At 38.2% G+C, this 115,306-nt stretch overlaps 2 long non-coding RNA genes across 6 annotated transcripts; both read left to right on the forward strand.

Moving 5' to 3' along the window:
* Positions 1 to 42: 42 nt before the first annotated feature.
* Positions 43 to 76,723, forward strand: LOC125773875 (uncharacterized). 4 transcript variants are annotated; one of them, XR_007420437.1, is made up of 5 exons: positions 43 to 3,741; positions 19,613 to 19,976; positions 45,604 to 45,967; positions 61,794 to 62,713; positions 75,604 to 76,723. It is a non-coding gene; the product is annotated as an uncharacterized LOC125773875 (long non-coding RNA). The 4 variants fall into 4 exon arrangements; XR_007420436.1 differs by lacking the exon at positions 43 to 3,741 and having other exon boundaries at positions 19,209 to 19,976; positions 75,604 to 75,967; positions 76,332 to 76,723; XR_007420435.1 differs by lacking the exon at positions 43 to 3,741 and having other exon boundaries at positions 19,209 to 19,976.
* Positions 76,724 to 88,988: 12,265 nt separating this feature from the next.
* On the forward strand, positions 88,989 to 106,978 carry LOC125773876 (uncharacterized). 2 transcript variants are annotated; one of them, XR_007420439.1, is made up of 3 exons: positions 88,989 to 100,289; positions 100,653 to 100,794; positions 105,284 to 106,978. It is a non-coding gene; the product is annotated as an uncharacterized LOC125773876 (long non-coding RNA). The 2 variants fall into 2 exon arrangements; XR_007420440.1 differs by lacking the exon at positions 105,284 to 106,978 and adding an exon at positions 100,985 to 101,356.
* The last annotated feature ends 8,328 nt before the right edge of the window (positions 106,979 to 115,306 follow it).

Here is a 115,306-nt window from a genome sequence, read left to right on the forward strand (position 1 = left end):
AAAAACACCAATTTTGGCTACAAACATCCATTTTCTACCAACTTTGACCAAAAACACCAACTTTGGCTACAAACATCCATTTTCTACTAACTTTGACCAAAAACACCAACTTTGGCTACAAACATCTTGTTTCTACCAACTTTGACCAAAAACACCAACTTTGGCTACAAACATCTAGTTTCTACCAACTTTAACCAAAAACACCAACTTTGGCTACAAACATCTAGTTTCTACTAACTTTGACCAAAAACACCAACTTTGGCTACAAACATCCATTTTCTACCAACTTTGACCAAAAACACCAACTTTGGCTACAAATATCCATTTTCTACTAACTTTGACCAAAAACACCAACTTTGGCTACAAACATCTTGTTTCTACCAACTTTGACCAAAAACACCAACTTTGGCTACAAACATCTAGTTTCTACCAACTTTAACCAAAAACACCAACTTTGGCTACAAACATCTAGTTTCTACCAACTTTGACCAAAAACACCAACTTTGGCTACAAACATCCATTTTCTACCAACTTTGACCAAAAACACCAACTTTGGCTACAAACATCCATTTTCTACTAACTTTGACCAAAAACACCAACTTTGGCTACAAACATCCATTTTCTACCAACTTTGACCAAAAACACCAACTTTGGCTACAAACATCCATTTTCTACTAACTTTGACCAAAAACACCAACTTTGGCTACAAACATCTTGTTTCTACCAACTTTGACCAAAAACACCAACTTTGGCTACAAACATCTAGTTTCTACCAACTTTAACCAAAAACACCAACTTTGGCTACAAACATCTAGTTTCTACCAACTTTAACCAAAAACACCAACTTTGGCTACAAACATCCATTTTCTACCAACTTTGACCAAAAACACCAACTTTGGCTACAAACATCCATTTTCTACTAACTTTGACCAAAAACACCAACTTTGGCTACAAACATCTAGTTTCTACCAACTTTAACCAAAAACACCAACTTTGGCTACAAACATCTAGTTTCTACCAACTTTGACCAAAAACACCAACTTTGGCTACAAACATCCATTTTCTACTAACTTTGACCAAAAACACCAATTTTGGCTACAAACATCCATTTTCTACCAACTTTAACCAAAAACACCAATTTTGGCTACAAACATCCATTTTCTACCAACTTTGACCAAAAACACCAACTTTGGCTACAAACATCCATTTTCTACTAACTTTGACCAAAAACACCAACTTTGGCTACAAACATCCATTTTCTACCAACTTTGACCAAAAACACCAACTTTGGCTACAAACATCCATTTTCTACTAACTTTGACCAAAAACACCAACTTTGGCTACAAACATCTAGTTTCTACCAACTTTAACCAAAAACACCAACTTTGGCTACAAACATCTAGTTTCTACCAACTTTGACCAAAAACACCAACTTTGGCTACAAACATCCATTTTCTACTAACTTTGACCAAAATCATCAACTTTGGCTACAAACATCCATTTTCTACCAACTTTAACCAAAATCATCAACTTTGGCTACAAACATCCATTTTCTACCAACTTTGACCAAAAACACCAACTTTGGCTACAAACATCCATTTTCTACTAACTTTGACCAAAAACACCAACTTTGGCTACAAACATCTTGTTTCTACCAACTTTGACCAAAAACACCAACTTTGGCTACAAACATCTAGTTTCTACCAACTTTAACCAAAAACACCAACTTTGGCTACAAACATCTAGTTTCTACTAACTTTGACCAAAAACACCAACTTTGGCTACAAACATCCATTTTCTACCAACTTTGACCAAAAACACCAACTTTGGCTACAAACATCCATTTTCTACTAACTTTGACCAAAAACACCAACTTTGGCTACAAACATCCATTTTCTACCAACTTTGACCAAAAACACCAACTTTGGCTACAAACATCCATTTTCTACTAACTTTGACCAAAAACACCAACTTTGGCTACAAACATCTTGTTTCTACCAACTTTGACCAAAAACACCAACTTTGGCTACAAACATCTAGTTTCTACCAACTTTAACCAAAAACACCAACTTTGGCTACAAACATCTAGTTTCTACCAACTTTAACCAAAAACACCAACTTTGGCTACAAACATCCATTTTCTACCAACTTTGACCAAAAACACCAACTTTGGCTACAAATATCCATTTTCTACTAACTTTGACCAAAAACACCAACTTTGGCTACAAACATCTTGTTTCTACCAACTTTGACCAAAAACACCAACTTTGGCTACAAACATCTAGTTTCTACCAACTTTAACCAAAAACACCAACTTTGGCTATAAACATCTAGTTTCTACCAACTTTGACCAAAAACACCAACTTTGGCTACAAACATCCATTTTCTACCAACTTTGACCAAAAACACCAACTTTGGCTACAAACATCCATTTTCTACTAACTTTGACCAAAAACACCAACTTTGGCTACAAACATCCATTTTCTACCAACTTTGACCAAAAACACCAACTTTGGCTACAAACATCCATTTTCTACTAACTTTGACCAAAAACACCAACTTTGGCTACAAACATCTTGTTTCTACCAACTTTGACCAAAAACACCAACTTTGGCTACAAACATCTAGTTTCTACCAACTTTGACCAAAAACACCAACTTTGGCTACAAACATCTAGTTTCTACCAACTTTAACCAAAAACACCAATTTTGGCTACAAACATCCATTTTCTACCAACTTTGACCAAAAACACCAACTTTGGCTACAAACATCCATTTTCTACTAACTTTGACCAAAAACACCAACTTTGGCTACAAACATCTAGTTTCTACCAACTTTAACCAAAAACACCAACTTTGGCTACAAACATCCATTTTCTACCAACTTTGACCAAAAACACCAACTTTGGCTACAAACATCCATTTTCTACTAACTTTGACCAAAAACACCAACTTTGGCTACAAACATCTAGTTTCTACTAACATTGACCAAAACCATCAACTTTGGTCACAAACATCTAGTTTCTACTAACTTTGACCAAAACCATCAGCTACATCCGCGTATGTAGAATGTGTGCGAGAATGTGTGCGATGCTATTGGCCGCAAACAATGTTCCTCTCTGTTTGCCACAACATTTTTTACTATTTCCAATGTTTTTACCTGCATTGAAACAGGTGGTTGAAAATGTTATGCACAGGTATTTTTATATCCGAAAAATAATCTGTTCAGTGCCCTTCTTCAAAAGAACGAATTGATGGACAAATTGAAATACATCTGAGCACATCGACGTAAAACAACTTATTATAGCTAATGAACAGATCTATCCAAATCTCTGTTACAATTGAAGATCCATTGGAAACTGACCGAGTTATGGCAGGTGACAGAAAAAGCTTAGGTCGCGAATAACTTTTTTGTCCGACATCGGAGCACATGGTCGTGGAAGACTTTTAGCTTGCATTCATTGAGATCTATCCAAATCACAAAGAAAATCCAAAATCGGTTGATAAATGACTGAGATATGGGCAAAAAAAAAGAAGTTGAAATGCGAACCGCGAGAAATCAGCCTGAAGGTAGGCAATTCGTATAAGCCATTCAATGAATTAGAAGTTACTTTTTCGAATAACATTTGACACGGACAACTTAGCACATCGGCGTAGAATAACTTTTGGTAGCTTATGAGAAGATCTATCCATATCTGTGTTACAATTGAAGATCCATTGGAAACTGACCGAGTTATGGCAGGTGACAGAAAAAGCTTAGGTCGCGAATAACTTTTTTGTCCGACATCGGAGCACATAACCGTGTACACTTTTAGCTTGCATTCATTGAGATCTATCCAAATCACAAAAAAAATCCAAAATCGGTTGATAAATGACTGAGATATGGGCAAAAAAGAGAAGTTGAAATGCGAACCGCGAGAAAACAGCCTGAAGGTAGCCAATTCGTATAAGCCATTCAATGAATTAGAAGTTACTTTTTCGAATAACTTTTTCCACAGACATCTTAGCACATCGACGTAGAACAACTTATGGTAGCTAATGAGCAGATCTATCCAAATCTGTGTTACAATTGAAGATCCATTGGAAACTGACCGAGTTATAAGCATCCAAAGTGGCAAAATGAGAAATTTTTGTTTGAAAAACCAAGAAAAATTTAAGTCTTTGTATCTCGAATAACATTTGACACAGACAACTTAGCACATCGGCGTAGAATAACTTTTGGTAGCTTATGAGAAGATCTATCCATATCTGTGTTACAATTGAAGATCCATTGGAAACTGACCGAGTTATAAGCATCCAAAGTGGCAAAATGAGAAATTTTTTTTGGAAAAACCGAGAAAATTTTAAGTCTTTGTATCTCGAAAAACATTTGACACACACAACTTAGCGCATCGGCGTAGAATAACTTTTTGTAGCTTATGAGAAGATCTATCCATATCTGTGTTACAATTGAAGATCCATTGGAAACTTACCGAGTTATAAGCATCCAAAGTGGCAAAATGAGAATTTTTTTTTGGAAAAACCGAGAAAATTTTAAGTCTTTGTATCTCGAATAACATTTGACACAGACAACTTAGCACATCGGCATAGAATAACTTTTGGTAGCTTATGAGAAGATCTATCCATATCTGTGTTACAATTGAAGATCAATTGGAAACTGACCGAGTTATAAGCATCCAAAGTGACAAAATGAGTATTCACGAAAGCGCCAGGCGCACTTGGTCGGGTTTTTGGTCCAACTTGCACCATTTTTGGCCCGTATTTGCCCCATAGCTCCGCCGGTATCCAAGATATCGCCACACTTTCTTCTGGTCATGGCTAGATGGCACTTGTGGCTAGATTTCTTCCATGCACCACTAATCGCTACCATGTCTGTGGCCGGAGCTATTCGACGAACAACCATCGCATTTACCTAGGTACTTTTTCGGGTTTTTGGTCTAACTTGCACCATTTTTGGCCCGTATTTGCCCCATAGCTCCGCCGGTATCCAATATATCGCCACACTTTTTTCTGGCCATGGCTAGACGGCACTTGTGGCTAGATTTCTTCCATACATCACTAATCGCTACCATGTCTGTGGCCGGAGCTATTCGACGAACAACCATCGCATTTACCTAGGTACTTTCTCGGGTTTTTGGTCCAACTTGCACCATTTTTGGCCCGTATTTGCCCCATAGCTCCGCCGGTATCCAAGATATCGCCACACTTTCTTCTGGCCATAGCTAGATGGCACTTGTGGCTAGATTTCTTCCATGCACCACTAATCGCTACCATGTCTGTGGCCGGAGCTATTCACGAAAGCGCCTCGCGCACTTGGTCGGGATTTTGGTCCAACTTGCACCATTTTTGGCCCGTATTTGCCCCATAGCTCCGCCGGTATCCAAGATATCGCCACACTTTCTTCTGGCCATGGCTAGATGGCACTTGTGGCTAGATTTCTTCCATGCACCACTAATCGCTACCATGTCTGTGGCCGGAGCTATTCGACGAACAACCATCGCATTTACCTAGGTACTTTCTCGGGTTTTTGGTCCAACTTGCACCATTTTTGGCCCGTATTTGCCCCATAGCTCCGCCGGTATCCAATATATCGCCACACTTTTTTCTGTCCATGGCTAGACGGCACTTGTGGCTAGATTTCTTCCATACATCACTAATCGCTACCATGTCTGTGGCCGGAGCTATTCGACGAACAACCATCGCATTTACCTAGGTACTTTTTCGGGTTTTTGGTCTAACTTGCACCATTTTTGGCCCGTATTTGCCCCATAGCTCCGCCGGTATCCAAGATATCGCCACACTTTCTTCTGGCCATGGCTAGATGGCACTTGTGGCTAGATTTCTTCCATGCACTACTAATCGCTACCATGTCTGTGGCCGGAGCTATTCACGAAAGCGCCTCGCGCATTTGGTCGGGTTTTTGGTCCAACTTGCACCATTTTTGGCCCGTATTTGCCCCATAGCTCCGCCGGTATCCAAGATATCGCCACACTTTCTTCTGGCCATGGCTAGATGGCACTTGTGGCTAGATTTCTTCCATGCACCACTAATCGCTACCATGTCTGTGGCCGGAGCTATTCGACGAACAACCATCGCATTTACCTAGGTACTTTTTCGGGTTTTTGGTCTAACTTGCACCATTTTTGGCCCGTATTTGCCCCATAGCTCCGCCGGTATCCAATATATCGCCACACTTTCTTCTGGCCATGGCTAGACGGCACTTGTGGCTAGATTTCTTCCATACATCACTAATCGCTACCATGTCTGTGGCCGGAGCTATTCGACGAACAACCATCGCATTTACCTAGGTACTTTTTCGGGTTTTTGGTCTAACTTGCACCATTTTTGGCCCGTATTTGCCCCATAGCTCCGCCGGTATCCAAGATATCGCCACACTTTCTTCTGGCCATGGCTAGATGGCACTTGTGGCTAGATTTCTTCCATGCACCACTAATCGCTACCATGTCTGTGGCCGGAGCTATTCACGAAAGCGCCTCGCGCACTTGGTCGGGTTTTTGGTCCAACTTGCACCAATTTTGGCCCGTATTTGCCCCATAGCTCCGCCGGTATCCAAGATATCGCCACACTTTCTTCTGGCCATGGCTAGATGGCACTTGTGGCTAGATTTCTTCCAAGCACCACTAATCGCTACCATGTCTGTGGCCGGAGCTATTCGACGAACAACCATCGCATTTACCTAGGTACTTTTTCGGGTTTTTGGTCTAACTTGCACCATTTTTGGCCCGTATTTGCCCCATAGCTCCGCCGGTATCCAAGATATCGCCACACTTTTTTCTGTCCATGGCTAGACGGCACTTGTGGCTAGATTTCTTCCATGCACCACTAATCGCTACCATGTCTGTGGCCGGAGCTATTCACGAAAGCGCCTCGCGCACTTGGTCGGGTTTTTGGTCCAACTTGCACCATTTTTGGCCCGTATTTGCCCCATAGCTCCGCCGGTATCCAAGATATCGCCACACTTTCTTCTGGCCATGGCTAGATGGCACTTGTGGCTAGATTTCTTCCATGCACCACTAATCGCTACCATGTCTGTGGCCGGAGCTATTCGACGAACAACCATCGCATTTACCTAGGTACTTTTTCGGGTTTTTGGTCTAACTTGCACCATTTTTGGCCCGTATTTGCCCCATAGCTCCGCCGGTATCCAAGATATCGCCACACTTTTTTCTGTCCATGGCTAGACGGCACTTGTGGCTAGATTTCTTCCATACATCACTAATCGCTACCATGTCTGTGGCCGGAGCTATTCACGAAAGCGCCTCGCGCACTTGGTCGGGTTTTTGGTCTAACTTGCACCATTTTTGGCCCGTATTTGCCCCATAGCTCCGCCGGTATCCAAGATATCGCCACACTTTCTTCTGGTCATGGCTAGATGGCACTTGTGGCTAGATTTCTTCCATGCACCACTAATCGCTACCATGTCTGTGGCCGGAGCTATTCGACGAACAACCATCGCATTTACCTAGGTACTTTTTCGGGTTTTTGGTCTAACTTGCACCATTTTTGGCCCGTATTTGCCCCATAGCTCCGCCGGTATCCAATATATCGCCACACTTTTTTCTGGCCATGGCTAGACGGCACTTGTGGCTAGATTTCTTCCATACATCACTAATCGCTACCATGTCTGTGGCCGGAGCTATTCGACGAACAACCATCGCATTTACCTAGGTACTTTTTCGGGTTTTTGGTCTAACTTGCACCATTTTTGGCCCGTATTTGCCCCATAGCTCCGCCGGTATCCAAGATATCGCCACACTTTCTTCTGGCCATGGCTAGATGGCACTTGTGGCTAGATTTCTTCCATGCACCACTAATCGCTACCATGTCTGTGGCCGGAGCTATTCACGAAAGCGCCTCGCGCACTTGGTCGGGTTTTTGGTCCAACTTGCACCAATTTTGGCCCGTATTTGCCCCATAGCTCCGCCGGTATCCAAGATATCGCCACACTTTCTTCTGGCCATGGCTAGATGGCACTTGTGGCTAGATTTCTTCCAAGCACCACTAATCGCTACCATGTCTGTGGCCGGAGCTATTCGACGAACAACCATCGCATTTACCTAGGTACTTTTTCGGGTTTTTGGTCTAACTTGCACCATTTTTGGCCCGTATTTGCCCCATAGCTCCGCCGGTATCCAAGATATCGCCACACTTTTTTCTGTCCATGGCTAGACGGCACTTGTGGCTAGATTTCTTCCATGCACCACTAATCGCTACCATGTCTGTGGCCGGAGCTATTCACGAAAGCGCCTCGCGCACTTGGTCGGGTTTTTGGTCCAACTTGCACCATTTTTGGCCCGTATTTGCCCCATAGCTCCGCCGGTATCCAAGATATCGCCACACTTTCTTCTGGCCATGGCTAGATGGCACTTGTGGCTAGATTTCTTCCATGCACCACTAATCGCTACCATGTCTGTGGCCGGAGCTATTCGACGAACAACCATCGCATTTACCTAGGTACTTTTTCGGGTTTTTGGTCCAACTTGCACCATTTTTAGCTTATAAGCTTATGAGAAGATCTATCCATATCTGTGTTACAATTGAAGATCCATTGGAAACTGACCGAGTTATAAGCATGCAAAGTGGCAAAATGAGAAATTTTTTTTTTTTGAAAAACCGAGAAAATTTTAAGTCTTTGTATCTCGAATAACATTTGACACAGACAACTTAGCACATCGGCGTAGAATAACTTTTGGTAGTTTATAAGCAGATCTATCCATATCTGTTTTACAATTGAAGATCCATTGGAAACTGACCGAGTTATAAGCATGCAAGTGACAAAATGAGGATTTTTTTGTAAAAATCGAGAAAATCTTTTATAAAAGAAAAAATAAGAATCGAGAAAATAAGATTTTAAAAACATTAAATGTACTGGAAAGAAGTTTTCATTCCTACCGACAACAATTAAAGCGCAGCGGAATACAATTCGTTTATTTCTTTCATCACATTGCTTACATTCGGACCCAATCGGCTCAATCGTCCTTCAATTGCTTGGTATGTGATAATATGTGAAATTATCATGCACATTAACGATATCGTACACCGGAACGTTCCGGTGTAAAATACAATTCAATTTTAATGCCATGCGGAAAATGTGCCGAACTTGTCCGCTACACCTAATGAAAGCTTTATATTGTACCCAAACGAAAGCTTTACATCAAAAGCTCTGTGATGCGAGAGCTTTTCCATATGCATTGGAACCATTTGGAAAGCTTTACCGCCATTTGCATTGGGTGTGTAGTAAAAGTGATGTCAGTAAAAATGTCATCGCAGATTCATAACGTAATAATGTCGAATTATGCATATATTTTCGGCTCAACTGTCATTTATTGGGTTTGTTGACAATAATATATGCAATTGTGTGTGCACATAAATTTTTTTACCCATACGCGGAACCTTCCGGCGTAAATTGCAATTCAATTTAAGCCAATGTTTTAAATTGCATTTTGATTTCATCTTCATTACAGTATTCTACTTATTATGTGTGGAAGTGTGTGATACAATTAAATATACATTTAACAAATCGTGAAGTTTTCTGCAAGAATATGTGCAAAACTGTTTGTAATGGCAACCGTTCAAAATATGGGCGTGCGGTTTTTTTTTATTTAATTACATTAAATTGTATTTTATCAAATGAGCCCATTCAGGTGTTCCACCACTCTCTGTTGCTCTCTCGCACTGATTGATCGAATCGTTCCCATGCGAAAGAATGGGAAGAAAAGGTTTGATTTAATTTTTGTTAGTACTGTTTTAAATCGGATTTTGGTCGGCTGTTATAATCATTGATTGTGGAAAATTGGTTGAAATAAAGTTTGATAGAAAAGAAATAATTTAATTTAATTTATTATAATTTAATTTATGATAAATTAATTTATTTTATTTTAATTTAATTTAATTTAATTCCATAACATTTCATTTCATTTCATATCATTTCATATCATTTCATATCATTTCATATCATTTCATATCATTTCATATCATTTCATATCATTTCATATCATTTCATATCATTTCATATCATTTCATATCATTTCATATCATTTCATATCATTTCATATCATTTCATGTCATTTCATGTCATTTCTTGTCGTTTCATGTCATTTCATGTCATTTCATGCACAGCAATATCGCGCGCGCGCAAGCATGCTCACTCCCACAGCAACAGCTAATCGAACATATGGCACCACCCCCACCCACAAAAAACCACACCGGCAACAGCTGTTGATACGGTGCGCGCTCCGTTTGCCTTAGCGCGGTATCGATGTGAAAAAAAGGGAAGCAAAGGTTTGATTTATTTTTTGTTAATACTGTTATAAATCGGATTTTGGTCGGTTGTTATGATCATTGGTTGTGTAGAATTGATTGAAATAAAGTTTGTTAGAAATAAAATAATTTAATTTAATTTATTACAATTAATTTTCATTTTATTAAAAATGAAATAATTTAGATTAATTTAATAGAATTGAATGTAATTTAATTGCACTTTATGTCAATTCATTTCATTTCATTCAATATCACGCGCCGCAATAACGCGCGCATAACGCGCGCGCAATAACCGCACGCAACAGCTGATCGAACGTATGCCACCCACCCCCACCCACAAAAAAACAACACCGGCAACAGCTGTTGATACGGTGCGCGATCCGTTTGCCTTAGCGCAGTATCGATGTGAAAGAAAGGAAAGCAAAGGTTTGATTTATTTTTTGTTAATACTGATATAAATCGGATTTTATTCGGGTGTTATGATCATTGATTGTGTAGAATTGATTGAAATAAAGTTGAATAGAAAAAAAATAATTTAATTTAATTTAATATAATTTATTTTAATTTCCTTAAGAATGAAATAATTTAATTTAATTTAATAGAATTTAATTTAATTTAATTGCACTATATTTCAATTCATTTCATTTAATTCAATATCACGCGCCGCAATAACGCGCGCGCATAAATACGCACGCATGCAACCGCACGCAACAGCTGATCGAACATATGGCACAACCCCCACCCACAAAAAAACACACCGGCAACAGCTGTTGATACGGTGCGCGCTCCGTTTGCCTTAGCGCGGTATCGATGTGAAAGAAAGGGAAGCAAAGGTTTGATTTATTTTTTGTTAATAGTGATATAAATCGGATTTTGGTCGGCTGTTATGATCATTGATTGTGTAGAATTGATTGAAATGAAGTTGGATAGAAAAAAAATAATTTAATTTAATTTATTACAATTTATTTTAATTTTATTAAAAACGAAATAATTTAATTTAATTTAATTTTATTTTATTCAATTTAATTTAATTGCACTTTATTTCAATTCATTTCATTCAATATCACGCGCCGCAATAACGCGCGCGCATAAATACGCACGCATGCAACCGCACGCAACAGCTCATCGAACATATGGCACAACCCCCACCCACAAAAAAACACACCGGCAACAGCTGTTGATACGGTGCGCGCTCCGTTTGCCTTAGCGCGGTATCGACGTGAAAGAATGGGAAGCAAAGGTTTGATTTATTTTTTGTTAATAGTGATATAAATCGGATTTTGGTCGGCTGTTATGATCATTGATTGTGTAGAATTGATTGAAATAAAGTTTGTTAGAAAAAAAATAATTTAATTTAATTTATTACAATTTATTTTCATTTTATTAAAAATGAAATAAATTAGTTAAATTTAATAGCATTTAATTTAATTTAATTGCACTTTATTTCAATTAATTTCATTTAATTCAATATCACGCGCCGCAATAACGCGCGCGCATAAATACGCACGCATACAACCGCACGCAACAGCTGATCGAACGTATGCCATCACAACGCGACACCGTCAAGGTCAACAGCTGTTGGTACCGTGCGCGATCCGTTTGCCTTAGCGCGGTATCGATGTGAAGAAAAGGGAAGCAAAGGTTTGATTTATTTTTTGTTAATACTGTTATAAATCGTATTTTGTCGGCTGTTATGATCATTGATTGTGTAGAATTGATTGAAATGAAGTTGGATAGAAAAAAAATAATTTAATTTAATTTATTACAATTTATTTTAATTTTATTAAAAATGAAACAATTTATTTTAATTTAATAGAATTTAATTTAATTTAATTGAAGTATATTTCAATTCATTTCATTTAATTCAATATCACGCGCCGCAATAACGCGCGCGCATAAATACGCACGCATGCAACCGCACGCAACAGCTGATCGAACGTATGCCACCACAACGCGACACCGTCAACAGCTGTTGGTACCGTGCGCGCTCCGTTTGCCTTAGCGCGGTATCGATGTGAACCGTGCCGCGGTCGAGGTTGAAATGAGCTCGTCCAGGTGGGTTTCCCCCACTCTCGCGTTTTCTCCCGCGCACTAATTGGTCGAAGCGTTCCCATACCGAAGAGAGGGAATGGCAAATGTTGGCTGAATTGTAAATGGTATGTCTGAAATCGGATATCCGCTTTTATAGAAATTAATATTTATTTTATTTAAAATTAATTACACTAAATGAAATTAATTTCACTGCAATGCACATAAGTTAGGTTAAATAGAATGTATGAAGGTGGTTTGAAATTATTTAATGTAAAATGTTAATAAATGTATTCATTTATTTAATTAATTATTGGAATTATAGTGAAGTGTATTAAATTGCATAAAATGAAATAATTGTTTAAATTTATTTATTCAATGAAGTGTTATGAAATGTGAAGAATGTAGTGTAATTTATATTGTTTTTTAATTTATTAAAAACCTAATGTAAACTTTTTTAATTACATTCAATGTAATGCAATGTAATTAAATTTCAATAAATTTAATTTAATTTAATTTAATTAATTTTAATTTATTTCAATTTATTTTAATTTACTTTAATTTAATTGAATTTAATTTAATGTAATTATACTTTTATTAAATTTAATTTTAATTTAATTTAATTTAATATAATTGAATTTATTTGAATTTAATTCAATTTATTTTATTTCAATTTAATTTAATTTAATTAAGTTTAATATAATTTAATTTAATTCCATAAGATTTCATTTCATGTCATTTCATGCACAGCAATATCGCGCGCTCGCGCATGCGCACTCGCACAGCAACAGCTGATCGACCGTATACCACCCCCACCGAAAATAAACATCACCGGCAACCGTCTCTTTTTTATCGTGCGCGCTCCTTCCCGCCTTAGCGCGGTATCGATGTGAACCGTACCACGGTCGAGGTTGAAATGAGCTCGTCCAGGTGGGTTTCCCCCACTCTCGCGCATGCGCACTCGCACAGCAACAGCTGATCGACCGTATACCACCCCCACCGAAAATAAACATCACCGGCAACCGTCTCTTTTCTATCGTGCGCGCTCCTTCCCGCGTTAGCGCGGTATCGATGTGAACCGTACCACGGTCGAGGTTGAAATGAGCTCGTCCAGGTGGGTTTCCCCCACTCTCGCGCATGCGCATGCGCACTCGCACAGCTGATCGATCGTATGCCCACCCCACCGAAAATAAACATCACCGGCAACCGTCTCTTTTTTATCGTGCGCGCTCCTTCCCGCGTTAGCGCGGTATCGATGTGAACCGTACCACGGTCGAGGTTGAAATGAGCTCGTCCAGGTGGGTTTCCCCCACTCTCGCGCACTCGCTCGCGCGCTGGCTCAAGATTGGCCCGTTCCGCGGCGTACTAATACATGCTCATAAAAAGCGTCAAACCCGTTTCTCGCTTTGCGCGCAACGTGCACAAAGCGGAGAACGGGTTCGACACCACCGGCCCTCGTGTAGCGATAGGAAAACGTTTGCCGGTGTTTGTAAATATGCGTATTTTTTGCCGGATTTGAGCGTTCTGATTGGCTTGTAACGCTAGTATGGAAACGTAAACGCCCAGCGTGACGATTCGAGCGGGATGAAGCGATCTGAAACCCCAGGCGCGGGAACGGCTCATCCGAAAAGCGTTACATTAACGAAAATATATATTAAGACTAGCTTAAACTCCGGGCCCGGTAGATTACAGGGCTACGCACGATAAGGGGATGTAAGAAGATAGGGGATGTAAGAAGATAGGGGATGTGAGAAGATAGGGGATGTAAGAAGATAGGGGATGTAAGAAGATAGGGGATGTGAGAAGATAGGGGATGTAAGTAGATAGAGGATGTGAGAAGATACTTTGACTACAAACATCTCGTTTCTACTAACATTGACCAAAAACATCAACTTTGACTACAAACTTCGAGTTTCCACCAACTTTGACCAAAAACATCAACTTTGACCGAAATCGATGGTTTTGTAGCAACTTCGACTGTATTGAGTCATTTTCAACCAACATTGACCAAAATCATCAAAATTGACCAAAATCATCAACATTGACCAAAATCGATGGTTTTGTACCAACTTCGACTGTATTGTGTCATTGTTAACCAACTTTGACCAAAATCATCAACATTGACCAAAATCGATGGTTTTGTACCAACTTCGACTGTGTTGTGTCATTGTTAACCAACATTGATGAAAACCATCAATTTTGGCTACATACATCTAGTTTCTACCAACTTTGACCAAAACCATCAATTTTGACTACAAACATCTAGTTTCTACCAACATTGATGAAAACCATCAATTTTGACTACATACATCTAGTTTCTACCAACATTGATGAAAACCATCAATTTTAACTACATACATCTAGTTTCTACCAACATTGATGAAAACCATCAATTTTGACTACAAACATCTAGTTTCTACCAACTTTGACCAAAACCATCAATTTTGACTACATACATCTAGTTTCTACCAACATTGATGAAAACCATCAATTACAACCAAAACTAACTAGTTTCTACCAACATTGATGAAAACCATCAATTTTGGCTACAAACATCTAGTTTCTACCAACTTTGGCTACAAACATCTAGTTTCTACTAACTTTGACCAAAAACATCAACTTTGGCTACAAACATCCATTTTCTACTAACTTTGACCAAAAACACCAACTTTGGCTACAAACATCCATTTTCTACTAACTTTGACCAAAAACACCAACTTTGGCTACAAACATCCATTTTCTACCAACTTTGACCAAAAACACCAACTTTGGTTACAAACATCTAGTTTCTACCAACTTTGACCAAAAACACCAACTTTGGCTACAAACATCTAGTTTCTACCAACTTTGACCAAAAACACCAACTTTGGCTACAAACATCCATTTTCTACTAACTTTGACCAAAAACACCAACTTTGGCTACAAACATCTAGTTTCTACCAACTTTGACTAAAAACACCAACTTTGGCTACAAACATCTAGTTTCTACCAACTTTGACCAAAAACACCAACTTTGGCTACAAACATCTAGTTTCTACCAACTTTGACCAAAAACACCAACTTTGGCTACAAACATCTAGTTTCTACCAACTTTGACCAAAAACACCAACTTTGGAAACAAACATCTAGTTTCTACCAACTTTGACCAAAAACACCAACTTTGGCTACAAACATCTAGTTTCTACCAACTTTGACCAAAAACACCAACTTTGGCTACAAACATCCATTTTCTACCAACTTTGACCAAAAACACCAACTTTGGCTACAAACATCTAGTTTCTACTAACTTTGACCAAAAACACCAACTTTGGCTACAAACATCTAGTTTCTACCAACTTTGACCAAAAACACCAACTTTGGCTACAAACATCCATTTTCTACCAACTTTGACCAAAAACACCAACTTTGGCTACAAACATCTAGTTTCTACCAACTTTGACCAAAAACACCAACTTTGGCTACAAACATCTAGTTTCTACTAACTTTGACCAAAAACACCAACTTTGGCTACAAACATCTAGTTTCTACCAACTTTGACTAAAAACACCAACTTTGGCTACAAACATCTAGTTTCTACCAACTTTGACCAAAAACACCAACTTTGGCTACAAACATCTAGTTTCTACCAACTTTGACCAAAAACACCAACTTTGGCTACAAACATCTAGTTTCTACCAACTTTGACCAAAAACACCAACTTTGGCTACAAACATCTAGTTTCTACCAACTTTGACCAAAAACACCAACTTTGGCTACAAACATCTAGTTTCTACCAACTTTGACCAAAAACACCAACTTTGGCTACAAACATCTAGTTTCTACCAACTTTGACCAAAAACACCAACTTTAGCTACAAACATCTAGTTTCTACTAACTTTGACCAAAAACACCAACTTTGGCTACAAACATCCATTTTCTACTAACTTTGACCAAAAACACCAACTTTGGCTACAAACATCCATTTTCTACCAACTTTGACCAAAAACACCAACTTTGGCTACAAACATCCATTTTCTACCAACTTTGACCAAAAACACCAACTTTGGCTACAAACATCCATTTTCTACCAACTTTGACCAAAAACACCAACTTTGGCTACAAACATCTAGTTTCTACCAACTTTGACCAAAAACACCAACTTTGGCTACAAACATCTAGTTTCTACTAACTTTGACCAAAAACACCAACTTTGGCTACAATCATCTAGTTTCTACCAACTTTGACCAAAAACACCAACTTTGGCTACAAACATCCATTTTCTACCAACTTTGACCAAAAACACCAACTTTGGCTACAAACATCTAGTTTCTACCAACTTTAACCAAAAACACCAACTTTGGCTACAAACATCTAGTTTCTACCAACTTTGACCAAAAACACCAACTTTGGCTATAAACATCTAGTTTCTACCAACTTTGACCAAAAACACCAACTTTGGCTACAAACATCCATTTTCTACTAACTTTGACCAAAAACACCAACTTTGGCTACAAACATCTAGTTTCTACCAACTTTGACCAAAAACACCAACTTTGGCTACAAACATCTTGTTTCTACCAACTTTGACCAAAAACACCAACTTTGGCTACAAACATCTAGTTTCTACCAACTTTGACCAAAAACACCAACTTTGACAAACATCTAGTTTCTACCAACTTTGACCAAAAACACCAACTTTGGCTACAAACATCCATTTTCTACCAACTTTGACCAAAATCATCAACTTTGGCTACAAACATCCATTTTCTACCAACTTTGACCAAAAACACCAACTTTGGCTACAAACATCTAGTTTCTACCAACTTTGACCAAAAACACCAACTTTGGCTACAAACATCCATTTTCTACTAACTTTGACCAAAAACACCAACTTTGGCTACAAACATCTAGTTTCTACCAACTTTGACCAAAAACACCAACTTTGGCTACAAACATCCATTTTCTACCAACTTTGACCAAAAACACCAACTTTGGCTACAAACATCCATTTTCTACTAACTTTGACCAAAAACACCAACTTTGGCTACAAACATCCATTTTCTACCAACTTTGACCAAAAACACCAACTTTGGCTACAAACATCCATTTTCTACTAACTTTGACCAAAAACACCAACTTTAGCTACAAACATCTAGTTTCTACTAACTTTGACCAAAAACACCAACTTTGGCTACAAACATCTAGTTTCTACCAACTTTGACCAAAAACACCAACTTTGGCTACAAACATCTAGTTTCTACCAACTTTGACCAAAAACACCAACTTTGGCTACAAACATCCATTTTCTACTAACTTTGACCAAAAACACCAACTTTGGCTACAAACATCTAGTTTCTACCAACTTTGACCAAAAACACCAACTTTGGCTACAAACATCCATTTTCTACCAACTTTGACCAAAAACACCAACTTTGGCTACAAACATCTAGTTTCTACCAACTTTAACCAAAAACACCAACTTTGGCTACAAACATCTAGTTTCTACCAACTTTGACCAAAAACACCAACTTTGGCTACAAACATCTAGTTTCTACCAACTTTGACCAAAAACACCAACTTTGGCTACAAACATCCATTTTCTACCAACTTTGACCAAAAACACCAACTTTGGCTACAAACATCCATTTTCTACTAACTTTGACCAAAAACACCAACTTTGGCTACAAACATCCATTTTCTACCAACTTTGACCAAAAACACCAACTTTGGCTACAAACATCCATTTTCTACTAACTTTGACCAAAAACACCAACTTTGGCTACAAACATCTAGTTTCTACCAACTTTGACCAAAAACACCAACTTTGGCTACAAACATCTAGTTTCTACCAACTTTAACCAAAAACACCAACTTTGGCTACAAACATCTAGTTTCTACCAACTTTGACCAAAAACACCAACTTTGGCTACAAACATCTAGTTTCTACCAACTTTGACCAAAAACACCAACTTTGGTTACAAACATCCATTTTCTACTAACTTTGACCAAAAACACCAACTTTGGCTACAAACATCTAGTTTCTACCAACTTTGACCAAAAACACCAACTTTGGCTACAAACATCTAGTTTCTACCAACTTTAACCAAAAACACCAAGTTTGGCTACAAACATCCATTTCCTACCAACTTTGACCAAAAACACCAACTTTGGCTACAAACATCCATTTTCTACCAACTTTGACCAAAAACACCAACTTTGGCTACAAACATCTAGTTTCTACCAACTTTGACCAAAAACACCAACTTTGGCTACATACATCTTGTTTCTACCAACTTTGACCAAAAACACCAACTTTGGCTACAAACATCTAGTTTCTACCAACTTTGACCAAAAACACCAACTTTGGCTACAAACATCCATTTTCTACCAACTTTGACCAAAAACACCAACTTTGGCTACAAACATCCATTTTCTACTAACTTTGACCAAAAACACCAACTTTGGCTACAAACATCTAGTTTCTACCAACTTTAACCAAAAACACCAACTTTGGCTACAAACATCCATTTTCTACCAACTTTGACCAAAAACACCAACTTTGGCTACAAACATCCATTTTCTACTAACTTTGACCAAAAACACCAACTTTGGCTACAAACATCTTGTTTCTACCAACTTTGACCAAAAACACCAACTTTGGCTACAAACATCTAGTTTCTACCAACTTTAACCAAAAACACCAACTTTGGCTACAAACATCTAGTTTCTACCAACTTTGACCAAAAACACCAACTTTGGCTACAAACATCTAGTTTCTACCAACTTTGACCAAAAACACCAACTTTGGCTACAAACATCCATTTTCTACTAACTTTGACCAAAAACACCAACTTTGGCTACAAACATCCATTTTCTACCAACTTTGACCAAAAACACCAACTTTGGCTACAAACATCTAGTTTCTACTAACATTGACCAAAACCATCAACTTTGGTCACAAACATCTAGTTTCTACTAACTTTGACCAAAACCATCAGCTACATCCGCGTATGTAGAATGTGTGCGAGAATGTGTGCGATGCTATTGGCCGCAAACAATGTTCCTCTCTGTTTGCCACAACATTTTTTACTATTTCCAATGTTTTTACCTGCATTGGAACAGGTGGTTGAAAATGTTATGCACAGGTATTTTTATATCCGAAAAATAATCTGTTCAGTGCCCTTCTTCAAAAGAACGAATTGATGGACAAATTGAAATACATCTGAGCACATCGACGTAAAACAACTTATGGTAGCTAATGAACGGATCTATCCAAATCTCTGTTACAATTGAAGATCCATTGGAAACTGACCGAGTTATGGCAGGTGACAGAAAAAGCTTAGGTCGCGAATAACTTTTTTGTCCGACATCGGAGCACATGGTCGTGTAAGACTTTTAGCTTGCATTCATTGAGATCTATCCAAATCACAAAGAAAATCCAAAATCGGTTGATAAATGACTGAGATATGGGCAAAAAAGAGAAGTTGAAATGCGAACCGCGAGAAATCAGCCTGAAGGTAGGCAATTCGTATAAGCCATTCAATGAATTAGAAGTTACTTTTTCGAATAACATTTGACACGGACAACTTAGCACATCGGCGTAGAATAACTTTTGGTAGCTTATGAGAAGATCTATCCATATCTGTGTTACAATTGAAGATCCATTGGAAACTGACCGAGTTATGGCAGGTGACAGAAAAAGCTTAGGTCGCGAATAACTTTTTTGTCCGACATCGGAGCACATGGTCGTGTAAGACTTTTAGCTTGCATTCATTGAGATCTATCCAAATCACAAAGAAAATCCGAAATCGGTTGATAAATGACTGAGATATGGGCAAAAAAGAGAAGTTGAAATGCGAACCGCGAGAAATCAGCCTGAAGGTAGGCAATTCGTATAAGCCATTCAATGAATTAGAAGTTACTTTTTCGAATAACATTTGACACGGACAACTTAGCACATCGGCGTAGAATAACTTTTGGTAGCTTATGAGAAGATCTATCCATATCTGTGTTACAATTGAAGATCCATTGGAAACTGACCGAGTTACGGCAGGTGACAGAAAAAGCTTAGGTCGCGAATAACTTTTTTGTCCGACATCGGAGCACATGGCCGTGTACACTTTTAGCTTGCATTCATTGAGATCTATCCAAATCACAAAAAAAAATCCAAAATCGGTTGATAAATGACTGAGATATGGGCAAAAAAGAGAAGTTGAAATGCGAACCGCGAGAAAACAGCCTGAAGGTAGCCAATTCGTATAAGCCATTCAATGAATTAGAAGTTACTTTTTCGAATAACTTTTTCCACAGACATCTGAGCACATCGACGTTGAACAACTTATGGTAGCTAATGAGCAGATCTATCCAAATCTGTGTTACAATTGAAGATCCATTGGAAACTGACCGAGTTATAAGCATCCAAAGTGGCAAAATGAGAAATTTTTGTTTGAAAAACCAAGAAAAATTTAAGTCTTTGTATCTCGAATAACATTTGACACAAACAACTTAGCACATCGGCGTAGAATAACTTTTGGTAGCTTATGAAAAGATCTATCCATATCTGTGTTACAATTGAAGATCCATTGGAAACTGACCGAGTTATAAGCATCCAAAGTGGCAAAATGAGAAATTTTTTTTGGAAAAACCGAGAAAATTTTAAGTCTTTGTATCTCGAAAAACATTTGACACACACAACTTAGCGCATCGGCGTAGAATAACTTTTTGTAGCTTATGAGAAGATCTATCCATATCTGTGTTACAATTGAAGATCCATTGGAAACTTACCGAGTTATAAGCATCCAAAGTGGCAAAATGAGAAATTTTTTTTGGAAAAACCGAGAAAATTTTAAGTCTTTGTATCTCGAATAACATTTGACACAGACAACTTAGCACATCGGCATAGAATAACTTTTGGTAGCTTATGAGAAGATCTATCCATATCTGTGTTACAATTGAAGATCCATTGGAAACTGACCGAGTTATAAGCATCCAAAGTGACAAAATGAGTATTCACGAAAGCGCCTCGCGCACTTGGTCGGGTTTTTGGTCCAACTTGCACCATTTTTGGCCCGTATTTGCCCCATAGCTCCGCCGGTATCCAAGATATCGCCACACTTTTTTCTGGCCATAGCTAGATGGCACTTGTGGCTAGATTTCTTCCATGCACCACGAAAGCGCCTCGCGCACTTGGTCGGGATTTTGGTCCAACTTGCACCATTTTTGGCCCGTATTTGCCCCATAGCTCCGCCGGTATCCAAGATATCGCCACACTTTCTTCTGGTCATGGCTAGATGGCACTTGTGGCTAGATTTCTTCCATGCACCACTAATCGCTACCATGTCTGTGGCCGGAGCTATTCGACGAACAACCATCGCATTTACCTAGGTACTTTCTCGGGTTTTTGGTCCAACTTGCACCATTTTTGGCCCGTATTTGCCCCATAGCTCCGCCGGTATCCAATATATCGCCACACTTTTTTCTGGCCATGGCTAGACGGCACTTGTGGCTAGATTTCTTCCATACATCACTAATCGCTACCATGTCTGTGGCCGGAGCTATTCGACGAACAACCATCGCATTTACCTAGGTACTTTTTCGGGTTTTTGGTCTAACTTGCACCATTTTTGGCCCGTATTTGCCCCATAGCTCCGCCGGTATCCAAGATATCGCCACACTTTCTTCTGGCCATAGCTAGATGGCACTTGTGGCTAGATTTCTTCCATGCACTACTAATCGCTACCATGTCTGTGGCCGGAGCTATTCACGAAAGCGCCTCGCGCACTTGGTCGGGATTTTGGTCCAACTTGCACCATTTTTGGCCCGTATTTGCCCCATAGCTCCGCCGGTATCCAAGATATCGCCACACTTTCTTCTGGTCATGGCTAGATGGCACTTGTGGCTAGATTTCTTCCATGCACCACTAATCGCTACCATGTCTGTGGCCGGAGCTATTCGACGAACAACCATCGCATTTACCTAGGTACTTTCTCGGGTTTTTGGTCCAACTTGCACCATTTTTGGCCCGTATTTGCCCCATAGCTCCGCCGGTATCCAATATATCGCCACACTTTCTTCTGGCCATGGCTAGACGGCACTTGTGGCTAGATTTCTTCCATACATCACTAATCGCTACCATGTCTGTGGCCGGAGCTATTCGACGAACAACCATCGCATTTACCTAGGTACTTTTTCGGGTTTTTGGTCTAACTTGCACCATTTTTGGCCCGTATTTGCCCCATAGCTCCGCCGGTATCCAAGATATCGCCACACTTTCTTCTGGCCATGGCTAGATGGCACTTGTGGCTAGATTTCTTCCATGCACTACTAATCGCTACCATGTCTGTGGCCGGAGCTATTCACGAAAGCGCCTCGCGCATTTGGTCGGGTTTTTGGTCTAACTTGCACCATTTTTGGCCCGTATTTGCCCCATAGCTCCGCCGGTATCCAAGATATCGCCACACTTTCTTCTGGCCATGGCTAGATGGCACTTGTGGCTAGATTTCTTCCATGCACTACTAATCGCTACCATGTCTGTGGCCGGAGCTATTCGACGAACAACCATCGCATTTACCTAGGTACTTTTTCGGGTTTTTGGTCTAACTTGCACCATTTTTGGCCCGTATTTGCCCCATAGCTCCGCCGGTATCCAAGATATCGCCACACTTTTTTCTGTCCATGGCTAGACGGCACTTGTGGCTAGATTTCTTCCATGCACCACTAATCGCTACCATGTCTGTGGCCGGAGCTATTCACGAAAGCGCCTCGCGCACTTGGTCGGGTTTTTGGTCCAACTTGCACCATTTTTGGCCCGTATTTGCCCCATAGCTCCGCCGGTATCCAAGATATCGCCACACTTTCTTCTGGCCATGGCTAGATGGCACTTGTGGCTAGATTTCTTCCATGCACTACTAATCGCTACCATGTCTGTGGCCGGAGCTATTCACGAAAGCGCCTCGCGCATTTGGTCGGGTTTTTGGTCCAACTTGCACCATTTTTGGCCCGTATTTGCCCCATAGCTCCGCCGGTATCCAAGATATCGCCACACTTTCTTCTGGCCATGGCTAGATGGCACTTGTGGCTAGATTTCTTCCATGCACTACTAATCGCTACCATGTCTGTGGCCGGAGCTATTCGACGAACAACCATCGCATTTACCTAGGTACTTTTTCGGGTTTTTGGTCTAACTTGCACCATTTTTGGCCCGTATTTGCCCCATAGCTCCGCCGGTATCCAAGATATCGCCACACTTTTTTCTGTCCATGGCTAGACGGCACTTGTGGCTAGATTTCTTCCATGCACCACTAATCGCTACCATGTCTGTGGCCGGAGCTATTCACGAAAGCGCCTCGCGCACTTGGTCGGGTTTTTGGTCCAACTTGCACCATTTTTGGCCCGTATTTGCCCCATAGCTCCGCCGGTATCCAAGATATCGCCACACTTTCTTCTGGCCATGGCTAGATGGCACTTGTGGCTAGATTTCTTCCATGCACCACTAATCGCTACCATGTCTGTGGCCGGAGCTATTCACGAAAGCGCCTCGCGCACTTGGTCGGGTTTTTGGTCCAACTTGCACCAATTTTGGCCCGTATTTGCCCCATAGCTCCGCCGGTATCCAAGATATCGCCACACTTTCTTCTGGCCATGGCTAGATGGCACTTGTGGCTAGATTTCTTCCAAGCACCACTAATCGCTACCATGTCTGTGGCCGGAGCTATTCGACGAACAACCATCGCATTTACCTAGGTACTTTTTCGGGTTTTTGGTCTAACTTGCACCATTTTTGGCCCGTATTTGCCCCATAGCTCCGCCGGTATCCAAGATATCGCCACACTTTTTTCTGTCCATGGCTAGACGGCACTTGTGGCTAGATTTCTTCCATACATCACTAATCGCTACCATGTCTGTGGCCGGAGCTATTCACGAAAGCGCCTCGCGCACTTGGTCGGGTTTTTGGTCCAACTTGCACCATTTTTGGCCCGTATTTGCCCCATAGCTCCGCCGGTATCCAAGATATCGCCACACTTTCTTCTGGCCATGGCTAGATGGCACTTGTGGCTAGATTTCTTCCATGCACCACTAATCGCTACCATGTCTGTGGCCGGAGCTATTCGACGAACAACCATCGCATTTACCTAGGTACTTTTTCGGGTTTTTGGTCCAACTTGCACCATTTTTAGCTTATAAGCTTATGAGAAGATCTATCCATATCTGTGTTACAATTGAAGATCAATTGGAAACTGACCGAGTTATAAGCATGCAAAGTGGCAAAATGAGAAATTTTTTTTTTTTGAAAAACCGAGAAAATTTTAAGTCTTTGTATCTCGAATAACATTTGACACAGACAACTTAGCACATCGGCGTAGAATAACTTTTGGTAGTTTATAAGCAGATCTATCCATATCTGTTTTACAATTGAAGATCCATTGGAAACTGACCGAGTTATAAGCATGCAAGTGACAAAATGAGGATTTTTTTGTAAAAATCGAGAAAATCTTTTATAAAAGAAAAAATAAGAATCGAGAAAATAAGATTTTAAAAACATTAAATGTACTGGAAAGAAGTTTTCATTCCTACCGACAACAATTAAAGCGCAGCGGAATATAATTCGTTTATTTCTTTCATCACATTGCTTACATTTGGACCCAATCGGCTCAATCGTCCTTCACTTGCTTGGTATGTGATAATATGTGTAATTATCATGCACATTAACGATATCGTACACCGGAACGTTCCGGTGTAAAATACAATTCAATTTTAATGCCATGCGGAAAATGTGCCGAACTTGTCCGCTACACCTAATGAAAGCTTTATATTGTACCCAAACGAAAGCTTTACATCAAAAGCTCTGTGATGCGAGAGCTTTTCCATATGCATTGGAACCATTTGGAAAGCTTTACCGCCATTTGCATTGGGTGTGTAGTAAAAGTGATGTCAGTAAAAATGTCATCGCAGATTCATAACGTAATAATGTCGAATTATGCATATATTTTCGGCTCAACTGTCATTTATTGGGTTTGTTGACAATAATATATGCAATTGTGTGTGCACATAAATTTTTTTACCCATACGCGGAACCTTCCGGCGTAAATTGCAATTCAATTTAAGCCAATGTTTTAAATTGCATTTTGATTTCATCTTCATTACAGTATTCTACTTATTATGTGTGGAAGTGTGTGATACAATTAAATATACATTTAACAAATCGTGAAGTTTTCTGCAAGAATATGTGCAAAACTGTTTGTAATGGCAACCGTTCAAAATATGGGCGTGCGGTTTTTTTTTATTTAATTACATTAAATTGTATTTTATCAAATGAGTCCATTCAGGTGTTCCACCACTCTCTGTTGCTCTCTCGCACTGATTGATCGAATCGTTCCCATGCGAAAGAATGGGAAGAAAAGGTTTGATTTAATTTTTGTTAGTACTGTTTTAAATCGGATTTTGGTCGGCTGTTATAATCATTGATTGTGGAAAATTGGTTGAAATAAAGTTTGATAGAAAAGAAATAATTTAATTTAATTTATTATAATTTAATTTATGATAAATTAATTTATTTTATTTTAATTTAATTTAATTTAATTCCATAACATTTCATTTCATTTCATATCATTTCATATCATTTCATATCATTTCATATCATTTCATATCATTTCATATCATTTCATATCATTTCATATCATTTCATATCATTTCATATCATTTCATATCATTTCATATCATTTCATATCATTTCATGTCATTTCATGTCATTTCTTGTCGTTTCATGTTGTTTCATGTCATTTCATGTCATTTCATGCACAGCAATATCGCGCGCGCGCAAGCATGCTCACTCCCACAGCAACAGCTAATCGAACATATGGCACCACCCCCACCCACAAAAAAACACACCGGCAACAGCTGTTGATACGGTGCGCGCTCCGTTTGCCTTAGCGCGGTATCGATGTGAAAAAAAGGGAAGCAAAGGTTTGATTTATTTTTTGTTAATACTGTTATAAATCGGATTTTGGTCGGTTGTTATGATCATTGGTTGTGTAGAATTGATTGAAATAAAGTTTGTTAGAAAAAAAATAATTTAATTTAATTTATTACAATTTATTTTAATTTTATTAAAAACGAAATAATTTAATTTAATTTAATTTTATTTTATTCAATTTAATTTAATTGCACTTTATTTCAATTCATTTCATTCAATATCACGCGCCGCAATAACGCGCGCGCATAAATACGCACGCATGCAACCGCACGCAACAGCTGATCGAACATATGGCACAACCCCCACCCACAAAAAAAAACACCGGCAACAGCTGTTGGTACCGTGCGCGCTCCGTTTGCCTTAGCGCGGTATCGATGTGAAAAAAAGGAAAGCAAAGGTTTGATTTATTTTTTGTTAATACTGATATAAATCGGATTTTATTCGGCTGTTATGATCATTGATTGTGTAGAATTGATTGAAATAAAGTTTGTTAGAAATAAAATAATTTAATTTAATTTATTACAATTAATTTTCATTTTATTAAAAATGAAATAATTTAGATTAATTTAATAGAATTGAATGTAATTTAATTGCACTTTATGTCAATTCATTTCATTTCATTCAATACCACGCGCCGCAATAACGCGCGCGCATAAATACGCACGCATGCAACCGCACGCAACAGCTGATCGAACGTATGCCACCCACCCCCACCCACAAAAAAACAACACCGGCAACAGCTGTTGATACGGTGCGCGATCCGTTTGCCTTAGCGCAGTATCGATGTGAAAGAAAGGAAAGCAAAGGTTTGATTTATTTTTTGTTAATACTGATATAAATCGGATTTTATTCGGGTGTTATGATCATTGATTGTGTAGAATTGATTGAAATGAAGTTGAATAGAAAAAAAATAATTTAATTTAATTTATTATAATTTATTTTAATTTCCTTAAGAATGAAATAATTTAATTTAATTTAATAGAATTTAATTTAATTTAATTGCACTATATTTCAATTCATTTCATTTAATTCAATATCACGCGCCGCAATAACGCGCGCGCATAAATACGCACGCATGCAACCGCACGCAACAGCTGATCGAACATATGGCACAACCCCCACCCACAAAAACACACACCGGCAACAGCTGTTGATACGGTGCGCGCTCCGTTTGCCTTAGCGCGGTATCGATGTGAAAGAAAGGGAAGCAAAGGTTTGATTTATTTTTTGTTAATAGTGATATAAATCGGATTTTGGTCGGCTGTTATGATCATTGATTGTGTAGAATTGATTGAAATGAAGTTGGATAGAAAAAAAATAATTTAATTTAATTTATTACAATTTATTTTAATTTTATTAAAAACGAAATAATTTAATTTAATTTAATTTTATTTTATTCAATTTAATTTAATTGCACTTTATTTCAATTCATTTCATTCAATATCACGCGCCGCAATAACGCGCGCGCATAAATACGCACGCATGCAACCGCACGCAACAGCTCATCGAACATATGGCACAACCCCCACCCACAAAAAAACACACCGGCAACAGCTGTTGATACGGTGCGCGCTCCGTTTGCCTTAGCGCGGTATCGACGTGAAAGAATGGGAAGCAAAGGTTTGATTTATTTTTTGTTAATACTGTTATAAATCGGATTTTGGTCGGCTGTTATGATCATTGATTGTGTAGAATTGATTGAAATAAAGTTTGTTAGAAAAAAAATAATTTAATTTAATTTATTACAATTTATTTTCATTTTATTAAAAATGAAATAAATTAGTTAAATTTAATAGCATTTAATTTAATTTAATTGCACTTTATTTCAATTAATTTCATTTAATTCAATATCACGCGCCGCAATAACGCGCGCGCATAAATACGCACGCATACAACCGCACGCAACAGCTGATCGAACGTATGCCATCACAACGCGACACCGTCAAGGTCAACAGCTGTTGGTACCGTGCGCGATCCGTTTGCCTTAGCGCGGTATCGATGTGAAGAAAAGGGAAGCAAAGGTTTGATTTATTTTTTGTTAATACTGTTATAAATCGTATTTTGTCGGCTGTTATGATCATTGATTGTGTAGAATTGATTGAAATGAAGTTGGATAGAAAAAAAATAATTTAATTTAATTTATTACAATTTATTTTAATTTTATTAAAAATGAAACAATTTATTTTAATTTAATATAATTTAATTTAATTTAATTGAAGTATATTTCAATTCATTTCATTTAATTCAATATAACGCGCCGCAATAACGCGCGCGCATAAATACGCACGCATGCAACCGCACGCAACAGCTGATCGAACGTATGCCACCACAACGCGACACCGTCAACAGCTGTTGGTATCGTGCGCGCTCCGTTTGCCTTAGCGTGGTATCGATGTGAACCGTGCCGCGGTCGAGGTTGAAATGAGCTCGTCCAGGTGGGTTTCCCCCACGCTCGCGTTTTCTCCCGCGCACTAATTGGTCGAAGCGTTCCCATACCGAAGAGAGGGAATGGCAAATGTTGGCTGAATTGTAAATGGTATGTCTGAAATCGGATATCCGCTTTAATAGCAATTAATATTTATTTTATTTAAAATTAATTACACTAAATGAAATTAATTTCACTGCAATGCACATAAGTTAGGTTAAATAGAATGTATGAAGGTGGTTTGAAATTATTTAATGTGAAATGTTAATAAATGTATTCATTTATTTAATTAATTATTGGAATTATAGTGAAGTGTATTAAATTGCATAAAATGAAATAATTGTTTAAATTTATTTATTCAATGAAGTGTTATGAAAAGTGAAGAATGTAGTGTAATTTATATTGTTTTTTAATTTATTAAAAACCTAATGTAAACTTTTTTAATTACATTCAATGTAATGCAATGTAATTAAATTTCAATAAATTTAATTTAATTTAATTTAATTAATTTTAATTTATTTCAATTTATTTTAATTTACTTTAATTTAATTGAATTTAATTTAATGTAATTATACTTTTATTAAATTTAATTTTAATTTAATTTAATTGAATATAATTGAATTTATTTGAATTTAATTCAATTTATTTTATTTCAATTTAATTTAATTTAATTAAGTTTAATATAATTTAATTTAATTCCATAAGATTTCATTTCATGTCATTTCATGCACAGCAATATCGCGCGCTCGCGCATGCGCACTCGCACAGCAACAGCTGATCGACCGTATACCACCCCCACCGAAAATAAACATCACCGGCAACCGTCTCTTTTTTATCGTGCGCGCTCCTTCCCGCCTTAGCGCGGTATCGATGTGAACCGTACCACGGTCGAGGTTGAAATGAGCTCGTCCAGGTGGGTTTCCCCCACTCTCGCGCATGCGCACTCGCACAGCAACAGCTGATCGACCGTATACCACCCCCACCGAAAATAAACATCACCGGCAACCGTCTCTTTTCTATCGTGCGCGCTCCTTCCCGCCTTAGCGCGGTATCGATGTGAACCGTACCACGGTCGAGGTTGAAATGAGCTCGTCCAGGTGGGTTTCCCCCACTCTCGCGCATGCGCATGCGCACTCGCACAGCTGATCGATCGTATGCCCACCCCACCGAAAATAAACATCACCGGCAACCGTCTCTTTTTTATCGAGCGCGCTCCTTCCCGCGTTAGCGCGGTATCGATGTGAACCGTACCACGGTCGAGGTTGAAATGAGCTCGTCCAGGTGGGTTTCCCCCACTCTCGCGCACTCGCTCGCGCGCTGGCTCAAGATTGGCCCGTTCCGCGGCGTACTAATACATGCTCATAAAAAGCGTCAAACCCGTTTCTCGCTTTGCGCGCAACGTGCACAAAGCGGAGAACGGGTTCGACACCACCGGCCCTCGTGTAGCGATAGGAAAACGTTTGCCGGTGTTTGTAAATATGCGTATTTTTTGCCGGATTTGAGCGTTCTGATTGGCTTGTAACGCTAGTATGGAAACGTAAACGCCCAGCGTGACGATTCGAGCGGGATGAAGCGATCTGAAACCCCAGGCGCGGGAACGGCTCATCCGAAAAGCGTTACATTAACGAAAATATATATTAAGACTAGCTTAAACTCCGGGCCCGGTAGATTACAGGGCTACGCACGATAAGGGGATGTAAGAAGATAGGGGATGTAAGAAGATAGGGGATGTGAGAAGATAGGGGATGTAAGAAGATAGGGGATGTAAGAAGATAGGGGATGTGAGAAGATAGGGGGTGTGAGAAGATAGGGGGTGTAAGAAGATACTTTGACTACAAACATCTCGTTTCTACTAACATTGACCAAAAACATCAACTTTGACTACAAACTTCGAGTTTCCACCAACTTTGACCAAAAACATCAACTTTGACCGAAATCGATGGTTTTGTAGCAACTTCGACTGTATTGAGTCATTTTCAACCAACATTGACCAAAATCATCAAAATTGACCGAAATCATCAACATTGACCAAAATCGATGGTTTTGTACCAACTTCGACTGTATTGTGTCATTGTTAACCAACATTGACCAAAATCATCAACATTGACCAAAATCGATGGTTTTGTACCAACTTCGACTGTGTTGTGTCATTGTTAACCAACATTGATGAAAACCATCAATTTTGGCTACATACATCTAGTTTCTACCAACTTTGACCAAAACCATCAATTTTGACTACAAACATCTAGTTTCTACCAACATTGATGAAAACCATCAATTTTGACTACATACATCTAGTTTCTACCAACATTGATGAAAACCATCAATTTTAACTACATACATCTAGTTTCTACCAACGTTGATGAAAACCATCAATTTTGACTACAAACATCTAGTTTCTACCAACTTTGACCAAAACCATCAATTTTGACTACATACATCTAGTTTCTACCAACATTGATGAAAACCATCAATTACAACCAAAACTAACTAGTTTCTACCAACATTGATGAAAACCATCAATTTTGGCTACAAACATCTAGTTTCTACCAACTTTGGCTACAAACATCTAGTTTCTACTAACTTTGACCAAAAACATCAACTTTGGCTACAAACATCCATTTTCTACTAACTTTGACCAAAAACACCAACTTTGGCTACAAACATCCATTTTCTACTAACTTTGACCAAAAACACCAACTTTGGCTACAAACATCCATTTTCTACCAACTTTGACCAAAAACACCAACTTTGGTTACAAACATCTAGTTTCTACTAACTTTGACCAAAAACACCAACTTTGGCTACAAACATCTAGTTTCTACCAACTTTGACCAAAAACACCAACTTTGGCTACAAACATCCATTTTCTACTAACTTTGACCAAAAACACCAACTTTGGCTACAAACATCTAGTTTCTACCAACTTTGACTAAAAACACCAACTTTGGCTACAAACATCTAGTTTCTACCAACTTTGACCAAAAACACCAACTTTGGCTACAAACATCTAGTTTCTACCAACTTTGACCAAAAACACCAACTTTGGCTACAAACATCTAGTTTCTACCAACTTTGACCAAAAACACCAACTTTGGCAACAAACATCTAGTTTCTACCAACTTTGACCAAAAACACCAACTTTGGCTACAAACATCTAGTTTCTACCAACTTTGACCAAAAACACCAACTTTGGCTACAAACATCTAGTTTCTACTAACTTTGACCAAAAACACCAACTTTGGCTACAAACATCTAGTTTCTACCAACTTTGACCAAAAACACCAACTTTGGCTACAAACATCCATTTTCTACCAACTTTGACCAAAAACACCAACTTTGGCTACAAACATCCATTTTCTACTAACTTTGACCAAAAACACCAACTTTGGCTACAAACATCCATTTTCTACCAACTTTGACCAAAAACACCAACTTTGGCTACAAACATCTAGTTTCTACCAACTTTGACCAAAAACACCAACTTTGGCTACAAACATCCATTTTCTACCAACTTTGACCAAAAACACCAACTTTGGCTACAAACATCTAGTTTCTACCAACTTTGACCAAAAACACCAACTTTGGCTACAAACATCCATTTTCTACCAACTTTGACCAAAAACATCAACTTTGGCTACAAACATCCATTTTCTACCAACTTTGACCAAAAACATCAACTTTGGCTACAAACATCCATTTTCTACCAACTTTGACCAAAAACACCAACTTTGGCTACAAACATCTAGTTTCTACCAACTTTGACCAAAAACACCAACTTTGGCTACAAACATCTTGTTTCTACCAACTTTGACCAAAAACACCAACTTTGGCTACAAACATCTAGTTTCTACCAACTTTGACCAAAAACACCAACTTTGGCTACAAACATCCATTTTCTACTAACTTTGACCAAAAACACCAACTTTGGCTACAAACATCTAGTTTCTACCAACTTTGACCAAAAACACCAACTTTGGCTACAAACATCTAGTTTCTACCAACTTTGACCAAAACACCAACTTTGGCTACAAACATCCATTTTCTACTAACTTTAACCAAAAACACCAACTTTGGCTACAAACATCTAGTTTCTACCAACTTTGACCAAAAACACCAACTTTGGCTACAAACATCCATTTTCTACCAACTTTGACCAAAAACACCAACTTTGGCTACAAACATCTAGTTTCTACCAACTTTAACCAAAAACACCAACTTTGGCTACAAACATCTAGTTTCTACCAACATTGATGAAAATCATCAATTTTGACTACAAACATCTAGTTTTTACCAACATTGATGAAAACCATCAATTTTGACTACAAACATCTAGTTTCTACCAACATTGATGAAAACCATCAATTTTGACTACAAACATCTAGTTTCTACCAACATTGATGAAAACCATCAATTTTGACTACAAACATCTAGTTTCTACCAACATTGATGAAAATCATCAATTTTGACTACAAACATCTAGTTTCTACCAACATTGATGAAAACCATCAATTTTGACTACAAACATCCATTTTCTACTAACTTTGACCAAAAACACCAACTTTGGCTACAAACATCCATTTTCTACTAACTTTGACCAAAAACACCAACTTTGGCTACAAACATCTAGTTTCTACCAACTTTGACCAAAAACACCAACTTTGGCTACAAACATCCATTTTCTACTAACTTTGACCAAAAACACCAACTTTGGCTACAAACATCTAGTTTCTACCAACTTTGACCAAAAACACCAACTTTGGCTACAAACATCTAGTTTCTACCAACTTTGACCAAAACACCAACTTTGGCTACAAACATCCATTTTCTACTAACTTTAACCAAAAACACCAACTTTGGCTACAAACATCTAGTTTCTACCAACTTTGACCAAAAACACCAACTTTGGCTACAAACATCCATTTTCTACCAACTTTGACCAAAAACACCAACTTTGGCTACAAACATCTAGTTTCTACCAACTTTAACCAAAAACACCAACTTTGGCTACAAACATCTAGTTTCTACCAACATTGATGAAAATCATCAATTTTGACTACAAACATCTAGTTTTTACCAACATTGATGAAAACCATCAATTTTGACTACAAACATCCATTTTCTACTAACTTTGACCAAAAACATCAACTTTGGCTACAAACATCCATTTTCTACCAACTTTGACCAAAAACACCAACTTTGGCTACAAACATCTAGTTTCTACCAACTTTGACCAAAAACACCAACTTTGGCTACAAACATCCATTTTCTACCAACTTTGACCAAAAACACCAACTTTGGCTACAAACATCTAGTTTCTACCAACATTGATGAAAATCATCAATTTTGACTACAAACATCTAGTTTCTACCAACATTGATGAAAACCATCAATTTTGACTACAAACATCTAGTTTCTACCAACATTGATGAAAACCATCAATTACAACCAAAACTAACTAGTTTCTACCAACATTGATGAAAACCATCAATTTTGACTACAAACATCTAGTTTCTACCAACATTGATGAAAACCATCAATTTTGACTACAAACATCCATTTTTTACTAACTTTGACCAAAAACACCAACTTTGGCTACAAACATCCACTTTCTACCAACTTTGACCAAAAACACCAACTTTGGCTACAAACATCTAGTTTCTACCAACTTTGACCAAAAACACCAACTTTGGCTACAAACATCTAGTTTCTACCAACTTTGACCAAAAACATCAACTTTGGCTACAAACATCCATTTTCTACCAACTTTGACCAAAAACACCAACTTTGGCTACAAACATCTAGTTTCTACCAACTTTGACCAAAAACACCAACTTTGGCTACAAACATCTAGTTTCTACCAACTTTGACCAAAAACACCAACTTTGGCTACAAACATCTAGTTTCTACCAACTTTGACCAAAAACATCAACTTTGGCTACAAACATCCATTTTCTACCAACTTTGACCAAAAAACATCAACTTTGGCTACAAACATTCATTTTCTACCAACTTTGACCAAAAACACCAACTTTGGCTACAAACATCTAGTTTCTACCAACTTTGACCAAAAACACCAACTTTGGCTACAAACATCTAGTTTCTACCAACTTTGACCAAAAACACCAACTTTGGCTACAAACATCTAGTTTCTACCAACTTTGAACCAAAAACACCAACTTTGGCTACAAACATCCATTTTCTACTAACTTTGACCAAAAACACCAACTTTGGCTACAAACATCTAGTTTCTACCAACTTTGACCAAAAACACCAACTTTGGCTACAAACATTCGTTTTCTACCAACTTTGACCAAAACACCAACTTTGGCTTACAAACATCCATTTTCTACTAACTTTGACCAAAACCATCAATTTTGACTACAAACATCTAGTTTCTACCAACTTTGACCAAAAACACCAACTTTGGCTACAAACATCTAGTTTCTACCAACTTTGACCAAAAACACCAACTTTGGCTACAAACATCTAGTTTCTACCAACTTTGACCAAAAACACCAACTTTGGCTACAAACATTCATTTTCTACCACTTTGACCAAAAACACCAACTTTGGCTACAAACATCCATTTTCTACTAACTTTGACCAAAACCATCAATTTTGACTACAAACATCTAGTGGTCTACAACTTTGACCAAAAACACCAACTTTGGCTACAAACATCTAGTTTCTACCGAACTTTGACCAAAAACACCAACTTTGGCTACAAACATCTAGTTTCTACCAACTTTGACCAAAACACCAACTTTGGCTACAAACATCCATTTTCTACTAACTTTGACAAAAACACCAACTTTGGCTACAAACATCTAGTTTCTACCAACTTTGACCAAAACACCAACTTTGGCTACAAACATCCATTTTCTACTAACTTTGACAACAACACCAACTTTGGCTACAACATCTAGTTTCTACCAACTTTGACCAAAAACACCAACTTTGGCTACAAATATCTAGTTTCTACCAACTTTGACCAAAAAACACCAACTTTGGCTACAAACATCTAGTTTCTACTAACTTTGACCAAAAACACCAACTTTGGCTACAAACATCTAGTTTCTACCAACTTTGACCAAAAACACCAACTTTGGCTACAAACATCTTGTTTCTACCAACTTTGACCAAAAACACCAACTTTGGCTACAAACATCTAGTTTCTACCAACTTTGACCAAAAACACCAACTTTGACAAACATCTAGTTTCTACCAACTTTGACCAAAAACATAAACTTTGGCTACAAACATCCATTTTCTACCAACTTTGACCAAAACACCAACTTTGGCTACAAACATCTAGTTTCTACCAACTTTGACCAAAAACACCAACTTTGGCTACAAACATCCATTTTCTACTAACTTTGACCAAAAACACCAACTTTGGCTACAATCATCTAGTTTCTACCAACTTTGACCAAAAACACCAACTTTGGCTACAAACATCCATTTTCTACCAACTTTGACCAAAAACACCAACTTTGGCTACAAACATCTAGTTTCTACCAACTTTAACCAAAAACACCAACTTTGGCTACAAAACATCTAGTTTCTACCAACTTTGACCAAAAACACCAACTTTGGCTACATACATCTAGTTTCTACCAACTTTGACCAAAAACACCAACTTTGGCTACAAACATCCATTTTCTACTAACTTTGACCAAAAACACCAACTTTGGCTACAAACATCTAGTTTCTACCAACTTTGACCAAAAACACCAACTTTGGCTACAAACATCTTGTTTCTACCAACTTTGACCAAAAACACCAACTTTGGCTACAAACATCTAGTTTCTACCAACTTTGACCAAAAACACCAACTTTGACAAACATCTAGTTTCTACCAACTTTGACCAAAAACACCAACTTTGGCTATAAACATCCATTTTCTACCAACTTTGACCAAAACATAAACTTTGGCTACAAACATCCATTTTCTACCAACTTTGACCAAAAACACCAACTTTGGCTACATACATCTAGTTTCTACCAACTTTGACCAAAAACACCAACTTTGGCTACAAAACATCCATTTTCTACCAACTTTGACCAAAAACACCAACTTTGGCTACAAACATCTAGTTTCTACCAACTTTAACCAAAAACACCAACTTTGGCTACAAACATCTAGTTTCTACCAACTTTGACCAAAAACACCAACTTTGGCTACAAACATCTAGTTTCTACCAACTTTGACCAAAAACACCAACTTTGGCTACAAACATCCATTTTCTAACCAACTTTGACCAAAAACACCAACTTTGGCTACAAACATCCATTTTCTACTAACTTTGACCAAAAACACCAACTTTGGCTACAAACATCCATTTTCTACCAACTTTGACCAAAAACACCAACTTTGGCTACAAACATCCATTTTCTACTAACTTTGACCAAAAACACCAACTTTGGCTACAAACATCTTGTTTCTACCAACTTTGACCAAAAACAACAACTTTGGCTACAACATCTAGTTTCTACCAACTTTGACCAAAAACACCAACTTTGGCTACAAAACATCCATTTTCTACTAACTTTGACCAACAACACCAACTTTGGCTACAAACATCTAGTTTCTACCAACTTTGACCAAAAACACCAACTTTGGCTACAAACATCCATTTTCTACTAACTTTGACCAAAACCATCAATTTTGACTACAAACATCTAGTTTCTACCAACTTTGACCAAAAAACACCAACTTTGGCTACAAACATCTAGTTTCTACCAACTTTGACCAAAAACACCAACTTTGGCTACAAACATCTAGTTTCTACCAACTTTGACCAAAAACACCAACTTTGGCTACAAACATCCATTTTCTACCAACTTTGACCAAAAACACCAACTTTGGCTACAAACATCCATTTTTCTACTAACTTTGACCAAAACCATCATTTTGACTACAAACATCTAGTTTCTACCAACTTTGACCAAAAACACCAACTTGGCTACAAACATCTAGTTTCTACCAACTTTGACCAAAAACACCAACTTTGGCTACAAAACATCTAGTTTCTACCAACTTTGACCAAAAACACCAACTTTGGCTACAAACATCCATTTTCTACTAACTTTGACCAAAAACACCAACTTTGGCTACAAACATCTAGTTTCTACCAACTTTGACCAAAAACACCAACTTTGGCTACAAACATCCATTTTCTACTAACTTTGACCAACAACACCAACTTTGGCTACAAACATCTAGTTTCTACCAACTTTGACCAAAAACACCAACTTTGGCTACAAATATCTAGTTTCTACCAACTTGACCAAAAACACCAACTTTGGCTACAAACATCTAGTTTCTACTAACTTTGACCAAAAACACCAACTTTGGCTACAAACATCTAGTTTCTACCAACTTTGACCAAAAACACCAACTTTGGCTACAAACATCTTGTTTCTACCAACTTTGACCAAAAACACCAACTTTGGCTACAAACATCTAGTTTCTACCAACTTTGACCAAAACACCAACTTTGACAAACATCTAGTTTCTACCAACTTTGACCAAAAACATAAACTTTGGCTACAAACATCCATTTTTCTACAACTTTGACCAAAAACACCAACTTTGGCTACAAACATCTAGTTTCTACCAACTTTGACCAAAAACACCAACTTTGGCTACAAACATCCATTTTCTACTAACTTTGACCAAAAACACCAACTTTGGCTACAAACATCTAGTTTCTACCAACTTGACCAAAAACACCAACTTGGCTACAAACATCCATTTTCTACCAACTTTGACCAAAAACACCAACTTTGGCTACAAACATCTAGTTTCTACCAACTTTAACCAAAAACACCAACTTTGGCTACAAACATCTAGTTTCTACCAACTTTGACCAAAAACACCAACTTTGGCTACAAACATCTAGTTTCTACCAACTTTGACCAAAAACACCAACTTTGGCTACAAACATCCATTTTCTACCAACTTTGACCAAAAACACCAACTTTGGCTACAAACATCCATTTTCTACTAACTTTGACCAAAAACACCAACTTTGGCTACAAACATCTAGTTTCTACCAACTTTGACCAAAAACACCAACTTTGGCTACAAACATCCATTTTCTACCAACTTTGACCAAAAACACCAACTTTGGCTACAAACATCTAGTTTCTACCAACTTTAACCAAAAACACCAACTTTGGCTACAAACATCTAGTTTCTACCAACTTTGACAAAAACACCAACTTTGGCTACAAACATCTAGTTTCTACCAACTTTTGACCAAAAACACCAACTTTGGCTACAAACATCCATTTTCTACTAACTTTGACCAAAAACACCAACTTTGGCTACAAACATCTAGTTTCTACCAACTTTGACCAAAAACACCAACTTTGGCTACAAACATCTTGTTTCTACCAACTTTGACCAAAAACACCAACTTTGGCTACAAACATCTAGTTTCTACCAACTTTGACCAAAACACCAACTTTGACAAACATCTAGTTTCTACCAACTTTGACCAAAAACACCAACTTTGGCTATAAACATCCATTTTCTACCAACTTTGACCAAAAACATAAACTTTGGCTACAAACATCCATTTTCTACCAACTTTGACCAAAAACACCAACTTTGGCTACAAACATCTAGTTTCTACCAACTTTGACCAAAAACACCAACTTTGGCTACAAACATCCATTTTCTACTAACTTTGACCAAAAACACCAACTTTGGCTACAATCATCTAGTTTTCTACCAACTTTGACCAAAAACACCAACTTTGGCTGCATACATCCATTTTCTACCAACTTTGACCAAAAACACCAACTTTGGCTACAAACATCTAGTTTCTACCAACTTTAACCAAAACACCAACTTTGGCTACAAACATCTAGTTTCTACCAACTTTGACCAAAAACACCAACTTTGGCTACAAACATCTAGTTTCTACCAACTTTGACCAAAAACACCAACTTTGGCTACAAACATCCATTTCTACCAACTTTGACCAAAAACACCAACTTTGGCTACAAACATCCATTTTCTACTAACTTTGACCAAAAACACCAACTTTGGCTACAAACATCCATTTTCTACCAACCTTGACCAAAAACACCAACTTTGGCTACAAACATCCATTTTCTACTAACTTTGACCAAAAACACCACTTTGGCTACAAACATCTTGTTTCTACCAACTTTGACCAAAAAACACCAACTTTGGCTACAAACATCTAGTTTCTACCAACTTTGACCAAAAACACCAACTTTGGCTACAAACATCCATTTTCTACTAACTTTGACCAAAAACACCAACTTTGGCTACAAACATCTAGTTTCTACCAACTTTGACCAAAAACACCAACTTTGGCTACAAATATCTAGTTTCTACCAACTTTGACCAAAAACACCAACTTTGGCTACAAACATCCATTTTCTACTAACTTTGACCAAAAACACCAACTTTGGCTACAAACATCTAGTTTCTACCAACTTTGACCAAAAACACCAACTTTGGCTACAAACATCTTGTTTCTACCAACTTTGACCAAAAACACCAACTTTGGCTACAAACATCTAGTTTCTACCAACTTTGACCAAAAACACCAACTTTGACAAACATCTAGTTTCTACCAACTTTGACCAAAAACACCAACTTTGGCTACAAACATCCATTTTCTACCAACTTTGACCAAAAACATAAACTTTGGCTACAAACATCCATTTTCTACCAACTTTGACCAAAAACACCAACTTTGGCTACAAACATCTAGTTTCTACCAACTTTGACCAAAAACACCAACTTTGGCTACAAACAGTCCATTTTCTACTAACTTTGACCAAAAACACCAACTTTGGCTACAAACATCTAGTTTCTACCAACTTTGACCAAAAACACCAACTTTGGCTACAAACATCCATTTTCTACCAACTTTGACCAAAAACACCAACTTTGGCTACAAACATCTAGTTTCTACCAACTTTAACCAAAAACACCAACTTTGGCTACAAACATCTAGTTTCTACCAACTTTGACCAAAAACACCAACTTTGGCTATAAACATCTAGTTTCTACCAACTTTGACCAAAAACACCAACTTTGGCTACAAACATCCATTTTCTACTAACTTTGACCAAAAACACCAACTTTGGCTACAAACATCTAGTTTCTACCAACTTTGACCAAAAACACCAACTTTGGCTACAAACATCTTGTTTCTACCAACTTTGACCAAAAACACCAACTTTGGCTACAAACATCTAGTTTCTACCAACTTTGACCAAAAACACCAACTTTGACAAACATCTAGTTTCTACCAACTTTGACCAAAAAACACCAACTTTGGCTAAAAAACATCCATTTTCTACCAACTTTGGCTAAAATCATCAACTTTGGTAGGAAACATCCATTTTCTACCAACTTTGACCAAAAACACCAACTTTGGCTACAAACATCTAGTTTCTACCAACTTTGACCAAAAACACCAACTTTGGCTACAAACATCCATTTTCTACTAACTTTGACCAAAAACACCAACTTTGGCTACAAACATCTAGTTTCTACCAACTTTGACCAAAACACCAACTTTGGCTACAAACATCCATTTTCTACCAACTTTGACCAAAAACACCAACTTTGGCTACAAACATCTAGTTTCTACCAACTTTAACCAAAAACACCAACTTTGGCTACAAACATCTAGTTTCTACCAACTTTGACCAAAAACACCAACTTTGGCTACAAACATCTAGTTTCTACCAACTTTGACCAAAAACACCAACTTTGGCTACAAACATCCATTTTCTACCAACTTTGACCAAAAACACCAACTTTGGCTACAAACATCCATTTTTCTACTAACTTTGACCAAAAACACCAACTTTGGCTACAAACATCCATTTTCTACCAACTTTGACCAAAAACACCAACTTTGGCTACAAACATCCATTTTCTACTAACTTTTGACCAAAAACACCAACTTTGGCTACAAACATCTAGTTTCTACCAACTTTGACCAAAAACACCAACTTTGGCTACAAACATCTAGTTTCTACCAACTTTGACCAAAAACACCAACTTTGGCTACAAACATCCATTTTCTACTAACTTTGACCAAAAACACCAACTTTGGCTACAAACATCCATTTTCTACTAACTTTGACCAAAAACACCAACTTTGGCTACAAACATCTAGTTTCTACCAACTTGACCAAAAACACCAACTTTGGCTACAAACATCCATTTTCTACTAACTTTGACCAACAACACCAACTTTGGCTACAAACATCTAGTTTCTACCAACTTTGACCAAAAACACCAACTTGGCTACAAATATCTAGTTTCTACCAACTTTAACCAAAAACACCAACTTTGGCTACAAACATCTAGTTTCTACCAACTTTAACCAAAACACCAATTTTGGCTACAAACATCCATTTTCTACCAACTTTGACCAAAAACACCAACTTTGGCTACAAACATCCATTTTCTACTAACTTTGACCAAAAACACCAACTTTGGCTACAAACATCTAGTTTCTACCAACTTTAACCAAAAACACCAATTTTGGCTACAAACATCCATTTTCTACCAACTTTGACCAAAAACACCAACTTTGGCTACAAATATCCATTTTCTACTAACTTTGACCAAAAACACCAACTTTGGCTACAAACATCTTGTTTCTACCAACTTTGACCAAAAACACCAACTTTGGCTACAAACATCTAGTTTCTACCAACTTTAACCAAAAACACCAACTTTGGCTACAAACATCTAGTTTCTACTAACTTTGACCAAAAACACCAACTTTGGCTACAAACATCCATTTTCTACCAACTTTGACCAAAAACACCAACTTTGGCTACAAATATCCATTTTCTACTAACTTTGACCAAAAACACCAACTTTGGCTACAAACATCTTGTTTCTACCAACTTTGACCAAAAACACCAACTTTGGCTACAAACATCTAGTTTCTACCAACTTTAACCAAAAACACCAACTTTGGCTACAAACATCTAGTTTCTACCAACTTTGACCAAAAACACCAACTTTGGCTACAAACATCCATTTTCTACCAACTTTGACCAAAAACACCAACTTTGGCTACAAACATCCATTTTCTACTAACTTTGACCAAAAACACCAACTTTGGCTACAAACATCCATTTTCTACCAACTTTGACCAAAAACACCAACTTTGGCTACAAACATCCATTTTCTACTAACTTTGACCAAAAACACCAACTTTGGCTACAAACATCTTGTTTCTACCAACTTTGACCAAAAACACCAACTTTGGCTACAAACATCTAGTTTCTACCAACTTTAACCAAAAACACCAACTTTGGCTACAAACATCTAGTTTCTACCAACTTTAACCAAAAACACCAACTTTGGCTACAAACATCCATTTTCTACCAACTTTGACCAAAAACACCAACTTTGGCTACAAACATCCATTTTCTACTAACTTTGACCAAAAACACCAACTTTGGCTACAAACATCTAGTTTCTACCAACTTTAACCAAAAACACCAACTTTGGCTACAAACATCTAGTTTCTACCAACTTTGACCAAAAACACCAACTTTGGCTACAAACATCCATTTTCTACTAACTTTGACCAAAATCATCAACTTTGGCTACAAACATCCATTTTCTACCAACTTTAACCAAAATCATCAACTTTGGCTACAAACATCCATTTTCTACCAACTTTGACCAAAAACACCAACTTTGGCTACAAACATCCATTTTCTACTAACTTTGACCAAAAACACCAACTTTGGCTACAAACATCCATTTTCTACCAACTTTGACCAAAAACACCAACTTTGGCTACAAACATCCATTTTCTACTAACTTTGACCAAAAACACCAACTTTGGCTACAAACATCTAGTTTCTACCAACTTTAACCAAAAACACCAACTTTGGCTACAAACATCTAGTTTCTACCAACTTTGACCAAAAACACCAACTTTGGCTACAAACATCCATTTTCTACTAACTTTGACCAAAAACACCAACTTTGGCTACAAACATCCATTTTCTACCAACTTTAACCAAAATCATCAACTTTGGCTACAAACATCCATTTTCTACCAACTTTGACCAAAAACACCAACTTTGGCTACAAACATCCATTTTCTACTAACTTTGACCAAAAACACCAACTTTGGCTACAAACATCTTGTTTCTACCAACTTTGACCAAAAACACCAACTTTGGCTACAAACATCTAGTTTCTACCAACTTTAACCAAAAACACCAACTTTGGCTACAAACATCTAGTTTCTACTAACTTTGACCAAAAACACCAACTTTGGCTACAAACATCCATTTTCTACCAACTTTGACCAAAAACACCAACTTTGGCTACAAACATCCATTTTCTACTAACTTTGACCAAAAACACCAACTTTGGCTACAAACATCCATTTTCTACCAACTTTGACCAAAAACACCAACTTTGGCTACAAACATCCATTTTCTACTAACTTTGACCAAAAACACCAACTTTGGCTACAAACATCTTGTTTCTACCAACTTTGACCAAAAACACCAACTTTGGCTACAAACATCTAGTTTCTACCAACTTTAACCAAAAACACCAACTTTGGCTACAAACATCTAGTTTCTACCAACTTTAACCAAAAACACCAATTTTGGCTACAAACATCCATTTTCTACCAACTTTGACCAAAAACACCAACTTTGGCTACAAACATCCATTTTCTACTAACTTTGACCAAAAACACCAACTTTGGCTACAAACATCTTGTTTCTACCAACTTTGACCAAAAACACCAACTTTGGCTACAAACATCTAGTTTCTACCAACTTTAACCAAAAACACCAACTTTGGCTATAAACATCTAGTTTCTACCAACTTTGACCAAAAACACCAACTTTGGCTACAAACATCCATTTTCTACCAACTTTGACCAAAAACACCAACTTTGGCTACAAACATCCATTTTCTACTAACTTTGACCAAAAACACCAACTTTGGCTACAAACATCCATTTTCTACCAACTTTGACCAAAAACACCAACTTTGGCTACAAACATCCATTTTCTACTAACTTTGACCAAAAACACCAACTTTGGCTACAAACATCTTGTTTCTACCAACTTTGACCAAAAACACCAACTTTGGCTACAAACATCTAGTTTCTACCAACTTTAACCAAAAACACCAACTTTGGCTACAAAACATCTAGTTTCTACCAACTTTAACCAAAAACACCAACTTTGGCTACAAACATCCATTTTCTACCAACTTTGACCAAAAACACCAACTTTGGCTACAAACATCCATTTTCTACTAACTTTGACCAAAAACACCAACTTTGGCTACAAACATCTAGTTTCTACCAACTTTAACCAAAAACACCAACTTTGGCTACAAACATCCATTTTCTACCAACTTTGACCAAAAACACCAACTTTGGCTACAAACATCCATTTTCTACTAACTTTGACCAAAAACACCAACTTTGGCTACAAACATCTAGTTTCTACTAACATTGACCAAAACCATCAACTTTGGTCACAAACATCTAGTTTCTACTAACTTTGACCAAAACCATCAGCTACATCCGCGTATGTAGAATGTGTGCGAGAATGTGTGCGATGCTATTGGCCGCAAACAATGTTCCTCTCTGTTTGCCACAACATTTTTTACTATTTCCAATGTTTTTACCTGCATTGAAACAGGTGGTTGAAAATGTTATGCACAGGTATTTTTATATCCGAAAAATAATCTGTTCAGTGCCCTTCTTCAAAAGAACGAATTGATGGACAAATTGAAATACATCTGAGCACATCGACGTAAAACAACTTATGGTAGCTAATGAACGGATCTATCCAAATCTCTGTTACAATTGAAGATCCATTGGAAACTGACCGAGTTATGGCAGGTGACAGAAAAAGCTTAGGTCGCGAATAACTTTTTTGTCCGACATCGGAGCACATGGTCGTGGAAGACTTTTAGCTTGCATTCATTGAGATCTATCCAAATCACAAAGAAAATCCAAAATCGGTTGGTAAATGACTGAGATATGGGCAAAAAAAAGAAGTTGAAATGCGAACCGCGAGAAATCAGCCTGAAGGTAGGCAATTCGTATAAGCCATTCAATGAATTAGAAGTTACTTTTTCGAATAACATTTGACACGGACAACTTAGCACATCGGCGTAGAATAACTTTTGGTAGCTTATGAGAAGATCTATCCATATCTGTGTTACAATTGAAGATCCATTGGAAACTGACCGAGTTATGGCAGGTGACAGAAAAAGCTTAGGTCGCGAATAACTTTTTTGTCCGACATCGGAGCACATAACCGTGTACACTTTTAGCTTGCATTCATTGAGATCTATCCAAATCACAAAAAAAATCCAAAATCGGTTGATAAATGACTGAGATATGGGCAAAAAAGAGAAGTTGAAATGCGAACCGCGAGAAAACAGCCTGAAGGTAGCCAATTCGTATAAGCCATTCAATGAATTAGAAGTTACTTTTTCGAATAACTTTTTCCACAGACATCTGAGCACATCGACGTTGAACAACTTATGGTAGCTAATGAGCAGATCTATCCAAATCTGTGTTACAATTGAAGATCCATTGGAAACTGACCGAGTTATAAGCATCCAAAGTGGCAAAATGAGAAATTTTTGTTTGAAAAACCAAGAAAAATTTAAGTCTTTGTATCTCGAATAACATTTGACACAAACAACTTAGCACATCGGCGTAGAATAACTTTTGGTAGCTTATGAAAAGATCTATCCATATCTGTGTTACAATTGAAGATCCATTGGAAACTGACCGAGTTATAAGCATCCAAAGTGGCAAAATGAGAAATTTTTTTTGGAAAAACCGAGAAAATTTTAAGTCTTTGTATCTCGAAAAACATTTGACACACACAACTTAGCGCATCGGCGTAGAATAACTTTTTGTAGCTTATGAGAAGATCTATCCATATCTGTGTTACAATTGAAGATCCATTGGAAACTTACCGAGTTATAAGCATCCAAAGTGGCAAAATGAGAATTTTTTTTTGGAAAAACCGAGAAAATTTTAAGTCTTTGTATCTCGAATAACATTTGACACAGACAACTTAGCACATCGGCATAGAATAACTTTTGGTAGCTTATGAGAAGATCTATCCATATCTGTGTTACAATTGAAGATCAATTGGAAACTGACCGAGTTATAAGCATCCAAAGTGACAAAATGAGTATTCACGAAAGCGCCAGGCGCACTTGGTCGGGTTTTTGGTCCAACTTGCACCATTTTTGGCCCGTATTTGCCCCATAGCTCCGCCGGTATCCAAGATATCGCCACACTTTCTTCTGGTCATGGCTAGATGGCACTTGTGGCTAGATTTCTTCCATGCACCACTAATCGCTACCATGTCTGTGGCCGGAGCTATTCGACGAACAACCATCGCATTTACCTAGGTACTTTTTCGGGTTTTTGGTCTAACTTGCACCATTTTTGGCCCGTATTTGCCCCATAGCTCCGCCGGTATCCAAGATATCGCCACACTTTTTTCTGGCCATGGCTAGACGGCACTTGTGGCTAGATTTCTTCCATACATCACTAATCGCTACCATGTCTGTGGCCGGAGCTATTCGACGAACAACCATCGCATTTACCTAGGTACTTTTTCGGGTTTTTGGTCTAACTTGCACCATTTTTGGCCCGTATTTGCCCCATAGCTCCGCCGGTATCCAAGATATCGCCACACTTTCTTCTGGCCATAGCTAGATGGCACTTGTGGCTAGATTTCTTCCATGCACCACTAATCGCTACCATGTCTGTGGCCGGAGCTATTCACGAAAGCGCCTCGCGCACTTGGTCGGGATTTTGGTCCAACTTGCACCATTTTTGGCCCGTATTTGCCCCATAGCTCCGCCGGTATCCAAGATATCGCCACACTTTCTTCTGGCCATGGCTAGATGGCACTTGTGGCTAGATTTCTTCCATGCACCACTAATCGCTACCATGTCTGTGGCCGGAGCTATTCGACGAACAACCATCGCATTTACCTAGGTACTTTCTCGGGTTTTTGGTCCAACTTGCACCATTTTTGGCCCGTATTTGCCCCATAGCTCCGCCGGTATCCAATATATCGCCACACTTTTTTCTGGCCATGGCTAGACGGCACTTGTGGCTAGATTTCTTCCATACATCACTAATCGCTACCATGTCTGTGGCCGGAGCTATTCGACGAACAACCATCGCATTTACCTAGGTACTTTTTCGGGTTTTTGGTCTAACTTGCACCATTTTTGGCCCGTATTTGCCCCATAGCTCCGCCGGTATCCAAGATATCGCCACACTTTCTTCTGGCCATGGCTAGATGGCACTTGTGGCTAGATTTCTTCCATGCACTACTAATCGCTACCATGTCTGTGGCCGGAGCTATTCACGAAAGCGCCTCGCGCATTTGGTCGGGTTTTTGGTCCAACTTGCACCATTTTTGGCCCGTATTTGCCCCATAGCTCCGCCGGTATCCAAGATATCGCCACACTTTCTTCTGGTCATGGCTAGATGGCACTTGTGGCTAGATTTCTTCCATGCACCACTAATCGCTACCATGTCTGTGGCCGGAGCTATTCGACGAACAACCATCGCATTTACCTAGGTACTTTTTCGGGTTTTTGGTCTAACTTGCACCATTTTTGGCCCGTATTTGCCCCATAGCTCCGCCGGTATCCAATATATCGCCACACTTTCTTCTGGCCATGGCTAGACGGCACTTGTGGCTAGATTTCTTCCATACATCACTAATCGCTACCATGTCTGTGGCCGGAGCTATTCGACGAACAACCATCGCATTTACCTAGGTACTTTTTCGGGTTTTTGGTCTAACTTGCACCATTTTTGGCCCGTATTTGCCCCATAGCTCCGCCGGTATCCAAGATATCGCCACACTTTCTTCTGGCCATGGCTAGATGGCACTTGTGGCTAGATTTCTTCCATGCACCACTAATCGCTACCATGTCTGTGGCCGGAGCTATTCACGAAAGCGCCTCGCGCACTTGGTCGGGTTTTTGGTCCAACTTGCACCAATTTTGGCCCGTATTTGCCCCATAGCTCCGCCGGTATCCAAGATATCGCCACACTTTCTTCTGGCCATGGCTAGATGGCACTTGTGGCTAGATTTCTTCCAAGCACCACTAATCGCTACCATGTCTGTGGCCGGAGCTATTCGACGAACAACCATCGCATTTACCTAGGTACTTTTTCGGGTTTTTGGTCTAACTTGCACCATTTTTGGCCCGTATTTGCCCCATAGCTCCGCCGGTATCCAAGATATCGCCACACTTTTTTCTGTCCATGGCTAGACGGCACTTGTGGCTAGATTTCTTCCATACATCACTAATCGCTACCATGTCTGTGGCCGGAGCTATTCACGAAAGCGCCTCGCGCACTTGGTCGGGTTTTTGGTCCAACTTGCACCATTTTTGGCCCGTATTTGCCCCATAGCTCCGCCGGTATCCAAGATATCGCCACACTTTCTTCTGGTCATGGCTAGATGGCACTTGTGGCTAGATTTCTTCCATGCACCACTAATCGCTACCATGTCTGTGGCCGGAGCTATTCGACGAACAACCATCGCATTTACCTAGGTACTTTTTCGGGTTTTTGGTCTAACTTGCACCATTTTTGGCCCGTATTTGCCCCATAGCTCCGCCGGTATCCAAGATATCGCCACACTTTTTTCTGTCCATGGCTAGACGGCACTTGTGGCTAGATTTCTTCCATACATCACTAATCGCTACCATGTCTGTGGCCGGAGCTATTCACGAAAGCGCCTCGCGCACTTGGTCGGGTTTTTGGTCCAACTTGCACCATTTTTGGCCCGTATTTGCCCCATAGCTCCGCCGGTATCCAAGATATCGCCACACTTTCTTCTGGTCATGGCTAGATGGCACTTGTGGCTAGATTTCTTCCATGCACCACTAATCGCTACCATGTCTGTGGCCGGAGCTATTCGACGAACAACCATCGCATTTACCTAGGTACTTTTTCGGGTTTTTGGTCTAACTTGCACCATTTTTGGCCCGTATTTGCCCCATAGCTCCGCCGGTATCCAATATATCGCCACACTTTTTTCTGGCCATGGCTAGACGGCACTTGTGGCTAGATTTCTTCCATACATCACTAATCGCTACCATGTCTGTGGCCGGAGCTATTCGACGAACAACCATCGCATTTACCTAGGTACTTTTTCGGGTTTTTGGTCTAACTTGCACCATTTTTGGCCCGTATTTGCCCCATAGCTCCGCCGGTATCCAAGATATCGCCACACTTTCTTCTGGCCATGGCTAGATGGCACTTGTGGCTAGATTTCTTCCATGCACCACTAATCGCTACCATGTCTGTGGCCGGAGCTATTCACGAAAGCGCCTCGCGCACTTGGTCGGGTTTTTGGTCCAACTTGCACCAATTTTGGCCCGTATTTGCCCCATAGCTCCGCCGGTATCCAAGATATCGCCACACTTTCTTCTGGCCATGGCTAGATGGCACTTGTGGCTAGATTTCTTCCAAGCACCACTAATCGCTACCATGTCTGTGGCCGGAGCTATTCGACGAACAACCATCGCATTTACCTAGGTACTTTTTCGGGTTTTTGGTCTAACTTGCACCATTTTTGGCCCGTATTTGCCCCATAGCTCCGCCGGTATCCAAGATATCGCCACACTTTTTTCTGTCCATGGCTAGACGGCACTTGTGGCTAGATTTCTTCCATACATCACTAATCGCTACCATGTCTGTGGCCGGAGCTATTCACGAAAGCGCCTCGCGCACTTGGTCGGGTTTTTGGTCCAACTTGCACCATTTTTGGCCCGTATTTGCCCCATAGCTCCGCCGGTATCCAAGATATCGCCACACTTTCTTCTGGCCATGGCTAGATGGCACTTGTGGCTAGATTTCTTCCATGCACCACTAATCGCTACCATGTCTGTGGCCGGAGCTATTCGACGAACAACCATCGCATTTACCTAGGTACTTTTTCGGGTTTTTGGTCCAACTTGCACCATTTTTAGCTTATAAGCTTATGAGAAGATCTATCCATATCTGTGTTACAATTGAAGATCCATTGGAAACTGACCGAGTTATAAGCATGCAAAGTGGCAAAATGAGAAATTTTTTTTTTTTGAAAAACCGAGAAAATTTCAAGTCTTTGTATCTCGAATAACATTTGACACAGACAACTTAGCACATCGGCGTAGAATAACTTTTGGTAGTTTATAAGCAGATCTATCCATATCTGTTTTACAATTGAAGATCCATTGGAAACTGACCGAGTTATAAGCATGCAAGTGACAAAATGAGGATTTTTTTGTAAAAATCGAGAAAATCTTTTATAAAAGAAAAAATAAGAATCGAGAAAATAAGATTTTAAAAACATTAAATGTACTGGAAAGAAGTTTTCATTCCTACCGACAACAATTAAAGCGCAGCGGAATATAATTCGTTTATTTCTTTCATCACATTGCTTACATTTGGACCCAATCGGCTCAATCGTCCTTCACTTGCTTGGTATGTGATAATATGTGAAATTATCATGCACATTAACGATATCGTACACCGGAAGGTTCCGGTGTAAAATACAATTCAATTTTAATGCCATGCGGAAAATGTGCCGAACTTGTCCGCTACACCTAATGAAAGCTTCATATTGTACCCAAACGAAAGCTTTACATCAAAAGCTCTGTAATGCGAGAGCTTTTCCATATGCATTGGAACCATTTGGAAAGCTTTACCGCCATTTGCATTGGGTGTGTAGTAAAAGTGATGTCAGTAAAAATGTCATCGCAGATTCATAACGTAATAATGTCGAATTATGCTTATATTTTCGGCTCAACTGTCATTTATTGGGTTTGTTGACAATAATATATGCAATTGTGTGTGCACATAAATTTTTTTACCCATACGCGGAACCTTCCGGCGTAAATTGCAATTCAATTTAAGCCAATGTTTTAAATTGCATTTTGATTTCATCTTCATTACAGTATTCTACTTATTATGTGTGGAAGTGTGTGATACAATTAAATATACATTTAACAAATCGTGAAGTTTTCTGCAAGAATATGTGCAAAACTGTTTGTAATGGCAACCGTTCAAAATATGGGCGTGCGGTTTTTTTTTATTTAATTACATTAAATTGTATTTTATCAAATGAGTCCATTCAGGTGTTCCACCACTCTCTGTTGCTCTCTCGCACTGATTGATCGAATCGTTCCCATGCGAAAGAATGGGAAGAAAAGGTTTGATTTAATTTTTGTTAGTACTGTTTTAAATCGGATTTTGGTCGGCTGTTATAATCATTGATTGTGGAAAATTGGTTGAAATAAAGTTTGATAGAAAAGAAATAATTTAATTTAATTTATTATAATTTAATTTATGATAAATTAATTTATTTTATTTTAATTTAATTTAATTTAATTCCATAACATTTCATTTCATTTCATATCATTTCATATCATTTCATATCATTTCATATCATTTCATATCATTTCATATCATTTCATATCATTTCATATCATTTCATATCATTTCATATCATTTCATATCATTTCATATCATTTCATATCATTTCATATCATTTCATGTCATTTCATGTCATTTCTTGTCGTTTCATGTCATTTCATGTCATTTCATGCACAGCAATATCGCGCGCGCGCAAGCATGCTCACTCCCACAGCAACAGCTAATCGAACATATGGCACCACCCCCACCCACAAAAAAACACACCGGCAACAGCTGTTGATACGGTGCGCGCTCCGTTTGCCTTAGCGCGGTATCGATGTGAAAAAAAGGGAAGCAAAGGTTTGATTTATTTTTTGTTAATACTGTTATAAATCGGATTTTGGTCGGTTGTTATGATCATTGGTTGTGTAGAATTGATTGAAATAAAGTTTGTTAGAAATAAAATAATTTAATTTAATTTATTACAATTAATTTTCATTTTATTAAAAATGAAATAATTTAGATTAATTTAATAGAATTGAATGTAATTTAATTGCACTTTATGTCAATTCATTTCATTTCATTCAATACCACGCGCCGCAATAACGCGCGCGCATAAATACGCACGCATGCAACCGCACGCAACAGCTGATCGAACGTATGCCACCCACCCCCACCCACAAAAAAACAACACCGGCAACAGCTGTTGATACGGTGCGCGATCCGTTTGCCTTAGCGCAGTATCGATGTGAAAGAAAGGAAAGCAAAGGTTTGATTTATTTTTTGTTAATACTGATATAAATCGGATTTTATTCGGGTGTTATGATCATTGATTGTGTAGAATTGATTGAAATGAAGTTGAATAGAAAAAAAATAATTTAATTTAATTTATTATAATTTATTTTAATTTCCTTAAGAATGAAATAATTTAATTTAATTTAATAGAATTTAATTTAATTTAATTGCACTATATTTCAATTCATTTCATTTAATTCAATATCACGCGCCGCAATAACGCGCGCGCATAAATACGCACGCATGCAACCGCACGCAACAGCTGATCGAACATATGGCACAACCCCCACCCACAAAAACACACACCGGCAACAGCTGTTGATACGGTGCGCGCTCCGTTTGCCTTAGCGCGGTATCGATGTGAAAGAAAGGGAAGCAAAGGTTTGATTTATTTTTTGTTAATAGTGATATAAATCGGATTTTGGTCGGCTGTTATGATCATTGATTGTGTAGAATTGATTGAAATGAAGTTGGATAGAAAAAAAATAATTTAATTTAATTTATTACAATTTATTTTAATTTTATTAAAAACGAAATAATTTAATTTAATTTAATTTTATTTTATTCAATTTAATTTAATTGCACTTTATTTCAATTCATTTCATTCAATATCACGCGCCGCAATAACGCGCGCGCATAAATACGCACGCATGCAACCGCACGCAACAGCTCATCGAACATATGGCACAACCCCCACCCACAAAAAAACACACCGGCAACAGCTGTTGATACGGTGCGCGCTCCGTTTGCCTTAGCGCGGTATCGACGTGAAAGAATGGGAAGCAAAGGTTTGATTTATTTTTTGTTAATAGTGATATAAATCGGATTTTGGTCGGCTGTTATGATCATTGATTGTGTAGAATTGATTGAAATAAAGTTTGTTAGAAAAAAAATAATTTAATTTAATTTATTACAATTTATTTTCATTTTATTAAAAATGAAATAAATTAGTTAAATTTAATAGCATTTAATTTAATTTAATTGCACTTTATTTCAATTAATTTCATTTAATTCAATATCACGCGCCGCAATAACGCGCGCGCATAAATACGCACGCATACAACCGCACGCAACAGCTGATCGAACGTATGCCATCACAACGCGACACCGTCAAGGTCAACAGCTGTTGGTACCGTGCGCGATCCGTTTGCCTTAGCGCGGTATCGATGTGAAAAAAAGGGAAGCAAAGGTTTGATTTATTTTTTGTTAATACTGTTATAAATCGTATTTTGTCGGCTGTTATGATCATTGATTGTGTAGAATTGATTGAAATGAAGTTGGATAGAAAAAAAATAATTTAATTTAATTTATTACAATTTATTTTAATTTTATTAAAAATGAAACAATTTATTTTAATTTAATATAATTTAATTTAATTTAATTGAAGTATATTTCAATTCATTTCATTTAATTCAATATAACGCGCCGCAATAACGCGCGCGCATAAATACGCACGCATGCAACCGCACGCAACAGCTGATCGAACGTATGCCACCACAACGCGACACCGTCAACAGCTGTTGGTATCGTGCGCGCTCCGTTTGCCTTAGCGTGGTATCGATGTGAACCGTGCCGCGGTCGAGGTTGAAATGAGCTCGTCCAGGTGGGTTTCCCCCACGCTCGCGTTTTCTCCCGCGCACTAATTGGTCGAAGCGTTCCCATACCGAAGAGAGGGAATGGCAAATGTTGGCTGAATTGTAAATGGTATGTCTGAAATCGGATATCCGCTTTAATAGCAATTAATATTTATTTTATTTAAAATTAATTACACTAAATGAAATTAATTTCACTGCAATGCACATAAGTTAGGTTAAATAGAATGTATGAAGGTGGTTTGAAATTATTTAATGTGAAATGTTAATAAATGTATTCATTTATTTAATTAATTATTGGAATTATAGTGAAGTGTATTAAATTGCATAAAATGAAATAATTGTTTAAATTTATTTATTCAATGAAGTGTTATGAAAAGTGAAGAATGTAGTGTAATTTATATTGTTTTTTAATTTATTAAAAACCTAATGTAAACTTTTTTAATTACATTCAATGTAATGCAATGTAATTAAATTTCAATAAATTTAATTTAATTTAATTTAATTAATTTTAATTTATTTCAATTTATTTTAATTTACTTTAATTTAATTGAATTTAATTTAATGTAATTATACTTTTATTAAATTTAATTTTAATTTAATTTAATTGAATATAATTGAATTTATTTGAATTTAATTCAATTTATTTTATTTCAATTTAATTTAATTTAATTAAGTTTAATATAATTTAATTTAATTCCATAAGATTTCATTTCATGTCATTTCATGCACAGCAATATCGCGCGCTCGCGCATGCGCACTCGCACAGCAACAGCTGATCGACCGTATACCACCCCCACCGAAAATAAACATCACCGGCAACCGTCTCTTTTTTATCGTGCGCGCTCCTTCCCGCCTTAGCGCGGTATCGATGTGAACCGTACCACGGTCGAGGTTGAAATGAGCTCGTCCAGGTGGGTTTCCCCCACTCTCGCGCATGCGCACTCGCACAGCAACAGCTGATCGACCGTATACCACCCCCACCGAAAATAAACATCACCGGCAACCGTCTCTTTTCTATCGTGCGCGCTCCTTCCCGCCTTAGCGCGGTATCGATGTGAACCGTACCACGGTCGAGGTTGAAATGAGCTCGTCCAGGTGGGTTTCCCCCACTCTCGCGCATGCGCATGCGCACTCGCACAGCTGATCGATCGTATGCCCACCCCACCGAAAATAAACATCACCGGCAACCGTCTCTTTTTTATCGTGCGCGCTCCTTCCCGCGTTAGCGCGGTATCGATGTGAACCGTACCACGGTCGAGGTTGAAATGAGCTCGTCCAGGTGGGTTTCCCCCACTCTCGCGCACGCGCTCGCGCGCTGGCTCAAGATTGGCCCGTTCCGCGGCGTACTAATACATGCTCATAAAAAGCGTCAAACCCGTTTCTCGCTTTGCGCGCAACGTGCACAAAGCGGAGAACGGGTTCGACACCACCGGCCCTCGTGTAGCGATAGGAAAACGTTTGCCGGTGTTTGTAAATATGCTCATTTTTTGCCGGATTTGAGCGTTCTGATTGGCTTGTAACGCTAGTATGGAAACGTAAACGCCCAGCGTGACGATTCGAGCGGGATGAAGCGATCTGAAACCCCAGGCGCGGGAACGGCTCATCCGAAAAGCGTTACATTAACGAAAATATATATTAAGACTAGCTTAAACTCCAGGCCCGGTAGATTACAGGGCTACGCACGATAAGGGGATGTAAGAAGATAGGGGATGTAAGAAGATAGGGGATGTGAGAAGATAGGGGATGTAAGAAGATAGGGGATGTAAGAAGATAGGGGATGTGAGAAGATAGGGGGTGTGAGAAGATAGGGGGTGTAAGAAGATACTTTGACTACAAACATCTCGTTTCTACTAACATTGACCAAAAACATCAACTTTGACTACAAACTTCGAGTTTCCACCAACTTTGACCAAAAACATCAACTTTGACCGAAATCGATGGTTTTGTAGCAACTTCGACTGTATTGAGTCATTTTCAACCAACATTGACCAAAATCATCAAAATTGACCGAAATCATCAACATTGACCAAAATCGATGGTTTTGTACCAACTTCGACTGTATTGTGTCATTGTTAACCAACTTTGACCAAAATCATCAACATTGACCAAAATCGATGGTTTTGTACCAACTTCGACTGTGTTGTGTCATTGTTAACCAACATTGATGAAAACCATCAATTTTGGCTACATACATCTAGTTTCTACCAACTTTGACCAAAACCATCAATTTTGACTACAAACATCTAGTTTCTACCAACATTGATGAAAACCATCAATTTTGACTACATACATCTAGTTTCTACCAACATTGATGAAAACCATCAATTTTAACTACATACATCTAGTTTCTACCAACGTTGATGAAAACCATCAATTTTGACTACAAACATCTAGTTTCTACCAACTTTGACCAAAACCATCAATTTTGACTACATACATCTAGTTTCTACCAACATTGATGAAAACCATCAATTACAACCAAAACTAACTAGTTTCTACCAACATTGATGAAAACCATCAATTTTGGCTACAAACATCTAGTTTCTACCAACTTTGGCTACAAACATCTAGTTTCTACTAACTTTGACCAAAAACATCAACTTTGGCAACAAACATCCATTTTCTACCAACTTTGACCAAAAACACCAACTTTGGCTACAAACATCCATTTTCTACTAACTTTGACCAAAAACACCAACTTTGGCTACAAACATCCATTTTCTACCAACTTTGACCAAAAACACCAACTTTGGTTACAAACATCTAGTTTCTACTAACTTTGACCAAAAACACCAACTTTGGCTACAAACATCTAGTTTCTACCAACTTTGACCAAAAACACCAACTTTGGCTACAAACATCCATTTTCTACTAACTTTGACCAAAAACACCAACTTTGGCTACATACATCTAGTTTCTACCAACTTTGACTAAAAACACCAACTTTGGCTACAAACATCTAGTTTCTACCAACTTTGACCAAAAACACCAACTTTGGCTACAAACATCTAGTTTCTACCAACTTTGACCAAAAACACCAACTTTGGCTACAAACATCTAGTTTCTACCAACTTTGACCAAAAACACCAACTTTGGAAACAAACATCTAGTTTCTACCAACTTTGACCAAAAACACCAACTTTGGCTACAAACATCTAGTTTCTACCAACTTTGACCAAAAACACCAACTTTGGCTACAAACATCCATTTTCTACCAACTTTGACCAAAAACACCAACTTTGGCTACAAACATCTAGTTTCTACTAACTTTGACCAAAAACACCAACTTTGGCTACAATCATCTAGTTTCTACCAACTTTGACCAAAAACACCAACTTTGGCTACAAACATCCATTTTCTACCAACTTTGACCAAAAACACCAACTTTGGCTACAAACATCTAGTTTCTACCAACTTTGACCAAAAACACCAACTTTGGCTACAAACATCTAGTTTCTACTAACTTTGACCAAAAACACCAACTTTGGCTACAATCATCTAGTTTCTACCAACTTTGACTAAAAACACCAACTTTGGCTACAAACATCTAGTTTCTACCAACTTTGACCAAAAACACCAACTTTGGCTACAAACATCTAGTTTCTACCAACTTTGACCAAAAACACCAACTTTGGCTACAAACATCTAGTTTCTACCAACTTTGACCAAAAACACCAACTTTGGCTACAAACATCTAGTTTCTACCAACTTTGACCAAAAACACCAACTTTGGCTACAAACATCTAGTTTCTACCAACTTTGACCAAAAACACCAACTTTGGCTACAAACATCTAGTTTCTACCAACTTTGACCAAAAACACCAACTTTAGCTACAAACATCTAGTTTCTACTAACTTTGACCAAAAACACCAACTTTGGCTACAAACATCCATTTTCTACTAACTTTGACCAAAAACACCAACTTTGGCTACAAACATCCATTTTCTACCAACTTTGACCAAAAACACCAACTTTGGCTACAAACATCCATTTTCTACCAACTTTGACCAAAAACACCAACTTTGGCTACAAACATCCATTTTCTACCAACTTTGACCAAAAACACCAACTTTGGCTACAAACATCTAGTTTCTACCAACTTTGACCAAAAACACCAACTTTGGCTACAAACATCTAGTTTCTACTAACTTTGACCAAAAACACCAACTTTGGCTACAATCATCTAGTTTCTACCAACTTTGACCAAAAACACCAACTTTGGCTACAAACATCCATTTTCTACCAACTTTGACCAAAAACACCAACTTTGGCTACAAACATCTAGTTTCTACCAACTTTAACCAAAAACACCAACTTTGGCTACAAACATCTAGTTTCTACCAACTTTGACCAAAAACACCAACTTTGGCTACAAACATCCATTTTCTACCAACTTTGACCAAAAACACCAACTTTGGCTACAAACATCTAGTTTCTACCAACTTTGACCAAAAACACCAACTTTGGCTACAAACATCTTGTTTCTACCAACTTTGACCAAAAACACCAACTTTGGCTACAAACATCTAGTTTCTACCAACTTTGACCAAAAACACCAACTTTGACAAACATCTAGTTTCTACCAACTTTGACCAAAAACACCAACTTTGGCTATAAACATCCATTTTCTACCAACTTTGACCAAAAACATAAACTTTGGCTACAAACATCCATTTTCTACCAACTTTGACCAAAAACACCAACTTTGGCTACAAACATCTAGTTTCTACCAACTTTGACCAAAAACACCAACTTTGGCTACAAACATCCATTTTCTACTAACTTTGACCAAAAACACCAACTTTGGCTACAATCATCTAGTTTCTACCAACTTTGACCAAAAACACCAACTTTGGCTACAAACATCCATTTTCTACCAACTTTGACCAAAAACACCAACTTTGGCTACAAACATCCATTTTCTACTAACTTTGACCAAAAACACCAACTTTGGCTACAAACATCCATTTTCTACCAACTTTGACCAAAAACACCAACTTTGGCTACAAACATCCATTTTCTACTAACTTTGACCAAAAACACCAACTTTAGCTACAAACATCTAGTTTCTACTAACTTTGACCAAAAACACCAACTTTGGCTACAAACATCTAGTTTCTACCAACTTTGACCAAAAACACCAACTTTGGCTACAAACATCTAGTTTCTACCAACTTTGACCAAAAACACCAACTTTGGCTACAAACATCCATTTTCTACTAACTTTGACCAAAAACACCAACTTTGGCTACAAACATCTAGTTTCTACCAACTTTGACCAAAAACACCAACTTTGGCTACAAACATCCATTTTCTACCAACTTTGACCAAAAACACCAACTTTGGCTACAAACATCTAGTTTCTACCAACTTTAACCAAAAACACCAACTTTGGCTACAAACATCTAGTTTCTACCAACTTTGACCAAAAACACCAACTTTGGCTACAAACATCTAGTTTCTACCAACTTTGACCAAAAACACCAACTTTGGCTACAAACATCCATTTTCTACCAACTTTGACCAAAAACACCAACTTTGGCTACAAACATCCATTTTCTACTAACTTTGACCAAAAACACCAACTTTGGCTACAAACATCCATTTTCTACCAACTTTGACCAAAAACACCAACTTTGGCTACAAACATCCATTTTCTACTAACTTTGACCAAAAACACCAACTTTGGCTACAAACATCTAGTTTCTACCAACTTTGACCAAAAACACCAACTTTGGCTACAAACATCTAGTTTCTACCAACTTTAACCAAAAACACCAACTTTGGCTACAAACATCTAGTTTCTACCAACTTTGACCAAAAACACCAACTTTGGCTACAAACATCTAGTTTCTACCAACTTTGACCAAAAACACCAACTTTGGCTACAAACATCCATTTTCTACTAACTTTGACCAAAAACACCAACTTTGGCTACAAACATCTAGTTTCTACCAACTTTGACCAAAAACACCAACTTTGGCTACAAACATCTAGTTTCTACCAACTTTAACCAAAAACACCAAGTTTGGCTACAAACATCCATTTCCTACCAACTTTGACCAAAACCACCAACTTTGGCTACAAACATCCATTTTCTACCAACTTTGACCAAAAACACCAACTTTGGCTACAAACATCTAGTTTCTACCAACTTTGACCAAAAACACCAACTTTGGCTACATACATCTTGTTTCTACCAACTTTGACCAAAAACACCAACTTTGGCTACAAACATCTAGTTTCTACCAACTTTGACCAAAAACACCAACTTTGGCTACAAACATCCATTTTCTACCAACTTTGACCAAAAACACCAACTTTGGCTACAAACATCCATTTTCTACTAACTTTGACCAAAAACACCAACTTTGGCTACAAACATCTAGTTTCTACCAACTTTAACCAAAAACACCAACTTTGGCTACAAACATCCATTTTCTACCAACTTTGACCAAAAACACCAACTTTGGCTACAAACATCCATTTTCTACTAACTTTGACCAAAAACACCAACTTTGGCTACAAACATCTTGTTTCTACCAACTTTGACCAAAAACACCAACTTTGGCTACAAACATCTAGTTTCTACCAACTTTAACCAAAAACACCAACTTTGGCTACAAACATCTAGTTTCTACCAACTTTGACCAAAAACACCAACTTTGGCTACAAACATCTAGTTTCTACCAACTTTGACCAAAAACACCAACTTTGGCTACAAACATCCATTTTCTACTAACTTTGACCAAAAACACCAACTTTGGCTACAAACATCCATTTTCTACCAACTTTGACCAAAAACACCAACTTTGGCTACAAACATCTAGTTTCTACTAACATTGACCAAAACCATCAACTTTGGTCACAAACATCTAGTTTCTACTAACTTTGACCAAAACCATCAGCTACATCCGCGTATGTAGAATGTGTGCGAGAATGTGTGCGATGCTATTGGCCGCAAACAATGTTCCTCTCTGTTTGCCACAACATTTTTTACTATTTCCAATGTTTTTACCTGCATTGGAACAGGTGGTTGAAAATGTTATGCACAGGTATTTTTATATCCGAAAAATAATCTGTTCAGTGCCCTTCTTCAAAAGAACGAATTGATGGACAAATTGAAATACATCTGAGCACATCGACGTAAAACAACTTATGGTAGCTAATGAACGGATCTATCCAAATCTCTGTTACAATTGAAGATCCATTGGAAACTGACCGAGTTATGGCAGGTGACAGAAAAAGCTTAGGTCGCGAATAACTTTTTTGTCCGACATCGGAGCACATGGTCGTGTAAGACTTTTAGCTTGCATTCATTGAGATCTATCCAAATCACAAAGAAAATCCAAAATCGGTTGATAAATGACTGAGATATGGGCAAAAAAGAGAAGTTGAAATGCGAACCGCGAGAAATCAGCCTGAAGGTAGGCAATTCGTATAAGCCATTCAATGAATTAGAAGTTACTTTTTCGAATAACATTTGACACGGACAACTTAGCACATCGGCGTAGAATAACTTTTGGTAGCTTATGAGAAGATCTATCCATATCTGTGTTACAATTGAAGATCCATTGGAAACTGACCGAGTTATGGCAGGTGACAGAAAAAGCTTAGGTCGCGAATAACTTTTTTGTCCGACATCGGAGCACATGGTCGTGTAAGACTTTTAGCTTGCATTCATTGAGATCTATCCAAATCACAAAGAAAATCCGAAATCGGTTGATAAATGACTGAGATATGGGCAAAAAAGAGAAGTTGAAATGCGAACCGCGAGAAATCAGCCTGAAGGTAGGCAATTCGTATAAGCCATTCAATGAATTAGAAGTTACTTTTTCGAATAACATTTGACACGGACAACTTAGCACATCGGCGTAGAATAACTTTTGGTAGCTTATGAGAAGATCTATCCATATCTGTGTTACAATTGAAGATCCATTGGAAACTGACCGAGTTACGGCAGGTGACAGAAAAAGCTTAGGTCGCGAATAACTTTTTTGTCCGACATCGGAGCACATGGCCGTGTACACTTTTAGCTTGCATTCATTGAGATCTATCCAAATCACAAAAAAAAATCCAAAATCGGTTGATAAATGACTGAGATATGGGCAAAAAAGAGAAGTTGAAATGCGAACCGCGAGAAAACAGCCTGAAGGTAGCCAATTCGTATAAGCCATTCAATGAATTAGAAGTTACTTTTTCGAATAACTTTTTCCACAGACATCTGAGCACATCGACGTTGAACAACTTATGGTAGCTAATGAGCAGATCTATCCAAATCTGTGTTACAATTGAAGATCCATTGGAAACTGACCGAGTTATAAGCATCCAAAGTGGCAAAATGAGAAATTTTTGTTTGAAAAACCAAGAAAAATTTAAGTCTTTGTATCTCGAATAACATTTGACACAAACAACTTAGCACATCGGCGTAGAATAACTTTTGGTAGCTTATGAAAAGATCTATCCATATCTGTGTTACAATTGAAGATCCATTGGAAACTGACCGAGTTATAAGCATCCAAAGTGGCAAAATGAGAAATTTTTTTTGGAAAAACCGAGAAAATTTTAAGTCTTTGTATCTCGAAAAACATTTGACACACACAACTTAGCGCATCGGCGTAGAATAACTTTTTGTAGCTTATGAGAAGATCTATCCATATCTGTGTTACAATTGAAGATCCATTGGAAACTTACCGAGTTATAAGCATCCAAAGTGGCAAAATGAGAAATTTTTTTTGGAAAAACCGAGAAAATTTTAAGTCTTTGTATCTCGAATAACATTTGACACAGACAACTTAGCACATCGGCATAGAATAACTTTTGGTAGCTTATGAGAAGATCTATCCATATCTGTGTTACAATTGAAGATCCATTGGAAACTGACCGAGTTATAAGCATCCAAAGTGACAAAATGAGTATTCACGAAAGCGCCTCGCGCACTTGGTCGGGTTTTTGGTCCAACTTGCACCATTTTTGGCCCGTATTTGCCCCATAGCTCCGCCGGTATCCAAGATATCGCCACACTTTTTTCTGGCCATAGCTAGATGGCACTTGTGGCTAGATTTCTTCCATGCACCACGAAAGCGCCTCGCGCACTTGGTCGGGATTTTGGTCCAACTTGCACCATTTTTGGCCCGTATTTGCCCCATAGCTCCGCCGGTATCCAAGATATCGCCACACTTTCTTCTGGTCATGGCTAGATGGCACTTGTGGCTAGATTTCTTCCATGCACCACTAATCGCTACCATGTCTGTGGCCGGAGCTATTCGACGAACAACCATCGCATTTACCTAGGTACTTTCTCGGGTTTTTGGTCCAACTTGCACCATTTTTGGCCCGTATTTGCCCCATAGCTCCGCCGGTATCCAATATATCGCCACACTTTTTTCTGGCCATGGCTAGACGGCACTTGTGGCTAGATTTCTTCCATACATCACTAATCGCTACCATGTCTGTGGCCGGAGCTATTCGACGAACAACCATCGCATTTACCTAGGTACTTTTTCGGGTTTTTGGTCTAACTTGCACCATTTTTGGCCCGTATTTGCCCCATAGCTCCGCCGGTATCCAAGATATCGCCACACTTTCTTCTGGCCATAGCTAGATGGCACTTGTGGCTAGATTTCTTCCATGCACTACTAATCGCTACCATGTCTGTGGCCGGAGCTATTCACGAAAGCGCCTCGCGCACTTGGTCGGGATTTTGGTCCAACTTGCACCATTTTTGGCCCGTATTTGCCCCATAGCTCCGCCGGTATCCAAGATATCGCCACACTTTCTTCTGGTCATGGCTAGATGGCACTTGTGGCTAGATTTCTTCCATGCACCACTAATCGCTACCATGTCTGTGGCCGGAGCTATTCGACGAACAACCATCGCATTTACCTAGGTACTTTCTCGGGTTTTTGGTCCAACTTGCACCATTTTTGGCCCGTATTTGCCCCATAGCTCCGCCGGTATCCAATATATCGCCACACTTTCTTCTGGCCATGGCTAGACGGCACTTGTGGCTAGATTTCTTCCATACATCACTAATCGCTACCATGTCTGTGGCCGGAGCTATTCGACGAACAACCATCGCATTTACCTAGGTACTTTTTCGGGTTTTTGGTCTAACTTGCACCATTTTTGGCCCGTATTTGCCCCATAGCTCCGCCGGTATCCAAGATATCGCCACACTTTCTTCTGGCCATGGCTAGATGGCACTTGTGGCTAGATTTCTTCCATGCACTACTAATCGCTACCATGTCTGTGGCCGGAGCTATTCACGAAAGCGCCTCGCGCATTTGGTCGGGTTTTTGGTCTAACTTGCACCATTTTTGGCCCGTATTTGCCCCATAGCTCCGCCGGTATCCAAGATATCGCCACACTTTCTTCTGGCCATGGCTAGATGGCACTTGTGGCTAGATTTCTTCCATGCACTACTAATCGCTACCATGTCTGTGGCCGGAGCTATTCGACGAACAACCATCGCATTTACCTAGGTACTTTTTCGGGTTTTTGGTCTAACTTGCACCATTTTTGGCCCGTATTTGCCCCATAGCTCCGCCGGTATCCAAGATATCGCCACACTTTTTTCTGTCCATGGCTAGACGGCACTTGTGGCTAGATTTCTTCCATGCACCACTAATCGCTACCATGTCTGTGGCCGGAGCTATTCACGAAAGCGCCTCGCGCACTTGGTCGGGTTTTTGGTCCAACTTGCACCATTTTTGGCCCGTATTTGCCCCATAGCTCCGCCGGTATCCAAGATATCGCCACACTTTCTTCTGGCCATGGCTAGATGGCACTTGTGGCTAGATTTCTTCCATGCACTACTAATCGCTACCATGTCTGTGGCCGGAGCTATTCACGAAAGCGCCTCGCGCATTTGGTCGGGTTTTTGGTCCAACTTGCACCATTTTTGGCCCGTATTTGCCCCATAGCTCCGCCGGTATCCAAGATATCGCCACACTTTCTTCTGGCCATGGCTAGATGGCACTTGTGGCTAGATTTCTTCCATGCACTACTAATCGCTACCATGTCTGTGGCCGGAGCTATTCGACGAACAACCATCGCATTTACCTAGGTACTTTTTCGGGTTTTTGGTCTAACTTGCACCATTTTTGGCCCGTATTTGCCCCATAGCTCCGCCGGTATCCAAGATATCGCCACACTTTTTTCTGTCCATGGCTAGACGGCACTTGTGGCTAGATTTCTTCCATGCACCACTAATCGCTACCATGTCTGTGGCCGGAGCTATTCACGAAAGCGCCTCGCGCACTTGGTCGGGTTTTTGGTCCAACTTGCACCATTTTTGGCCCGTATTTGCCCCATAGCTCCGCCGGTATCCAAGATATCGCCACACTTTCTTCTGGCCATGGCTAGATGGCACTTGTGGCTAGATTTCTTCCATGCACCACTAATCGCTACCATGTCTGTGGCCGGAGCTATTCACGAAAGCGCCTCGCGCACTTGGTCGGGTTTTTGGTCCAACTTGCACCAATTTTGGCCCGTATTTGCCCCATAGCTCCGCCGGTATCCAAGATATCGCCACACTTTCTTCTGGCCATGGCTAGATGGCACTTGTGGCTAGATTTCTTCCAAGCACCACTAATCGCTACCATGTCTGTGGCCGGAGCTATTCGACGAACAACCATCGCATTTACCTAGGTACTTTTTCGGGTTTTTGGTCTAACTTGCACCATTTTTGGCCCGTATTTGCCCCATAGCTCCGCCGGTATCCAAGATATCGCCACACTTTTTTCTGTCCATGGCTAGACGGCACTTGTGGCTAGATTTCTTCCATACATCACTAATCGCTACCATGTCTGTGGCCGGAGCTATTCACGAAAGCGCCTCGCGCACTTGGTCGGGTTTTTGGTCCAACTTGCACCATTTTTGGCCCGTATTTGCCCCATAGCTCCGCCGGTATCCAAGATATCGCCACACTTTCTTCTGGCCATGGCTAGATGGCACTTGTGGCTAGATTTCTTCCATGCACCACTAATCGCTACCATGTCTGTGGCCGGAGCTATTCGACGAACAACCATCGCATTTACCTAGGTACTTTTTCGGGTTTTTGGTCCAACTTGCACCATTTTTAGCTTATAAGCTTATGAGAAGATCTATCCATATCTGTGTTACAATTGAAGATCAATTGGAAACTGACCGAGTTATAAGCATGCAAAGTGGCAAAATGAGAAATTTTTTTTTTTTGAAAAACCGAGAAAATTTTAAGTCTTTGTATCTCGAATAACATTTGACACAGACAACTTAGCACATCGGCGTAGAATAACTTTTGGTAGTTTATAAGCAGATCTATCCATATCTGTTTTACAATTGAAGATCCATTGGAAACTGACCGAGTTATAAGCATGCAAGTGACAAAATGAGGATTTTTTTGTAAAAATCGAGAAAATCTTTTATAAAAGAAAAAATAAGAATCGAGAAAATAAGATTTTAAAAACATTAAATGTACTGGAAAGAAGTTTTCATTCCTACCGACAACAATTAAAGCGCAGCGGAATATAATTCGTTTATTTCTTTCATCACATTGCTTACATTTGGACCCAATCGGCTCAATCGTCCTTCACTTGCTTGGTATGTGATAATATGTGTAATTATCATGCACATTAACGATATCGTACACCGGAACGTTCCGGTGTAAAATACAATTCAATTTTAATGCCATGCGGAAAATGTGCCGAACTTGTCCGCTACACCTAATGAAAGCTTTATATTGTACCCAAACGAAAGCTTTACATCAAAAGCTCTGTGATGCGAGAGCTTTTCCATATGCATTGGAACCATTTGGAAAGCTTTACCGCCATTTGCATTGGGTGTGTAGTAAAAGTGATGTCAGTAAAAATGTCATCGCAGATTCATAACGTAATAATGTCGAATTATGCATATATTTTCGGCTCAACTGTCATTTATTGGGTTTGTTGACAATAATATATGCAATTGTGTGTGCACATAAATTTTTTTACCCATACGCGGAACCTTCCGGCGTAAATTGCAATTCAATTTAAGCCAATGTTTTAAATTGCATTTTGATTTCATCTTCATTACAGTATTCTACTTATTATGTGTGGAAGTGTGTGATACAATTAAATATACATTTAACAAATCGTGAAGTTTTCTGCAAGAATATGTGCAAAACTGTTTGTAATGGCAACCGTTCAAAATATGGGCGTGCGGTTTTTTTTTATTTAATTACATTAAATTGTATTTTATCAAATGAGCCCATTCAGGTGTTCCACCACTCTCTGTTGCTCTCTCGCACTGATTGATCGAATCGTTCCCATGCGAAAGAAAGGGAAGAAAAAATTTGATTTATTTTTTGTTAGTACTGTTTTAAATCGGATTTTGGTCGGCTGTTATAATCATTGATTGTGGAAAATTGGTTGAAATAAAGTTTGATAGAAAAGAAATAATTTAATTTAATTTATTATAATTTAATTTATGATAAATTAATTTATTTTATTTTAATTTAATTTAATTTAATTCCATAACATTTCATTTCATTTCATATCATTTCATATCATTTCATATCATTTCATATCATTTCATATCATTTCATATCATTTCATATCATTTCATATCATTTCATATCATTTCATATCATTTCATATCATTTCATATCATTTCATATCATTTCATGTCATTTCATGTCATTTCTTGTCGTTTCATGTTGTTTCATGTCATTTCATGTCATTTCATGCACAGCAATATCGCGCGCGCGCAAGCATGCTCACTCCCACAGCAACAGCTAATCGAACATATGGCACCACCCCCACCCACAAAAAAACACACCGGCAACAGCTGTTGATACGGTGCGCGCTCCGTTTGCCTTAGCGCGGTATCGATGTGAAAAAAAGGGAAGCAAAGGTTTGATTTATTTTTTGTTAATACTGTTATAAATCGGATTTTGGTCGGTTGTTATGATCATTGGTTGTGTAGAATTGATTGAAATAAAGTTTGTTAGAAAAAAAATAATTTAATTTAATTTATTACAATTTATTTTAATTTTATTAAAAACGAAATAATTTAATTTAATTTAATTTTATTTTATTCAATTTAATTTAATTGCACTTTATTTCAATTCATTTCATTCAATATCACGCGCCGCAATAACGCGCGCGCATAAATACGCACGCATGCAACCGCACGCAACAGCTGATCGAACATATGGCACAACCCCCACCCACAAAAAAAAACACCGGCAACAGCTGTTGGTACCGTGCGCGCTCCGTTTGCCTTAGCGCGGTATCGATGTGAAAAAAAGGAAAGCAAAGGTTTGATTTATTTTTTGTTAATACTGATATAAATCGGATTTTATTCGGCTGTTATGATCATTGATTGTGTAGAATTGATTGAAATAAAGTTTGTTAGAAATAAAATAATTTAATTTAATTTATTACAATTAATTTTCATTTTATTAAAAATGAAATAATTTAGATTAATTTAATAGAATTGAATGTAATTTAATTGCACTTTATGTCAATTCATTTCATTTCATTCAATACCACGCGCCGCAATAACGCGCGCGCATAAATACGCACGCATGCAACCGCACGCAACAGCTGATCGAACGTATGCCACCCACCCCCACCCACAAAAAAACAACACCGGCAACAGCTGTTGATACGGTGCGCGATCCGTTTGCCTTAGCGCAGTATCGATGTGAAAGAAAGGAAAGCAAAGGTTTGATTTATTTTTTGTTAATACTGATATAAATCGGATTTTATTCGGGTGTTATGATCATTGATTGTGTAGAATTGATTGAAATGAAGTTGAATAGAAAAAAAATAATTTAATTTAATTTATTATAATTTATTTTAATTTCCTTAAGAATGAAATAATTTAATTTAATTTAATAGAATTTAATTGAATTTAATTGCACTTTATTTCAATTCATTTCATTTAATTCAATATCACGCGCCGCAATAACGCGCGCGCATAAATACGCACGCATGCAACCGCACGCAACAGCTGATCGAACATATGGCACAACCCCCACCCACAAAAACACACACCGGCAACAGCTGTTGATACGGTGCGCGCTCCGTTTGCCTTAGCGCGGTATCGATGTGAAAGAAAGGGAAGCAAAGGTTTGATTTATTTTTTGTTAATAGTGATATAAATCGGATTTTGGTCGGCTGTTATGATCATTGATTGTGTAGAATTGATTGAAATGAAGTTGGATAGAAAAAAAATAATTTAATTTAATTTATTACAATTTATTTTAATTTTATTAAAAACGAAATAATTTAATTTAATTTAATTTTATTTTATTCAATTTAATTTAATTGCACTTTATTTCAATTCATTTCATTCAATATCACGCGCCGCAATAACGCGCGCGCATAAATACGCACGCATGCAACCGCACGCAACAGCTCATCGAACATATGGCACAACCCCCACCCACAAAAAAACACACCGGCAACAGCTGTTGATACGGTGCGCGCTCCGTTTGCCTTAGCGCGGTATCGACGTGAAAGAATGGGAAGCAAAGGTTTGATTTATTTTTTGTTAATAGTGATATAAATCGGATTTTGGTCGGCTGTTATGATCATTGATTGTGTAGAATTGATTGAAATAAAGTTTGTTAGAAAAAAAATAATTTAATTTAATTTATTACAATTTATTTTCATTTTATTAAAAATGAAATAAATTAGTTAAATTTAATAGCATTTAATTTAATTTAATTGCACTTTATTTCAATTAATTTCATTTAATTCAATATCACGCGCCGCAATAACGCGCGCGCATAAATACGCACGCATACAACCGCACGCAACAGCTGATCGAACGTATGCCATCACAACGCGACACCGTCAAGGTCAACAGCTGTTGGTACCGTGCGCGATCCGTTTGCCTTAGCGCGGTATCGATGTGAAGAAAAGGGAAGCAAAGGTTTGATTTATTTTTTGTTAATACTGTTATAAATCGTATTTTGTCGGCTGTTATGATCATTGATTGTGTAGAATTGATTGAAATGAAGTTGGATAGAAAAAAAATAATTTAATTTAATTTATTACAATTTATTTTAATTTTATTAAAAATGAAACAATTTATTTTAATTTAATATAATTTAATTTAATTTAATTGAAGTATATTTCAATTCATTTCATTTAATTCAATATAACGCGCCGCAATAACGCGCGCGCATAAATACGCACGCATGCAACCGCACGCAACAGCTGATCGAACGTATGCCACCACAACGCGACACCGTCAACAGCTGTTGGTATCGTGCGCGCTCCGTTTGCCTTAGCGTGGTATCGATGTGAACCGTGCCGCGGTCGAGGTTGAAATGAGCTCGTCCAGGTGGGTTTCCCCCACGCTCGCGTTTTCTCCCGCGCACTAATTGGTCGAAGCGTTCCCATACCGAAGAGAGGGAATGGCAAATGTTGGCTGAATTGTAAATGGTATGTCTGAAATCGGATATCCGCTTTAATAGCAATTAATATTTATTTTATTTAAAATTAATTACACTAAATGAAATTAATTTCACTGCAATGCACATAAGTTAGGTTAAATAGAATGTATGAAGGTGGTTTGAAATTATTTAATGTGAAATGTTAATAAATGTATTCATTTATTTAATTAATTATTGGAATTATAGTGAAGTGTATTAAATTGCATAAAATGAAATAATTGTTTAAATTTATTTATTCAATGAAGTGTTATGAAATGTGAAGAATGTAGTGTAATTTATATTGTTTTTTAATTTATTAAAAACCTAATGTAAACTTTTTTAATTACATTCAATGTAATGCAATGTAATTAAATTTCAATAAATTTAATTTAATTTAATTTAATTAATTTTAATTTATTTCAATTTATTTTAATTTACTTTAATTTAATTGAATTTAATTTAATGTAATTATACTTTTATTAAATTTAATTTTAATTTAATTTAATTGAATATAATTGAATTTATTTGAATTTAATTCAATTTATTTTATTTCAATTTAATTTAATTTAATTAAGTTTAATATAATTTAATTTAATTCCATAAGATTTCATTTCATGTCATTTCATGCACAGCAATATCGCGCGCTCGCGCATGCGCACTCGCACAGCAACAGCTGATCGACCGTATACCACCCCCACCGAAAATAAACATCACCGGCAACCGTCTCTTTTTTATCGTGCGCGCTCCTTCCCGCCTTAGCGCGGTATCGATGTGAACCGTACCACGGTCGAGGTTGAAATGAGCTCGTCCAGGTGGGTTTCCCCCACTCTCGCGCATGCGCACTCGCACAGCAACAGCTGATCGACCGTATACCACCCCCACCGAAAATAAACATCACCGGCAACCGTCTCTTTTCTATCGTGCGCGCTCCTTCCCGCCTTAGCGCGGTATCGATGTGAACCGTACCACGGTCGAGGTTGAAATGAGCTCGTCCAGGTGGGTTTCCCCCACTCTCGCGCATGCGCATGCGCACTCGCACAGCTGATCGATCGTATGCCCACCCCACCGAAAATAAACATCACCGGCAACCGTCTCTTTTTTATCGTGCGCGCTCCTTCCCGCGTTAGCGCGGTATCGATGTGAACCGTACCACGGTCGAGGTTGAAATGAGCTCGTCCAGGTGGGTTTCCCCCACTCTCGCACACGCGCTCGCGCGCTGGCTCAAGATTGGCCCGTTCCGCGGCGTACTAATACATGCTCATAAAAAGCGTCAAACCCGTTTCTCGCTTTGCGCGCAACGTGCACAAAGCGGAGAACGGGTTCGACACCACCGGCCCTCGTGTAGCGATAGGAAAACGTTTGCCGGTGTTTGTAAATATGCGTATTTTTTGCCGGATTTGAGCGTTCTGATTGGCTTGTAACGCTAGTATGGAAACGTAAACGCCCAGCGTGACGATTCGAGCGGGATGAAGCGATCTGAAACCCCAGGCGCGGGAACGGCTCATCCGAAAAGCGTTACATTAACGAAAATATATATTAAGACTAGCTTAAACTCCGGGCCCGGTAGATTACAGGGCTACGCACGATAAGGGGATGTAAGAAGATAGGGGATGTAAGAAGATAGGGGATGTGAGAAGATAGGGGATGTAAGAAGATAGGGGATGTAAGAAGATAGGGGATGTGAGAAGATAGGGGGTGTGAGAAGATAGAGGATGTGAGAAGATACTTTGACTACAAACATCTCGTTTCTACTAACATTGAAAAAAAACATCAACTTTGACTACAAACTTCGAGTTTCCACCAACTTTGACCAAAAACATCAACTTTGACCGAAATCGATGGTTTTGTAGCAACTTCGACTGTATTGAGTCATTTTCAACCAACATTGAACAAAATCATCAAAATTGACCAAAATCATCAACATTGACCAAAATCGATGGTTTTGTACCAACTTCGACTGTATTGTGTCATTGTTAACCAACCTTGACCAAAATCATCAACATTGACCAAAATCGATGGTTTTGTACCAACTTCGACTGTGTTGTGTCATTGTTAACCAACATTGATGAAAACCATCAATTTTGGCTACATACATCTAGTTTCTACCAACTTTGACCAAAACCATCAATTTTGACTACAAACATCTAGTTTCTACCAACATTGATGAAAACCATCAATTTTGACTACATACATCTAGTTTCTACCAACATTGATGAAAACCATCAATTTTAACTACATACATCTAGTTTCTACCAACGTTGATGAAAACCATCAATTTTGACTACAAACATCTAGTTTCTACCAACTTTGACCAAAACCATCAATTTTGACTACATACATCTAGTTTCTACCAACATTGATGAAAACCATCAATTTTGACTACAAACATCTAGTTTCTACCAACATTGATGAAAACCATCAATTTTGGCTACAAACATCTAGTTTCTACCAACTTTGGCTACAAACATCTAGTTTCTACTAACTTTGACCAAAAACATCAACTTTGGCTACAAACATCCATTTTCTATCAACTTTGACCAAAAACACCAACTTTGGCTACAAACATCCATTTTCTACTAACTTTGACCAAAAACACCAACTTTGGCTACAAACATCCATTTTCTACCAACTTTGACCAAAAACACCAACTTTGGTTACAAACATCTAGTTTCTACTAACTTTGACCAAAAACACCAACTTTGGCTACAATCATCTAGTTTCTACCAACTTTGACCAAAAACACCAACTTTGGCTACAAACATCTAGTTTCTACCAACTTTGACCAAAAACACCAACTTTGGCTACAAACATCTAGTTTCTACCAACTTTGACCAAAAACACCAACTTTGGCTACAAACATCCATTTTCTACCAACTTTGACCAAAAACACCAACTTTGGCTACAAACATCTAGTTTCTACTAACTTTGACCAAAAACACCAACTTTGGCTACAATCATCTAGTTTCTACCAACTTTGACCAAAAACACCAACTTTGGCTACAAACATCCATTTTCTACCAACTTTGACCAAAAACACCAACTTTGGCTACAAACATCTAGTTTCTACCAACTTTGACCAAAAACACCAACTTTGGCTACAAACATCTAGTTTCTACTAACTTTGACCAAAAACACCAACTTTGGCTACAATCATCTAGTTTCTACCAACTTTGACTAAAAACACCAACTTTGGCTACAAACATCTAGTTTCTACCAACTTTGACCAAAAACACCAACTTTGGCTACAAACATCTAGTTTCTACCAACTTTGACCAAAAACACCAACTTTGGCTACAAACATCTAGTTTCTACCAACTTTGACCAAAAACACCAACTTTGGCTACAAACATCTAGTTTCTACCAACTTTAACCAAAAACACCAAGTTTGGCTACAAACATCCATTTCCTACCAACTTTGACCAAAACCACCAACTTTGGCTACAAACATCCATTTTCTACCAACTTTGACCAAAAACACCAACTTTGGCTACAAACATCTAGTTTCTACCAACTTTGACCAAAAACACCAACTTTGGCTACATACATCTTGTTTCTACCAACTTTGACCAAAAACACCAACTTTGGCTACAAACATCTAGTTTCTACCAACTTTAACCAAAAACACCAACTTTGGCTACAAACATCCATTTTCTACCAACTTTGACCAAAAACACCAACTTTGGCTACAAATATCCATTTTCTACTAACTTTGACCAAAAACACCAACTTTGGCTACAAACATCTTGTTTCTACCAACTTTGACCAAAAACACCAACTTTGGCTACAAACATCTAGTTTCTACCAACTTTAACCAAAAACACCAACTTTGGCTACAAACATCTAGTTTCTACCAACTTTGACCAAAAACACCAACTTTGGCTACAAACATCTAGTTTCTACCAACTTTGACCAAAAACACCAACTTTGGCTACAAACATCCATTTTCTACTAACTTTGACCAAAAACACCAACTTTGGCTACAAACATCCATTTTCTACCAACTTTGACCAAAAACACCAACTTTGGCTACAAACATCTAGTTTCTACTAACTTTGACCAAAACCATCAACTTTGGTCACAAACATCTAGTTTCTACTAACTTTGACCAAAACCATCAGCTACATCCGCGTATGTAGAATGTGTGCGAGAATGTGTGCGATGCTATTGGCCGCAAACAATGTTCCTCTCTGTTTGCCACAACATTTTTTACTATTTCCAATGTTTTTACCTGCATTGGAACAGGTGGTTGAAAATGTTATGCACAGGTATTTTTATATCCGAAAAATAATCTGTTCAGTGCCCTTCTTCAAAAGAACGAATTGATGGACAAATTGAAATACATCTGAGCACATCGACGTAAAACAACTTATGGTAGCTAATGAACGGATCTATCCAAATCTCTGTTACAATTGAAGATCCATTGGAAACTGACCGAGTTATGGCAGGTGACAGAAAAAGCTTAGGTCGCGAATAACTTTTTTGTCCGACATCGGAGCACATGGTCGTGTAAGACTTTTAGCTTGCATTCATTGAGATCTATCCAAATCACAAAGAAAATCAAAAATCGGTTGATAAATGACTGAGATATGGGCAAAAAAGAGAAGTTGAAATGCGAACCGCGAGAAATCAGCCTGAAGGTAGGCAATTCGTATAAGCCATTCAATGAATTAGAAGTTACTTTTTCGAATAACATTTGACACGGACAACTTAGCACATCGGCGTAGAATAACTTTTGGTAGCTTATGAGAAGATCTATCCATATCTGTGTTACAATTGAAGATCCATTGGAAACTGACCGAGTTATGGCAGGTGACAGAAAAAGCTTAGGTCGCGAATAACTTTTTTGTCCGACATCGGAGCACATGGTCGTGTAAGACTTTTAGCTTGCATTCATTGAGATCTATCCAAATCACAAAGAAAATCCGAAATCGGTTGATAAATGACTGAGATATGGGCAAAAAAGAGAAGTTGAAATGCGAACCGCGAGAAATCAGCCTGAAGGTAGGCAATTCGTATAAGCCATTCAATGAATTAGAAGTTACTTTTTCGAATAACATTTGACACGGACAACTTAGCACATCGGCGTAGAATAACTTTTGGTAGCTTATGAGAAGATCTATCCATATCTGTGTTACAATTGAAGATCCATTGGAAACTGACCGAGTTACGGCAGGTGTCAGAAAAAGCTTAGGTCGCGAATAACTTTTTTGTCCGACATCGGAGCACATGGCCGTGTACACTTTTAGCTTGCATTCATTGAGATCTATCCAAATCACAAAAAAAAATCCAAAATCGGTTGATAAATGACTGAGATATGGGCAAAAAAGAGAAGTTGAAATGCGAACCGCGAGAAAACAGCCTGAAGGTAGCCAATTCGTATAAGCCATTCAATGAATTAGAAGTTACTTTTTCGAATAACTTTTTCCACAGACATCTGAGCACATCGACGTTGAACAACTTATGGTAGCTAATGAGCAGATCTATCCAAATCTGTGTTACAATTGAAGATCCATTGGAAACTGACCGAGTTATAAGCATCCAAAGTGGCAAAATGAGAAATTTTTGTTTGAAAAACCAAGAAAATTTTAAGTCTTTGTATCTCGAATAACATTTGACACAGACAACTTAGCACATCGGCGTAGAATAACTTTTGGTAGCTTATGAAAAGATCTATCCATATCTGTGTTACAATTGAAGATCCATTGGAAACTGACCGAGTTATAAGCATCCAAAGTGGCAAAATGAGAAATTTTTTTTGGAAAAACCGAGAAAATTTTAAGTCTTTGTATCTCGAAAAACATTTGACACACACAACTTAGCGCATCGGCGTAGAATAACTTTTTGTAGCTTATGAGAAGATCTATCCATATCTGTGTTACAATTGAAGATCCATTGGAAACTTACCGAGTTATAAGCATCCAAAGTGGCAAAATGAGAAATTTTTTTTGGAAAAACCGAGAAAATTTTAAGTCTTTGTATCTCGAATAACATTTGACACAGACAACTTAGCACATCGGCATAGAATAACTTTTGGTAGCTTATGAGAAGATCTATCCATATCTGTGTTACAATTGAAGATCCATTGGAAACTGACCGAGTTATAAGCATCCAAAGTGACAAAATGAGTATTCACGAAAGCGCCTCGCGCACTTGGTCGGGTTTTTGGTCCAACTTGCACCATTTTTGGCCCGTATTTGCCCCATAGCTCCGCCGGTATCCAAGATATCGCCACACTTTTTTCTGGCCATAGCTAGATGGCACTTGTGGCTAGATTTCTTCCATGCACCACGAAAGCGCCTCGCGCACTTGGTCGGGATTTTGGTCCAACTTGCACCATTTTTGGCCCGTATTTGCCCCATAGCTCCGCCGGTATCCAAGATATCGCCACACTTTCTTCTGGTCATGGCTAGATGGCACTTGTGGCTAGATTTCTTCCATGCACCACTAATCGCTACCATGTCTGTGGCCGGAGCTATTCGACGAACAACCATCGCATTTACCTAGGTACTTTCTCGGGTTTTTGGTCCAACTTGCACCATTTTTGGCCCGTATTTGCCCCATAGCTCCGCCGGTATCCAATATATCGCCACACTTTTTTCTGGCCATGGCTAGACGGCACTTGTGGCTAGATTTCTTCCATACATCACTAATCGCTACCATGTCTGTGGCCGGAGCTATTCGACGAACAACCATCGCATTTACCTAGGTACTTTTTCGGGTTTTTGGTCTAACTTGCACCATTTTTGGCCCGTATTTGCCCCATAGCTCCGCCGGTATCCAAGATATCGCCACACTTTCTTCTGGCCATAGCTAGATGGCACTTGTGGCTAGATTTCTTCCATGCACTACTAATCGCTACCATGTCTGTGGCCGGAGCTATTCACGAAAGCGCCTCGCGCACTTGGTCGGGATTTTGGTCCAACTTGCACCATTTTTGGCCCGTATTTGCCCCATAGCTCCGCCGGTATCCAAGATATCGCCACACTTTCTTCTGGTCATGGCTAGATGGCACTTGTGGCTAGATTTCTTCCATGCACCACTAATCGCTACCATGTCTGTGGCCGGAGCTATTCGACGAACAACCATCGCATTTACCTAGGTACTTTCTCGGGTTTTTGGTCCAACTTGCACCATTTTTGGCCCGTATTTGCCCCATAGCTCCGCCGGTATCCAATATATCGCCACACTTTCTTCTGGCCATGGCTAGACGGCACTTGTGGCTAGATTTCTTCCATACATCACTAATCGCTACCATGTCTGTGGCCGGAGCTATTCGACGAACAACCATCGCATTTACCTAGGTACTTTTTCGGGTTTTTGGTCTAACTTGCACCATTTTTGGCCCGTATTTGCCCCATAGCTCCGCCGGTATCCAAGATATCGCCACACTTTCTTCTGGCCATGGCTAGATGGCACTTGTGGCTAGATTTCTTCCATGCACTACTAATCGCTACCATGTCTGTGGCCGGAGCTATTCACGAAAGCGCCTCGCGCATTTGGTCGGGTTTTTGGTCTAACTTGCACCATTTTTGGCCCGTATTTGCCCCATAGCTCCGCCGGTATCCAAGATATCGCCACACTTTCTTCTGGCCATGGCTAGATGGCACTTGTGGCTAGATTTCTTCCATGCACTACTAATCGCTACCATGTCTGTGGCCGGAGCTATTCGACGAACAACCATCGCATTTACCTAGGTACTTTTTCGGGTTTTTGGTCTAACTTGCACCATTTTTGGCCCGTATTTGCCCCATAGCTCCGCCGGTATCCAAGATATCGCCACACTTTTTTCTGTCCATGGCTAGACGGCACTTGTGGCTAGATTTCTTCCATGCACCACTAATCGCTACCATGTCTGTGGCCGGAGCTATTCACGAAAGCGCCTCGCGCACTTGGTCGGGTTTTTGGTCCAACTTGCACCATTTTTGGCCCGTATTTGCCCCATAGCTCCGCCGGTATCCAAGATATCGCCACACTTTCTTCTGGCCATGGCTAGATGGCACTTGTGGCTAGATTTCTTCCATGCACTACTAATCGCTACCATGTCTGTGGCCGGAGCTATTCACGAAAGCGCCTCGCGCATTTGGTCGGGTTTTTGGTCCAACTTGCACCATTTTTGGCCCGTATTTGCCCCATAGCTCCGCCGGTATCCAAGATATCGCCACACTTTCTTCTGGCCATGGCTAGATGGCACTTGTGGCTAGATTTCTTCCATGCACTACTAATCGCTACCATGTCTGTGGCCGGAGCTATTCGACGAACAACCATCGCATTTACCTAGGTACTTTTTCGGGTTTTTGGTCTAACTTGCACCATTTTTGGCCCGTATTTGCCCCATAGCTCCGCCGGTATCCAAGATATCGCCACACTTTTTTCTGTCCATGGCTAGACGGCACTTGTGGCTAGATTTCTTCCATGCACCACTAATCGCTACCATGTCTGTGGCCGGAGCTATTCACGAAAGCGCCTCGCGCACTTGGTCGGGTTTTTGGTCCAACTTGCACCATTTTTGGCCCGTATTTGCCCCATAGCTCCGCCGGTATCCAAGATATCGCCACACTTTCTTCTGGCCATGGCTAGATGGCACTTGTGGCTAGATTTCTTCCATGCACCACTAATCGCTACCATGTCTGTGGCCGGAGCTATTCACGAAAGCGCCTCGCGCACTTGGTCGGGTTTTTGGTCCAACTTGCACCAATTTTGGCCCGTATTTGCCCCATAGCTCCGCCGGTATCCAAGATATCGCCACACTTTCTTCTGGCCATGGCTAGATGGCACTTGTGGCTAGATTTCTTCCATGCACCACTAATCGCTACCATGTCTGTGGCCGGAGCTATTCGACGAACAACCATCGCATTTACCTAGGTAATTTTTAGGGTTTTTGGTCTAACTTGCACCATTTTTGGCCCGTATTTGCCCCATAGCTCCGCCGGTATCCAAGATATCGCCACACTTTTTTCTGTCCATGGCTAGACGGCACTTGTGGCTAGATTTCTTCCATACATCACTAATCGCTACCATGTCTGTGGCCGGAGCTATTCACGAAAGCGCCTCGCGCACTTGGTCGGGTTTTTGGTCCAACTTGCACCATTTTTGGCCCGTATTTGCCCCATAGCTCCGCCGGTATCCAAGATATCGCCACACTTTCTTCTGGCCATGGCTAGATGGCACTTGTGGCTAGATTTCTTCCATGCACCACTAATCGCTACCATGTCTGTGGCCGGAGCTATTCGACGAACAACCATCGCATTTACCTAGGTACTTTTTCGGGTTTTTGGTCCAACTTGCACCATTTTTAGCTTATAAGCTTATGAGAAGATCTATCCATATCTGTGTTACAATTGAAGATCAATTGGAAACTGACCGAGTTATAAGCATGCAAAGTGGCAAAATGAGAAATTTTTTTTTTTTGAAAAACCGAGAAAATTTTAAGTCTTTGTATCTCGAATAACATTTGACACAGACAACTTAGCACATCGGCGTAGAATAACTTTTGGTAGTTTATAAGCAGATCTATCCATATCTGTTTTACAATTGAAGATCCATTGGAAACTGACCGAGTTATAAGCATGCAAGTGACAAAATGAGGATTTTTTTGTAAAAATCGAGAAAATCTTTTATAAAAGAAAAAATAAGAATCGAGAAAATAAGATTTTAAAAACATTAAATGTACTGGAAAGAAGTTTTCATTCCTACCGACAACAATTAAAGCGCAGCGGAATATAATTCGTTTATTTCTTTCATCACATTGCTTACATTTGGACCCAATCGGCTCAATCGTCCTTCACTTGCTTGGTATGTGATAATATGTGTAATTATCATGCACATTAACGATATCGTACACCGGAACGTTCCGGTGTAAAATACAATTCAATTTTAATGCCATGCGGAAAATGTGCCGAACTTGTCCGCTACACCTAATGAAAGCTTTATATTGTACCCAAACGAAAGCTTTACATCAAAAGCTCTGTGATGCGAGAGCTTTTCCATATGCATTGGAACCATTTGGAAAGCTTTACCGCCATTTGCATTGGGTGTGTAGTAAAAGTGATGTCAGTAAAAATGTCATCGCAGATTCATAACGTAATAATGTCGAATTATGCATATATTTTCGGCTCAACTGTCATTTATTGGGTTTGTTGACAATAATATATGCAATTGTGTGTGCACATAAATTTTTTTACCCATACGCGGAACCTTCCGGCGTAAATTGCAATTCAATTTAAGCCAATGTTTTAAATTGCATTTTGATTTCATCTTCATTACAGTATTCTACTTATTATGTGTGGAAGTGTGTGATACAATTAAATATACATTTAACAAATCGTGAAGTTTTCTGCAAGAATATGTGCAAAACTGTTTGTAATGGCAACCGTTCAAAATATGGGCGTGCGGTTTTTTTTTATTTAATTACATTAAATTGTATTTTATCAAATGAGTCCATTCAGGTGTTCCACCACTCTCTGTTGCTCTCTCGCACTGATTGATCGAATCGTTCCCATGCGAAAGAATGGGAAGAAAAAATTTGATTTATTTTTTGTTAGTACTGTTTTAAATCGGATTTTGGTCGGCTGTTATAATCATTGATTGTGGAAAATTGGTTGAAATAAAGTTTGATAGAAAAGAAATAATTTAATTTAATTTATTATAATTTAATTTATGATAAATTAATTTATTTTATTTTAATTTAATTTAATTTAATTCCATAACATTTCATTTCATTTCATATCATTTCATATCATTTCATATCATTTCATATCATTTCATATCATTTCATATCATTTCATATCATTTCATATCATTTCATATCATTTCATATCATTTCATATCATTTCATATCATTTCATATCATTTCATGTCATTTCATGTCATTTCTTGTCGTTTCATGTTGTTTCATGTCATTTCATGTCATTTCATGCACAGCAATATCGCGCGCGCGCAAGCATGCTCACTCCCACAGCAACAGCTAATCGAACATATGGCACCACCCCCACCCACAAAAAAACACACCGGCAACAGCTGTTGATACGGTGCGCGCTCCGTTTGCCTTAGCGCGGTATCGATGTGAAAAAAAGGGAAGCAAAGGTTTGATTTATTTTTTGTTAATACTGTTATAAATCGGATTTTGGTCGGTTGTTATGATCATTGGTTGTGTAGAATTGATTGAAATAAAGTTTGTTAGAAAAAAAATAATTTAATTTAATTTATTACAATTTATTTTAATTTTATTAAAAACGAAATAATTTAATTTAATTTAATTTTATTTTATTCAATTTAATTTAATTGCACTTTATTTCAATTCATTTCATTCAATATCACGCGCCGCAATAACGCGCGCGCATAAATACGCACGCATGCAACCGCACGCAACAGCTGATCGAACATATGGCACAACCCCCACCCACAAAAAAAAACACCGGCAACAGCTGTTGGTACCGTGCGCGCTCCGTTTGCCTTAGCGCGGTATCGATGTGAAAAAAAGGAAAGCAAAGGTTTGATTTATTTTTTGTTAATACTGATATAAATCGGATTTTATTCGGCTGTTATGATCATTGATTGTGTAGAATTGATTGAAATAAAGTTTGTTAGAAATAAAATAATTTAATTTAATTTATTACAATTAATTTTCATTTTATTAAAAATGAAATAATTTAGATTAATTTAATAGAATTGAATGTAATTTAATTGCACTTTATGTCAATTCATTTCATTTCATTCAATACCACGCGCCGCAATAACGCGCGCGCATAAATACGCACGCATGCAACCGCACGCAACAGCTGATCGAACGTATGCCACCCACCCCCACCCACAAAAAAACAACACCGGCAACAGCTGTTGATACGGTGCGCGATCCGTTTGCCTTAGCGCAGTATCGATGTGAAAGAAAGGAAAGCAAAGGTTTGATTTATTTTTTGTTAATACTGATATAAATCGGATTTTATTCGGGTGTTATGATCATTGATTGTGTAGAATTGATTGAAATGAAGTTGAATAGAAAAAAAATAATTTAATTTAATTTATTATAATTTATTTTAATTTCCTTAAGAATGAAATAATTTAATTTAATTTAATAGAATTTAATTTAATTTAATTGCACTTTATGTCAATTCATTTCATTTAATTCAATACCACGCGCCGCAATAACGCGCGCGCATAAATACGCACGCATGCAACCGCACGCAACAGCTGATCGAACATATGGCACAACCCCCACCCACAAAAACACACACCGGCAACAGCTGTTGATACGGTGCGCGCTCCGTTTGCCTTAGCGCGGTATCGATGTGAAAGAAAGGGAAGCAAAGGTTTGATTTATTTTTTGTTAATAGTGATATAAATCGGATTTTGGTCGGCTGTTATGATCATTGATTGTGTAGAATTGATTGAAATGAAGTTGGATAGAAAAAAAATAATTTAATTTAATTTATTACAATTTATTTTAATTTTATTAAAAACGAAATAATTTAATTTAATTTAATTTTATTTTATTCAATTTAATTTAATTGCACTTTATTTCAATTCATTTCATTCAATATCACGCGCCGCAATAACGCGCGCGCATAAATACGCACGCATGCAACCGCACGCAACAGCTCATCGAACATATGGCACAACCCCCACCCACAAAAAAACACACCGGCAACAGCTGTTGATACGGTGCGCGCTCCGTTTGCCTTAGCGCGGTATCGACGTGAAAGAATGGGAAGCAAAGGTTTGATTTATTTTTTGTTAATAGTGATATAAATCGGATTTTGGTCGGCTGTTATGATCATTGATTGTGTAGAATTGATTGAAATAAAGTTTGTTAGAAAAAAATATTTTAATTTAATTTATTATAATTTATTTTCATTTTATTAAAAATGAAATAAATTAGTTTAATTTAATAGCATTTAATTTAATTTAATTGCACTTTATTTCAATTAATTTCATTTAATTCAATATCACGCGCCGCAATAACGCGCGCGCATAAATACGCACGCATACAACCGCACGCAACAGCTGATCGAACGTATGCCATCACAACGCGACACCGTCAAGGTCAACAGCTGTTGGTACCGTGCGCGATCCGTTTGCCTTAGCGCGGTATCGATGTGAAAAAAAGGGAAGCAAAGGTTTGATTTATTTTTTGTTAATACTGTTATAAATCGTATTTTGTCGGCTGTTATGATCATTGATTGTGTAGAATTGATTGAAATGAAGTTGGATAGAAAAAAAATAATTTAATTTAATTTATTACAATTTATTTTAATTTTATTAAAAATGAAACAATTTATTTTAATTTAATATAATTTAATTTAATTTAATTGAAGTATATTTCAATTCATTTCATTTAATTCAATATAACGCGCCGCAATAACGCGCGCGCATAAATACGCACGCATGCAACCGCACGCAACAGCTGATCGAACGTATGCCACCACAACGCGACACCGTCAACAGCTGTTGGTATCGTGCGCGCTCCGTTTGCCTTAGCGTGGTATCGATGTGAACCGTGCCGCGGTCGAGGTTGAAATGAGCTCGTCCAGGTGGGTTTCCCCCACGCTCGCGTTTTCTCCCGCGCACTAATTGGTCGAAGCGTTCCCATACCGAAGAGAGGGAATGGCAAATGTTGGCTGAATTGTAAATGGTATGTCTGAAATCGGATATCCGCTTTAATAGAAATTAATATTTATTTTATTTAAAATTAATTACACTAAATGAAATTAATTTCACTGCAATGCACATAAGTTAGGTTAAATAGAATGTATGAAGGTGGTTTGAAATTATTTAATGTGAAATGTTAATAAATGTATTCATTTATTTAATTAATTATTGGAATTATAGTGAAGTGTATTAAATTGCATAAAATGAAATAATTGTTTAAATTTATTTATTCAATGAAGTGTTATGAAAAGTGAAGAATGTAGTGTAATTTATATTGTTTTTTAATTTATTAAAAACCTAATGTAAACTTTTTTAATTACATTCAATGTAATGCAATGTAATTAAATTTCAATAAATTTAATTTAATTTAATTTAATTTATTTTAATTTATTTCAATTTATTTTAATTTACTTTAATTTAATTGAATTTAATTTAATGTAATTATACTTTTATTAAATTTAATTTTAATTTAATTTAATTGAATATAATTGAATTTATTTGAATTTAATTCAATTTATTTTATTTCAATTTAATTTAATTTAATTAAGTTTAATATAATTTAATTTAATTCCATAAGATTTCATTTCATGTCATTTCATGCACAGCAATATCGCGCGCTCGCGCATGCGCACTCGCACAGCAACAGCTGATCGATCGTATACCACCCCCACCGAAAATAGACAACACCGGCAACCGGCTCTTTTTTATCGTGCGCGCTCCTTCCCGCCTTAGCGCGGTATCGATGTGAACCGTACCACGGTCGAGGTTGAAATGAGCTCGTCCAGGTGGGTTTCCCCCACTCTCGCGCATGCGCACTCGCACAGCAACAGCTGATCGACCGTATACCACCCCCACCGAAAATAAACATCACCGGCAACCGTCTCTTTTCTATCGTGCGCGCTCCTTCCCGCCTTAGCGCGGTATCGATGTGAACCGTACCACGGTCGAGGTTGAAATGAGCTCGTCCAGGTGGGTTTCCCCCACTCTCGCGCATGCGCATGCGCACTCGCACAGCTGATCGATCGTATGCCCACCCCACCGAAAATAAACATCACCGGCAACCGTCTCTTTTTTATCGTGCGCGCTCCTTCCCGCGTTAGCGCGGTATCGATGTGAACCGTACCACGGTCGAGGTTGAAATGAGCTCGTCCAGGTGGGTTTCCCCCACTCTCGCACACGCGCTCGCGCGCTGGCTCAAGATTGGCCCGTTCCGCGGCGTACTAATACATGCTCATAAAAAGCGTCAAACCCGTTTCTCGCTTTGCGCGCAACGTGCACAAAGCGGAGAACGGGTTCGACACCACCGGCCCTCGTGTAGCGATAGGAAAACGTTTGCCGGTGTTTGTAAATATGCGTATTTTTTGCCGGATTTGAGCGTTCTGATTGGCTTGTAACGCTAGTATGGAAACGTAAACGCCCAGCGTGACGATTCGAGCGGGATGAAGCGATCTGAAACCCCAGGCGCGGGAACGGCTCATCCGAAAAGCGTTACATTAACGAAAATATATATTAAGACTAGCTTAAACTCCGGGCCCGGTAGATTACAGGGCTACGCACGATAAGGGGATGTAAGAAGATAGGGGATGTAAGAAGATAGGGGATGTGAGAAGATAGGGGATGTAAGAAGATAGGGGATGTAAGAAGATAGGGGATGTGAGAAGATAGGGGATGTAAGAAGATAGGGGATGTGAGAAGATACTTTGACTACAAACATCTCGTTTCTACTAACATTGACCAAAAACATCAACTTTGACTACAAACTTCGAGTTTCCACCAACTTTGACCAAAAACACCAACTTTGACCGAAATCGATGGTTTTGTAGCAACTTCGACTGTATTGAGTCATTTTCAACCAACATTGACCAAAATCATCAAAATTGACCAAAATCATCAACATTGACCAAAATCGATGGTTTTGTACCAACTTCGACTGTATTGTGTCATTGTTAACCAACTTTGACCAAAATCATCAACATTGACCAAAATCGATGGTTTTGTACCAACTTCGACTGTGTTGTGTCATTGTTAACCAACATTGATGAAAACCATCAATTTTGGCTACATACATCTAGTTTCTACCAACTTTGACCAAAACCATCAATTTTGACTACAAACATCTAGTTTCTACCAACATTGATGAAAACCATCAATTTTGACTACATACATCTAGTTTCTACCAACATTGATGAAAACCATCAATTTTAACTACATACATCTAGTTTCTACCAACGTTGATGAAAACCATCAATTTTGACTACAAACATCTAGTTTCTACCAACTTTGACCAAAACCATCAATTTTGACTACATACATCTAGTTTCTACCAACATTGACGAAAACCATCAATTACAACCAAAACTAACTAGTTTCTACCAACATTGATGAAAACCATCAATTTTGGCTACAAACATCTAGTTTCTACCAACTTTGGCTACAAACATCTAGTTTCTACTAACTTTGACCAAAAACATCAACTTTGGCTACAAACATCCATTTTCTACTAACTTTGACCAAAAACACCAACTTTGGCTACAAACATCCATTTTCTACTAACTTTGACCAAAAACACCAACTTTGGCTACAAACATCCATTTTCTACCAACTTTGACCAAAAACACCAACTTTGGTTACAAACATCTAGTTTCTACTAACTTTGACCAAAAACACCAACTTTGGCTACAAACATCTAGTTTCTACCAACTTTGACCAAAAACACCAACTTTGGCTACAAACATCCATTTTCTACTAACTTTGACCAAAAACACCAACTTTAGCTACATACATCTAGTTTCTACCAACTTTGACTAAAAACACCAACTTTAGCTACATACATCTAGTTTCTACCAACTTTGACCAAAAACACCAACTTTGGCTACAAACATCTAGTTTCTACCAACTTTGACCAAAAACACCAACTTTGGCTACAAACATCTAGTTTCTACCAACTTTGACCAAAAACACCAACTTTGGAAACAAACATCTAGTTTCTACCAACTTTGACCAAAAACACCAACTTTGGCTACAAACATCTAGTTTCTACCAACTTTGACCAAAAACACCAACTTTGGCTACAAACATCTAGTTTCTACTAACTTTGACCAAAAACACCAACTTTGGCTACAAACATCTAGTTTCTACCAACTTTGACCAAAAACACCAACTTTGGCTACAAACATCCATTTTCTACCAACTTTGACCAAAAACACCAACTTTGGCTACAAACATCCATTTTCTACTAACTTTGACCAAAAACACCAACCTTGGCTACAAACATCCATTTTCTACCAACTTTGACCAAAAACACCAACTTTGGCTACAATCATCTAGTTTCTACCAACTTTGACCAAAAACACCAACTTTGGCTACAAACATCCATTTTCTACCAACTTTGACCAAAAACACCAACTTTGGCTACAAACATCTAGTTTCTACCAACTTTGACCAAAAACACCAACTTTGGCTACAAACATCCATTTTCTACCAACTTTGACCAAAAACATCAACTTTGGCTACAAACATCCATTTTCTACCAACTTTGGCCAAAAACATCAACTTTGGCTACAAACATCCATTTTCTACCAACTTTGACCAAAAACACCAACTTTGGCTACAAACATCTAGTTTCTACCAACTTTGACCAAAAACACCAACTTTGGCTACAAACATCTTGTTTCTACCAACTTTGACCAAAAACACCAACTTTGGCTACAAACATCTAGTTTCTACCAACTTTGACCAAAAACACCAACTTTGGCTACAAACATCCATTTTCTACTAACTTTGACCAAAAACACCAACTTTGGCTACAAACATCTAGTTTCTACCAACTTTGACCAAAAACACCAACTTTGGCTACAAACATCCAATTTCTACCAACTTTGGCCAAAAACACCAACTTTGGAAAAAAACATCAACTTTGACTACAAACATCAACTTTGGCCAAAAACATCAACTTTGGCTACAAACATCTAGTTTCTACCAACTTTGACCAAAAACACCAACTTTGGCTACAAACATCTTGTTTCTACCAACTTTGACCAAAAACACCAACTTTGGCTACAAACATCTAGTTTCTACCAACTTTGACCAAAACACCAACTTTGGCTACAAACATCCATTTTCTACTAACTTTGGACCAAAAACACCAACTTTGGCTACAAACATCTAGTTTCTACCAACTTTGACCAAAAACACCAACTTTGGCTACAAACATCCATTTTCTACCAACTTTGACCAAAAACACCAACTTTGGCTACAAACATCTAGTTTCTACCAACTTTAACCAAAAACACCAACTTTGGCTACAAACATCTAGTTTCTACCAACATTGATGAAAATCATCAATTTTGACTACAAACATCTAGTTTTTACCAACATTGATGAAAACCATCAATTTTGACTACAAACATCTAGTTTCTACCAACATTGATGAAAACCATCAATTACAACCAAAACTAACTAGTTTCTACCAACATTGATGAAAACCATCAATTACAACCAAAACTAACTAGTTTCTACCAACATTGATGAAAACCATCAATTACAACCAAAACTAACTAGTTTCTACCAACATTGATGAAAACCATCAATTTTGACTACAAACATCCATTTTCTACTAACTTTGACCAAAAACACCAACTTTGGCTACAAACATCCATTTTCCTCCAACTTTGACCAAAAACACCAACTTTGGCTACAAACATCTAGTTTCTACCAACTTTGACCAAAAACACCAACTTTGGCTACAAACATCCATTTTCTACTAACTTTGACCAAAAACACCAACTTTGGCTACAAACATCTAGTTTCTACCAACTTTGACCAAAAACACCAACTTTGGCTACAAACATCTAGTTTCTACCAACTTTGACCAAAACACCAACTTTGGCTACAAACATCCATTTTCTACTAACTTTAACCAAAAACACCAACTTTGGCTACAAACATCTAGTTTCTACCAACTTTGACCAAAAACACCAACTTTGGCTACAAACATCCATTTTCTACCAACTTTGACCAAAAACACCAACTTTGGCTACAAACATCTAGTTTCTACCAACTTTAACCAAAAACACCAACTTTGGCTACAAACATCTAGTTTCTACCAACATTGATGAAAACCATCAATTTTGACTACAAACATCTAGTTTTTACCAACATTGATGAAAACCATCAATTTTGACTACAAACATCCATTTTCTACTAACTTTGACCAAAAACATCAACTTTGGCTACAAACATCCACTTTCTACCAACTTTGACCAAAAACACCAACTTTGGCTACAAACATCTAGTTTCTACCAACTTTGACCAAAAACACCAACTTTGGCTACAAACATTCGTTTTCTACCAACTTTGACCAAAAACACCAACTTTGGCTACAAACATCTAGTTTCTACCAACATTGATGAAAATCATCAATTTTGACTACAAACATCTAGTTTCTACCAACATTGATGAAAACCATCAATTACAACCAAAACTAACTAGTTTCTACCAACATTGATGAAAACCACCCACTACAACCAAAACTAACTAGTTTCTACCAACATTGATGAAAACCATCAATTTTGACTACAAACATCTAGTTTCTACCAACATTGATGAAAATCATCAATTTTGACTACAAACATCTAGTTTCTACCAACATTGATGAAAACCATCAATTTTGACTACAAACATCCATTTTTTACTAACTTTGACCAAAAACACCAACTTTGGCTACAAACATCCACTTTCTACCAACTTTGACCAAAAACACCAACTTTGGCTACAAACATCTAGTTTCTACCAACTTTGACCAAAAACACCAACTTTGGCTACAAACATCTAGTTTCTACCAACTTTGACCAAAAACATCAACTTTGGCTACAAACATCCATTTTCTACCAACTTTGACCAAAAACACCAACTTTGGCTACAAACATCTAGTTTCTACCAACTTTGACCAAAAACACCAACTTTGGCTACAAACATCTAGTTTCTACCAACTTTGACCAAAAACACCAACTTTGGCTACAAACATCTAGTTTCTACCAACTTTGACCAAAAACATCAACTTTGGCTACAAACATCCATTTTCTACCAACTTTGACCAAAAACATCAACTTTGGCTACAAACATTCATTTTCTACCAACTTTGACCAAAAACACCAACTTTGGCTACAAACATCTAGTTTCTACCAACTTTGACCAAAAACACCAACTTTGGCTACAAACATCTAGTTTCTACCAACTTTGACCAAAAACACCAACTTTGGCTACAAACATCTAGTTTCTACCAACTTTGACCAAAAACACCAACTTTGGCTACAAACATCCATTTTCTACTAACTTTGACCAAAAACACCAACTTTGGCTACAAACATCTAGTTTCTACCAACTTTGACCAAAAACACCAACTTTGGCTACAAACATTCGTTTTCTACCAACTTTGACCAAAAACACCAACTTTGGCTACAAACATCCATTTTCTACTAACTTTGACCAAAACCATCAATTTTGACTACAAACATCTAGTTTCTACCAACTTTGACCAAAAACACCAACTTTGGCTACAAACATCTAGTTTCTACCAACTTTGACCAAAAACACCAACTTTGGCTACAAACATCTAGTTTCTACCAACTTTGACCAAAAACACCAACTTTGGCTACAAACATTCGTTTTCTACCAACTTTGACCAAAAACACCAACTTTGGCTACAAACATCCATTTTCTACTAACTTTGACCAAAACCATCAATTTTGACTACAAACATCTAGTTTCTACCAACTTTGACCAAAAACACCAACTTTGGCTACAAACATCTAGTTTCTACCAACTTTGACCAAAAACACCAACTTTGGCTACAAACATCTAGTTTCTACCAACTTTGACCAAAAACACCAACTTTGGCTACAAACATCCATTTTCTACTAACTTTGACCAAAAACACCAACTTTGGCTACAAACATCTAGTTTCTACCAACTTTGACCAAAAACACCAACTTTGGCTACAAACATCCATTTTCTACTAACTTTGACCAACAACACCAACTTTGGCTACAAACATCTAGTTTCTACCAACTTTGACCAAAAACACCAACTTTGGCTACAAATATCTAGTTTCTACCAACTTTGACCAAAAACACCAACTTTGGCTACAAACATCTAGTTTCTACTAACTTTGACCAAAAACACCAACTTTGGCTACAAACATCTAGTTTCTACCAACTTTGACCAAAAACACCAACTTTGGCTACAAACATCTTGTTTCTACCAACTTTGACCAAAAACACCAACTTTGGCTACAAACATCTAGTTTCTACCAACTTTGACCAAAAACACCAACTTTGACAAACATCTAGTTTCTACCAACTTTGACCAAAAACATAAACTTTGGCTACAAACATCCATTTTCTACCAACTTTGACCAAAAACACCAACTTTGGCTACAAACATCTAGTTTCTACCAACTTTGACCAAAAACACCAACTTTGGCTACAAACATCCATTTTCTACTAACTTTGACCAAAAACACCAACTTTGGCTACAATCATCTAGTTTCTACCAACTTTGACCAAAAACACCAACTTTGGCTACAAACATCCATTTTCTACCAACTTTGACCAAAAACACCAACTTTGGCTACAAACATCTAGTTTCTACCAACTTTAACCAAAAACACCAACTTTGGCTACAAACATCTAGTTTCTACCAACTTTGACCAAAAACACCAACTTTGGCTACAAACATCTAGTTTCTACCAACTTTGACCAAAAACACCAACTTTGGCTACAAACATCCATTTTCTACCAACTTTGACCAAAAACACCAACTTTGGCTACAAACATCCATTTTCTACTAACTTTGACCAAAAACACCAACTTTGGCTACAAACATCTAGTTTCTACCAACTTTGACCAAAAACACCAACTTTGGCTACAAACATCCATTTTCTACCAACTTTGACCAAAAACACCAACTTTGGCTACAAACATCTAGTTTCTACCAACTTTAACCAAAAACACCAACTTTGGCTACAAACATCTAGTTTCTACCAACTTTGACCAAAAACACCAACTTTGGCTATAAACATCTAGTTTCTACCAACTTTGACCAAAAACACCAACTTTGGCTACAAACATCCATTTTCTACTAACTTTGACCAAAAACACCAACTTTGGCTACAAACATCTAGTTTCTACCAACTTTGACCAAAAACACCAACTTTGGCTACAAACATCTTGTTTCTACCAACTTTGACCAAAAACACCAACTTTGGCTACAAACATCTAGTTTCTACCAACTTTGACCAAAAACACCAACTTTGACAAACATCTAGTTTCTACCAACTTTGACCAAAAACACCAACTTTGGCTACAAACATCCATTTTCTACCAACTTTGACCAAAAACACCAACTTTGGCTACAAACATCCATTTTCTACCAACTTTGACCAAAAACACCAACTTTGGCTACAAACATCTAGTTTCTACCAACTTTGACCAAAAACACCAACTTTGGCTACAAACATCCATTTTCTACTAACTTTGACCAAAAACACCAACTTTGGCTACAATCATCTAGTTTCTACCAACTTTGACCAAAAACACCAACTTTGGCTACAAACATCCATTTTCTACCAACTTTGACCAAAAACACCAACTTTGGCTACAAACATCTAGTTTCTACCAACTTTAACCAAAAACACCAACTTTGGCTACAAACATCTAGTTTCTACCAACTTTGACCAAAAACACCAACTTTGGCTATAAACATCTAGTTTCTACCAACTTTGACCAAAAACACCAACTTTGGCTACAAACATCCATTTTCTACCAACTTTGACCAAAAACACCAACTTTGGCTACAAACATCCATTTTCTACTAACTTTGACCAAAAACACCAACTTTGGCTACAAACATCCATTTTCTACCAACTTTGACCAAAAACACCAACTTTGGCTACAAATATCCATTTTCTACTAACTTTGACCAAAAACACCAACTTTGGCTACAAACATCTTGTTTCTACCAACTTTGACCAAAAACACCAACTTTGGCTACAAACATCTAGTTTCTACCAACTTTGACCAAAAACACCAACTTTGGCTACAAACATCCATTTTCTACTAACTTTGACCAACAACACCAACTTTGGCTACAAACATCTAGTTTCTACCAACTTTGACCAAAAACACCAACTTTGGCTACAAATATCTAGTTTCTACCAACTTTGACCAAAAACACCAACTTTGGCTACAAACATCCATTTTCTACTAACTTTGACCAAAAACACCAACTTTGGCTACAAACATCTAGTTTCTACCAACTTTGACCAAAAACACCAACTTTGGCTACAAACATCTTGTTTCTACCAACTTTGACCAAAAACACCAACTTTGGCTACAAACATCTAGTTTCTACCAACTTTGACCAAAAACACCAACTTTGACAAACATCTAGTTTCTACCAACTTTGACCAAAAACACCAACTTTGGCTATAAACATCCATTTTCTACCAACTTTGACCAAAAACATAAACTTTGGCTACAAACATCCATTTTCTACCAACTTTGACCAAAAACACCAACTTTGGCTACAAACATCTAGTTTCTACCAACTTTGACCAAAAACACCAACTTTGGCTACAAACATCCATTTTCTACTAACTTTGACCAAAAACACCAACTTTGGCTACAATCATCTAGTTTCTACCAACTTTGACCAAAAACACCAACTTTGGCTACAAACATCCATTTTCTACCAACTTTGACCAAAAACACCAACTTTGGCTACAAACATCTAGTTTCTACCAACTTTAACCAAAAACACCAACTTTGGCTACAAACATCTAGTTTCTACCAACTTTGACCAAAAACACCAACTTTGGCTACAAACATCTAGTTTCTACCAACTTTGACCAAAAACACCAACTTTGGCTACAAACATCCATTTTCTACTAACTTTGACCAAAAACACCAACTTTGGCTACAAACATCTAGTTTCTACCAACTTTGACCAAAAACACCAACTTTGGCTACAAACATCTTGTTTCTACCAACTTTGACCAAAAACACCAACTTTGGCTACAAACATCTAGTTTCTACCAACTTTGACCAAAAACACCAACTTTGACAAACATCTAGTTTCTACCAACTTTGACCAAAAACACCAACTTTGGCTATAAACATCCATTTTCTACCAACTTTGACCAAAATCATCAACTTTGGCTACAAACATCCATTTTCTACCAACTTTGACCAAAAACACCAACTTTGGCTACAAACATCTAGTTTCTACCAACTTTGACCAAAAACACCAACTTTGGCTACAAACATCCATTTTCTACTAACTTTGACCAAAAACACCAACTTTGGCTACAATCATCTAGTTTCTACCAACTTTGACCAAAAACACCAACTTTGGCTACAAACATCCATTTTCTACCAACTTTGACCAAAAACACCAACTTTGGCTACAAACATCTAGTTTCTACCAACTTTAACCAAAAACACCAACTTTGGCTACAAACATCTAGTTTCTACCAACTTTGACCAAAAACACCAACTTTGGCTACAAACATCTAGTTTCTACCAACTTTGACCAAAAACACCAACTTTGGCTACAAACATCCATTTTCTACCAACTTTGACCAAAAACACCAACTTTGGCTACAAACATCCATTTTCTACTAACTTTGACCAAAAACACCAACTTTGGCTACAAACATCCATTTTCTACCAACTTTGACCAAAAACACCAACTTTGGCTACAAACATCCATTTTCTACTAACTTTGACCAAAAACACCAACTTTGGCTACAAACATCTTGTTTCTACCAACTTTGACCAAAAACACCAACTTTGGCTACAAACATCTAGTTTCTACCAACTTTGACCAAAAACACCAACTTTGGCTACAAACATCCATTTTCTACTAACTTTGACCAAAAACACCAACTTTGGCTACAAACATCCATTTTCTACTAACTTTGACCAAAAACACCAACTTTGGCTACAAACATCTAGTTTCTACCAACTTTGACCAAAAACACCAACTTTGGCTACAAACATCCATTTTCTACTAACTTTGACCAACAACACCAACTTTGGCTACAAACATCTAGTTTCTACCAACTTTGACCAAAAACACCAACTTTGGCTACAAATATCTAGTTTCTACCAACTTTAACCAAAAACACCAACTTTGGCTACAAACATCTAGTTTCTACCAACTTTGACCAAAAACACCAACTTTGGCTACAAACATCTAGTTTCTACCAACTTTGACCAAAAACACCAACTTTGGCTATAAACATCTAGTTTCTACCAACTTTGACCAAAAACACCAACTTTGGCTACAAACATCCATTTTCTACCAACTTTGACCAAAAACACCAACTTTGGCTACAAACATCCATTTTCTACTAACTTTGACCAAAAACACCAACTTTGGCTACAAACATCCATTTTCTACCAACTTTGACCAAAAACACCAACTTTGGCTACAAACATCCATTTTCTACTAACTTTGACCAAAAACACCAACTTTGGCTACAAACATCTTGTTTCTACCAACTTTGACCAAAAACACCAACTTTGGCTACAAACATCTAGTTTCTACCAACTTTGACCAAAAACACCAACTTTGGCTACAAATATCCATTTTCTACTAACTTTGACCAAAAACACCAACTTTGGCTACAAACATCCATTTTCTACTAACTTTGACCAAAAACACCAACTTTGGCTACAAACATCTAGTTTCTACCAACTTTGACCAAAAACACCAACTTTGGCTACAAACATCCATTTTCTACTAACTTTGACCAACAACACCAACTTTGGCTACAAACATCTAGTTTCTACCAACTTTGACCAAAAACACCAACTTTGGCTACAAATATCTAGTTTCTACCAACTTTAACCAAAAACACCAACTTTGGCTACAAACATCTAGTTTCTACCAACTTTAACCAAAAACACCAATTTTGGCTACAAACATCCATTTTCTACCAACTTTGACCAAAAACACCAACTTTGGCTACAAACATCCATTTTCTACTAACTTTGACCAAAAACACCAACTTTGGCTACAAACATCTAGTTTCTACCAACTTTAACCAAAAACACCAATTTTGGCTACAAACATCCATTTTCTACCAACTTTGACCAAAAACACCAACTTTGGCTACAAATATCCATTTTCTACTAACTTTGACCAAAAACACCAACTTTGGCTACAAACATCTTGTTTCTACCAACTTTGACCAAAAACACCAACTTTGGCTACAAACATCTAGTTTCTACCAACTTTAACCAAAAACACCAACTTTGGCTACAAACATCTAGTTTCTACTAACTTTGACCAAAAACACCAACTTTGGCTACAAACATCCATTTTCTACCAACTTTGACCAAAAACACCAACTTTGGCTACAAATATCCATTTTCTACTAACTTTGACCAAAAACACCAACTTTGGCTACAAACATCTTGTTTCTACCAACTTTGACCAAAAACACCAACTTTGGCTACAAACATCTAGTTTCTACCAACTTTAACCAAAAACACCAACTTTGGCTATAAACATCTAGTTTCTACCAACTTTGACCAAAAACACCAACTTTGGCTACAAACATCCATTTTCTACCAACTTTGACCAAAAACACCAACTTTGGCTACAAACATCCATTTTCTACTAACTTTGACCAAAAACACCAACTTTGGCTACAAACATCCATTTTCTACCAACTTTGACCAAAAACACCAACTTTGGCTACAAACATCCATTTTCTACTAACTTTGACCAAAAACACCAACTTTGGCTACAAACATCTAGTTTCTACCAACTTTGACCAAAAACACCAACTTTGGCTACAAACATCTAGTTTCTACCAACTTTAACCAAAAACACCAACTTTGGCTACAAACATCTAGTTTCTACCAACTTTAACCAAAAACACCAACTTTGGCTACAAACATCCATTTTCTACCAACTTTGACCAAAAACACCAACTTTGGCTACAAACATCCATTTTCTACTAACTTTGACCAAAAACACCAACTTTGGCTACAAACATCTAGTTTCTACCAACTTTAACCAAAAACACCAACTTTGGCTACAAACATCTAGTTTCTACCAACTTTGACCAAAAACACCAACTTTGGCTACAAACATCCATTTTCTACTAACTTTGACCAAAAACACCAACTTTGGCTACAAACATCCATTTTCTACCAACTTTAACCAAAAACACCAACTTTGGCTACAAACATCCATTTTCTACCAACTTTGACCAAAAACACCAACTTTGGCTACAAACATCCATTTTCTACTAACTTTGACCAAAAACACCAACTTTGGCTACAAACATCCATTTTCTACCAACTTTGACCAAAAACACCAACTTTGGCTACAAACATCCATTTTCTACTAACTTTGACCAAAAACACCAACTTTGGCTACAAACATCTAGTTTCTACCAACTTTGACCAAAAACACCAACTTTGGCTACAAACATCTAGTTTCTACCAACTTTGACCAAAAACACCAACTTTGGCTACAAACATCCATTTTCTACTAACTTTGACCAAAAACACCAACTTTGGCTACAAACATCCATTTTCTACCAACTTTAACCAAAATCATCAACTTTGGCTACAAACATCCATTTTCTACCAACTTTGACCAAAAACACCAACTTTGGCTACAAATATCCATTTTCTACTAACTTTGACCAAAAACACCAACTTTGGCTACAAACATCTTGTTTCTACCAACTTTGACCAAAAACACCAACTTTGGCTACAAACATCTAGTTTCTACCAACTTTAACCAAAAACACCAACTTTGGCTACAAACATCTAGTTTCTACTAACTTTGACCAAAAACACCAACTTTGGCTACAAACATCCATTTTCTACCAACTTTGACCAAAAACACCAACTTTGGCTACAAACATCCATTTTCTACTAACTTTGACCAAAAACACCAACTTTGGCTACAAACATCCATTTTCTACCAACTTTGACCAAAAACACCAACTTTGGCTACAAACATCCATTTTCTACTAACTTTGACCAAAAACACCAACTTTGGCTACAAACATCTTGTTTCTACCAACTTTGACCAAAAACACCAACTTTGGCTACAAACATCTAGTTTCTACCAACTTTAACCAAAAACACCAACTTTGGCTACAAACATCTAGTTTCTACCAACTTTAACCAAAAACACCAACTTTGGCTACAAACATCCATTTTCTACCAACTTTGACCAAAAACACCAACTTTGGCTACAAATATCCATTTTCTACTAACTTTGACCAAAAACACCAACTTTGGCTACAAACATCTTTTTTCTACCAACTTTGACCAAAAACACCAACTTTGGCTACAAACATCTAGTTTCTACCAACTTTAACCAAAAACACCAACTTTGGCTATAAACATCTAGTTTCTACCAACTTTGACCAAAAACACCAACTTTGGCTACAAACATCCATTTTCTACCAACTTTGACCAAAAACACCAACTTTGGCTACAAACATCCATTTTCTACTAACTTTGACCAAAAACACCAACTTTGGCTACAAACATCCATTTTCTACCAACTTTGACCAAAAACACCAACTTTGGCTACAAACATCCATTTTCTACTAACTTTGACCAAAAACACCAACTTTGGCTACAAACATCTTGTTTCTACCAACTTTGACCAAAAACACCAACTTTGGCTACAAACATCTAGTTTCTACCAACTTTAACCAAAAACACCAACTTTGGCTACAAACATCTAGTTTCTACCAACTTTAACCAAAAACACCAACTTTGGCTACAAACATCCATTTTCTACCAACTTTGACCAAAAACACCAACTTTGGCTACAAACATCCATTTTCTACTAACTTTGACCAAAAACACCAACTTTGGCTACAAACATCTAGTTTCTACCAACTTTAACCAAAAACACCAACTTTGGCTACAAACATCCATTTTCTACCAACTTTGACCAAAAACACCAACTTTGGCTACAAACATCCATTTTCTACTAACTTTGACCAAAAACACCAACTTTGGCTACAAACATCTAGTTTCTACTAACATTGACCAAAACCATCAACTTTGGTCACAAACATCTAGTTTCTACTAACTTTGACCAAAACCATCAGCTACATCCGCGTATGTAGAATGTGTGCGAGAATGTGTGCGATGCTATTGGCCGCAAACAATGTTCCTCTCTGTTTGCCACAACATTTTTTACTATTTCCAATGTTTTTACCTGCATTGAAACAGGTGGTTGAAAATGTTATGCACAGGTATTTTTATATCCGAAAAATAATCTGTTCAGTGCCCTTCTTCAAAAGAACGAATTGATGGACAAATTGAAATACATCTGAGCACATCGACGTAAAACAACTTATGGTAGCTAATGAACGGATCTATCCAAATCTCTGTTACAATTGAAGATCCATTGGAAACTGACCGAGTTATGGCAGGTGACAGAAAAAGCTTAGGTCGCGAATAACTTTTTTGTCCGACATCGGAGCACATGGTCGTGTAAGACTTTTAGCTTGCATTCATTGAGATCTATCCAAATCACAAAGAAAATCCAAAATCGGTTGATAAATGACTGAGATATGGGCAAAAAAGAGAAGTTGAAATGCGAACCGCGAGAAATCAGCCTGAAGGTAGGCAATTCGTATAAGCCATTCAATGAATTAGAAGTTACTTTTTCGAATAACATTTGACACGGACAACTTAGCACATCGGCGTAGAATAACTTTTGGTAGCTTATGAGAAGATCTATCCATATCTGTGTTACAATTGAAGATCCATTGGAAACTGACCGAGTTATGGCAGGTGACAGAAAAAGCTTAGGTCGCGAATAACTTTTTTGTCCGACATCGGAGCACATAACCGTGTACACTTTTAGCTTGCATTCATTGAGATCTATCCAAATCACAAAAAAAATCCAAAATCGGTTGATAAATGACTGAGATATGGGCAAAAAAGAGAAGTTGAAATGCGAACCGCGAGAAAACAGCCTGAAGGTAGCCAATTCGTATAAGCCATTCAATGAATTAGAAGTTACTTTTTCGAATAACTTTTTCCACAGACATCTTAGCACATCGACGTAGAACAACTTATGGTAGCTAATGAGCAGATCTATCCAAATCTGTGTTACAATTGAAGGTCCATTGGAAACTGACCGAGTTATAAGCATCCAAAGTGGCAAAATAAGAAATTTTTGTTTGAAAAACCGACAAAATTTTAAGTCTTTGTATCTCGAATAACATTTGGCACAGACAACTTAGCACATCGGCGTAGAATAACTTTTGGTAGCTTATGAAAAGATCTATCCATATCTGTGTTACAATTGAAGATCCATTGGAAACTGACCGAGTTATAAGCATCCAAAGTGGCAAAATGAGAAATTTTTTTTGGAAAAACCGAGAAAATTTTAAGTCTTTGTATCTCGAAAAACATTTGACACACACAACTTAGCGCATCGGCGTAGAATAACTTTTTGTAGCTTATGAGAAGATCTATCCATATCTGTGTTACAATTGAAGATCCATTGGAAACTTACCGAGTTATAAGCATCCAAAGTGGCAAAATGAGAATTTTTTTTTGGAAAAACCGAGAAAATTTTAAGTCTTTGTATCTCGAATAACATTTGACACAGACAACTTAGCACATCGGCATAGAATAACTTTTGGTAGCTTATGAGAAGATCTATCCATATCTGTGTTACAATTGAAGATCAATTGGAAACTGACCGAGTTATAAGCATCCAAAGTGACAAAATGAGTATTCACGAAAGCGCCAGGCGCACTTGGTCGGGTTTTTGGTCCAACTTGCACCATTTTTGGCCCGTATTTGCCCCATAGCTCCGCCGGTATCCAAGATATCGCCACACTTTCTTCTGGTCATGGCTAGATGGCACTTGTGGCTAGATTTCTTCCATGCACCACTAATCGCTACCATGTCTGTGGCCGGAGCTATTCGACGAACAACCATCGCATTTACCTAGGTACTTTTTCGGGTTTTTGGTCTAACTTGCACCATTTTTGGCCCGTATTTGCCCCATAGCTCCGCCGGTATCCAATATATCGCCACACTTTTTTCTGGCCATGGCTAGACGGCACTTGTGGCTAGATTTCTTCCATACATCACTAATCGCTACCATGTCTGTGGCCGGAGCTATTCGACGAACAACCATCGCATTTACCTAGGTACTTTTTCGGGTTTTTGGTCTAACTTGCACCATTTTTGGCCCGTATTTGCCCCATAGCTCCGCCGGTATCCAAGATATCGCCACACTTTCTTCTGGCCATAGCTAGATGGCACTTGTGGCTAGATTTCTTCCATGCACCACTAATCGCTACCATGTCTGTGGCCGGAGCTATTCACGAAAGCGCCTCGCGCACTTGGTCGGGATTTTGGTCCAACTTGCACCATTTTTGGCCCGTATTTGCCCCATAGCTCCGCCGGTATCCAAGATATCGCCACACTTTCTTCTGGTCATGGCTAGATGGCACTTGTGGCTAGATTTCTTCCATGCACCACTAATCGCTACCATGTCTGTGGCCGGAGCTATTCGACGAACAACCATCGCATTTACCTAGGTACTTTCTCGGGTTTTTGGTCCAACTTGCACCATTTTTGGCCCGTATTTGCCCCATAGCTCCGCCGGTATCCAATATATCGCCACACTTTTTTCTGGCCATGGCTAGACGGCACTTGTGGCTAGATTTCTTCCATACATCACTAATCGCTACCATGTCTGTGGCCGGAGCTATTCGACGAACAACCATCGCATTTACCTAGGTACTTTTTCGGGTTTTTGGTCTAACTTGCACCATTTTTGGCCCGTATTTGCCCCATAGCTCCGCCGGTATCCAAGATATCGCCACACTTTCTTCTGGCCATGGCTAGATGGCACTTGTGGCTAGATTTCTTCCATGCACTACTAATCGCTACCATGTCTGTGGCCGGAGCTATTCACGAAAGCGCCTCGCGCATTTGGTCGGGTTTTTGGTCCAACTTGCACCATTTTTGGCCCGTATTTGCCCCATAGCTCCGCCGGTATCCAAGATATCGCCACACTTTCTTCTGGTCATGGCTAGATGGCACTTGTGGCTAGATTTCTTCCATGCACCACTAATCGCTACCATGTCTGTGGCCGGAGCTATTCGACGAACAACCATCGCATTTACCTAGGTACTTTTTCGGGTTTTTGGTCTAACTTGCACCATTTTTGGCCCGTATTTGCCCCATAGCTCCGCCGGTATCCAATATATCGCCACACTTTCTTCTGGCCATGGCTAGACGGCACTTGTGGCTAGATTTCTTCCATACATCACTAATCGCTACCATGTCTGTGGCCGGAGCTATTCGACGAACAACCATCGCATTTACCTAGGTACTTTTTCGGGTTTTTGGTCTAACTTGCACCATTTTTGGCCCGTATTTGCCCCATAGCTCCGCCGGTATCCAAGATATCGCCACACTTTCTTCTGGCCATGGCTAGATGGCACTTGTGGCTAGATTTCTTCCATGCACCACTAATCGCTACCATGTCTGTGGCCGGAGCTATTCACGAAAGCGCCTCGCGCACTTGGTCGGGTTTTTGGTCCAACTTGCACCAATTTTGGCCCGTATTTGCCCCATAGCTCCGCCGGTATCCAAGATATCGCCACACTTTCTTCTGGCCATGGCTAGATGGCACTTGTGGCTAGATTTCTTCCAAGCACCACTAATCGCTACCATGTCTGTGGCCGGAGCTATTCGACGAACAACCATCGCATTTACCTAGGTACTTTTTCGGGTTTTTGGTCTAACTTGCACCATTTTTGGCCCGTATTTGCCCCATAGCTCCGCCGGTATCCAAGATATCGCCACACTTTTTTCTGGCCATGGCTAGACGGCACTTGTGGCTAGATTTCTTCCATACATCACTAATCGCTACCATGTCTGTGGCCGGAGCTATTCACGAAAGCGCCTCGCGCACTTGGTCGGGTTTTTGGTCCAACTTGCACCATTTTTGGCCCGTATTTGCCCCATAGCTCCGCCGGTATCCAAGATATCGCCACACTTTCTTCTGGTCATGGCTAGATGGCACTTGTGGCTAGATTTCTTCCATGCACCACTAATCGCTACCATGTCTGTGGCCGGAGCTATTCGACGAACAACCATCGCATTTACCTAGGTACTTTTTCGGGTTTTTGGTCTAACTTGCACCATTTTTGGCCCGTATTTGCCCCATAGCTCCGCCGGTATCCAAGATATCGCCACACTTTTTTCTGTCCATGGCTAGACGGCACTTGTGGCTAGATTTCTTCCATACATCACTAATCGCTACCATGTCTGTGGCCGGAGCTATTCACGAAAGCGCCTCGCGCACTTGGTCGGGTTTTTGGTCCAACTTGCACCATTTTTGGCCCGTATTTGCCCCATAGCTCCGCCGGTATCCAAGATATCGCCACACTTTCTTCTGGTCATGGCTAGATGGCACTTGTGGCTAGATTTCTTCCATGCACCACTAATCGCTACCATGTCTGTGGCCGGAGCTATTCGACGAACAACCATCGCATTTACCTAGGTACTTTTTCGGGTTTTTGGTCTAACTTGCACCATTTTTGGCCCGTATTTGCCCCATAGCTCCGCCGGTATCCAATATATCGCCACACTTTTTTCTGGCCATGGCTAGACGGCACTTGTGGCTAGATTTCTTCCATACATCACTAATCGCTACCATGTCTGTGGCCGGAGCTATTCGACGAACAACCATCGCATTTACCTAGGTACTTTTTCGGGTTTTTGGTCTAACTTGCACCATTTTTGGCCCGTATTTGCCCCATAGCTCCGCCGGTATCCAAGATATCGCCACACTTTCTTCTGGCCATGGCTAGATGGCACTTGTGGCTAGATTTCTTCCATGCACCACTAATCGCTACCATGTCTGTGGCCGGAGCTATTCACGAAAGCGCCTCGCGCACTTGGTCGGGTTTTTGGTCCAACTTGCACCAATTTTGGCCCGTATTTGCCCCATAGCTCCGCCGGTATCCAAGATATCGCCACACTTTCTTCTGGCCATGGCTAGATGGCACTTGTGGCTAGATTTCTTCCAAGCACCACTAATCGCTACCATGTCTGTGGCCGGAGCTATTCGACGAACAACCATCGCATTTACCTAGGTACTTTTTCGGGTTTTTGGTCTAACTTGCACCATTTTTGGCCCGTATTTGCCCCATAGCTCCGCCGGTATCCAAGATATCGCCACACTTTTTTCTGTCCATGGCTAGACGGCACTTGTGGCTAGATTTCTTCCATACATCACTAATCGCTACCATGTCTGTGGCCGGAGCTATTCACGAAAGCGCCTCGCGCACTTGGTCGGGTTTTTGGTCCAACTTGCACCATTTTTGGCCCGTATTTGCCCCATAGCTCCGCCGGTATCCAAGATATCGCCACACTTTCTTCTGGCCATGGCTAGATGGCACTTGTGGCTAGATTTCTTCCATGCACCACTAATCGCTACCATGTCTGTGGCCGGAGCTATTCGACGAACAACCATCGCATTTACCTAGGTACTTTTTCGGGTTTTTGGTCCAACTTGCACCATTTTTAGCTTATAAGCTTATGAGAAGATCTATCCATATCTGTGTTACAATTGAAGATCCATTGGAAACTGACCGAGTTATAAGCATGCAAAGTGGCAAAATGAGAAATTTTTTTTTTTTGAAAAACCGAGAAAATTTCAAGTCTTTGTATCTCGAATAACATTTGACACAGACAACTTAGCACATCGGCGTAGAATAACTTTTGGTAGTTTATAAGCAGATCTATCCATATCTGTTTTACAATTGAAGATCCATTGGAAACTGACCGAGTTATAAGCATGCAAGTGACAAAATGAGGATTTTTTTGTAAAAATCGAGAAAATCTTTTATAAAAGAAAAAATAAGAATCGAGAAAATAAGATTTTAAAAACATTAAATGTACTGGAAAGAAGTTTTCATTCCTACCGACAACAATTAAAGCGCAGCGGAATATAATTCGTTTATTTCTTTCATCACATTGCTTACATTTGGACCCAATCGGCTCAATCGTCCTTCACTTGCTTGGTATGTGATAATATGTGTAATTATCATGCACATTAACGATATCGTACACCGGAACGTTCCGGTGTAAAATACAATTCAATTTTAATGCCATGCGGAAAAAGTGCCGAACTTGTCCGCTACACCTAATGAAAGCTTTATATTGTACCCAGACGAAAGCTTTACATCAAAAGCTCTGTGATGCGAGAGCTTTTCCATATGCATTGGAACCATTTGGAAAGCTTTACCGCCATTTGCATTGGGTGTGTAGTAAAAGTGATGTCAGTAAAAATGTCATCGCAGATTCATAACGTAATAATGTCGAATTATGCTTATATTTTCGGCTCAACTGTCATTTATTGGGTTTGTTGACAATAATATATGCAATTGTGTGTGCACATAAATTTTTTTACCCATACGCGGAACCTTCCGGCGTAAATTGCAATTCAATTTAAGCCAATGTTTTAAATTGCATTTTGATTTCATCTTCATTACAGTATTCTACTTATTATGTGTGGAAGTGTGTGATACAATTAAATATACATTTAACAAATCGTGAAGTTTTCTGCAAGAATATGTGCAAAACTGTTTGTAATGGCAACCGTTCAAAATATGGGCGTGCGGTTTTTTTTTATTTAATTACATTAAATTGTATTTTATCAAATGAGTCCATTCAGGTGTTCCACCACTCTCTGTTGCTCTCTCGCACTGATTGATCGAATCGTTCCCATGCGAAAGAATGGGAAGAAAAAATTTGATTTATTTTTTGTTAGTACTGTTTTAAATCGGATTTTGGTCGGCTGTTATAATCATTGATTGTGGAGAATTGGTTGAAATAAAGTTTGACAGAAAAGAAATAATTTAATTTAATTTATTATAATTTAATTTATGATAAATTAATTTATTTTATTTTAATTTAATTTAATTTAATTCCATAACATTTCATTTCATTTCATATCATTTCATATCATTTCATATCATTTCATATCATTTCATATCATTTCATATCATTTCATATCATTTCATATCATTTCATATCATTTCATATCATTTCATATCATTTCATATCATTTCATATAATTTCATATCATTTCATGTCATTTCATGTCATTTCATGTCGTTTCATGTCATTTCATGTCATTTCATGCACAGCAATATCGCGCGCGCGCAAGCATGCTCACTCCCACAGCAACAGCTAATCGAACATATGGCACCACCCCCACCCACAAAAAACCACACCGGCAACAGCTGTTGATACGGTGCGCGCTCCGTTTGCCTTAGCGCGGTATCGATGTGAAAAAAAGGGAAGCAAAGGTTTGATTTATTTTTTGTTAATACTGTTATAAATCGGATTTTGGTCGGTTGTTATGATCATTGGTTGTGTAGAATTGATTGAAATAAAGTTTGTTAGAAATAAAATAATTTAATTTAATTTATTACAATTAATTTTCATTTTATTAAAAATGAAATAATTTAGATTAATTTAATAGAATTGAATGTAATTTAATTGCACTTTATGTCAATTCATTTCATTTCATTCAATACCACGCGCCGCAATAACGCGCGCGCATAAATACGCACGCATGCAACCGCACGCAACAGCTGATCGAACGTATGCCACCCACCCCCACCCACAAAAAAACAACACCGGCAACAGCTGTTGATACGGTGCGCGATCCGTTTGCCTTAGCGCAGTATCGATGTGAAAGAAAGGAAAGCAAAGGTTTGATTTATTTTTTGTTAATACTGATATAAATCGGATTTTATTCGGGTGTTATGATCATTGATTGTGTAGAATTGATTGAAATGAAGTTGAATAGAAAAAAAATAATTTAATTTAATTTATTATAATTTATTTTAATTTCCTTAAGAATGAAATAATTTAATTTAATTTAATAGAATTTAATTTAATTTAATTGCCCTTTATTTCTATTCATTTCATTTAATTCAATATCACGCGCCGCAATAACGCGCGCGCATAAATACGCACGCATGCAACCGCACGCAACAGCTGATCGAACGTATGGCACAACCCCCACCCACAAAAACACACACCGGCAACAGCTGTTGATACGGTGCGCGCTCCGTTTGCCTTAGCGCGGTATCGATGTGAAAGAAAGGGAAGCAAAGGTTTGATTTATTTTTTGTTAATAGTGATATAAATCGGATTTTGGTCGGCTGTTATGATCATTGATTGTGTAGAATTGATTGAAATGAAGTTGGATAGAAAAAAAATAATTTAATTTAATTTATTACAATTTATTTTAATTTTATTAAAAACGAAATAATTTAATTTAATTTAATTTTATTTTATTCAATTTAATTTAATTGCACTTTATTTCAATTCATTTCATTCAATATCACGCGCCGCAATAACGCGCGCGCATAAATACGCACGCATGCAACCGCACGCAACAGCTCATCGAACATATGGCACAACCCCCACCCACAAAAAAACACACCGGCAACAGCTGTTGATACGGTGCGCGCTCCGTTTGCCTTAGCGCGGTATCGACGTGAAAGAATGGGAAGCAAAGGTTTGATTTATTTTTTGTTAATAGTGATATAAATCGGATTTTGGTCGGCTGTTATGATCATTGATTGTGTAGAATTGATTGAAATAAAGTTTGTTAGAAAAAAAATAATTTAATTTAATTTATTACAATTTATTTTCATTTTATTAAAAATGAAATAAATTAGTTAAATTTAATAGCATTTAATTTAATTTAATTGCACTTTATTTCAATTAATTTCATTTAATTCAATATCACGCGCCGCAATAACGCGCGCGCATAAATACGCACGCATACAACCGCACGCAACAGCTGATCGAACGTATGCCATCACAACGCGACACCGTCAAGGTCAACAGCTGTTGGTACCGTGCGCGATCCGTTTGCCTTAGCGCGGTATCGATGTGAAGAAAAGGGAAGCAAAGGTTTGATTTATTTTTTGTTAATACTGTTATAAATCGTATTTTGTCGGCTGTTATGATCATTGATTGTGTAGAATTGATTGAAATGAAGTTGGATAGAAAAAAAATAATTTAATTTAATTTATTACAATTTATTTTAATTTTATTAAAAATGAAACAATTTATTTTAATTTAATATAATTTAATTTAATTTAATTGAAGTATATTTCAATTCATTTCATTTAATTCAATATCACGCGCCGCAATAACGCGCGCGCATAAATACGCACGCATGCAACCGCACGCAACAGCTGATCGAACGTATGCCACCACAACGCGACACCGTCAACAGCTGTTGGTATCGTGCGCGCTCCGTTTGCCTTAGCGTGGTATCGATGTGAACCGTGCCGCGGTCGAGGTTGAAATGAGCTCGTCCAGGTGGGTTTCCCCCACGCTCGCGTTTTCTCCCGCGCACTAATTGGTCGAAGCGTTCCCATACCGAAGAGAGGGAATGGCAAATGTTGGCTGAATTGTAAATGGTATGTCTGAAATCGGATATCCGCTTTAATAGCAATTAATATTTATTTTATTTAAAATTAATTACACTAAATGAAATTAATTTCACTGCAATGCAGATAAGTTAGGTTAAATAGAATGTATGAAGGTGGTTTGAAATTATTTAATGTGAAATGTTAATAAATGTATTCATTTATTTAATTAATTATTGGAATTATAGTGAAGTGTATTAAATTGCATAAAATGAAATAATTGTTTAAATTTATTTATTCAATGAAGTGTTATGAAAAGTGAAGAATGTAGTGTAATTTATATTGTTTTTTAATTTATTAAAAACCTAATGTAAACTTTTTTAATTACATTCAATGTAATGCAATGTAATTAAATTTCAATAAATTTAATTTAATTTAATTTAATTAATTTTAATTTATTTCAATTTATTTTAATTTACTTTAATTTAATTGAATTTAATTTAATGTAATTATACTTTTATTAAATTTAATTTTAATTTAATTTAATTGAATATAATTGAATTTATTTGAATTTAATTCAATTTATTTTATTTCAATTTAATTTAATTTAATTAAGTTTAATATAATTTAATTTAATTCCATAAGATTTCATTTCATGTCATTTCATGCACAGCAATATCGCGCGCTCGCGCATGCGCACTCGCACAGCAACAGCTGATCGACCGTATACCACCCCCACCGAAAATAAACATCACCGGCAACCGTCTCTTTTTTATCGTGCGCGCTCCTTCCCGCCTTAGCGCGGTATCGATGTGAACCGTACCACGGTCGAGGTTGAAATGAGCTCGTCCAGGTGGGTTTCCCCCACTCTCGCGCATGCGCACTCGCACAGCAACAGCTGATCGAACGTATACCACCCCCACCGAAAATAAACATCACCGGCAACCGTCTCTTTTCTATCGAGCGCGCTCCTTCCCGCCTTAGCGCGGTATCGATGTGAACCGTACCACGGTCGAGGTTGAAATGAGCTCGTCCAGGTGGGTTTCCCCCACTCTCGCGCATGCGCATGCGCACTCGCACAGCTGATCGATCGTATGCCCACCCCACCGAAAATAAACATCACCGGCAACCGTCTCTTTTTTATCGAGCGCGCTCCTTCCCGCGTTAGCGCGGTATCGATGTGAACCGTACCACGGTCGAGGTTGAAATGAGCTCGTCCAGGTGGGTTTCCCCCACTCTCGCACACGCGCTCGCGCGCTGGCTCAAGATTGGCCCGTTCCGCGGCGTACTAATACATGCTCATAAAAAGCGTCAAACCCGTTTCTCGCTTTGCGCGCAACGTGCACAAAGCGGAGAACGGGTTCGACACCACCGGCCCTCGTGTAGCGATAGGAAAACGTTTGCCGGTGTTTGTAAATATGCGTATTTTTTGCCGGATTTGAGCGTTCTGATTGGCTTGTAACGCTAGTATGGAAACGTAAACGCCCAGCGTGACGATTCGAGCGGGATGAAGCGATCTGAAACCCCAGGCGCGGGAACGGCTCATCCGAAAAGCGTTACATTAACGAAAATATATATTAAGACTAGCTTAAACTCCGGGCCCGGTAGATTACAGGGCTACGCACGATAAGGGGATGTAAGAAGATAGGGGATGTGAGAAGATAGGGGATGTAAGAAGATAGGGGAGGTGAGAAGATAGGGGATGTGAGAAGATGGGGGATGTGAGAAGATAGGGGATGTAAGAAGATAGGGGATGTAAGAAGATGGGGGGTGTGAGAAGATGGGGGATGTGAGATGATAGGGGATGTAAGAAGATAGGGGATGTAAGAAGATGGGGGGTATGAGAAGATAGGGGATGTAAGAAGATGGGGGGTGTGAGAAGATAGGGGGTGTGAGAAGATACGTTGACTACAAACATCTAGTTTCTACTAACATTGACCAAAAACATCTACTTTGGTCGCAAACTTCAAGTTTCCACCAACTTTGACCAAAAACATCAACTTTGACCGAAAACATCATCTTTGGTTGCAAACTTCCAGTTTCCACCAACTTTGACCAAAAACATCTACTTTGACCGAAATCATCATCTCTGGTCGCAAACTTCAAGTTTCCACCAACTTTGACCAAAAACAACAACTTTAACCGAAAACATCAACTTTGGTCGCAAACTTCAAGTTTCTACCAACTTTGACCAAAAACATCAATATTGACCGAAAAAATCAACTTTGGTCGCAAACTTCAAGTTTCCACCAACTTTGACCAAAAACATCAACTTTGACCGAAATCATCATCTCTGCAAATCATCTTCAAGTTTCCACCAACTTTGACCAAAAACAACAACTTTGACCAAAAACATCAACTTTAGTTGCAAACTTCAAGTTTCCACCAACTTTGACCAAAAACACCAACTTTTACCAAAATCGATGGTTTTCTACCAACTGCGTCTGAAATCAGCCATTTGCAAGTAACTTTGACCAAAAACACTAACTTTTATGAAAAACACCAACTTTTTACCAAAATCGATGGTTTTCTACCAACTGCATCCGAAATCAGCCATTTGCAAGTAACTTTGACCAAAAACACTAACTTTTATGAAAAACACCAACTTTATACCAAAATCGATGGTTTTCTACCAACTTCGTCTGAAATGAGTCATTTGCAAGTAACTTTGACCAAAAACACTAACTTTTATGAAAAACACCAACTTTTACCAAAATCGATGGTTTTCTACCAACTGCGTCTGAAATCAGCCATTTGCAAGTAACTTTGACCAAAAACACTAACTTTTATGAAAAACACCAACTTTTACCAAAATCGATGGTTTTCTACCAACTGCGTCTGAAATCAGTCATTTGCAAGTAACTTTGACCAAAACACTAACTTTTATGAAAAACACCAACTTTTACCAAAATCGATGGTTTTCTACCAACTGCAACCGAAATCAGCCATTTGCAAGTAACTTTGACCAAAACACTAACTTTTATGAAAAACACCAACTTTTACCAAAATCGATGGTTTTCTACCAACTGCAACCGAAATCAGCCATTTGCAAGTAACTTTGACCAAAAACACTAACTTTTATGAAAAAACACCAACTTTTACCAAAATCGATGGTTTTCTACCAACTGCATCCGAAATCAGCCATTTGCAAGTAACTTTGACCAAAAACACTAACTTTTATGAAAAACACCAACTTTTACCAAAATCGATGGTTTTCTACCAACTTCGTCTGAAATGAGTCATTTGCAAGTAACTTTGACCAAAAACACTAACTTTTATGAAAAACACCAACTTTTACCAAAATCGATGGTTTTCTACCAACTGCGTCTGAAATCAGCCATTTGCAAGTAACTTTGACCAAAAACACTAACTTTTATGAAAAACACCAACTTTTACCAAAATCGATGGTTTTCTACCAACTTCGTCTGAAATGAGTCATTTGCAAGTAACTTTGACCAAAAACACTAACTTTTATGAAAAACACCAACTTTTACCAAAATCGATGGTTTTCTACCAACTGCGTCTGAAATCAGCCATTTGCAAGTAACTTTGACCAAAAACACTAACTTTTATGAAAAACACCAACTTTTACCAAAATCGATGGTTTTCTACCAACTGCGTCTGAAATCAGCCATTTGCAAGTAACTTTGACCAAAAACACTAACTTTTATGAAAAACACCAACTTTTACCAAAATCGATGGTTTTCTACCAACTGCAACCGAAATCAGCCATTTGCAAGTAAGTTTGACCAAAAACACTAACTTTTATGAAAAACACCAACTTTTACCAAAATCGATGGTTTTCTACCAACTGAGACTGAAATGAGTCATTTGCAAGTAACTTTGACCAAAAACACTAACTTTTATGAAAAACACCAACTTTTACCAAAATCGATGGTTTTCTACCAACTGCGTCTGAAATCAGCCATTTGCAAGTAACTTTGACCAAAAACACTAACTTTTATGAAAAACACCAACTTTTACCAAAATCGATGGTTTTCTACCAACTGCAACCGAAATCAGTCATTTGCAAGTAACTTTGACCAAAAACACTAACTTTTATGAAAAACACCAACTTTTACCAAAATCGATGGTTTTCTACCAACTGCAACCGAAATCAGCCATTTGCAAGTAACTTTGACCAAAAACACTAACTTTTATGAAAAACACCAACTTTTACCAAAATCGATGGTTTTCTACCAACTGCGTCTGAAATCAGCCATTTGCAAGTAACTTTGACCAAAAACACTAACTTTTATGAAAAACACCAACTTTTACCAAAATCGATGGTTTTCTACCAACTGCGTCTGAAATCAGCCATTTGCAAGTAACTTTGACCAAAAACACTAACTTTTATGAAAAACACCAACTTTTACCAAAATCGATGGTTTTCTACCAACTGCGTCTGAAATCAGCCTTTTGCAAGTAACTTTGACCAAAAACACTAACTTTTATGAAAAACACCAACTTTTACCAAAATCGATGGTTTTCTACCAACTGCGTCTGAAATCAGCCATTTGCAAGTAACTTTGACCAAAAACACTAACTTTTATGAAAAACACCAACTTTTACCAAAATCGATGGTTTTCTACCAACTGCGTCTGAAATCAGTCATTTGCAAGTAACTTTGACCAAAAACACTAACTTTTATGAAAAACACCAACTTTTACCAAAATCGATGGTTTTCTACCAACTGCGTCTGAAATCAGTCATTTGCAAGTAACTTTGACCAAAAACACTAACTTTTATGAAAAACACCAACTTTTACCAAAATCGATGGTTTTCTACCAACTGCGTCTGAAATCAGCCATTTGCAAGTAACTTTGACCAAAAACACTAACTTTTATGAAAAACACCAACTTTTACCAAAATCGATGGTTTTCTACCAACTGCGTCTGAAATCAGCCATTTGCAAGTAACTTTGACCAAAAACACTAACTTTTATGAAAAACACCAACTTTTACCAAAATCGATGGTTTTCTACCAACTGCGTCTGAAATCAGCCATTTGCAAGTAACTTTGACCAAAAACACTAACTTTTATGAAAAACACCAACTTTTACCAAAATCGATGGTTTTCTACCAACTGCGTCTGAAATCAGCCATTTGCAAGTAACTTTGACCAAAAACACTAACTTTTATGAAAAACACCAACTTTTACCAAAATCGATGGTTTTCTACCAACTGCGTCTGAAATCAGCCATTTGCAAGTAACTTTGACCAAAAACACTAACTTTTATGAAAAACACCAACTTTTACCAAAATCGATGGTTTTCTACCAACTGCGTCTGATATCAGCCATTTGCAAGTAACTTTGACCAAAAACACTAACTTTTATGAAAAACACCAACTTTTACCAAAATCGATGGTTTTCTACCAACTGCGTCTGAAATGAGTCATTTGCAAGTAACTTTGACCAAAAACACTAACTTTTATGAAAAACACCAACTTTTACCAAAATCGATGGTTTTCTACCAACTGCGTCTGAAATCAGCCATTTGCAAGTAACTTTGACCAAAAACACTAACTTTTATGAAAAACACCAACTTTTACCAAAATCGATGGTTTTCTACCAACTGCAACCGAAATCAGTCATTTGCAAGTAACTTTGACCAAAAACACTAACTTTTATGAAAAACACCAACTTTTACCAAAATCGATGGTTTTCTACCAACTGCGTCTGAAATCAGTCATTTGCAAGTAACTTTGACCAAAAACACTAACTTTTATGAAAAACACCAACTTTTACCAAAATCGATGGTTTTCTACCAACTGCAACCGAAATCAGTCATTTGCAAGTAACTTTGACCAAAAACACTAACTTTTATGAAAAACACCAACTTTTACCAAAATCGATGGTTTTCTACCAACTGCGTCTGAAATCAGCCATTTGCAAGTAACTTTGACCAAAAACACTAACTTTTATGAAAAACACCAACTTTTACCAAAATCGATGGTTTTCTACCAACTGCAACCGAAATCAGTCATTTGCAAGTAACTTTGACCAAAAACACTAACTTTTATGAAAAACACCAACTTTTACCAAAATCGATGGTTTTCTACCAACTGCGTCTGAAATCAGCCATTTGCAAGTAACTTTGACCAAAAACACTAACTTTTATGAAAAACACCAACTTTTACCAAAATCGATGGTTTTCTACCAACTGCAACCGAAATCAGTCATTTGCAAGTAACTTT

This window comes from Anopheles funestus (assembly GCF_943734845.2).
Source record: "Anopheles funestus chromosome X unlocalized genomic scaffold, idAnoFuneDA-416_04 X_unloc_6, whole genome shotgun sequence".
Classification (NCBI taxonomy): Eukaryota; Metazoa; Arthropoda; class Insecta; order Diptera; family Culicidae; genus Anopheles; species Anopheles funestus.